Here is a 144,179-nt window from a genome sequence, read left to right as displayed (position 1 = left end):
AAAATGCCAGAGCTCTCTGTTGCACATTTTTGTATACCTGTGAGTTTTCCACAGGTAGCACCTCATTCCCAGCATAAGGCGCTGGTAGATTCAGGCGCGGCTGGGAATTTTGTTGATAAGAAGTTTTGTTTAGCCTTAGGGATTCCCCTTCTTCCTGTTGATGTCCCTTTCCCCGTTCATGCCCTAGATAGCCGTCCGTTGGGTGCGGGCTTGATCAGGGAGGTCACTGCGCCACTTAGGATGTGTGCGCAGGGGGGTCATCAGGAGATGATTCAGCTATTTCTGATTGACTCTCCTGCGTATCCGGTGGTGCTGGGCATGCCCTGGTTGAGTACCCATAACCCATTTATTTCGTGGCAGGAGAGGGCTCTGATGGATTGGTCTGCCCAGTGTGTGGGTCGATGTTTGGGCGTTTCCGTAGGGGCTACCTCGGTGGAGAGTCCAAACCAGGTGCCCGCATTGCACGTTCCCCCTGAGTATGGGGATTTGGCCATCGCGTTTAGTAAGTCGAGGGCGACGCGGTTGCCGCCCCATAGGCAGGGAGATTGTGCGATAGACCTCCAGGCAGGAGCTGCGCTCCCACGGAGCCATGTGTATCCTCTGTCTCAGGAGGAGAAGAAAGCTATGGAAACTTACATAGACGAATCTCTGAGACAAGGATACATACGGCCTTCCACTTCCCCTGCGTCCTCGAGTTTCTTTTTTGTGAAGAAGAAGGATGGGGGTTTACGCCCGTGCATCGATTACCGTGGTCTCAATCAGATCACGGTGAAGTACAGTTATCCACTCCCGCTGATTGCGACCATGACTGAGTCCTTGCATGGGGCGCGTTTCTTCACTAAATTAGATCTCAGGAGCGCGTACAACTTGGTGCGCATCAGGGAGGGCGATGAATGGAAGACAGCCTTTAGTACCACCTCGGGCCATTACGAGTATCTTGTCATGCCATACGGGTTGATGAACGCTCCGTCAGTTTTCCAATCATTCGTGGATGAGATCTTCAGGGACATGCAGGGGCAGGGGGTCGTGGTGTACATAGATGACATTCTCGTGTACTCGCCTACCCGTGTCGAGCATGTGGCCCTGGTGCGCAGAGTGTTGCGGAGGCTGGTGGAGCACGACCTGTATGTTAAGGCAGAGAAGTGTCTGTTTTTCCAGGAGTCGGTCTCCTTTTTGGGGTATCAGTTGTCTGCGTCAGGGGTGAGGATGGAGGTAGACCGGGTGTCAGCCGTGCGTAATTGGAAAACACCAACCACTGTGAAGGAGGTGCAGCAGTTTTTGGGGTTTGCGAATTACTACCGGAGGTTTATCCGGGGTTTTGGACAGGTGGCAGCTCCCATCACGTCTCTCTTGAAGGGGGGTCCGGTGCGTCTGCAGTGGTCTGCCGAGGCGGACAGGGCATTTGGGAGGCTGAAGGACCTGTTTACCTCGGCTCCGGTGCTGGCGCATCCGGATCCCTCTTTACCATTTCAGGTAGAGGTGGACGCGTCTGAGGCCGGTATTGGAGCCGTGCTTTCACAACGGTCAGGCGCGCCACCTAAACTCCGCCCCTGTGCCTTCTATTCCAAGAAGCTCAGTCCGGCGGAGCGAAACTATGACGTAGGGGACAGGGAGCTGTTAGCCGTGGTACAGGCCCTAAAGGTGTGGAGGCACTGGCTTGAGGGGGCTCAACACCCTTTCCTCATTTTGACGGACCACCGTAACCTGGAGTACATCCGGGCAGCGAGGAGGCTAAACCCTCGGCAGGCTAGATGGAATATGTTTTTGACCCGGTTTACATTTAAGATCACGTACATCCCTGGGTCACAGAACGGTAAGGCAGATGCGCTGTCTCGGCGGTATGACACGGAGGAGAGGTCAGTGGAGCCCACTCCCATACTGCCGGAGTCGTGTCTGGTGGCACCGGTAGTGTGGGAGGTCGATGCTGAGCTCGAGCGGGCGTTACGCACCGACCCTAGTCCACCACAGTGCCCGGAGGGTCGGAAGTACGTTCCGCTCGAGGTTCGGGATCGATTGATCTATTGGGCTCACACGTCACCCTCCTCTGGACACCCGGGTATCGGCCGGACAGTGCACTGTCTTAGTGCCAAGTACTGGTGGCCCACGTTGGCAAGGGATGTGAGGGTTTATGTTTCCTCCTGCTCGGTGTGCGCCCAGTGTAAGGCGCCTAGACATCTGCCTATGGGTAAGTTACTGCCCCTGCCCGTTCCACAACGACCATGGTCCCACCTCTCGGTGGATTTCCTTACTGACCTTCCTCCTTCACAGGGGAATACCACTATACTGGTCGTTGTGGACCGGTTTTCTAAGGCCTGTCGTTTGCTCCCCATGCCGGGCCTTCCTACCGCCCTGCAAACTGCCAAAGCCCTATTCACCCATGTGTTCCGGCACTACGGGGTACCCGAGGATATTGTGTCTGATCGGGGTCCCCAATTTACCTCCAGAGTCTGGAGGGCCTTTATGGAGCGGTTGGGGGTCTCGGTGAGCCTCACCTCGGGTTACCACCCGGAGAGTAATGGGCAGGTGGAACGTGTGAACCAGGATGTGGGTAGGTTTCTTAGAACATACTGCCAGGACCGGCCGGAGGAGTGGGCAAGGTACGTTCCCTGGGCCGAAATGGCCCAGAATTCCCTACGCCATTCCTCCACTAACCTAACCCCTTTCCAATGTGTGTTAGGTTACCAGCCGGTTCTGGCACCTTGGCAGCAGAGCCAGATCGAGGCTCCTGCGGTGGATGAGTGGGCGCGGCGCTCGGAGGAGACCTGGAACGCTGCACACGTCCACCTGCAGCGGGCCCTCCGACGTCATAAGGCGAGCGCCGATCTCCACCGCAGTGAGGGACCGGTGTACGCACCTGGTGATCGAGTCTGGCTCTCTACCAGAAACCTGCCCCTCCGCCTGCCCTGTCGGAAACTGGGTCGGCGGTTTGTAGGGCCATTTAAAGTCCTGGGAAGGTTGAACGAGGTGTGTTATAAATTACAACTACCTGTTGAATATAAAAGTATTAACCCCTCGTTCCATGTGTCCCTTCTCAGGCCGGTGGTAGCTGGCCCACTCCAAGAAAGTGAGATCAGGGAGACTCCTCCGCCCCCATTGGACATCGAGGGGGCACCGGCGTACTCCGTGAGGTCCATCTTGGATTCGAGACGTCGGATGGGGGGTCTCCAGTATCTAGTGGAGTGGGAGGGGTACGGTCCGGAGGAGCGGTGCTGGGTGCCGAGGAGAGACATTTTGGACCCGTCTCTCCTGACGGAATTCCATCGTGGGCACCCGACGCACCCTGCTCCGCGTCCTCCGGGTCGTCCCCGAGGCCGGAGTCGGCGCACGTCTGGAGCCGCGCGTCAAGGGGGGGTACTGTCACGGTTTCGGCCGAGGCTGCCTCTCTCCCTTGTTCGGGCAGGCTTCGGCGTTCGTTGTCTCCGGAATACTAGCTGCCACCGTTGTATGTTTCATGTTCGTTTGCTTTTGTCTGATTGTTGTCACACCTGTTATCATTTAGTGTCATTAGTGTCCTATTTAGTTCTCGTTGTGTTTGTCAGGTGTTGTGTGTTATTGATTTTTGTCTGTCGTGTGTTGGGCTTATTTTCGCCCTTTCGCTCGGTTGAGCTTTCCTCCACTGCGTTGGAGCGTTACGCACCTGTTAGTGCGCTTGTTGCTATTTCGCCTTCGTGCGTATTTTTGCCTTCGGGCAAGTGTTGTTATTTTTCCTGTTTGGAGATTAACTAAAGTTGTTTGGACTATCCTTCGGTGTTCTGCGTTTGATTCCACCACTCCACCCACCTACAGCACGCGTGACAGTGTGTTACCTGTATAAAAGATACCTGTCCACAGAAGCAATCAATCAATCAGATTCCAAACTCTCCACCATGGCCAAGACCAAAGAGCTCTCCAAGGAAGTCGATAAATGACAAATTGGGCATACTAGAATTGGTCAGTAAAGACGTAAAAGAGTTGAAAGCGAGTCTTCAAATGAGTGACGAAAAAGCTTTGGTAATGGAGAAAGAAACCAAAAAATTAAAAGTGACAGTCTCTAAGATGGAAACGGACGTTAGTGAACTAAAAAAGGAGAACAACCTTCTGAGAGAAGCCTTACTAGACATCCAAACTAGATCGATGAGAGAAAATCTAGTACTTACGGGTATTCAGGAAAAAGAGGGAGAAATAACAGAGAATATTATGAAGGACTTCCTGCATACAGCGCTACAAATCCCACTCGAGGCTGTCGATAAAATCCAACTCGAACGTGTACACCGTTTCGGAAAAAGAGGACAGAAATATGAGCACCCAATCGTTGCCAAATGTGCTTTTTTTAAAGATAAAGCTATGGTGAAAAGCCTAGGAAAAAGACTTGCTGGCACGAAAATAGGCATGAATGATCAGTTCTCGAGGGAGATTGTAGAAAGGCGCAAAATTCTGTATCCAATCTTCAAGGAAAACTGATTAAAAGGGAAACGTGTTGCACTCGTGGTGGATAAACTATATATTGACAACCAAATGTTCAGAGACACAAAGACTACTCCATGGCTATTCTAAAAGTTGTAATAGAGGAGTCGAATATTGGAGCACCCGATACTAGCAATGATAGGGATTGTAATATTAAATAACATTTAAAGTAAGTATAGTATTTAAAAAAGGATAAAACGATATAACAAGAAAAGACAACAAGCAGAATAATACATCTTCAACTACAACTAATTAGAACATGGCATTTTTGGCGGGCAATTGTTGTTTTGGCGGACGGTTGTTGGGGTTGGTCCTGTGTTCTCTCTGGCGTCCTTTCCCCCTGCGGCAGGTGTGGGATGTGGGTGCGTTTGCACGCTCGGCCCATTTCCTCCGCAGTCAACCATGTGGTGTGCATTTCTGTGTTTGGAAAGGTGGGGTGTTAATTGAGTGAGAGGGGAAATGGTTGCATATCCTAGAGCCGACCGGGTGTCTATGAGCAGGGGTAGTGAGAGAGGGGGACCAGAGTGTTTGTGTCTCAGGTGAAGAGGGTGGATCTGATCTCCATCACCTAGGACTTGACATAGATTAGGTAGATTAATCAAATCTTTGACATATATAATAAATTATCAACCCTGCAAGCAATTCAAGACAATATTATTATGGTGGGGGATTATAATACTGTTTTAAATAGCTCAATGGACCGTAAAGGAAATCACACCACAAACAATCACCCACATGCTCTTAAGGAAATTGTGAATGTCATGGATACATTAGAACTAGTAGATATATGGAGGCTTAAATATACTGATCTAGTGAGATATACATGGCGGAGACTGAATCAAGCTAGTCGTCTTGACTTCTTTCTTATCTCATTCTCGTTGGCACTAAAAGTTTAAAAAGTGTTGATAGGGGACAGAATGCGGTCGGACCATCATATAATTGGCATATACATTACTCTTACTGAATTTCCACGTGGGCGAGGATATTGGAAATTTAATCAAAGCCTATTGGATGATAATTTATTTTTAACTAGGACAAAGGAATTTATAACTGACTTTTTCCGACATAACATAGGTACAGCGAATCCCCTTATTGTATGGGACACCTTTAAATGTGCAGTACTCATCTCGAAAACAAAAGCAATTTAGGTCAAAAGAGTTTATACTAACAAAGGAAATAGAAAGTCTAACAGAACAGATAGATGCCAATAAAAACTGTAACATAGAGGCTCAGAATAAATTAGAGGAAAAACAAAAAGAAATGGAGAAACTTATTCAAGAAAGGTCAAGTGTAATATATTATAAAAAATAAAACAAACTGGATGGAAAATGGGGAAAAATGCACCAAATTATTTTTAAATCTTCAACATAGGAATGCTACCAAAAATAATTTCATGAAATTGGTTACAATTGACGGAGTAACCCATGATTCACCAAATTATATTTTGAAGGAGGAAACAAGGTACTTTAAACAAATGTTTTTGTTTCAGTCGCCTCCATCTCCTCTAACTGAAGCTAATTGTAGAGATTTTTTTTCTATTGATAATGTAAAATTAACAGCCAAACAGAAAGACTCATGTGAAGGTGAAATTACAGAGGATGAACTTCTGGATGCAATTAAAGACTTTAAGTCTGGGAAAACTCCAGGGTTGGATGGCATACCAGTCGAAGTATACCAAACCTTTTTTGATATACTAAGAGGACCGCTATTAGCATGTTTTAACCACACCTATGTAAATGGTAGATGATCTGACACTCAAGAAGAAGGTCTGATCTCATTATTACTGAAACAGGATACAAGTGGAAAATATAAAGATCCAGTCCATTTAAAAAATTGGAGGCCCCTTACACTTCAGTGTTGTGATGCAAAAATTCTAGCAACATTTATAGCGCATAGAATTAAAACGGTATTGTCGGATATTATTCATTCTAATCAGACAGGTTTTTTACATGGAAGATACATTGGAGATAATACAAGGCAAGTATTGGAAACAATAGAACATTATAGAAAATTGGAGAAACCAAGCCTGCTATTCATAGCAGACTTCGAAAAGGCATTTGATAAAGTATGACTGTTTATATATAAATGCCTGGAGCATTTCAATTTTGGTGAATCTCTTATAAAATGGGTCAAAATCATGTATAGTAACCCTAGGTGTAAAATAGTAAATAATGGCTATTTCTCAGAAAGTTTTAAACTGTCAAGAGGAGTGAAACAAGGTTGTCCACTATCGGCATATCTATTTATTGTGGCCATCGAGATGTTAGCTATTAAAATCAGATCCAACAATAATATCAGGGGATTAGAAATCCAGGGATTAAAAACAAAGGTGTCATTGTACGCTGATGATTCATGTTTTCTTTGAAATCCACAACTAGAATCACTCCACAGCCTCATAGAGGATCTAGATACATTTTCTAACCTCTCTGGATTACAACCAGATTATGACAAATGTACTATAAATCAAATCAAATCAAATCAAATTTTATTGGTCACATGCGCCGAATACAACAGGTGCAGACATTACAGTGAAATGCTTACTTACAGCCCTTAACCAACAGTGCATTTATTTTAAACAAAAAAGTAAGAATAAAACAACAACAAAAAAGTGTTGAGAAAAAAAGAGCAGAAGTAAAATAAAGTGACAGTAGGGAGGCTATATATACAGTAAAATAAAGTGACAGTAGGGAGGCTATATATACAGGGGGGTACCGTTGCATTGTCAATGTGCGGGGGCACCGGCTAGTTGAGGTAGTTGAGGTAATATGTACATGTGGGTAGAGTTAAAGTGACTATGCATAAATACTTAACAGAGTAGCAGCAGCGTAAAAAGGATGGGGTGGGGGGGCAGTGCAAATAGTCCGGGTAGCCATGATTAGCTGTTCAGGAGTCTTATGGCTTGGGGGTAGAAGCTGTTGAGAAGTCTTTTGGACCTAGACTTGGCACTCCGGTACCGCTTGCCGTGCGGTAGCAGAGAGAACAGTCTATGACTAGGGTGGCTGGAGTCTTTGACAATTTTGAGGGCCTTCCTCTGACACCGCCTGGTATAGAGGTCCTGGATGGCAGGGAGCTTTGCCCCAGTGATGTACTGGGCCGTACGCACTACCCTCTGTAGTGCCTTGCGGTCAGAGGCCAAGCAGTTGCCATACCAGGCGGTGATGCAACCAGTCAGGATGCTCTCGATGGTGCAGCTGTATAATTTTTTGAGGATCTGAGGACCCATGCCAAATCTTTTTAGTCTCCTGAGGGGGAATAGGCTTTGTGTATTGGATCAATAACATATACGTATTGGATCAATAACAAATACAATTTTTACATTGCCATGTAGTTTACCAATAAAATAGTCTGATGGTGATGTGGATATACTCGGAATACATATACCAAAGGAAATAAATGATCTCACTTCAATAAATTATAATAGAAAATTAGCAAAAATAGATAAGATCTTGCTACCATGGAAAGGTGGGTGCCTGTCAATTTGTGGAAAAATCACCCTGATTAACTCTTTAGTATTATCCCAGTTTATCTATTTGCTTATGGTCTTGCCTACGCCTAGCGAACAGTTTTTTTTAATTATATGAGAAAAAAATATTCAATTTTATTTGGAACGGCAAGCCAGACAAAATTAAACGGGCCTATTTATATAATGAATATGAATTCGGAGGACAGAAATTATTAAATATTAAAGCATTAGACCTATCACTAAAAGCTTCAGTCATACAAAAGGTATACTTAAATCCGAACTGGTTCTCTAGCAAATTAGTAAGATTGTCTCACCCAATGTCCAAGAATGGCCTTTTTCCCTTTATTCAGATTACAACCACTCATCTCCCAGATATCACTATTTCTAAAACAAGCCATAGAAAGTTGGTTGCAATTTCAATTTAATCCTCCAGAAACGACAGAACAAATAATGCAACAAATATTGTGGTTAAACTCAAATATACTAATTGACAAAAAAACTTTTTTTTGGACAAAAAAAAAAAAAAAAGGTATAATCTTTGTAAATGATATCATCGGTAGAACTGGTGGAGTTATGTCGCACATGCAGCTAACAAAAACAATGTCTGCTCTACCCAAAATTACAACAAAATAATTGCAGTCTTACCGCAAAAATGGAAGAGGAATGTGGAAGGAGGAGAAAGTAAGGAACTTGTCTGTCGGCCTTGCATTAAAGAACATAATTGGTTAAGGAAAACTGGATTAATAAAAAGGTATATCAGTTTCATTTAAGGACCAATGGATTGACAGCCGTCCCATATAGATTGCAAATAGTTGGGAGATTTTTGACATACCGATCCCATGGCATAGTGTTTATGAATTGATACGCAAAACGACACCGGATTCAAAACTTAGAATCTTTCAATTTAAATTATTATATAAAATTCTTGCTACCAATAGAATGTTATTTATATGGGGGATACAATCTTCCCAGCTCTGCAGATTTTGCTGCGAAGAGACAGAATCATTAGATCATTTGTTTTGGTACTGTCCATTTGTAGCTTGTTTTTGGACACAGGTCCAGGAATGGCTAAAGCATTGCAATATTTACCTGGAGCTAACCCTGCAGATAGCACTACTGGGTGATCTGAAAAGTCATAGTCAATCGATCAATAACATAATAATACTATTAGCAAAAATGTTTATTTTCAATTCACAATCTGTAGAAACAATGAGAATAGAAAGGTTCAGAACATTTGTAAGACATCACAGTCCAGTTTAAATATACAGTGGGGAGAACAAGTATTTGATACACTGACGATTTTGCAGGTTTTCCTACTTACAAAGCATGTAGAGGTCTGTAATTTTTATCATAGGTACACTTCAACTGTGAGAGACGGAATCTAAAACAAAAATCTAGAAAATCACATTGTATGATTTTTAAGTAATTAATTAGCATTTTATTGCATGACATAAGTATTTGATCACCTACCTACCAGTAAGAATTCTGGCTCTCACAGACCTGTTAGTTTTTCTTTAAGAAGCCCTCCTGTTCTCCACTCATTACCTGTATTAACTGCACCTGTTTGAACTCGTTACCTGTATAAAAGACACTTGTCCACACACTCAATCACACTCAATCAAACAGACTCCAACCTCTCCACAATGGCCAAGACCAGAGAGCTGTGTAAGGACATCAGGGATAAAATTGTAGACCTGCACAAGGCTGGGATGGGCTACAGGACAATAGGCAAGCAGCTTGGTGAGAAGGCAACAACTGTTGGCGCAATTATTAGAAAATGGAAGAAGTTCAAGATGACGGTCAATCACCCTCGGTCTGGGGCTCCATGCAAGATCTCACCTCGTGGGGCATCAATGATCATGAGGAAGGTGAGGGATCAGCCCAGAACTACACGGCAGGACCTGGTCAATGACCTGAAGAGAGCTGGGACCACAGTCTCAAAGAAAACCATTAGTAACACACTACGCCGTCATGGATTAAAATCCTGCAGCGCACGCAAGGTCCCCCTGCTCAAGCCAGCGCATGTCCAGGTTCATCTGAAGTTTGCCAATGACCATCTGGATGATCCAGAGGAGGAATGGGAGAAGGTCATGTGGTCTGATGAGACAAAAATTGAGCTTTGTGGTCTAAACTCCACTTGCCGTGTTTGGAGGAAGAAGAAGGATGAGTACAACCCCAAGAACACCATCCCAACCGTGAAGCATGGAGGTGCAAACATCATTCTTTGGGGATGCTTTTCTGCAAAGGGGACAGGACGACTGCACCGTATTGAGGGGAGGATGGATGGGGCCATGTATCGCGAGATCTTGGCCAACAACCTCCTTCCCTCGGTAAGAGCATTGAAGATGGGTCGTGGCTGGGTCTTCCAGCATGACAACGACCCGAAACATACAGCCAGGGCAACTAAGGAGTGGCTCCGTAAGAAGCATCTCAAGGTCCTGGAGTGGCCTAGCCAGTCTCCAGACCTGAACCCAATAGAAAATCTCTGGAGGGAGCTGAAAGTCCGTATTGCCCAGCGACAGCCCCGAAACCTGAAGGATCTGGAGAAGGTCTGTATGGAGGAGTGGGCCAAAATCCCTACTGCAGTGTGTGCAAACCTGGTCAAGACCTACAGGAAACGTATGATCTCTGTAATTGCAAACAAAGGTTTCTGTACCAAATATTAAGTTCTGCTTTTCTGATGTATCAAATACTTATGTAATGCAATAAAATGCAAATTAATTACTTAAAAATCATACAATGTGATTTTCTGGATTTTTGTTTTAGATTCCGTCTCTCACAGTTGAAGTGTACGGGATGGACCACGGGAATTATTTGCTATTATAATAATTGCTTGTCAATGAATTAAATCTAATACAATGGCAATCCGGGTTATATGTTAGAATCCTACGCGTGAACTGCCGACATTATTACGCATATTAATTGATAATGATGGAAAATAGGATATGCATAATTTTTTTTAAATAGTTATATATATATATATATATAGAGAGAGAGAGAGAGAGGTGAAAGCATTGGAAATGCTTTTGGCGGTTAATCTGCTTGTCACGCCCTGGCTCGGGGGACTCTCGTATGTTGAGCCAGGGTGTTAGTTTCTATGTTTTGTGTTGTAGGTTGTGGGTCTATGTTTAGGGTCTATGTTTATATTTCTATGTTGGCCTGAGTGACTCCCAATCAGAGGCAACGAGTGTCAGCTGGTTGTCTCTGATTGGGAGCCATATTTAACTGTCTGTCTTTCACTTTGTGTTTGTGGTTTCTTGTTCGTGTTGGTTTGTGTTGAAACCATAGACGTCACGTTTTTCGTTTGTTGTTTTGATCGTGTGATCATTAAATAAATATAATATGTTCACCTTCAACGCTGCGCATTGGTCCGCTTCATCATGTGTCAACGATCGTGACAGAAGAAACCACCAAGATGTGACCAAGCAGCGTGTCCAGGAGCCATCGCCAGGGAGATCCCTAACAGATCTCCTTCGCCTCCTCGACTGGGTCAAGCCGAGTGAGGAAGAGAAGGGCTTGACATTATGGCAGAAGGGCGAAAGGCTGGCGAGGGACATGGAGACCTGGTCCACGGGTAGGGGAGACGCCCAGAAATTTTTTAGGGGGGGCTAACGCCGTGGACGACGGGCCAGCAGGAGACCGCGGCAGAGCGGCCCAGCGGATTGGCAGAGGAGGCCGCCAGGTTACGGGGGCCACTGGTCGAAGAGGGGGTGGAAGATGTAGAGGCACGGCGAGAGGTACTGGCGTGTGTTGCCAGTCCGGTCCGGCCTGTTCCTGATCCCCACGTAGGGCCAGTGGTGTGTGTTCCCAGTACGGTCCGGCCCGTTCCTGCTCTCCGCACCAAGTCTGTGGTGCGCGTCGCCAGCCCAGTCCGGCCCATTCCTGCTCCCCGCACCAAGTCTGTGGTGCGCGTCGCCAGCCCAGTCCGGCCCGTTCCTGCTCTCCGCACCAAGTCTGTGGTGCGTTTCGTCAGCCCTGTCCGGCCCGTTCCTGCTCTCCGCACCAAGTTTGTGGTGCGCGTCGCCAGCCCAGTCCGGCCCATTCCTGCTCCCCGCACCAAGTCTGTGGTGCGCGTCGCCAGCCCAGTCCGGCCCGTTCCTGCTCTCCGCACCAAGTCAGTGGGGCGTTTCGTCAGCCCGGTTTGGCCCGCTCCTGCTCCCCGCACCAAGTCAGGGGTGCGTTTCGTCAGCCCGGCTCGGGCCGTCCCTGCTCCCCACACCAAGCCAGTGGTGTGCGTCGTCAGTCCGGCACAGCCCGTGCCTGTTCCACTGGTGCATGGTTCGGCACGGGTCAGCTGCTTCACGCCGGAGCTAGAGCAATCCGCTCCACCAGTGTGCAGTCCAGCTCCGGTCAGCAGGGCCAGACCGGACCAGGGGTACTTTGGGGGGTTAGAGAGCGAGTGGGGATCATGCCCGGAGCCGGATCCGCCGCCTAGGCGGAGTGCCCACCCGGTCCCTCCCCTGTTGTGTTTGGTTGGCGCGGTCGGAGTCCGCGCCTTTAGGGGGGGGTACTGTCACGCCCTGGCTCGGGGGACTCTCGTATGTTGAGCCAGGGTGTTAGTTTCTATGTTTTGTGTTGTAGGTTGTGGGTCTATGTTTATATTTCTATGTTGGCCTGAGTGACTCCCAATCAGAGGCAACGAGTGTCAGCTGGTTGTCTCTGATTGGGAGCCATATTTAACTGTCTGTCTTTCACTTTGTGTTTGTGGTTTCTTGTTCGTGTTGGTTTGTGTTGAAACCATAGACGTCACGTTTTTCGTTTGTTGTTTTGATCGTGTGATCATTAAATAAATATAATATGTTCACCTTCAACGCTGCGCATTGGTCCGCTTCATCATGTGTCAACGATCGTGACACTGCTTCTGTTTTGTGGGTGGCACTGTGTGCTGTTTTCGATGGATGGGTCCTGGCCTCTCGGGGCCTTAGGGATCCGGAGGGACGTGGGTGGGATGCTGATCACTGGGATGACGGCTCAACTTGGGATGGGGAGGGGCTTTAGCGGGGGAATTAGTGGAGAACAATTGAAGGGTTACTCCGTAGCAATGCAAATATCACGGTACAGCTATATGGACACTCAATCATTACGGTATTTTTTATTGGTAAATTTACAAACATATACAGTGGGGAAAAAAAGTATTTAGTCAGCCACCAATTGTGCATGTTCTCCCACTTAAAAAGATGAGAGAGGCCTGTAATTTTCATCATAGGTACACGTCAACTATGACAGACAAATTGAGAAAAAAAAATCCAGAACATCACATTGTAGGATTTTTTATGAATTTATTTGCAAATTATGGTGGAAAATAAGTATTTGGTCACCTACAAACAAGCAAGATTTCTGGCTCTCACAGACCTGTAACTTCTTCTTTAAGAGGCTCCTCTGTCCTCCACTCGTTACCTGTATTAATGGCACCTGTTTGAACTTGTTATCAGTATAAAATACACCTGTCCACAACCTCAAACAGTCACACTCCAAACTCCACTATGGCCAAGAACAAAGAGCTGTCAAAGGACACCAGAAACAAAATTGTAGACCTGCACCAGGCTGGGAAGACTGAATCTGCAATAGGTAAGCAGCTTGGTTTTAAAAAATCAACTGTGGGAGCAATTATTAGGAAATGGAAGACATACAAGACCACTGATAATCTCCCTCGATCTGGGGCTCCACGCAAGATCTCACCCCGTGGGGTCAAAATTATCACAAGAACGGTGAGCAAAAATCCCAGAACCACACGGGGGGACCTAGTGAATGACCTGCAGAGAGCTACGACCAAAGTAACAAAGCCTACCATCAGTAACACACTACGCCGCCAGGGAATCAAATCCTGCAGTGCCAGACGTGTCCCCCTGCTTAAGCCAGTACATGTCCAGGCCCGTCTGAAGTTTGCTAGAGTGCATTTGGATGATCCAGAAGAGGATTGGGAGAATGTCATATGGTCAGATGAAACCAAAATAGAACTTTTTTGGTAAAAACTCAACTCGTCGTGTTTGGAGGACAAAGAATGCTGAGTTGCATCCAAAGAACACCATACCTACTGTGAAGCATGGGGGTGGAAACATCATGCTTTGGGGCTGTTTTTCTGCAAAGGGACCAGGACGACTGATCCATGTAAAGGAAAGAATGAATGGGGCCATGTATCGTGAGATTTTGAATGAAAACCTCCTTCCATCAGCAAGGGCATTGAAGATGAAACGTGGCTGGGTCTTTCAGCATGACAATGATCCCAAACACACCGCCCGGGCAACGAAGGAGTGGCTTCGTAAGAAGCATTTCAAGGTCCTGGAGTGGCCTAGCCAGTCTCCAGATCTCAACCCCATAGAAAATCTTTGGAGGGAGTTGAAAGTCCGTGTTGCCCAGCGACAGCCCCAAAACATCACTGCTCTAGAGGAGATCTGCATGGAGGAATGGGCCAAAATACCAGCAACAGTGTGTGAAAACCTTGTGAAGATTTACAGAAAACGTTTGACCTGTGTCATTGCCAACAAAGGGTATATAACAAAGTATTGAGAAACTTTTGTTATTGACCAAATACTTATTTTCCACCATAATTTGCAAATAAATTCATTAAAAATCCTACAATGTGATTTTCTGGATTTTTTTTACTCATTTTGTCTGTAGTTGCCATAGTTGCCATAGTTGACGTGTACCTATGATGAAAATTACAGGCCTCTCTCATCTTTTTAAGTGGGAGAACTTGCACAATTGGTGGCTGACTAAATACTTTTTTCCCCCACTGTATAATGATAAATAGACTTGAAACGTGTATCTCATTATGGTGCATGGTGAAATAAGTATAGCCAGTTATAATTGTAATGGTGGTCCTCTGTAGCTCAGCTGGTAGAGCACGGCGCTTGTAACGCCAAGGTAGTGGGTTCGACCCCCGGGACCACCCATACACAAAAAATGTATGCACGCATGACTGTAAGTCGCTTTGGATAAAAGCGTCTGCTAAATGGCATATTATTTATATTATTATTATAATGGCTTAGCTGATAATAACAAAAGAAGAACAATATTTACATGGCTCAAAGAGAAGGAATATAATATCTATTGTATACAGGAAACTCATTCAACTATTCGAGATGAAGTAGCGTGGAAAAAAGAATGGGGGGGGGGGGGGGATATACTTCTCCCATGGGCAAAGAAATTCCAAAGGGGTGATGATATTAATTAATAGTAATTTCGATCCGAATGTGCAAATTGTCCAAATAGATGCGCAAGGTAGATGGATTATTTTAAATATGTTATTGGACCATAAACAGATATGGCTCATTAACCTTTACGGACCAAATAATGATGATCCACAATTCTTTGACAATATATATATAATAAATTATCAACCCTGCAAGCAATTCAAGACAATAGTATTATGGTGGGGGATTATAATACTGTTTTAAATAGCTCAATGGACCGTAAAGGAAATCACACCACAAACAATCACCCACATGCTCTTAAGGAAATTGTGAATGTCATGGATACATTAGAACTAGTGGATATATGGAGGCTTAAATATACTGATCTAGTGAGATATACATGGCGGAGACTCAATCAAGCTAGTCGTCTTGACTTCTTTCTTATCTCATTCTCGTTGGCACCAAAAGTAAAAAAAGTGTTGATAGGGGACAGAATGCAGTCGGACCATCATACACTGCTCAAAAAAATAAAGGGAACACTAAAATAACACATCCTAGATCTGAATGAATGAAATAATCTTATTAAATACTTTTTTCTTTACATTGTTGAATGTGCTGACAACAAAATCACACAAAAAGTATCAATGGAAATCAAATTGATCAACCCATGGAGGTCTGGATTTGGAGTCACCCTCAAAATTAAAGTGGAAAACCACACTACAGGCTTATCCAACTTTGATGTAATGTCCTTAAAACAAGTCAAAATGAGGCTCAGTAGTGTGTGTGGCCTCCACGTGCCTGTATGACCTCCCTACAATGCCTGGGCATGCTCCTGATGAGGTGGCGGATAGTCTCCTGAGGGATCTCCTCCCAGACCTGGACTAAAGCATCCGCCAACTCCTGGACAGTCTGTGGTGCAACGTGGCGTTGGTGGATGGAGCGAGACATGATGTCCCAGATGTGCTCAATTGGATTCAGGTCTGGGGAACGGGCAGTCCATAGCATCAATGCCTTCCTCTTGCAGGAACTGCTGACACACTCCAGCCACATGAGGTCTAGCATTGTCTTGCATTAGGAGGAACCCAGGGCCAACCGCACCAGCATATGGTCTCACAAGGGGTCTGAGGATCTCATCTCGGTACCTAATGGCAGTCAGGCTACCTCTGGCGAGCACAAGGAGGGCTGTGCGGCCCCCCAAAGAAATGCCACCCCACACCATGACTGACCCACCGCCAAACCGGTCATGCTGGAGGATGTTGCAGGCAGCAGAACGTTCTCCACGGCGTCTCCAGACTCTGTCACGTCTGTCACATGCTCAGTGTGAACCTGCTTTCATCTGTGAAGAGCACAGGGCGCCAGTGGCGAATTTGCCAATCTTGGTGTTCTCTGGCAAATGCCAAATGTCCTGCACGGTGTTGGGCTGTAAGGACAACCCCCACCTGTGGACGTCGGGCCCTCATACCACCCTCATGGAGTCTGTTTCTGACCGTTTGAGCAGACACATGCACATTTGTGGCCTGCTGGAGGTCATTTTGCAGGGCTCTGGCAGTGCTCCTCCTGCTCCTCCTTGCACAAAGGCGGAGGTAGCAGTCCTGCTGCTGGGTTGTTGCCCTCCTACGGCCTCCTCCACGTCTCCTGATGTACTGGCCTGTCTCCTGGTAGCGCCTCCATGCTCTGGACACTACGCTGACAGACACAGCAAACCTTCTTGCCACAGCTCGCATTGATGTGCCATCCTTGATGAGCTGCACTACCTGAGCCACTTGTGTGGGTTGTAGACTCCGTCTCATGCTACCCATAGAGTGAAAGCACCGCCAGCATTCAAAAGTGACCAAAACATCAGCCAGGAAGCATAGGAACTGAGAAGTGGTCTGTGGTCACCACCTGCAAAACAGTCCTTTATTGGGGGTGTCTTGCTAATTGCCTATAATTTCCACCTGTTGTCTATTCCATTTGCACAACAGCATGTGAAATTTATTGTCAATCAGTGTTGCTTCCTAAGTGGACAGTTTGATTTCACAGAAGTGTGATTGACTTGGAGTTACATTGTGTTGTTTAAGTGTTCCCTTTATTTTTTTGAGCAGTGTATAATAGGCATATACATTACTCTTACTGAATTTCCACGTGGGCGAGGATATTGGAAATGTATTCAAAGCCTATTGGATGATAATTTATTTATAATTAGAACAAAGGAATTTATAACTGACTTTTTCCAACATAACATAGGTACAGCGAATCCCCTTATTGTATGGGACACCTTTAAATGTGCCTTTAGAGGCCATGCAATTCAGTACTCATCTCGAAAACAAAAGCAATTTAGGTCAAAAGAGTGTATACTAAGAAAGGAAATAGAAAGTCTAACAGAACAGATAGATGGCAATAAAAACTGTAACATAGAGGCTCAGAATAAATTAGAGGAAAAACAAAATAAATTGAGAAACTTATTCAAGAAAGATCAAGTGTAATATATTATAAAAATATAGCAAACTGGATGGAACATGGGGAAAAATTCACAAAATTCTTTTTTAATCTTCAACATAGGAATACTACCAAAAATAATTTAATGAAACTGGTTACAATTGACGGAGTCACCCATAATTCACCAAATGATATTTTGAAGGAAGAAACAAAGTACTTTAAGCATATGTTTTCTTTTCAGTCGCCTCCATCTCCTCTAACTGAAGCTAATTGTAGAGATTTTTTTTCTATTGATAATGTCAAATTAACAGCCACACAGAAAGACTCATGTGAAGGTGTAATTACAGAGGATGAACTTCTGGATGCAATTAAAGACTTTAAGTCTGGGAAAACTCCAGGGTTGGATGGCATACCAGTCGAGGTATACCAAACCTTTTTTGATATACTAAGAGGACCGTTATTAACATGTTTTAACCACTCCTATGTAAATGGTAGATTATCTGACACTCAAGAAGAAGATCTCATTATTACTGAAACAGGATACAAGTGGAAAATATAAAGATCCAGTCCATTTACAAAATTGGAGGCCCCTTACACTTCAGTGTTGTGATGCAAAAATTCTAGCAAAATGTATAGCGCATAGAATTAAAAAGGTATTGTCGGATATTATTCATTCTAATCAGACAGGTTTTTTACATGGAAGATACATTGGAGATAATACAAGGCAAGTATTGGAAACAATAGAACACTATGGAAAATATGGGAAACCAGGCCTGCTATTCATAGCAGACTTCGAAAAGGCATTTGATAAAGTTCGACTGGGGTTTATATATAAATGCCTGGAGCATTTCAATTTTGGAGATCTCTTATAAAATGGGTCAAAATCATGTATAGTAACCCTAGGTGTAAAATAGTAAATAATGGCTATTTCTCAGAAAGTTTTAAACTGTCAAGAGGAGTGAAACAAGGTTGTCCACTATCGGCATATCTATTTATTGTGGCCCTCGAGATGTTAGCTATTAAAATCAGATCCAATAATAATATCAGAGGATTAGAAATCCAGGGCTTAAAAACAAAGGTGTCAATGTACGCTGATGATTCATGTTTTCTTTTAAATCCACAACTAGAATCCCTCCACAGCCTCATAGAGGATCTAGATACATTTTCTAACCTCTCTGGATTACAACCAAATTATGACAAATGTACTATATTACGTATTGGATCACTAAAAAATAAAAATTGTACATTACCATGTAGTTTACCAATAAAATGGTCTGATGTTGATGTGGATATACTCGGAATACATATCCCAAAGGAAATAAATGATCTCACTTCAATAAATTTTAATAGAAAGTTAGCAAAAATAGATAAGATCTTACTACCATGGAAAGGAAAATACCTGTCAATTTGTGGAAAAATCACCCTGATTAACTCTTTAGTATTATCCCATTTTACCTATTTGCTTATGGTCTTGCCTACGCCTAGCGAACAGTTTTTTAAATTATATGAGAAAAAAATATTCAATTTTATTTGGAACGGCAAGCCAGACAAAATTAAAAGGGCATATTTATATAATGAATATGAATTTGGAGGACAGAAATTATTAAATATTAAAGCATTAGACCTATCACTAAAAGCTTCAGTCATACAAAAGTTGTACTTAAATTCGAACTGGTTCACAAGCAAATTAGTAAGATTGTCTCACCCAATGTTCAAGAAAGGCCTTTTTCCCTTTATTCAGATTACAACAACTCATTTGCAGTTATTTGAAAAGGAAATCATCTTCCAAATATCACTATTTCTAAAACAAGCCATAGAAAGTTGGTTGCAATTTCAATTTAATCCTCCAGAAACGACAGAACAAATAATGCAACAAATATTGTGGTTAAATTCAAATATACTAATTGATAACAAAAAAACTTTATTTTTTGACAATGTTTAAAAAAATATAATCTTTGTAAATGATATCATCGGTAGGACTGGTGGAGTTATGTCGCACATGCAGCTAACAAAAACATATGGAAATGTCTGCTCTACTAAAATTACAACCAAATAATTGCAGCCTTACCGCAAAAGTGGAAGAGGAAAGTGGAAGGGGGAGAAAGTAAGGAACTTGTCTGTCGGCCTTGCATTAAAGAACATAATTGGTTAAGGAAAACTCTGATAAATAAAAAAGTATATCAGTTTCACTTAAGGACCAAAGGATTGACAGCCGTCCCATATAGATTGCAAAATAGTTGGGAAGAGATTTTTGACGTACCGATCCCATGGCATAGTGTTTATGAACTGACACGCAAAACGACACCGGATTCAAAAATTAGAATCTTTCAATTTAAATTATTATATAAAATTCTTGCTACCAATAGAATGTTATTTATATGCTGGATACAATCTTCCCAGCTCTGCAGATTTAGCTGTGAAGAGACAGAATCATTAGATCATTTGTTTTGGTTCTGCCCATTTGTAGCTTGTTTTTGGACACAGGTCCAGGAATGGCTAAAGGATTGCAATATTTACCTGGAGCTAACCTTGCAGATAGCACTACTGGGTGATCTGAAAAGTCATAGTCAATCGATCAATAATATAATAATACTTTTAGCAAAAATGTTTATTTTTAATTCACAATCTGTAGAAGCAATGAGAATAGAAAGGTTCAGAACTTTTGTAAAACATCACAGTACAGTTGAAATATATATGGCAAATAGAAATCCTATATGGATGGTGTTAAGAGATAGATGGGAGGTATTGAATAGAGTTGAAGGATGGGACTAATAACAAATAACAACAAATAATAACAAAGATAGCTAATAATGTAAGCATACTGTGTCCATAATAAGTATATAGGTTGTATGTTGGGAGCTTTTGGGAAAGAGCACAGTTAGAAAGATATGGCATATAGAAGCAAACCGGATGGACATCATGAAAATGATCAGAGAGGTTGAGAGTAGAAGAAGTTCAGGAGCCAAAAAAAATTAAAATATACATATATAATAGAATTATTGTAAAATTAACTGTGTCCATAAGGTGTAGATAGTAAGTATAGACCGGAAGTAGAGGCCTGGGCAATGTTGTTCACTAATTAACTCCAAGTAGGGAAAGGATGGCGGAGTTGAAAAGTAATAAAGGGGAATATATATATAAAAAACATGGGGGATTGGAAGTGATGCAGACAATTACATTGATAGAAGATACAATCTATCTGCAATATTAAGCTGATCCACCCCCCCCCCCCCCCCCCAAAAAAAAAAGAGCTCTCCAAGGATGTCAGGGACAAGATTGTAGACCTACACAAGGCTGGAATGGGCTACAAGACCATCGCCAAGCAGCATGGTGAGAAGGTGACAACAGTTGGTGCGATTATTCGCAAATGGAAGAAACACAAAAGAACTGTCAATCTCCCTCGGCCTGGGGCTCCATGCAAGATCTCACCTCGTGGAGTTGCAATGATCATGAGAACGGTGAGGAATCAGCCCAGAACTACATGGGAGGATCTTGTCAATGATCTCAAGGCAGCTGGGACCATAGTCACCAAGAAAACAATTGGTAACACACTACGCCGTGAAGGACTGAAATCCTGCAGCGCCCGCAAGGTCCCCCTGCTCAACAAAGCACATATACATGCCCGTCTGAAGTTTGCCAATGAACATCTGAATAATTCAGAGGAGAACTGGGTGAAAGTGTTGTGGTCAGATGAGACCAAAATGGAGCTCTTTGGCATCAATTCAACTCGCCGTGTTTGGAGGAAGAGGAATGCTGCCGATGACCCCAAGAACACCATCCCCACCGTCAAACATGGAGGTGGAAACATTATGCTTTGGGGGTGTTTTTCTGCTAAGGGGACAGGACAACTTCACCGCATCAAAGGGACGATGGACGGGGCCATGTACCGTCAAATCTTGGGTGAGAACCTCCTTCCCTCAGCCAGGGCATTGAAAATAGGTCGTGGATGGGTATTCCAGCATGACAATGACCCAAAACACACGGCCAAGGCAACAAAGGAGTGGCTCAAGAAGAAGCACATTAAGGTCCTGGAGTGGCCTAGCCAGTCTCCAGACCTTAATCCCATAGAAAATCTGTGGAGGGAGCTGAAGGTTCGAGTTGCCAAACGTCAGCCTCGAAACCTTAATGACTTGGAGAAGATCTGCAAAAAAAATCCCTCCTAAGATGTGTGCAAACCTGGTGGCCAACTACAAGAAACGTCTGACCTGTGTGATTGCCAACAAGGGTTTTGCCACCAAGTACTAAGTCATGTTTTGCAGAGGGGTCAAATACTTATTTCCCTCATTAAAATGCAAATAAATTTATAAAATTTTTGACATGCGTTTTTCTGGATTTTTTTGTTGTTATTCTGTCTCTCACTGTTCAAATAAACCTACCATTAAAATTATAGACTGATCATTTCTTTGTCAGTGGGCAAACGTACAAAATCAGCAGGGGATCAAATACTTTTTTCCCTCACTGTACATAACTGATGTCCTCTCTCAATGACTTACAGATTGCTGTCATCTTGCCGTTCTCCTGTTTCAACTCATGCGCGTTGACCCTGAGAGAACTGCAAACTGTGCTTCAGGTCCTGGACCACTCTGGTCAGGTCGTCCATTCTTTCATTAGTTGACTCCACCAGTATTTGGACAAAACACTTGAAGCTATTTTCTTGTTGTTGTAACAACTGCTTGTAGAACTCTGTTTGTTTAAAAGATCCCTCACCTGTGATAGAGAGACGCTACTGTCCTCAACGGTACTCCCGGCGGCTTTGTTCTTTGTCATGGTAACAACGTAGGTTACGCTGTTACTCCTCGCCGTTACAGACAGGGCAGGTCGTGGAAAATTATCACTATACTTATTAAAAATCAAAGTTCTTCCAGAGTTTTTGTAGAATTAAGATAGACTTTATTACATACGCAATAGAGCCGAGGTGGTTTGCAAAACATCTGAACTCCCAACACTTGGCCCTCAGTTTATATACAATGTCCATTCCTGCTCGTTTTATGTAATTTTTTTGCTTAAACCCTCCCAGTTCAATTTCTCCACTATTGTTTCCAAGCATTCATCTTTTGACCGCTCCGCCCACTCTCTCTATTTATGATAGTGGCGAAATCTGACCCTATTCAGTCTCCTCCTATGTATCTAGTTTGAAAACAATAGTGGCCAAACCAAGCTTTCTCATGTAGAAAATAACAGAGCCATCTCCTGGCTCTGCTCTGTTTATTCCAAAACATATCAATCGATACTTAAATATGGTTTAAACATGGCATGTCCATAACCATATTTTCAACCATACACATTTAAGACATTCCTAATGCATTGGATCATGCATAACAGTATAATCAAATCAGGAGCCATTTCCTGGCTCAGACTCCCTCCCTGTGTACCACTCTCCGTATCCACTTAGTTAATTATAAAAACAAGCAGTACGACTATGTTTTAATCTTTATAGTCTAGAAAGATTTACCATGTTTAACCTATGGTCTGACCTTGGGTACCACTCGGTACCATGGCTCTGTATGGTCCACTGAAAAAATACCCAACAGTCGCAAGGGAGATCGGATTCAAACAGCAGGGATCTAGACAGCCACAAGCCCGGGACAATCCGCGGTCCTAGCAACGATGGCTAACCGCGTCGCGGGCTGCATTCCTCAAGAAAACCCTGCTAGCTCGATAGGCAGCTAACTAGCAGCTAGGCTAGCTGCTACGCCAAACAGCTCCTCAGACCCGGCCTTGGTAAAGCAGGATCACTGGACAGATCATAGTGGTCCCAGCAACTGATGCCAACCGCGTCGCGGGATCAAAACTCAAAAAAGGCAACTAGCTAGTAACCAAACTTTCCAATAGACTTTCAAAACAACAAACTTTGCCAAACCAAGCGCCGCTATTTTCCTCATGAGGGTAGATATTTTGTTTAACTATTGTCAGGTGATCAACTTTAAAATATATTTCATTTTCATTATTGGAACCATGTTACAATGGGAATAGGGGGGAAAAGGGAGGATTTTGAGACTCACTCATTCACTCGTTGGGAGCGAGACAAAACGCAAACGGAAACCAACGGTACGAAACAGTGCCTCTTTATTCTGACGCACTCACTCCAAATTGTATTATTTACATTGCATGCCACAATACAGGAACTGACTAAGTACACAATCCATAACACTTAGAATCTGCTCTGAAAATGAGAGGTAATGGTAGCAACAACAAACAAAAAACTTGAGATTAAAATAAATGGAAAAAAAAAATACTCAGTGATCCATGTAAATAGATACATTAATCCCGTTTATTTTCATAGACTTGAAAAAAGTCACATGTACTGTCCAGGAAGCAGATAAAGGGCCCTGCTGTCTAAGAGGCTCAGGGGTTAAGTTTACCCTAGCTACAGAACCAGGATCAGTTTCTCCTACCCCAATCCGAACCTCAACCATTAGTGGTTGACCCCAGATCAGCGTCTAGAGGCAACTGCACCTCTAGTGAACCGTGCAGGTGGAACTGCCCTCAAATCCAGTCTGTGTCGTTGACGGGGAAATCAGATTCAGTTCGCAGTCCAATAAACTCAAAAGTATTTCAACAATCCAAGTCTTACAAAGACAGTGTCCTTTTTCAAGCACTGTGCCCTGGACACCAAAGGAGTGAACTTCAGATCCGTATGAGGGAGAACCAATGATAGATTTATTTATAAAAACGTAGAAATAACTAAGAAAAAAAACAAACAATTCCAAATATGACTTTGCACATAATAACGCTAAAAAAAGAAAAGGTGGACAACTTTCTTCTAAGAGAGAACCTTTGAGAAAAAAAAAAGTTGTCTTCTCTTAATATTTCCTCTCAGTTTTAAGATGGACAGTCTCTAGTATACACACACACACACACACACACACACACACACACACACACACACACCTCTCAGACACACACACACACACCTCTCAGACACACACACACACACACACCTCTCAGACACACACTCACACCTCTCTCACACTCACTCACACACACACACACACACACACACACACACACACCTCTCAGACACACACACACACACACCTCTCAGACACACACACACACACACACACCTCTCAGACACACACACACACACCTCTCAGACACACACACACACACACACACCTCTCAGACACACACACACACACCTCTCAGACACACACACACACACACACCTCTCACTCACACACACACACACACACACACACACACCTCTCAGACACACACACACGTACACAGGGGTAGAATGGCCAACCAACACATGCAGGTGGTTCTGACTGACTGAGGGCTTAGGCTATCAGATCGTTAGACCAAGCCCCTCCTCTTCCTGTAGTTCTTTAGACCAAGCCCCTCCTCTTCCCGTAGTTCTTCAGATCAAGCCCCTCCTCTTCTTGTAGTCCTCCAGGTTGAGAGACCTGCGCGGAGCACCGTCCTTCACTGCCAGGGTGTTAGCGCTCACTGACAGAGACTTGGCTTCTGAAACACACCGGAGGAACAACATTAGTGTGACATATCTGTTGTTACAGTACAGGGTGAAGTTGCCCCTAGACGCTGACCTTGAATCAGTTTAGCTTTTTCCTCACTAATGGTTAAGGTTGGGATTCGGGGAGGGGTTAGCTGATCCTAGATCTGTCCCAAACTTCACAATGGAAATATTCTGAAATAACTTTTGATTTTTTTAGAAAGTTAAGCTTGAAATTGGCACGGCCTAATGGATTCAACAAACAAAAACACATGTAACTAGCTTTCTTATTGAATCAGAAAATCCACAGTTATTTCTGGTTGTTTATCAAAGTTAGCTGGCTAACTAGGGATGTGCATCTTTCCATTTCAAGACGATTTAGTATCTATATACACGGGCGCCGATACGATAGAGGAACGATACGTTTAGTTTCAAATGATTCTGCGCGATTATGTTTGATTAGAGGAACAAATCAATAAGATGCAATAACATTTGTTGCATAAACACATTTTCCATTAGAATCTGCTGCTGATGGATGTCATGAGCAGAGCCTCGGCTGTCTGTCTCTCTGAGCTGTCTGTCTGTCTGTCTCTCTGAGCTGTCTGTCTGTCTGTCTCTCTGAGCTGTCTGTCTCTCTGAGCTGTCTGTCTCTCTGAGCTGTCTGTCTGTCTGTCTCTCTGAGCTGTCTGTCTCTCTGAGCTGTCTGTCTCTCTGAGCTGTCTGTCTGTCTGTCTCTCTGAGCTGTCTGTCTCTCTGAGCTGTCTGTCTGTCTGTCTCTCTGAGCTGTCTGTCTCTCTGAGCTGTCTGTCTCTCTGAGCTGTCTGTCTCTCTGAGCTGTCTGTCTGTCTGTCTCTCTGAGCTGTCTGTCTCTCTGAGCTGTCTGTCTGTCTCTCTGAGCTGTCTGTCTGTCTCTCTGAGCTGTCTGTCTCTCTGAGCTGTCTGTCTCTCTGAGCTGTCTGTCTCTCTGAGCTGTCTGTCTCTCTGAGCTGTCTGTCTCTCTGAGCTGTCTGTCTCTCTGAGCTGTCTGTCTCTCTGAGCTGTCTGTCTCTCTGAGCTGTCTGTCTGTCTGTCTGTTTGTCTGTCTGTTTGTCTGTGTCTGTCTGTCAATGATGTATACAGTTCCTTCAGAAAGTATTCACACCCCTAGACCTTTTCAACATTTTGTTTTGTTACAGCCTGAATTTAAAATGGATTCAATTGAGATTTTTTGGGTCACTGATCTACACACAATACCCCATAATGTCAAAGTGGAATTACAGTGAGGGAAAAAAAGTATTTGATCCCCTGCTGATTTTTGTATGTTTGCCCACTGACAAAGAAATGATCAGTCTATAATTTTAATGGTAGGTTTATTTGAACAGTGAGAGACAGAATAACAACAAAAAAATCCAGAAAAACGCATGTCAAAAATGTTATGATGATGGATCAACAACATTGTAGTTACTCCACTAGGGCTGACCCCATTTAGTCGACTGAGATCTTTAATCGAGCAGTGGCAAGACAATATACAGGTGCAGCTCAATAAATTAGAATATTGTGGAAAAGTTAAGTAATTTCAATAATTCAATTGACAAAGTGAAACAAAAAGTGAAATAGTTCAAGGTTGTATTTGTTTTAATCTTGATGATTTACGGCTTACAGCTTGTGAAAACCACAAATTCAGTATCTCAGAAAATTAGAATATTGTGAAAAAGTTAAATATTGTAGACTCAAGGTGTCACACTCTAATCAGCTAACTAACTCAAAACACCTGCAAAGGTTTCCTGAGCCTTTAAATGGTCTCTCAGTTCAGTAGGCTTCACAATCATGGGGAAGACTGCTGACTTGACAGTTGTGCAGAAGACAGTCATCAACACCCTCCACAAGGAGGGAAAGCCTCAAAAGATCATTGCTATAGAAGCTGGCTGTTCACAGAGTGCTGTATCCAAGCTGGCTGTTCACAGAGGGCTGTATCCAAGCATATTCATGGAAAGTCGAGTGGAAGGAAGAAGTGGAGTAGGAAAAGGTGCACAAGCAACAGGGATAACCGGAGCCTTGAGAGGATTGTCAAGCAAAGGCCGTTCAAAAATGTGGGGGAGCTTCACAAGGAGTGGACTGAGGCAGGAGTCAGGGCATCAAGAGCCACCACGCACAGACCAAGGAGTGGACTGAGGCAGGAGTCAGTGCATCAAGAGCCCCCACGCAGAGACCAAGGAGTGGACTGAGGCAGGAGTCAGTGCATCAAGAGCCCCCACGCAGAGACCAAGGAGTGGACTGAGGCAGGAGTCAGTGCATCAAGAGCCACCACGCACAGACCAAGGAGTGGACTGAGGCAGGAGTCAGTGCATCAAGAGCCCCCACGCACAGACCAAGGAGTGGACTGAGGCAGGAGTCAGTGCATCAAGAGCCCCCACGCAGAGACCAAGGAGTGGACTGAGGCAGGAGTCAGGGCATCAAGAGCCCCCACGCAGAGACCAAGGAGTGGACTGAGGCAGGAGTCAGTGCATCAAGAGCCACCACGCACAGACCAAGGAGTGGACTGAGGCAGGAGTCAGGGCATCAAGAGCCCCCACGCAGAGACCAAGGAGTGGACTGAGGCAGGAGTCAGTGCATCAAGAGCCACCACGCACAGACCAAGGAGTGGACTGAGGCAGGAGTCAGTGCATCAAGAGCCCCCACGCACAGACCAAGGAGTGGACTGAGGCAGGAGTCAGTGCATCAAGAGCCCCCACGCATAGACGTATCCAGGAAATGGGATACAACTGTCGCATTCCTCGTGTCAAGCCACTCCTGAACCAGAGGCAACGTCAGAAGCGTCTTACCTGGGCTAAGGAGAAAAATAACTGGTCTGTCGCTCAGTGGTCCAAAGTCCTCTTTTCAGATGAAAGTACATTTTGCATTTCATTCGCCAATCAAGGTCCCAGAGTCTGGAGGAAGAGTGGAGAGGCACAGAATCCAAGTTGCTTGAAGTCCAGTGTGAAGATTCCACAGTCAGTGATGATTTGGGGAGCCATGTCATCTTCTGAGGTGTTAGTCCACTGTGTTTCATCAAGTCCAAAGTCAACTCAGTCGTCTGCCAGGAAATGTTAGAGCACTTCACGCTTCCTTCTGCTGACAAGCTTTATGGAGATGCTGATTTCATTTTCCGGCAGGACTTGGCACCTGCCCACACTGCCAAAAGGTACCAATACATGGTTCAATGACCGTGGGATTACTGTGCTTGATCGGCCAGCAAACTCACCTGATCTTAACCCCATACAGAATTTATGGGGTATTGTCAAGAGGAAGATGAGCGACACGAGAGCCAACAATGCAGACGAGCAGAAGGCCGCTATCGAAGCAACCTGGGCTTCCATAACACCTCAGCAGTGCCACGGGCTGGTCGACTCCATGCCACGCCGCATAGATGCAGAGATTCATGCAAAAGGAGCCCCAACCAAGTACTGTACAAGAACATACTTTTCAGAAGGCCGACATCTGTATTACATTTCCTTTTTTCACTGGCCTTATGTCATATTCTAATTTTCTGAGATACTGATTTTGTGGTTTTCATGAGCTGTAAGCCGTAATCATCAAGATTATAACAAATACAGGCTTGAACTATTTAACTTTTTGTGTAATTAATCCACGATATGAGTTTCACATTGTCAATTGAATTATTGAAATTACTTAACTTTTCCACAATATTCTAATTTATTGAGCTGCACCTGTATATACAGTACTAGTCAAAAGTTTTAGAACACCTACTCATTCCAGGGTTTTTCTTTATTTTTACTATTTTCTACATTGTAGAATAATAGTGAAGACATCAAAACTATGAAATAACACATATGGAAACATGTAATAACCCAAAAAGTGTTAAACAAATCATAAAATATTTTATATTTGAGATTCTTCAAATAGCCACCCTTTGCCTTGATGACAGCTTTGCACACTCTTGGCATTCTCTCAACCAGCCTCACCTGGAATGCTTTTGAAGGAGTTCCCACATATGCTTAGCACTTGTTGGCTAACGCATTGATCCTGCTTTGTAGTGGTAGGATCGAACCCCCTATGGTCTGGCAGCAGCACCGACCACACACTACAAATTGAACAATCCCCCTGGAGACGGGGGTTCGATCCCTGAACCCACCACTTTCTGCTTGTGCTTGTTATATACAAATTTGAAATGATCCATCTCACCTGCATTGGGAACCTGTAGGTCGATCTTGACGTCAAAATCGTGCACTTTAAATAGGTCCTCTGAGAGGTCGCTGGTGTTCTTAGTAGGGTCAATGACTTTCAGAGCAGCCTGTCCTGCTCCCCTGCCCATCTCAAACTCTAAGTCCATCTCTTTGCCCGACCCTTCTCCGTACTTCTCATTGAGGTGTTGGAGGATAGCTGCATGGACTGACGGGTCTCTGGCCTGAAACAAAACAAACGTAAATACTGCAGACAGACACACATAACAAGTTATTCTGAATATTATATGAATTCCTTACGTTCAAAATTGCACAGCATGGCTGCATCCCAAATGGCGCCCTATTCCCTAGGGGTCCTGGTCAACAGTAGGGCACTACATAGGGAATAGGGTGCTAGGGGTCCTGGTCAACAGTAGTGCACTACATAGGGAATAGGGTGCTAGGGGTCCTGGTCAACAGTAGGGCACTACATAGGGAATAGGGTGCTATTTGGATCGATGTCCATGTGAACATAAAGAAGAGCTCTTACGTTAGACACCATGGTGGAGAGAGAGAGATAATGACTTACGTTAGACACCATGGTGGAGATAGAGATAATGACTTACGTTAGACACCATGGTGGAGAGAGAGATAATGACTTATGTTAGACACCATGGTGGAGAGAGAGAGAGATAATGACTTACGTTAGACACCATGGTGGAGAGAGAGATAATGACTTACGTTAGACACCATGGTGGGGAGAGAGATAATGACTTACGTTAGACACCATGGTGGAGAGAGAGAGAGAGATAATGACTTACGTTAGACACCATGGTGGAGAGAGAGAGAGATAATGACTTACGTTAGACACTATGGTGGAGAGAGAGAGATAATTACTTACGTTAGACACCATGGTGGAGAGAGAGATAATGACTTACGTTAGACACCATGGTGGAGAGAGAGAGAGATAATGACTTACGTTAGACACCATGGTGGAGAGAGAGAGAGATAATGACTTACGTTAGACACCATGGTGGAGAGAGAGAGATAATGACTTACGTTAGACACCATGGTGGAGAGAGAGAGAGATAATGACTTACGTTAGACACCATGGTGGAGAGAGAGAGATAATGACTTACGTTAGACACCATGGTGGAGAGAGAGAGATAATGACTTACGTTAGACACCATGGTGGAGAGAGAGAGATAATGACTTACGTTAGACACCATGGTGGAGAGAGATAATGACTTACGTTAGACACCATGGTGGAGAGAGAGATAATGACTTACGTTAGACACCATGGTAGGTTTGCACTGCCGTCTAGTGAACGGGTCCATCTGCAGCTTGGCATTCTGTCCCTCAGCCTGACAGAGAAATAGGATATTATAATATAGTCATAATAATAATAGAAAATGTAATGTAATAATAAGTAACATTTTTTGACATTTTAGTCATATAGCAGACGTTATTATCCAGAGCGACTTACAGGAGCAATTAGGGTTAAGTGCCTTGCTCAAGGGCACCGACAGATTTTTCACATAGTCGGCTCGGGGATTAGAACCAGCGACCTTTCGGTTACTGGCACAACGCTCTTACCCACTAAGCTACCTGCCGCCCCAAAGAGTAACAAAGAGTCATACATGTATAAATAATGTACACTGAACAAAAATATAAACACAACATGTAAAGTGTTGGTCCCATGTTTCATGAGCTGAAATAAAAGATCCCAGAAATGTTTCTTCATACGCACAAAAAGCTTATTTCTCTAAAATGTTGTGCACAAATTTGTTAACATCCCTGTTAGTGAGCATTTCTCATTTGCCAAGATAATCCATCCACCTGACAGGTGGCATATCAAGAAGCTGATTAAACAGCATGATCATTACACAGGTGCACCTTGTGCTGGGGACAATAAAAGGCCACTAAAATGTGCAGTTTTGTCAAACAACACAATGCTACAGATGTCTCAAGTTCTGAGGGAGCGTGCAATTGGCATGCTGACTGCAGGAATGTCCACCAGAGCTGTTGCCAGAGAATTGAATGTTAATTTCTCCACCATAAGCCACCTCCAACATAAAAAATTTTTTTTGGGCAGTATGTCCATCCGGCCTCACAACCGCAGACCACGTGTATGGCGTCGTGTGGGCGAGCGGTTTGCTGATGTCAACGTTGTGAACAGAGTGCCTCATAGTGGTGGTGGGGTTATGGTATGGGCAGGCATAAGCTACAGACAACGAACACAATTGCATTTTATCGATTGCAATTTGAATGCACAGAGATACCGTGATGAGATCCTGAGGCCCATTGTCGTGCCATTCATCCGCCGCAATCACCTCATGATAATGCATGGCCCCATGTCACAACGATCTGTACACAATTCCTGGAAGCTGAAAATGTCCCAGTTCTTCCATGGCCTGCATACTCACCAGACGTCACCCACTGAGCATGTTTGGGATGCTCTGGATCGACGTGTACGACAGCGTGTTCCAGTTCCTGCAATATCCAGCAACTTCACATAGTCTTTGAAGAGGAGTTGGACAACATTCCACAGGACAACAATCAACAGCCTGATCAACTCTATGCGAAGGAGATGTGTCGCGCTGCATGAGGCAAATTGTGGTCACACCAGATACTTACTGGTTTTCTGATCCACGCCCCTACCTTTTTCTTAAGGTATCGGTGACCAACAGATGCATATCTGTATTCCCAGTCATGTGAAATCCATATATTTGGGCCTAATTTATTAATTTCAATTGACTGATTTCCTTATATTAACCATAACTCAGTAAAATCTTTGAAATTGTTGCATGTTGCGTTTATATTTTTGTTCAGTATATATACACATACACTACCGGTCAACAGTTTTAGAACACCTACTCATTTAAGGGTTTTTCTTTATTTTTACTATTTTCTATATTGTAGAATAATAGTGAAGACATCAAAACTATGAAATAACACATATGGAATCATGTAGTAACCCAAAAAGTGTTAAACAAATCATAAAAAAGTATATATTTGAGATTCTTCAAATAAGCCACCCTTTGCCTTGATGACAGCTTTGTACACTCTTGGCATTCTCTCAACCAGCTTCACCTGGAATGCTTTTCCAACAGTCTTGAAGGAATACCCACGTATGCTGAGCACTTGTTGGCTGCTTTTCCTTCACTCTGCGGTCCAACTCATCCCAAGCCATCTCAATTTGGATGAGGTCGGGGAATTGTGGAGGCCAGGTCATCTGATGCAGCACTCCATCACTCTCCTTCTTGGTCAAATAGCCCTTACACAGCCTGGAGGTGTGTTGGGTCATTGTCCTGTTGAAAAACAAATGACAGTCCCACTAAGCCCAAACCAGATGGGATGGCGTATCACTGCAGAATGCTGTGTTAGCCATGCTGGTTATGTGTGCCTTGAATTCTATATAAAATCACAGACAGTGTCACCAGCAAAGCACCCCAACACCTCCTCCTCCGTGCATTACGGTGGGAAATACACATGCGGAGATCATCCGTTCACCCACACGCGTCTCACAAAGACACGGCGGTTGGAACCAAAAATCTCAAATTTGGACTCCAGACCAAAGTCACATTTCCACCGGTCTAATGTCCATTGCTCGTGTTTCTTGGCCCAAGCAGGTCTCTTATTATTATTGGTGTCCTTTAGTAGTGGTTTCTTTGCAGCAATTCGACCATGAAAGACTGATTCACACATTCTCCTCTGAACAGTTGATGTTGAGATGTGTCTGTTACTTGAACTCTGTGAAGCATTTATTTGTGCTGCAATTTCTGAGGCTGGTAACTCTAATGAACTTATCCTCTGCAGCAGAGGTAACTCTGGGTCTTCCATTCCTGTGCCGGTCCTCATGAGAGCCAGTATCATCATATCACTTGACGGTTTTTGCGACTGCACTTGAAGAAACTTTCAAAGTTCTTGATATTTTCCGTATTGACTGACCTTCATGTCTTAAAGTAATGATGGTAAGACTGTCATTTCTCTTTGCTTATTTGAGCTGTTCTTGCCATAATGGACTTTTACCAAATAGGGCTATCTTCTGTATAGCCAGCCCCCACCTTGTCACAACACAACTGATTGGCTCAAACGCATTAAGAAGGAAAGAAATTCCACAAATTAACTTTTAAAAAGGCACACCTGTTAATTGAAATGCATTCCAGGTGAATACCTCATGAAGCTGGTTGAGAGAATGCCAAGAGTCTGCAAAGCTGTCATCAAGGCAAAGGGTGGCTATTTGAAGAATCTCAAATATAAAATATATTTTGATTTGTTTAACACTTTTTTTGGTTACTACATGATTCCATATGTGTTATGTCATAGTTCTGATGTCTTCACTATTATTCTACAATGTAGAAAATAGTCAAAATAAAGAAAAACCCTTGAATGAGTAGGTGTGTCCAAACTTTTGACCGGTAGTAAGTAAGTAAATATATATACACTGATTAAAAACATAATTGCACTGTGATGAGAGGTATTTAGTACAGATGGAGGCTGGGATACTTACGACTAGAGCCTTCTCAGATTCCACAATGTTCCAGCTACGATTCCTCTGGTTGATGTAGCTGGAGGAGACATTGACAGGCAGGGAGGTTCATATACAGGTTTGATACCATTCCACTGATTCCTCCCTAATTAAGGTGTCACCAACCTCCTGTGGTATACAGTGCATTCGGAAAGGATTCAGACCCCTTGACCTTTTCTACATGTTGTTACGTTACAGCCTTATTCTCAAATTGATTAAAATTGTTTTCCCCCTTATCAATCTACACACAATACATTTACATTTTAGTCATTTAGCAGACGCTCTTATCCAGAGCGACTTACAGGAGCAATTAGGGTTAAGTGCCTTGCTCAAGGGCACCGACAGATTTTTCACCTAGTCGGCTCGGGGATTAGAACCAGCGACCTTTCGGTTACTGGCACAACGCTCTTAACCACTAAGCTACCTGCCGCCCCACAATACCCCATAATGACAAAGCAAACATGTTTTTAGAAATGTTGGCACATTTATAAAAAAAATATCAAAAATCAAAATATCACATTTACATAAGTATTCAGACCCTTTATTCAGTACTTTGTCGAAGCACCTTTGGCAGCGATTACAGCCTCGAGTCTTCTTGAATATTACGCTACAAGCTTGGCGCACCTGTATTTGGCGAGTTTCTCCCATTCTTCTCTGCAGATCCTCTCAAGCTCTGTCAGGTTGGATGGGGAGCGTTGCTGCACAGCTATTTTCAGGTCTCTCCAGAGATGTTCGATCGGGTTCAAGTCTGGGCTCTGGCTGGGCCACTCAAGGACATTCAGAGACATGTCCAGAAGCCACTCCTGTGTTGTCTTGGCTGTGTGCATAGGGTCGTTGTCCTGTTGGAAGGTGAACCTTCACCCCAGTCTGAGGTCCGGAGCACTCTGGAGCAGGTTTTCATCAAGGATCTCTCTGTACTTTGCTCCGTTCATCTTTCCCTCGATCCTGACTAGTCTCCCAGTCCCTGCCGCAGAAAAACATCCCCACAGCATGATGCTGCCACCACCACGCTTCACCGTAGGGATGGTGCCAGGTTTCTTCCAGACGTGACGCTTGGCATTCAGGCCAAAGAGTTCAATCAGACCAGAGAATCTTGTTTCTCATGGTCTGAGAGTCCTTTATGTGCCTTTTGGCAAACTCCAAGCGGACTGTCATGTGCCTTTTACTGAGGAGTGGCTTCCGTCTGGCCACTCTATCATAAAGGCTTGATTGGTGGAGTGCTGCAGAGATTGTTGTCCTTCTGGAAGGTTCTCCCTTCTCCACAGAAGAACTCTGGAGCTCTGTCAGAGTGACCATCGGGTTCTTGGTCACCTCCCTGACCAAGGCCCTTCTCCTCCGATTGCTCAGTTTGGCCGGGCGGCCAGCTCTAGGAAGAGTCTTGGTGGTTCCAAACTTCTTCCATTTAAGAATGATGGAGGCCACTGTGTTCTTGGGGACCTTCAATGCTGCAGAAATGTTTTGCTTCCCTTCCCCAGATCTGTGCCTTGACACAATCCTGTCTCGGAGCTCTACGGACAATTCCTTCGACCTCATGGCTTGGTTTTTGCTCTGACATGCACTGTCAACTGTGGGACCTTATATAGACAGGTGTGTGTCTTTCCAAATCATGTCCAATCAATTGAATTTACCACAGGTGGACTCCAATCAAGTTGTAGAAACATCTCAAGGATGATCAATGGAAACAGGATGCACCTGAGCTCAATTTCGAGTCTCATAGCAAAGGGTCTTAATTCTTATGTAAATTAGGTATTTATGTTTTTTTATTTTTAATACATTTGCACACATTTCAAAATACCTGTTTTCGCTTTGTCATTATGGGGTATTGTGTGTAGATTGATGAGGATTTGTATTTATGTAATCCAATTTTAGAATAAGGCTATAACTGAACAAAATGTGGAAATAGTCAAGGGGTCTGAATAGTTTCCGAACGCGCTGTAGACCGACAGAGAAACATCAGAACTTGTCCTGTAAACCGCAGTACATTATTTAACTCTTACACTACCCACATTTCCATCCACAGCTGTTATGCGAGTTAAGTCATACCGTATAAAAACTAAAATCACAACAGCTGTGATGGAAACAGGAAGTTTCGGTACAATTATGAATGCCGACAGATAACTTGTTCGTTCGACATGGTGGGATTTTTTTTGTTGGTAAAAATGAACTATGCGAGAAATGTCAGTGGAAGCGCTTTTAATGCGCAAATATTTATTTAATAACCATCATATGGAAGTAGACTTGGAGTCACCTGATGACATGGAGTGTGGTCCTCCCACTACGACTCGGGAACGCATGCAGTTTATTAGGCTAAGTTATGATGAAAGTGCACGTTGATGAGGTTGATGATTAAAACATTTTTTTTATATAAAAGGTCTTATTCTGGTGACGTGATGATCGATGCTTGACTGCCGTTTGACTAATATTCTCGCTCTTATCCATAATAATCAAAATCACGTAGACTAGTCTACCCGCACCGCACAGGTTGTTGTCAAACAGATTAAAAACGGGATAGTTAGTGTTAGCTACCCCCATAGACTTCCAGTCATTGCGCTAACACTAGTTAGCAATGGCTCCAGAAACGACCTTCCAACTGCACGCAGAGACATCAAATAGTATCCGTGAGTTTATCTGACTCTGGGTAAAGTAGGAAAATTGCCTAAATGTCAAACTATCCCTTTAACAAGTTGTGAAGATGACATTTAATTGAATTCGATGCCTCTTCACTTAAAACATTGTAAATGTGTGATTTTGTTCCATGCTTGTTTCATTGGGCGCAAATTGGATCTTCCTAAGCATGTACATTTATCAACTTCACCTCCCAACAGTTTCAAGTGTTTGGTACAGCCAGCTGCGTTACACAAGTGATGTGTTTCTACGCAGGTCATCGTATGAAAGGTTTTTAAATCAAAGCCGCTAACCAAAATGAAGTTTTATTATTATAAAATACAATATGACTATTGTGTTACCTGATGGCAGAGATGTTTTTGGTCCTCTGCCTGTCCAGATGCTCTGCCCTCTCCTCCAGCTCGTTCAGTTGGTCCTGGATCTCTTTGGCTCGGTCTCCTTCACCACTCTCCTCTGCCATGGCCTAGAGGCAGTCTCAAGTCAAGTTCATTTGTCATGCACAGGATACAGAGTACAACGAAATGATGACCTGCAGGTTCACACCGGACACCATAGCAACAATAAATGGAATCAGAAAATAAAACTAAATGGAATAAAAATAGAGTTTACACGCACGCGTATTCAAACATCGTACACGCACGTTAAAGCACGCGTATTCAAACATCGTACACACACATTAAAGCACGCGTATTCAAACATTGTACACGCACGTTAAAGCACGCGTATTCAAACATCGTACACACACATTAAAGCACGCGTATTCAAACATTGTACACACACATTAAAGCACGCGTATTCAAACATTGTACACACACATTAAAGCACGCGTATTCAAACATCGTACACGCACATTAAAGCACGCGTATTCAAACATCGTACATGCACATTAAAGCACGCGTATTCAAACATCGTACACACACATTAAAGCACGCGTATTCAAACATCGTACATGCACATTAAAGCACGCGTATTCAAACATTGTACACGCACATTAAAGCACGCGTATTCAAACCTCGTACACACACATTAAGGCACGCGTATTCAAACATCGTACACACACATTAAAGCACGCGTATTCAAACATTGTACACACACATTAAAGCACGCGTATTCAAACATCGTACACGCACGTTAAAGCACGCGTATTCAAACATCGTACACACGCGGTACACAGGAGATGTTTCTTTATCTACCTTATCTTTGAGTAGTGAAGTTTTCTTCATGGCGTAGTTGGAAGGCGCCTTTCGGAATCTGTCTTTCTCTTTTACAATCTGTGGATCAACAAACGAAAGTTCAACATTATAATGAGCGTACACAGATACATAATTAATACGGCACAAAGCAGGCATGACAGGTAAATAAGCCTGTACAAATGAGACCGATCCTGCGTCCCAAATGGCACCTTATTCCCTATATAGTGCACTACTTTAGACCAGAGAATGACATCCTATTCCCTATATAGTGCACTACTTTAGACCAGAGAATGGCACCCTATTCCCTATATAGTGCACTACTTTAGACCAGAGAATGACATCCTATTCCCTATATAGTGCACTACTTTAGACCAGAGAATGGCACCCTATTCCCTATATAGTGCACTACTTTAGACCAGAGAATGGCACCCTATTCCCTATATAGTGCACTACTTTAGACCAGAGAATGGCACCCTATTCCCTATATAGTGCACTACTTTAGACTAGAGCCCTATGTGCCCTACATAGGGAATAGGGTGCAGTTTGGGACGCACACAGATACTTACATCCTCGATGTCTTTGTCGTTGAATTTATAGTTGCAAGCCTCTTTGATGGCCTGTTCCTTCTTATTGATCTCATCTAGAGTGGGAACCTGCATACTGGCTATGATCATCTGTAGACGGAGGGGGAAAACGTCAAACAGGTTGAACACCCCACAACAGACTCTTCTCTACGACAGGCCTGACATAACCTGGCATAACAGAACCCTGCTTCTCCATGAGCCATCCATCCAAGATCCACAACATTCATCTTTCCATTCACTTTGGATATTCCTTGGTCTGTTGTTACAAATCTTGCAGTCTACCAGGAGGAATTAAAGCAACCATGCTCCTCTATCCAATCAGCATGTTCCCCACTGGCACTTCCTCAAGTCAACCATCCAATCAGCATGCTCCTCCAGTCAACTCACCGCCTCCTTCCACTTCATGAACTCGTTTTCTGTGAACTCCTGATTGGACACAAACTCCAGTCTGAAGACTCGGGTGTCACCACCATGCCTAGAGGAGAGAGATATGGGACAGAGCACAGGGAAACCGTCAGCACAGGGATACCGTCAGCACAGGGAAACCGTCAGCACAGGGAAACCGTCAGCACAGGGATACCGTCAGCACAGGGATACCGTCAGCACAGGGAAACCGTCAGCACAGGGAAACCGTCAGCACAGGGATACCGTCAGCACAGGGAAACCGTCAGCACAGGGAAACCGTCAGCACAGGGAAACCGTCAGCACAGGGAAACCGTCAGCACAGGGAAACCGTCAGCACAGGGAAACCGTCACAGAAGGTGAGACAGAAGGAGAGAAAGAGTCAGAGGAGGAGGAGGAGAGAAAGAGTCAGAGAAGAGGAGGAGAGAAAGAGTCAGAGAGGAGGAGGAGGAGAGAAAGAGTCAGAGAAGAGGAGGAGGAGAGAAACAGTCAGAGAGGAGGAGGAGAGAAAGAGTCAGAGAGGAGGAGGAGAGAAACAGTCAGAGAGGAGGAGGAGAGAAAGAGGAAGAGAAGAGGAGGAGAGAAAGAGTCAGAGGAGGAGGAGGAGAGAAAGAGTCAGAGGAGGAGGAGGAGAGAAACAGTCAGAGAAGAGGAGGAGAGAAACAGTCAGAGAGGAGGAGGAGTAGAGAAAGAGTCAGAGAGGAGGAGGAGGAGAGAAAGAGTCAGAGAGGAGGAGGAGGAGGAGAGAAAGAGTCAGAGAAGAGGAGGAGAGAAACAGTCAGAAGAGGAGGAGATAAAGAGTCAGAGAAGAGGAGGAGAGAAAGAGTCAGAGAAGAGGAGGAGAGAAAGAGTCAGAGAAGAGGAGGAGAGAAACAGTCAGAGAAGAGGAGGAGAGAAAGAGTCAGAGAAGAGGAGGAGAGAAAGAGTCAGAGAAGAGGAGGAGAGAAACAGTCAGAGAAGAGGAGGAGAGAAAGAGGAAGAGAAGCCAAGGGTAGCAGCAGGTAAGAGCTGAGCAGTTTTAAATGAAGGATGCCGTACCGTAACTGTAGTCCTTTGTTGGTCCGGGTCGTCCCCAACTGGTAGACTTTAGCCGTCTCTACCACGTCAACTATTTCAGCCACCTTATCACAGGGAATTACTCATTATTGTTAAATGAGGTGAAAAGGAGAGTGGAGTAGGACTTTAATCTGGCTCAGGGAAACTGCCCCAATAGATGCATGTCCTTACCCTGTAAACTGGTTTGCTACTACTGTTCCCAATGCCAATCCGTACGAAGCAGCCGCTCACGGTCTTCTGGAAGAAGGGCATGTGGCACCAGCGCTCCAGCTTGTGTCGGGACAGACGGACACGGTTCAGCTCGTCTGGCAGTGACACGGGCTGAGACTTTGGTGGCGTCTCCTCTTTCCTGGACCATCCCAAGACAGAAAACATAGAAGCATTGGTCATCGATCGTTGGTCAATCAATGGGAATGGGAAATCTTCAAGGCCAAATTCAACATACAGTAATATAGCTCTATCAAGGAAGACAACTACTAATGTGCTGTGTTGAACTCCAATACTACCAGTAACCCTTGTACTTTTTAAAATCGTACAAATTGTTTTACACCTAAATAAATAAATCCACAGCTGTTGGATAGATACTCACTCCTCGTCTTCGGAATAAGATGAAGAGCGTGAACTGCGATCGCTCTTTACTGAGGATTTGTCGTCGTCCTCCTCCTCCTCCTCTTCCTCCTCATCGTCGGAGTACACCTCGCTGGTCTTCAGAGGCTGGCGTTTGGCCAGGAGCTCAGCCGTCCTGGTCTTCTTCTTCTCCCGCTCTGCTTTCAGTTCCTCCATGGCCTGAGACTTCTTATCCAGCTTCTCATCCCGTTTAGTCCTCCTCTCCTTGTTGTGAGACATAACCTAAAAAAGGAGAACGCAGTCGCAACGTACCGGTAAGGACTACGGAAACACAATATTACTGAACAAAAAAAAAAGTTGTGTGTTGTTTAAAAACATACTTTTAGAATTGTTTTTTTTTAAAGGTTTGGGATGAACTCACCACTTGCTGGTCCTGGTGAGTCCTGTCTTCATGATGAGCGCCGGACGCTCTCTCTCTTTTCTTCTTCTGTTCTTCCTCATGTTTCTTTTTCTTTTCCTCTTTCTCCTTCTTCTTCGCCGTCTTCAGTTTCTTTTTAATTTCAAATCTGACAGAAGAAGACAGACAGTGTCAGGGAGGTGTTCAATTATGACATATACATAGCAATAATCAAGGGATAGTCATTCATTTACATCTATCACAGTCTACTAAATCAGGCAATTACAACAATTACAGGGATTTCAAACTCATGAATGTCTGGTATATATATCTCACACACACACACACACACACACACACACACACACACACACACACACCTATATATACATACTCTGAACAAAAATGTCAATGCAACATGCAACAATTTCAAAGATGTGACTGAGTTACAGTTCATATAAGGAAATCAGTCAATTCAAATATATTCATTAGGCCCTAATCTATGGATTTCACATGACTGAGAATAGATCACAGATACCTTTTCTTTTTTAAGTAGGGGCGTGGATCAGAAAACCAGTCAGTATCTGGTTTGACCACTATTTTTGCCTCATGCAGCACACGACATCTCCTTCACATAGAGTTGATCAGGCTGTTGATTGATGTCCTGTGGAATGTTGTCCCACTCCTTTTCAATGGCTGTGTGAAGTTGCTGGATATTGGCGGGAACTGGAACACGCTGTCATACACGTCGATCCAGAGCATCCCAAACATGCTCAATTGGTGACATGTCTGGTGAGTATGCAGGCCATGGAAGAACTGGTACATTTTCAGCTTCCAGGAATTGTGTACAGATCCTTGCGACATGGGGCCGTGCAACATGAAACATGAGGTGATGGCGGCGGATGAATGGCACGACAATGGGCCTCAGAATCTTGACACGGTTTCTCTGTGCATTCAAATTGCCATCGATAAAATGAAATTGTGTTCGTTGTCCGTATGCCTGCCCATACCATAACCCCACCATCACCATGGGGCACTCTGTTCACAACGTTGACATCAGCAAACCGCTCGCCCACACGACACCATACACGCTGTCTGCCAACTGCCCGGTACAGTTGAAACAGGGATTCATCCATGAAGAGCACACTTCTCCAGTGTGCCAGTGGCCATCGAAGGTGAGCATTTGCCTACTGAAGTCGGTTATGATGCCGAACTACAGTCAGGTCAAGACCCTGGTGAGGACGACGAGCACGCAAATGAGCTTCCCTGAAATTATTCGGTTGGGCAAACCCACAGTTTCATCAGCTGTCCGGGTGGCTGGTCTCAGATGATCCCGCAGGTGAAGAAGCTGGATGTGGAGGTCCTGGGCTGGCGTGGTCACACGTGGTCTTCAATTGTGAGGCCGGTTGGATGTACTGCCAAATTCTCAAAAACAATATTGGAGGCGGCTTATGGTAGAGAAATTAACATTAAATGATCTGGAAACAGCTCTGGTGGACATTCCTGCAGTCAGCATGCCAATTGCACGCTCCCCTCAAAACTTGAGACATCTGTGGCATTGTGTTGTGTGACAAAACTACACATTTAAGAGTGGCCTTTTATTGTCCCCAGCACAAGGTGCACCTGTGTAATGATCATGCTGTTTAATCAGCTTCTTGATATACCACACATGGCAGGTGGATGGATTATCTTGGCAAAGGAGAAATGGGATGTAAACAAATTTTTGCACAAACTTTGAGAGAAATAAACTTTTGGTGCGTATGGAAAATTTATGGGATCTTTTATTTCAGCTCATGAAACATAGGACCAAAACTTTTCATGTTGCGTTTATATTTTTGTTCAGTGTACACACAGATATAGTGTACAGTGCATTCGGAAAGTATTCAGACCCCTTTACTTTTTCCACATGTTGTTACGTTACAGCCTTACTCTATTCTAAAATTGATTAAATAAATAAAAATCCCTCATCAATCTACACACAATACCCCATAATGACAACGTGAAAACAGGTTTTTAGATTTTTTTGCAAAGAAATATCTTATTTACATTATTATTCAGACCCTTTGCTTTGATACTCGAAATTGAGCTCAGGTGCATCCTGTTTCCGTTGAGCATCCTTGAGATGTTTCTACAACTTGATTGGAGTCCACCTGTGGTAAATTCAATTGATTGGACATGATTTGGAAAGGCACACACCTGTCTATATAAGGTCCCACAGTTGACAGGGCATGTCAGAGCAAAAACCAAGCAATGAGGTCCAAGCTCTTCCTAGAGCTGGCCGCCCGGCCAAACTGAGCAATCGAGGGAGAAGGGCCTTGGTCAGGGAGGTGACCAAGAACCCAATGGTCACTCTGACAGAGCTCTAGAGTTCCTCTGTGGAGATGGGAGAACCTTCCAGAAGGACAACCATCTCTGCAGCACTCCACCAATCAAGCCTTTATGGTAGAGTGGCCAGACGGAAGCCACTCCTCAGTAAAAGGCACATGACAGCCCGCTTGGAGTTTGCCAAATAGCCCCTAAAGGACTCTCAGACCATGAGAAACAAGATTCTCTGGTCTGATGAAACCAAGATTGAACTCTTTGGCCTGAATGCCAAGCATCACGTCTGGAGGAAACCTGGTACCATCCCTATGGTGAAGCATGGTGGTGGCAGCATCATGCTGGGGGAATGTTTTTCAGCGGCAGGGACTGGGAGACTAGTCAGGACGAGGGAAAGATTAACAGAGCAAAGTACAGCGAGATCCTTGATGAAAACCTGATCCAAAGCGCTCAGGACATCAGACTGGGGCGAAGGTTAACCTTCCAACAGGACAACAACCCTAAGCAGGAGTGGCTTTGGGACAAGTCTCTGAATATCCTTGAGTGGCCCAGCCAGAGCCCGGACTTGAACCCGATCAAACATATACACACACACACACACACACACACAGACTAACAACTCTCCTGCCCAACGATAGTCTCACTCACAACTCTCCTGCTCCTCCTAGTCGCACCTTAAATTCTTCATATGAATAAATGAACTAGCAACAATACAATAAAGTTCTCAAGCAGACCCGGCTCTGTACTGAAACGACCACTTTTGCTTCTTAATCCAGGACTAGGCTAAATCTGTGTCCAGGAGACTGTGCCTTATAGTTCCAACTTCCTGCAGTAGTCTCACCTCCTCTTGAGCACCTCCCTCTTCTCTATCCTGTTAAAGAGCTCCTGCTCCCTCTCCTTCTCCGTCATCTGCTCCAGCCGAGCCCTGTCCTCCTCGTCCCCCATCAGGTCCTCTCCGTAGCCGTCCCTGAACACATCGTCCTCGGACGAGGAGTCTGAGCTGGAGGCAGAGCTGTTGCTCTCGGAGTCAGACACCTCACCTGGAGGAGGAGACCGTTACATAATTAGATAGATAAGAGCACTAGAGAGATGTTTATCTGAATGTGTCTTTATGTCATTCCTCGTTTCCTATCGTCTGGTGGAGGAGAACATTACATGGAGTTAGTTAGCATTTTAGTTGGTAGATACACAAGAGTCAAATCAACTGTTGGTCAAATTAACCACTGGCAGCGATCAACCACTCTTGGGGTCTATCTCAATTCGTCTTTCAAAGATCCCTCGCATCCCATCTCCTCACGCGTATAGGAGGAGAAGACCCAAGGTCTCTCCCCTCGGACCATCCTCTCCAATGTGTTTTGAGAAGGAGCGTGGTTGAGAAGTATAGAGGAAAGATGAATTGAGAATTAGCCCGGGTCTCAGGACAACGTACCCTCCTCTGGGGCAGAGCTGTCGGCAGAACTGTCTCCGCCAGAACTACCGGACGATGCTGCTTTATGAACCCTCTTCTTCGCTGCCTCTTTCTTCTTTTCTGTTGCCGTCGGTTTCCCTGGCTTGACCTTCTTTTTGACTTTAGGACCACCGGCGGTCCACTATGTGAAAACAACGTACAAATCAAATCAGTAAACACAATGTTGTCACGTGGAGCATCAAGGACTGTATGAAAAATATAGTGTAATAACATCACTCTTTCATGCCACTAGTATAAGGGCTGGTTTCCTGGACCCAGATCAAGCCTAGTCGGGGAATAAAACATTATTTATAAAGGAGATCCTCGGTTGAATATGCTTCTTAGTCCAGGAAACCAGCCCTAAGGAGATCCAACTAGATGTAGAGAGGAGATACATACCTCATCGTCACTGTCTGATGTCTCGGAGTCTGACGAGGCTGCTGGCTTGCTGACTGGCTGGTCATCCTGCTGGTTATCCTGCTGGTCATCCGAGTCCACCCTCTTCCTCTTGGTGGCCAGAGACAGAAGCTCCTGGGTGCCACAGGGTGAGTGACAGAGGTGAGTGCCTGAACTCCTGATACAGTGTATCAAACAGACACAAAGTGGAGAAGCTGACATCCTATTATAAAATATGTGGGGGTTAACAGTTAATATGGATTGAGACGGAATCCCCGGTTGCCACAGGGTGAGATACACAAGACAGAGGGGTAAGTTTAAAGCATGGCCGATTGTGACTGAATAGGCCTACACAGTGATACATAATGTTCTCACACCCAGATAGGTAGAATAGGGGAGGAGCTTTCATCCTGTATAACATAGATATTTTCAATAGTTAGTATGGATTGACTTATACAGGATGAATTCTGCATGGCCTGCTCAGAGGACAGCAGAATGCGTCAATGGCGGTAAAATGTTAGTTGACTGACAACATACATCTGTTACAGTATATTTATAGAGGCTGCTGCATGTTAGGAAGCATTATAGTACTACAGTAGTCGATGATTAATAGTTTTATCAGTCACTTACTTTTATTATGTTGTCTTATTTTACAGTGAGAAACTTAATATAATAATAATAATAATAATAATATGCCATTTAGCAGACGCTTTTATCCAAATATAAAACGTGCATACATTTTTTTGTGTATGGGTGGACCCGGGGATCGAACCCACTACCTTGGCGTTACAAGCGCCGTGCTCTACCAGCTGAGCTACAGAGGACCACTTAACTTATTCTACTTTAATAGGGTGCTGTGTAAATAACAAATACGAGCCATCATTGGGTAATATATCTCCTGTTAAAGCTTGTGTCAATGTTTAATTGTATGTTTATCAAAACAAACAATTTAATCAACAGGCCGAATTGTTAGCTACCAAGTTACCAACATCAACATTAATGAGTTGCTAACTACCTAACTAAGTTAACTTAACTTAGTATTAGGTGGTTTAATACCACGCTAGCAAAGATAGCTAGCTAATTATCATCTTCACTGCGGCAAGTAAGGCTATGCTTAATCTACGATTGACATGTTTTTAATAGCACACCATTGGCTGTCCAGTAACAGGACAGGCTATCCTACAACACATTCCTCCGACGCTAACTTTAGCTGGCTAGCTAACGTTAGCTAGCTGTTTTGTCAACACCAAAATAGAACTTCAGCTGCGCCCTTCACGTAATGCAGAAAATAACGTTATAAATCAGTAGGTCGCTGTATTCTTTGATTACCAAATTATCACAACACATGAGATTATTGTTGCCACATGATACTATAAACTGGAACTGAATAAAGCCAATAAAACGTCAGGCCTATGGCGCGGTGTTTTCCTCCAAACTCAAGGCACAGCTAGCTAGCTAGCTATCGTTACCTAGTTGGTTAACCCAGACTGTTCTTAGCCAGCTGTCAACGCCGCGGGCGGAAAACACATCGAAACCAGACAAGTTGCATCCTCACCTGATCTAAATTATCATCACTAGCGCTGTCTTCAGAGTCAGAGTCGATAACGACTCGACCTTTCCGCTTCTTTACATTCACCATGATTAGCTTATCTGGTCGTCTGTGTGCTAGCTAGCTAGCTCCGCAGTCCTCCACACAGGCGCGATACAACTGAGCATGCGCCGCGACTTGAGGACAAGCGGTGCAAAAAAAAACTAGTGGAACCGAAAATTCCAGCAGTGATTTCAGGGAGGGCTTTCATCTGGACGGACCACAACCTTGGACGTGCACGCTTCATGTTATTTAATCATGATTACACATTTATAAATCGGTTAGAGATTATACAGACAGTACAAGTGATGAACGCAATGCTATTTATTTACAATTTATTTAGAACTGGCCTAAAGAACGATCCAACCGGCATCAAGTTCAGCTGTCAGTCGCCGTGTAGTCAGTGGGTAAGTAACTACCTACATTGCATTTCCTGCTATCAAAACTAGTTGATAGATATTGTACATTCTGTGATTCACTTAGCTTGTCTTCATGGCTATTAACCAGAACCTGGATGTCTTGTTACAAAATGTTGATGTGGTCATCTAGCTATGGCTTAGCCCAATAACTCTTTAGTCCAAGGACCTTACATGTTCTGTTTAAGCGGCGAATTGGCTCTGGAAGCCAAAACAGCCAAGTACTCCATCTAAACGTGAATCGATTCTCAATTGCGGTACGTTTCTAGAAACATGAAGCCCTCTACTTTCATATCACATCAAAATAATTTCACAAACGCAAAATACACACTTACTGTAAATAGTTTTAGCCAGTTTTAACACAGTTGCAGCAGACAGTACCTTTGTGACAACACGTTTGTGGCGTACTTAGCACAGATAGTCCACTGTCTTCCGTCTGTTTTCCGTAAACAAGCGCTGTAACATGGAAATATGGCCGTGTGGGAACCCTAACCCTATAAAGGTGTGTATCAATTTAACCTTTTGTTTTTGAAAATTATTTATTGCCGATATGAAAGATAAGGTCCTTATGCTTCCAAAACAGTACCGCAAGAGATGCGTGTTAATGTTCAGACCGAGCGTCGCAACAAAACACCCCCCCCTACAGAAGATGCCATCGTCCAGTGTAATGTAATGGAACTGGGAGTGATGATCAAGGGCTACCTATGGCTATGAACATGACAATGCCCTGGCTGAGACTTTGTATTTGGTCCTCTTGACAGTCAATACTTGACTAACACTTGTCTTTTCCCCAACAGTAAGGCAAGAAACCAGGATTACTTTTCATGGCAGTGTCAAGGGCTACACATTTCACCCCAGCAGGGAGATTTCTTGGCTCCTGCTACAAACAGAGACTCTTGGCCCCCCACCTGTCTGTGGGATGGAGGGCTGTCTCCGGAGGAGAGTACAGACGGCCAGGCCAGACACAGGACAACACCCCCATATGGAAGAAGTTTGACTTCAATAAAGGTGTGGAGGGGATGCGAAAGCATTTTACCCTGCTGAAGAACGAGTTTCTGGGCCGCTGGACAGGGCCGGAGGGGAAGCCACTGATTGAACATTTCCTGGAGCAGACCAGGGTGATCTGGGAGTTCAGAGGGCCAGAGAGCCTGGAGCAGTGGACGGTGTCTTCAGACCGAGAGATCGGTGGGAGGAGCGAGGCCTATCTGAAGCTAGGCAGGAACAACGCTACGTGTCTGATGTATGGGACCCTCTGCTCTGCTCCCCCCAGGGACGGAGAAACGCGGTATAGTGGATACTGCACACTGCGCTCCAAACCGCCCATGGTTAGTACTGATGCTGTCTTAACTTAGCCCGGGTGCCTGTCTGTTTCTGCCCTCTTGCCAATGAGTTGGCATGATTACACAAACACTGGTACTCAGGCTAGTCTTTCCTTCCCCAGTAAGAGTGAAACGCTGCCAAACATTGAGCACGTCCTTCCATCAGTTCCATGCCTTAACCTTGGAAGCACAAATTTGGAAGGGATGGCCATGCGAGACGTTAACCCCAAAACGTGTTCTCTCTAGGGTTCGTTTGACAGTAAGAAGCATCACGATTGGTCCAGCTTCAACACCCTGCACCTGCGTATCCGTGGTGACGGGCGGCCATGGATGATCAACGTCGGGGCGGAGACCTACTTCTCACACCAGAAGGACGACATGTACAGTTACTTCCTCTACACACGGGGAGGACCTTACTGGCAAGATGTCAAGGTACAGCCTAGCCAGGGCCATTTTCAGTTGCAGATAGAAATTCCACGAATAGAGCCGATATGATTCCATAGTCTGCATGTCAGAGGCATGTTTGTTTTACATAGCCTACTTCTATCCGAACGTTCCAAAATGTTTGCGTCCTACTGAACGTCACCCAAGTCTCCCTTGCTTGGTTGTCTTCTTTCATTTTAAGGAAACTATCCTCAGTTGTTTGCGTCTCACACAGTACATAGCAGAAATAGGAAATTAGTGAAGCTATCACCGTGTGATCTTAGTCCAGAAGTATTTGGGTGCTAACAGTTGATTGGTCCTTTACAGATTCCATTCTCAAAATTCTTCCTCTCTAGTCGGGGGAGGGTACAAGATGATCAACATCCTCTCTGGTTGGACAAGGTAAGAAAATGTATGTCTGAGTGTATTAGTGTACTACATTGTACTCAGACAAGGGTACAATTATGATGATTCACTTGCTATGTTTTCTCAACTCTAATGTTAGTTTTGTGCTCTTAGGTTAACACCATTGGAATTACGTTGGGTGATAAGGCAGACGGTCCATTTCAACTGGAGATTGATTTTGTTGCCGTGTGTAATGACCGTGCACACACAGAGGAGTTTGCATATGAGGTATACAAGAGGAACCCTGAAGTCTGAGAACAAGCATCACCCACCAAATCCTCAATGAAAACGCTACTTCAAAATGCCCATTTACTACATGTATTTACAAGTCCGAAAAGGTACAACAACAAAAGCTTGCAGATGCACTGTAAAACACTTCCATGTGAATTACAGATATGACACAAATATTTAAGACTATGGTCTACCAACGACACTGGTGTACGAAATATGAAACATGTTAATGTGAACAATAAAGTTCATAAAAAACACTTAACTATTTTTTAATGTTGAGGAACTACAGAGTAAAATCGAACAATCATAACAGGTTGGAACTAAGAACAGTGCAGAGGACAGATGAGGTAAAGCAGTGAGAACAGGACAGATGAGATAAAGCAGTAAGAACAGATGAGGTAAAGCAGTAAGAACAGGACAGATGAGGTAAAGCAGTAAGAACAGGACAGATGAGGTAAAGCAGTGAGAACAGGACAGATGAGGTAAAGCAGTAAGAACAGATGAGGTAAAAACAGGATTTAAACTTTACAGAAGAGTGAAAAGTACAGAATAATTAGGTCATGACGAGGCCTCGTCTGGCTCCAAGCATCTCCTCTTTCTTCCGCTTCCTGTCTTCAGTCTGTTTTGTCCTCCTTTCCTCCCTGGAATAAAAGCAATATGGAAATCAACATAACAGGCAATTCAGCCATTCAGAGAGGGAACAAGTTTTAGGACAGAGGCTTTCTCAATTAGTCCCTTGGACCTTCTTCTCCAATATGTTTTGAGTAAATCAACGAAAGATGAATTGACAAAAGCTGGGAATTCAATCAAATTCTCCCTCCACTTTTAACTTTTTGTTCCCGATACTCACCTTGTCTGAACCAGGTGCTGTTTGTAGTTCTTCTGGTGTGAAGGAACAGTCTGAGACTGGTCAGCTGTGTTCTCCTTGGTCTCTCCAAAAGGCTTCAGCTTCCCTACAGAGAAGATAAACCAGGGGGTTATTGACTGTTATTAATCACTGACATTATCAGATTCACGCAGAATGGTCAGGTTCCTTTAGAATCTGAATGGTGACATATCTTACCCCTGTGAGGCTTGTAGGTGAGAGGTTTAGAGAGACTGGCCTTCAGATCAAAGTTGGCCTTCTTGTTGGTTCCAGGAGTGTTAGAAAGAACACTGGCGTTTGCATTAAACACAAATGCTGTTCCTTATGAAGGAAAAATACAATATAAAACAGTAAGGAATCCATTCAGTTGCAACGCATAGAAAAAGACTACATAGAAATTAGATTTAGCGTGATCTAGATTTAGAAGGACGTTACCTGGCGTCTTGGTGCTAGAGAGAACAGAGGTCTTGTTGACTTCACGTTTCCCGCCAACTTTAGTCTCTTTCCCAGGAGTGATGAGGTCCACACGGGGTGACATGCGTGCTCGTGCTGGTGTCTTCACCATGGACCTCTTGTGCTCATTATCCTGAGTAGCCTGAGAGAACCTGAACACACAAACCAGCAGTTGGACTTTATTCTGTAACATTTCATTCTAGAAAAAGGGGGTCACCTGAACAAAGCCAGTTAGTTCACTTCTATTGTGCAACAACTCATCACACAGGGCATGATGTGAAGTTCATCACAAGTGGTATACCTATAAGCAGCACTGTAAAAGTACATTTACATTTTAGTCATCTTATCCAGAGCGACTTACAGTTAGTGAGTGCATACATTATATATTTTTATTTTTTCATACTGGCCCCCCCCCCCCGTGGGAATCAAACCCACAACCCTGGCGTTGAAAAACGCCATGCTCTACCAACATCCCCTGCCGGCCATTCCCCTCCCCTACCCTGGACGACGCTGGGCAAATTGTGCGCCGCCCCATGGGTCTCCCGGTCGCGGCCGGCTACGACAGAGCCTGGATTCGAACCAGGATCTCTAGTGGCACAGCTAGCACTGCGATGCAGTGCCTTAGACCACTGCGCCACTCGGGAAGTACTTGGTACTTAACTAAATCAATAATGTTTAAAAAAAAAAGACTCACCGAACATTGATCCTGCAAGTGGACAGGACTGTTGGTCTGAATGGAACAACAGTGTCCTTCCGGGGGGAGTTAGTGGCTGTGACCCGGGTCCGTCTGCTTTTGTCCGTAGCTGGCTTGCTGGCCGAGAGTCTACGTTTGTCTGCAGCAGATTTGCCGGCTGAGACCCGGCTCTGTCTGCATTTGTCTGTGGCAGGTATCCGGGATGCTGGGCTGAACAGGGAGGCACACCTCGGGGTCGAGATCTGGAAAAACACAAATGATTGATCACGCCAAGCAACAATTGACTTGGAACCACTCATTCAGAACCTAAAGGTCCAACATGTACTACTTACTGCTGGAGGGTTTCCTTCAGTTGGTTTAGAAAGAGTCTTATCTGACAGAACCTAAAGAATACAAAAATACATATAATTAACCATTTGCTAAACGTATGAATTAGCTACGCAATTTTGTAATTGATAGTTTATTGGGCTTATTATTTGAGATTGAACATCAAACCCCACCTTGACCACAACACAAAACACCTCTATTATAGTTCATTACCTTCAGTTCCTTCACTGAACTTCTGAACAAATCCATTTGCTTGGTCTTCCTTTCCACGTATGAATCAATTGACTCCATCCTCTTGAAATGTGCCTCATGGAGCTTTCTGAAGTCTACAATAGAAAGTGTGTAAATTGTATTTTTTCAGGTCAGAATTTTCACTACTTAGCTTGAGGCTAAATGCATTCCGGACATACATTGTTTCAAGCAAGGACCTGAAAATGTGACCTTGGAGTTTGTGCATGTCTTAGATCATGTAGCTACAGAACATATGATTCAGATGACTAACTTGGTGTAGTAGGCTTCAGCATAGATTTAGTCCTCTTCAGGAGCCCCTCATGGCGAGGGATCTTTCCTACTGGTTTCACCACCTTCTGTCCCGCTCCTGTGCAAAGCAATATGAGAATGTGATCAATAATGATTTTTACATTTTAGTCATTTAGCAGATGCTCTTAGCCAGAGCAACTTACAGGAGCAATTAAGGTTAAGTGCCTTGCTCAAGGGCACAGACAGATGTTTCACCTAGTCGACTCTGGGATTCGAACCACCGACCTTTCGGTTATTGGCCCAACGCTCTTAACAGCTAGGCTACCTGCCGCCCTAATGATATATTATTAAAACCAGAGTTGATGCTCACGTAGTCACCCATTTTATAAACAAAAGCCAGGGGACACATCCACGTAACACTTGTGTAAAAATGAGTCTACAAATCATCCTAGTCCACCAGACCAACCTTTCTCAAATGTCACTGCATCTTTGTGGCCAGGTTCAGGCTGCGTCTCAACGTTGGTTTTCTGTGACTCCTCCACTAGTGCTGCCACCCCAGAATCCTTAGCGGCAGACGCTCTCCTTCTCTTAGCACTCCCTTGGCCGATGCTGGGTTCAGCCAGCTTCTCAAGCATCTAGATCGATAGTTCAAGTTTGCAATTCTCAGACAAATGCAGAGCAAACGCATATCCTTGATTGACATAGATACATGGAGACCACTGTCAGTGCACTAAACATTTTTGTGGGTCTTCTCATACCAAAAGGTTGCTATACCTCTGCTGGGGTGAGTGGCACCATCGGGGCACACACCGGTTCCTCATCTTCTGGCTCCTTCCTCTTCTTCGGTCGCCCTCTACCACGACGTTTGGTTACAAACTCCTGAGTTGGAGGTTTTAGGGAAGGCTCACCATCCTGTGATGAGTAGTTGACTTCCTGTGATGAATTGTTGACTTCCTGGGTTGAGTTGATATCATCCTGTGCAGCAATGCCAGTCTCATCTTCCTGCAAAAATACACAACCAGAGGTTTGCTACTAGCTGTAAAATTACAATGCAAAACATACCTAGTTATAAAACATACAGAAACAATTGAAAGTTAAGGAGAAATCAAAGTCTACATTGCAGATCATCTGTAGCTCAGCTGGTAGAGCACGGCGCTTGTAACGCCAGGGTAGTGGGTTCGATCCCCGGGACCACCCATACGTAAAAATGTATGCACACATGACTAAGTCGCTTTGGATAAAAGCGTCTGCTAAATGGCATATTATTATTATTATTATGTAGAAGTGTGATAAGCCACGTTTTTAAATGTCAAGTGCACAAAAACAGTGAAATGCCTTTCTTGCAAGCTCTTATCCCAACAATTCAGTAATCAATATCAATGCAGTAATCAAAATCAATGCAGTAATCAATATCAATGCAGTAATCAATATCAATGTAGTAGTATAACGTAAAATAGAACAAAAACAAACGAGAAATAGCATAATTTGAACACAAGTTGGAGGGCATCAAGCCAGAACTTAACGTACGTCCACTGCAACATCTTCCTGCGGGTTGTCTTGCTGGAAGTGCTCCTTGAGCGCCTTCAGAAGCTTATCAGCCTTTGTAATTGACACATAAAACACAGAGTTAGCTAGGTACATTGCACAACAACGTGGTGGATAATATAGGAAGTTTTCCCACGGGGGGCCAGTATGAAAAAATAAATAAAAATAAAAAATAAATACATGTATGCACTCACTAACTGTAAGTCGCTCTGGATAAGAGCGGCTGCTAAAATGTAAATGTCAACTAGCTAGTTGGCTAACGTTAGCTAGCTAGCGTTATCTAGCTAACGCACAAACAACCCAATGCAGTAACGTTACTGTTTGCAATTTACTGTACCTTCAGTTTTGAGGTTTTGAGCCCAACCTCCTTTGCAAGGCTGCGCAATTCGGCATACTTCATGGAATCCAATTCCATTTTTCTTATTTCAGCTAAAACAAATGAGCTTGCCAATGGAACACGTTTTACTAAACCGCTCCGTTTATTTGATCGAGTAACTCACAGACACAGTCAATTTATTTGTCGCGCCTGACGGTTAAAATGCTGAGGTTCAAAAAACTGGAGTATAAGCCATTTGATTGGCTGGCGGATGTACACGGAAGTACCTCGCAACCAATCAAAACTAATTTCTAGTGGCACCTTAGGTTCTCCGCTAGATGGCAATAAAACCACGGGGGAAAAAACAACCGAAGACACTTGAACTAGATGCGTTTCTATGTCAGAAGTTGTACAACGTGACATTTGAAATAAAATAAAATAATAGTAAATGTATGATTTCGAGTCATTTCAATCCTTCGATACAGATGATCAAAAGTAGGCCGTCATTGTAAATAAGAATTTGTTCTTAACTGACTTGCCTAGTTAAATAAAGGTAAAATAAAAATAAATGATCAAAAGCTGGAGAATGAGACCAAGCCATTGTCTGGAATCCAGCGACTTTCCATTGTGGACGATGCAACAGAGTGTGGGCTGATTCCCGAGGGATCTGTGAAGAGGCAACATGTCAACTCACTCAATGTGTCTTAGTAAGTTGCTTCATTACAACTAGCTAGTTAACGTTAGGTGTTTAATGTTTTGCTAACAATAAATCAAATGGAATATTACTAGTGTATTTACGTTGTCAGGTTTATAAAGAGGGGGAACACTAACGTAGCGCCGAGACCCCTACAGCAGGGATGACCAACAGGCGGCCTCCCTTTTGAAGGCCCTCGGATCAATTCCCCCCCCCCACCCCCCTAAATGTGGTTGTTCATCAACAGGTTTTATTTTCTTATGTCAGTCACTGATAGTCACTCAATTAGCCCATGTCAGCTAACATTTTTTAGATTGGTAATTTAGTCTAACAGCCAGCAATCTAAATGTATAGTAATCAAGGTCGAATTAGAGCTGGGGGCCCCCATTGATATTGTTAGTCAGTCCCATTCAGATATCATATTAAAATCTGCAAGCATTTCTCTCCACCCTATGGCAACATTTTGGTGAATTGCACGAAATGAACTCCAAAACTAAAACAATTGCTACATCTTCTCATCGCCCCATAGCAAAATGTGTAGAATTGCCAGTGGTGTAAAGTACTTAAGTAAAAATACTTTAAAGTATTACTTAAGTAGTTTTTTGTGGTATCTGTACTTTACTTTACTACTTATATTTCAGACAACTTTTACTTTTACTTCACTACATTCCTAAAGAAAATGATGTACTTTTTACTCCATACATTTTCCCTGACACCCAAAAGTGCTCGTTACATTTTGAATGATTAGCAGGACAGGAAAATGGTCCAATTCATGCACTTATCAAGAGAACATCCCTGGTCATCTACTGCCTCTGATCTGGCAGACTCACTAAACACAAATGCTTCGTTTGTAAATGATGTCTGAGTGTTGGAGTGTGCCCCTGGCTATCGGTAATTAAAAATAAATAACAAATTGTGCCGTCTGCAACTATGGCCCCTCATCATGAGTTCAGATGTTTTTGTGGCTCCCACCCCCATCAAAGTTGCCCATGCTTCTTCCTGATGTCGTAGCGCCTACTAGCGGCTGCCCAGGCTAGCACTAGCGTTCTTCAAGCTACATGTGCCAAAAAAGTCCAGACCCTTGGCATTCGGGAAAGTATTCAGACCCCTTGACTTTTTCTACATAGAATGTAATGTATGCATCATATCCCAACTCTCTAAATACATGGTCCCCTGTAGCTCAGTTGGTAGAGCATGGCGCTTGCAACACCAGGGTTGTGGGTTCGTTTCCCACGGGGGGCCAGTATGAAAAATGTATGCACTCACTAACTGTAAATCGCTCTGGATAAGAGCGTCTGCTAAATGACTAAAATGTAAATGTAATTGTTCTGAAGTCTGTTCCATTCCAGCTGAACAGCTCATCCAATGGAAAGTCAGCTTGACAATGTGTCAGCAGTGATGGATGACAGCCGCACTGATGAAGTGACCTCATCTGTCCATTAGTCACGGTGCATTCATGATAAGTCCGAAACTCGGAGCCTCAGAGTTAAAATGAACGTAAGTTATTTGCGTAGAGCTTCCTATTGTTTGATGCTGATACTCAGGCCTCATTTTCCCACGAGTTTCCGAGTCGTCTTGGAACACAGCGTCAGATGATCCTACCTGGGTCTTATTCATAAGGGCACACTGTAGCAAAACGTTTTGAAAGTGTTTATTGCACAAGTTCAGATAGTATGTCCATGTTTTGGAGTGTTTTCTTCTGTTTCGTGCCTACTGAACCCTGACCCTGTTCTGTTTCAGTTTTCCATCAACAGCACTGTATTCTCTTGTTCCATGTTCTCAGTTTTTTATTAAGTACTTTCTTGTAGCCTGGGTACCAGTATTTTTTGTGCCATCATGCCACTCCTTGTCATGACAAAAAAAAAAAAGCTGGGAGTAGTTTTACAAAAATTGATGATTTAGAAAGTGAAACGAAGAGTTTCTTCCTTGAGATGGTTTAATAAGTAGCTACCTCATATTCTACTGGTTGTGTTTTCCTTTTAGTAGTTCCTAATGCTAAATGGAACTATACTTGATCAATGTTTACTACTCATGTGAAGCTGGATGACTGAGACATGGCTTGTTGTGTTTTTATATTCTTCTGTTCAGGTATTAACTGATATGATAACCAATAAACGGGTCTCAGTTGCATGAACATGTTGCATCTAAAGTGTTGTTTGGAAAACCCCGCAATATAATACATTAATGTTTGCTATCACTGAGAGGCGGTAGGCGTCTCCTGAGAGGCAGGACCATTCCTTTTATGTTAATGTATGCATTGAAGAGTTCAGACCTTGGTAGGGAATTGGGACTCAGGAATGAGGAGAAGACGTGAAGAAGATGAGGAGAAGATGTGAAGAAGATGAGCGTTGTAATGCCACACAAACCAGTCCAGTCATTCGTGCTATTGGCACCATGCTGCTTTTTATTGCTGAATTTCTGATGCAAATTTCTTCAGTTAATACACAAACAAGACGGGAGACTCCGTCGCTCCAGCATGCCCAGGGCCTCTCTCTGGAGTGGATAGTCACACCACAACCCACAGTCAACTCATTCTGTTGGTTATTAGTAATACTTGATCAACAGCCTGAAATCCAGTCTTTGCGCCCCGTCATCCCACTCCTTGTCATCCCAATTATAGCACAAACAGACATGGATTTCAGGCTCTTGATCAACGTCATACATCTTTTATCACAACGGGAGAACAAGTGGTTACAGTGTGTTCACTGTAATGTCAACAACCATCCCTGTTATTCAAGACAGGTCAACATATTACTAACTTATACCATAGTGCCACAATATCAACCTTTCAGCATCATAGCTCTATTGATCAACACAAATTACGAAATTGATTATTGCATGCAATACAAATAATTGATTACTTTTAATCATGCATAATCTTTTCTCCTCGCATTAATATAGTTTAAATTATCAATAAATTCTAGAGCTACTTATCCTAACCATTGCCACATTATGTAGCGTTAAAATTTGTTTTTAGAACACAGTATTCAAGACAGGATGATGGTAGTGAATTAATTCATGCATGTAAAGAAAGTTTTACAGCATTTTCTGTTCAGTCGTTTCTCCTTGAGGCAGCTCTATTGCTTTCAATTATTAGGAAGGATGCATAATAATTCACATGAATACATATAGTTCGATTGATATGGACAACGGTGCAACATGTTAACAGAATGTAAACCATGAAAGAGGCAATAACACAGGCCTCCTAAATCAGTGGTTCTTAGTTCTTTACAGAGTGATACTCTATGATTCCGAGGCTACCTCCCAAATGGCACCCTATTCCCTACACAGTGCACTACTTTTGACCAGAGCCCTATGGGCCCTGTATCTATGGACCTTGGTCAAAAGTAGTGCACTAGTACCATAGGGGATGTAGCTTGAACGTTGAATTGCCCCAGAATACACAGACAGACTGTTTTGCCAATTCAAAGGTCAGCCGTTCTGTTTCAACATGTGATACTTCACACCCTGTTGGGTGGTTCTTACTTGGAACATACTGCATTCTAAACCAGAGTATACACCATGGCTCTTCCCTCTAAACACAAAGTTGATTATGTAGCTACTAATATACTAAACATTCCTTTAAACAGAGATTACAATAGATCAAATAACCTGAAAATCGTGCAGAATTGTTTATTGCTTCTAAAATTTCTAATCAAATGCTTGCTTTTTACTGAATATATTCTCATATTCTAGATCATTATTTTATTGGTCAATGACGAAGGCTATGTTTCCACAGGAAAGCCCAACTCTTAATATGTTGTCCAATTATTGGCAAAATAGCCGATCTGATTGGTCAAAAGACCAATTAGTGGAAAAAGATCTGAATTGGGCTGCCTGTGTCAATGCAGCCTAACACACTGGATGTCAACACTTCATGTCTGATTCTAAGGTGTTAATTCCATAGAACACAATTTAGATAGTACTAGATAATTGTATCTCTGTGGTTAATTCACTCCGAATAGATTTAACAATTTAACCATTCTCCCAAACATGTTCTGTTTTTAGAAATCAATGTTTCTAGAATTTCCTTATCAGTAAGCAAGCATCACTAGCTACCTTTCATGCATGGCTAATTATAATATTGGCACCACAGTCCCTCTAAATAAGCTAATGCATATGAAGACTATACAATATTTCTTAATGGAAGACGTTGGTAATTTTGTTGTTTTCAAACAACTTGTCACTTGTTCATACAATATTACATATTTAGATCAACATCAAGACAAGTAATAAGATACCATATTGCACATTATCCCGGAAGGAAAGGAGGTGGGGGACCACAAATGATGCAGAACAAAACCGGCCCTAATGAAACAGAAATATAAACCTACCTTAACCCTATGGGCCTGTTTCCCAGATACAGATTAAGCCTAATCCTGGACTAGAAAGCTTTTTCAATGGAAATTCTCCATGCTTTTTAGTCATCGACTAGGACTGTGTGTCTGGGAAACCGGCCCTATAACTAAAATAACATCATCTGGGACTCTATGCCGTTCATATAAACTCTGATAAGGTTATCAAATGTGCAATACGGTGTAAGAATGAATCAATACGGTGTAAGAATGGATCAATATGGTGTAAGAATGGATCAATATGGTGTAAGAATGAATTGCGATCTTTGACTTTCGGTACAGTACGTTATATGGTCCCTACTTCAAATGATGTGTAGTCTTAAGGGAAACTATGATATTCATTAGCCTACATATCTAGGACCGGGATTAGTGTACTGTTGACTTTACACTGGTTATTATCATACAGAAAATGTCATGGTGCAACACATGGCAATGAGGTAGAGCAATAATAACATCTTTCAACCATAGATCAACAATCATAAGGGGGGCTACTAACGTAATCTCACAGAGCCAGACGAGTCTCAGAATATAGTACACTATACTAGTACTATATATATATATATATATATATATATATATAGTATATACTAGTACAAACCTACTCTGTAGCAGTAAGGTCTGGCACGTGAGATTAGGGGGCTACAAGAGATCTTTGCTACAGTTTGCAGTGTATGTCTTACATTTTTACTCCACTGGTCAAGGTTGGGAATGGGGCTTTCAGAACAACAACAAACCACTGTCCGCAGTATATCTTGAACTATACCTACATTTTTTTTTCATTATAATGCTAAATTGCTTTATTCAGACAAAGGGGTTATATTGGGCAGTAAGGCAGTAGAACAGAGATCCATTTCAGAAAGGAAAAACCTGGTGAGATTTCTGTGAATAACCTTAATGCAAATGGGACCAATTCTGGGGACGATTCCACCAACTAGCCGACATATTTTATATTTGATCCTTAGTTATGAAAGTAACAGGACAAAACTTGACAGGTATCATCATTATTGTCTACAAGCAATGGTGGAGACAGATTGAGGAGGATAGAGGAGAGAGGGTACAGACAGATTGAGCCTGGGGCTCGCTGTTGTTACCAGTCTCTCCTGTATCCCCACACATCCCTGGAGCGGTCCACTGTCTGTTCTCTGCCGTACAGTGGCGGAGGTTGAGATCTTGATCCATCTCTGGCCTCAACAGCTGGGCGTGACCATTGGGAGATGTTACCCCAAATCTGGATCGGTCTCACGTGGAGCGCTGTGGTCTGGACATTTCCACACGACGTCTGGCCACTCGTTCACTTCACATCTGTTTAGGGATTTGAGTCACAAATGAAAGAATAGTTTGTATGCTGAAAAAAAAGTATGTAGCTAGTAGCTAGCTACATGTCATTATGATATGGCTGAAAAGGACTGACCTTTGTCAAATACTGGACAGGTTGTTGCACTGTCAGAGATGATCTTGTCTAGAAGCTGGAGAGGCAGACTGTGGATGGACAGACATACATACCGCATTCAAAATATAGCTAGGACATTTATATATAAAGCTAGCTAACGTCCTAGCTATGTGTTTTAATTGCACAATAGACTTTCCACAAATGTGATCCAAATTAGCTATTATGGCAAACAAATGCAGAAACCTGTGGCATGGACAATAGAGAGGAATACAATGGCAACCAATAATTCTTGCTACAGATGTTTAGTATTAGCTAGCTAGCTATTGTGGCTACCCCATTCATAGACGCTAACTGCTTTAGCATTGACTGATATAACTGATTTATATTGACGATAGTATTTTCTGGCCAGGGGAGTTTTGTTAAGATCCCATATGCTCGTTTTGAACTTCAAAACGCATCGCTTGCGGCACGGTTTTGGAAACATAAGGAACATATATTTTATATCAGAAATTATATATATACACACACACAGTTGAAGTCGTAAGATTACATCCACCTTAGCCAAATACATTTAAACTCTGTTTTTCATAATTCCTGACATTTAATCCAAGTAAAAATGCCCTGTTTTAGGTCAGTTAGGATCACCACTTTATTTTAAGAATGTGAAATGTCAGAATAATAGTAGAGAGAATGATTTATTTCAGCTTTTATTTCTTTCATCACATTCCCAGTGGGTCAGAAGTTTACATACACTCAATTAGTATTTGGAAGCATTGCCTTTAAATTGTTTAACTTGGGTCAAACGTTTCGGGTAGCCTTCCACAAGCTTCCCACAATAAGTTGGGTGAATTATGGCCCATTCCTCCTGACAGAGCTGGTGTAACTGAGTCAGGTTTGTAGGCCTCCTTGCTCGCACACGCTTTTTCAGTTCTGCCCACAAATGTTCTATAGGATTGAGGTCAGGGCTTTGTGATGGCCACTCCAATCCCTTGACTTTGTTGTCCTTAAGCCATTTTGCCACAACTTTGGAAGTATGCTTGGGGTCATTGTCCATTTGGAAGACCCATTTGCGACCAAGCTTTAACTTCCTGACTGATGTCTTGAGATGTTGCTTCAATATATCCACATACTTTTCCTTCCTCATGATGCCATCTATTTTGTGAAGTGCACCAGTCCCTCCTGCAGCAAAGCACCCACACAGCATGATGCTGCCACCCCCATGCTTCACGGTTGGGATGGTGTTCTTCAGCTTGCAAGCAACCCCCTTTTTCCTCCAAACATAACGATGGTAATTATGGCCAAACAGTTCTATTTATGTTTCATCAGACCAGAGGACATTTCTCCAAAAAGTATGATCTTTGCCCCCATGTGCAGTTGCAAACCGTAGTCTGGCTTTTTTTATGGCGGTTTTGAAGCAGTGGCTTCTTCCTTGCTGAGCGGCCTTTCAGGTTATGTCGATATAGGACTCGTTTTACCGTGGATATAGATACTTTTGTTCCTGTTTCCTCCAGCATCTTCACAAGGTCCTTTGCTGTTGTTCTGGGATTGATTTGCACTTTTCGCACCAAAGTACGTTCATCTCTAGGAGACAGAATGCGTCTCCTTCCTGAGCGGTATGACGGCTGCGTGGTCCCATGGTGTTTATACTTGCGTACTATTGTTTGTACAGATGAACGTGGTACCTTCAGGCGTTTGGAAATTGCTCCCAAGGATGAACCAGACTTGTGGAGGTCTACAATTTCTTTTCTGAGGTCTTGGCTGATTTCTTTTGATTTTCCCATGATGTCAAGCAAAGAGGCACTGAGTTTGAAGGTAGGCCTTGAAATACATCCACAGGTACACCTCCAGTTTACTCAAATTATGTCAATTGGCCTATCAGAAGATTCTAAAGCCATGACATCATTTTCTGGAATTTTCCAAGTTGTTTAAAGGCACAGTCAACTTAGTGTATGTAAACGTCTGACCCACTGGAATTGTGATACAGTGAATTATAAGTGAAAATATTCTGTCTGTAAACAATTGTTGGAAAAATTACTTGTGTCATGCAAAGTAGATGTCCTAACCGACTTGCCAAAACTATAGTTTGTTAACAAGAAATATGTGGAGTGGTTGAAAAACGAGTTTTAATGACTCCAAACTAAGTGTATGTAAACTTCCAACTGTATATATATATATATATATATTTTTTTTTTTTTAAATGTTAAATTAACACACCTTTATAGGGTTGGTGTTCCCACACGGCCATCTCTCCATGTTACACCGCTTGTTTACGGATGACTGACAGAAGATATAGGCGGCCATCTGTGCTAATTAGCTATCTAGCATGCTCTGAACACCTGTGTGAAAGCTAACTAGGGAGGAAGTGTAGTTTGTCAACTGGAGGCACACAGCGTATGGATCTGTGCTAAACTGCTACAGTAAGTGTATCTTTTTTATTTGAAAGATTATTTCTCACTGATATGAAAGACAAGGGGCATATCAGCAATATTAGCGACTTCGTCGCTATATTTAGCACGTTTTCAGACCCCTCTAGCGACACATTTTCAAAAAAGCGACTAGCGACAACTCTAGCAACTTTTTCTGGTGTTATTGGAGACTTTTGGAGACTCTGACGTGAAAGCACGTATCGTTCTTACTCTTCTCTTACTCTTCTTACTGCAGTCAGAGCAGGAGATGTTCACCCCTCCGCGTCCAGACTGCAAATGAATCGCGCATGCGGGAAGCCGCCGCTGGCTGATCCCGCCCTGGCTTATATTCAGGGCGGGATGTAAATGTAGGGTGTTTTTTACTCACTTTTTGTCTCTCCCACTACATTATTCCTCTCTCCTACAGCGTCCATCACAATTACAAGCACATGGCCAATTATGCAAATTAAGTGATGGCGTCATTTAGCGACTTCTAGCGACTTTTAGGACAGCCAATAGCTACTTTCCTTACTGAGGAGTTGGCAACACTGATTGAGATTCTCCCTAGGTGTTCGGCAGGCATTAGCGAAGGTCACTGCTGTGTTCCGGAATCCTAGCTAGCTAGTACTCCGGTACACAGCAGGCGGGACGTGGGATGGGTAGCTAGCTAACGATATCTAGGACACCGATAGACAAGTGTTCTTCGCTGCCGCCTGTCGGGCACAGTTTTTCCGCATTTCTGTTAACGAGGGCAGGTGTTTGGCAGGTCGGAAGCGAAGGACACTGTGTGCTAGCTAGCAAGGAGGACTCCGGTGCACAACAGGCAGGGACACTGGTAGACAGTGAGTGTCCTTCGCCCCCGAAAACTCTGATAATACAGTAGTGATCCTCGCTATATGAGTCACGTTACAATTCCCACCAACTGGGTTAACACTGTTGGCGTGATGCGTAGGTAGTTTGCCTTTCACGCAGGTTCGCTTCCCATTCGCTACAATACTTTTATTTCCCTTTTGACCCACATTTTAATCGCAAATACCCCTCAAACGCAACTCTTGAAGTCGAAGCCAGTGCCACTGCATTTTTTCATTGTTCCCCTCTAATCAGGGACTGATTTAGACCTGGGATACCAGGTGTGTGCAATTAATTATTTACGTCATTTAGCAGACGCTCTTATCCAGAGCGACTTTCAAATTGGTGCATTAATTATCAGGTAGAACAGAAAACCAGCAGGCTCCGGGCCTCGTAGGGTAAGAGTTGAGTATTCCTGACATAGACAATCAGAGGAAATCCCAAATATCAAAAAAGTGTCACACAAACATGAAGATGGCACACTCGAGGGGGGTGTTCATGCAGGAACCACTGGGGCGTTGTTGACAACTGTAGCTAAGCCTAACCCTTTTCCTAACCTTAATGTCATTCTCCTAGCCTGCTACGTTAATTTACCTAACCTGTTAAACGAATTATCCTAACTTGCCATGTAAACAGACCATCTGCCCAGACATACCGTCAGTATTTACCATACAGGAACGCCCCGAATTGCGGGCCGCAATCACATTATTGGAGGTTTATCTCGCAGACAAAGGTCTGCCCAGCAGAAACTGGTCATTCAACAACCCTTACGTTTGAATACTATATTAATCCTTAAAGTACTCACTGAAACTCTTCCAAGCCACCAAAATCATCAGTAAATGCTATTGTCCCGGGGGTAATGGGTCGTTGTAGGGGTCCCGTATTCGACACCCCTTTGCGAGCTCTACGGGAACCAGTTCTACGCCATTTTCCCCCCTGCATAGCTGACTGACAGACCTCTACGGAGATTGCGCAGTAGAACTGTCACCCAAATCCTAAAACCCGACCCTCAGTTTTCCTCCCATGAAAAATACGTTGTTTTTTAAAAAGTCTGAACCTAGATCCCCCACATACTGGTGTTGAAAAAAAATAAACTGGCGAGGGAGGTTTTCTGCACTGTTCAACCCAATCCAGTGGAGAAGTTAATACGGAGCGTCTCCTTGATAACATAGAGTTTCTAAAGCCAGAGGCGCAACATCCCGGTACTTCCGGGAACGCTTGCGAAACAGACCAGGCCGGGGTTTGAGAAGTCAATGAGAGAAGTGAAAAAAAATCTTCCTTAGTTATAAATTTTTATCGACAATTAAAGACACAACCTACATCCGAGCCAATGTCTTGAAGTAGTTGAACGTGTTATTACTCCAACCTCGTGAAAGCGACAAACTGACACGTTTTCATTTTCGTCAAAAAACAACTTTATATAGGAGTCGTCCCTTTTGAGTTGACGACACGCGCGGTTCGGCGATATACGACCTTTAGACCCGATGACGTGTTTAGTACGCATGCGCTTTGCTAGCTAACGTCGCCACGTGTGATCGGAGATGCAGTTTTAGCCTATCTTCAAACCAAAGATGTGTATATAACTAACCCAAGACAGACCACAGTCTGACATTTCCAAATGGGAACAAATAAGTCATAGTGGGCAGAGCCAAGTACGAGCTAGTGAGATCCTATTTGGCGCGTTCTAGCATTTATTTGGATATTTCCCTTAGAGAACGCCTACTAGTGAAGTAACTCAATTTGCCTTGCACTCCTAAACAACGCAATTTTTTGAAACTTTGGCAAAGGGTAAAGTCTAGACAGACCAATCTCGCTCCATCTTCTCCCACTGCTGGTCACTGGGCTTCCTATAATCACCATACGTGGTAGTGAGCGGAAACGCCAACCAGATGCTTCCCACTACATCCGGTGAAATATCTGGCTCATCTGTGGCTTAACTTAGTACAACGATCAAATATGATATTAGGCCATCCAAATGAAACATAAAGACACATTTCATTTTGAGCAAGCATGGCACATGTTTTATTTCAATCAAATCAATAAATAATTTTTACAATTTTGTTCTAACATTTTACAGGATAAAATATATATCTATAGTACATCTGAGTTTGCATGATTGATCATATTTTGATTAATAAAACTAACTGATGAAAAAGAAAATATCTACTTCCAGCATCAAAGAGCAGCTGGTGAACCTATAAAATCCTGTTATGATTTAAAGACAGACCCACAAACACATAGCTAAATGTATGCTGGTACTGTAATATATTTGCATTTTACTGGTTCAAATACATAAGCATACAACAGAAGACTAATTCTAATGCTTTTTCGCCTCTCCATCAAAAGTACCTGGAACTAACCTGATGATAATCAAAAGAATGAAAAACATTGACCAGTGTGTTATTAATACATTAGGCTACAATATATATTGGTTGATTCACAAGGAGTCTTGATATTCTATTGATCATGGACAGACAGAGGTGTGTGTATAAGTAAAGATGACGTTCTGAGCCTCTGCACCATACAGTCATGAGACCAGAGAGGGTCAGTCCCAAATGGCACCCTATTCCCAGTATTAGAGGGATATGAGACCCAAATGGCTCTGGTCTAAAGTAGTGCACTATATAGAGAATCGGGTGTCATTTGGGACGCATCCGAGAAATGGCCAATCAGCTGACTGGCAGTAGCTAGGTAGGTTGACCCGTAAGAAAAAGAAAAAACATTCAAACATGATCATTTTGGTTCTTATTTGACCCTTACGATATTGAATGATGGGAGCCAAAAACCTTGGCACTTCAGTGGGTAAAAAAACAACAAAACAAGATGAACCGACAAAAAAAAAAAAAAAAAAGATGGGACAAAAATAGAGAGGCCAAGCTCCTATTGCCAGAGACTGAGGCAGCTCAGACTTGGGGGCTGCGTCCCAAAATCGTACCCTATTTCCTACATAGTGCACTCCTTTTGACCAGAGCCCTGTGGGAATCCTATGGCCACCCAGTCAAAATGTGCGCACCATTTGAAGAATAGGGTGTCATTTAGGAAGCTGCCTAACTGTAAGTCGCTCTGGATAAGAGCGTCTGCTAAATGACTCAAATGTAAATGTGATGCTCTAGAAAACAAGTCGTAGCTCAGTGAAGAGGAAGGGGCATCATTTCTTGTTAGCATAACAACACCATGCATATTACTGGAGTGAAATGTATGTCTTATATCTGCGTATTCATACTGACAGAGAAAGCAGCAACATGTTTCCTCATCATGGAATTGATAAAGTTAGTTTAAATAAAGAGGCTAGATTTGGCCTGTTCTGCCCTGGCTAACAATACATCACAATAACAAAGCCATACCTTACCATTCCATGGAACGACATCTAACAAAAACAGGTTTTCAGGTTTAAAAGGTCTTGGTAATAAACACAGATCTATTTCAACATTGAAGGTTCCATCTCTGAGAGAAGCCAAAGTAGTGACAACATAAAACAACCCAAGGCACGCAAGTATTCCCTTTAGTTTACAGAGCAGTGCAAGGCAGAACAGACAGAGACAAAATAATAAAAACTATAACGTTATCTTATCTACCAAATCCTTGGTCAGAGAGAGCATAGTACTGTACGGTGGAGGAGGGGTCAGAGAGAGAGAGAGAGAGAGAGAGAGAGAGAGAGAGAGAGGGCATAGTACTGTACGGTGGAGGAGGGGTCAGAGAGAGAGAGAGAGAGAGAGAGGGCATAGTACTGTACGGTGGAGGAGGGGTCAGAGAGAGAGAGAGCATAGTACTGTACGGTGGAGGAGGGGTCAGAGAGAGAGAGAGAGAGAGCATAGTACTGTATGGTGGAGGAGGGGTCAGAGAGAGAGAGAGAGAGAGAGAGAGCATAGTACTGTATGGTGGAGGAGGGGTCAGAGAGAGAGAGAGAGAGCATAGTACTGTACGGTGGAGGAGGGGTCAGAGAGAGAGAGAGAGAGAGCATAGTACTGTACGGTGGAGGAGGGGTCAGAGAGAGAGAGAGAGAGAGAGCATAGTACTGTACGGTGGAGGAGGGGTCAGAGAGAGAGAGAGAGAGAGAGAGAGAGAGAGAGAGAGAGAGAGAGAGAGAGAGAGAGAGAGAGAGAGAGGGCATAGTACTGTGCGGTGGAGGAGGGGTCAGAGAGAGAGAGAGAGAGAGAGCATAGTACTGTACGGTGGAGGAGGGGTCAGAGAGAGAGAGAGAGAGAGAGAGCATAGTACTGTGCGGTGGAGGAGGGGTCAGAGAGAGAGAGATACAGCTTGGGTCTTGTTCCAGCGGGCATGGTGGTGGTAGTAAAGGGTCCAGCCAATCAGACAGTCCTGTCAGGAAGCCCAGCCAATCAGTGTCTCAGTGCAGGAATCGGATGCTCATCTTCTGTTCCACATCGACCTTCTCCAGTACCTGAGGAGGCAAGGAGCAGCTTCAGTCATTATGCACAGCAACATGGCATTACTTCGCTCTATATTCTGTCTACAGCTTCAGTCATTATGCACAGCAACATGGCATTACTTCGCTCTATATTCTGTCTACAGCTTCAGTCATTATGCACAGCAACATGGCATTACTTCGCTCTATATTCTGTCTACAGCTTCAGTCATTATGCACAGCAACATGGCATTACTTCGCTCTATATTCTGTCTACAGCTTCAGTCATTATGCACAGCAACATGGCATTACTTCGCTCTATATTCTGTCTACAGCTTCAGTCATTATGCACAGCAACATGGCATTACTTCGCTCTATATTCTGTCTACAGCTTCAGTCATTATGCACAGCAACATGGCATTACTTCGCTCTATATTCTGTCTACAGCTTCAGTCATTATGCACAGCAACATGGCATTACTTCGCTCTATATTCTGTCTACAGCTTCAGTCATTATGCACAGCAACATGGCATTACTTCGCTCTATATTCTGTCTACAGCTTCAGTCATTATGCACAACAACATGGCATTACTTCGCTCTATATTCTGTCTACAGCTTCAGTCATTATGCACAACAACATGGCATTACTTCGCTCTATATTCTGTCTACAGCTTCAGTCATTATGCACAGCAACATGGCATTACTTCGCTCTATATTCTGTCTACAGCTTCAGTCATTATGCACAGCAACATGGCATTACTTCGCTCTATATTCTGTCTACAGCTTCAGTCATTATGCACAGCAACATGGCATTACTTCGCTCTATATTCTGTCTACAGCTTCAGTCATTATGCACAGCAACATGGCATTACTTCGCTCTATATTCTGTCTACAGCTTCAGTCATTATGCACAGCAACATGGCATTACTTCGCTCTATATTCTGTCTACAGCTTCAGTCATTATGCACAGCAACATGGCATTACTTCGCTCTATATTCTGTCTACAGCTTCAGTCATTATGCACAGCAACATGGCATTACTTCACTCTATATTCTGTCTACAGCTTCAGTCATTATGCACAGCAACATGGCATTACTTCACTCTATATTCTGTCTACAGCTTCAGTCATTATGCACAGCAACATGGCATTACTTCGCTCTATATTCTGTCTAGAGATCCTGTCTATTGCTGGCAGCACCGTTTCACCAAGTCAAACTCCGGGTATATGTAAATGTACTTGGCAAGTAACGGTAATTCTAATTCTGATTTACTACATTACCACCACAATACATTACCATCAACATTACATTAGCCATCACAATACATTACCATCAACATTACATTACCATCAACAACACATTACCATCAACAACACATTACCATCAACAACACATTACCATCAACAACACATTACCATCAACAACACATTACCATCAACATTACCTCAGCCATCACAAAACATTACCATCAACATTACCTCAGCCATCACAATACATATTCCCACGGGGGGTCAGTATGAAAAATGTATGCACTCACTAATTGTAAGTCGCTCTGGATAAGAGTGTCTGCTAAATGACTAAAATGTCAATAGTATCACTAAAAAAATGACCATCAACAACACATTACCTTTGTCGAACAATCACACACAGTGCATTCGGAAAGTATTCAGACCCCTTGACTTTTTCCACATTTTGTTACGTTACAGCCTTATTCTAAAATGGATAAAATCGTTGTTTTCCCTCATCAATCTACACACAATACCCCATAATGACAAAGCAAAAATAGGTTTTTAGAAATTTTTGCTATAAATTTTTTTTTTACATAAGTATTCAGACCCTTTACTCAGTACTTTGTTGAAGCACCTTTGGCAGCGATTACAGCCTTGAGTCTTCTGGGGTATGACGCTACAAGCTTGGCACACCTGTATTTGGGGAGTTCCCCCCATTCTTCTCTGCAGATCCTCTTAAGTTCTGTCACACGCTATTCAAAGTGCTCTGAACAAATTAAGGGAATTGTTCAAACATTGGCACATTCTAAGATCCGATGACAGTATCGGTAATGTTTTCGGACCCTCCCTTGGTCGTATTCTCGCGGGGCAGAAACCTCAGAGATCAGTTGGTAAACTCTGATTTACCACCTCTAAATATCCCTGCACAACGCCTATTTGCGCCTCTACCGGATGGAAACTACAAGTGTAATGGCTGTGCTCAATGCAATGGCACTTACAAATGTAGATCCTTCAAACACCCCCAAACAGGGAAACAGATCTCAATCAAAGGTGTAATCACATGCTCCACTAAGGCAGTTATTTACCTTTTAACTTGTCCTTGTGGTAAAAATTATGTGGGTAAAACAAAGCGTGAATTAAAAGTACGAATCTCGGAGCATCGTAGCACCATTAGGTGCAAAAACTCGACATACCCAGTTGTGGCCCACTTTTTGGAAGCAAACCACTCGATTTCGTCCCTACGTTATATCGGCATCAAACATGTCACCCTCCCTAGGAGAGGGGGTGACCTCGACAACTTATGGTTAAAACGAGAGGCTGCCTGGAACTTTAATTTAAAGACCCTTGCTCCCTTCGGTCCCAACGTAGACTTTGATTTGAAGCCATTCTTGTGATTATTCAGATTTTGCTATTCATTGTAAATGTTTGTGGGCCTATGTAGCCAAGTTGTATCTATGATCGTATGCTATCTATTCATGTTTTTTTGTATGTTCTGTTTATCTGTGAATTAACCAATGATATCAGGCCACACCTGGCCATGATTACAGACACCTGTGTGTGTCCTTTGACACTATATAAACTAGTGACCCGCCGTGTTTGTCATTAAACCCTGATGAAGACAGCTTGTCTGTCCAAACGTTGGTTATTAGGTTATTAAATTATTGCATCTGAGCTCCTAGAGTGTGAGACTCTCCTCTTCTTTTTCAAGTGTTCTACTCTGCTAGCCAGCACCTCTCCTAAACAGGTGTTCTACTCTGCTAGCCAGCACCTCTCCTAAACAGGTGTTCTACTCTGCTAGCCAGCACCTCTCCTAAACAGGTGTTCTACTCTGCTAGCCAGCACCTCTCCTAAACAGGTGTTCTACTCTGCTAGCCAGCACCTCTCCTAAACAGGTGTTCTACTCTGTTAGCCAGCACCTCTCCTAAACAGGTGTTCTACTCTGCTAGCCAGCACCTCTCCTAAACAGGTGTTCTACTCTGCTAGCCAGCACCTCTCCTAAACAGGTGTTCTACTCTGCTAGCCAGCACCTCTCCTAAACAGGTGTGCGTTTCTTTCGCTTCCAAATTAGTTTGCAAGCCCTGCCACATCCGACGAGCGTCAGAGCCGGTGTAGTACGATTCAATCTTAGTCCTGTATTGACGCTTTGCCTGTTTGATGGTTCGTCGGAGGGCATAGCAGGATTTCTTATAAGCGTCCGGGTTAGAGTCCCGCTCCTTGAAAGCGGCAGCTCTACCCTTTAGCTCAGTGCGGATGTTACCTGTAATCCTTGGCTTCTGGTTGGGGTATGTGCGTACGGTCACTGTTGGGATGACGTCATCGATGCACTTATTGATGAAGCCAGTGACTGATGTGGTGTACTCCTCAATGCCATCGGAAGAATCCCGGAACATGTTCCAGTCTGTGCTAGCATAACAGTCCTGTAGCTTAGCATCCGCGTCATCTGACCACTTCTTTATTGAGCGAGTCACTGGTGCTTCCTGCTTTAGTTTTTGCTTGTAAGCAGGAATCAGGTGGTTAGAATTATGGTCAGATTTGCCAAATGGAGGGCGAGGGACAGCTTTGTGCGCATCTCTGTGTGTGGAGTAAAGGTGGTCTAGAGTTTTTTCCCCCTCGTTGCACATTTAACATGCTGGTAGAATTTAGGTAAAATGGATTTAAGTTTCCCTGCATTAAAGTCCCCGGCCACTAGGAGCACCGCCTCTGGATGAACATTTTCTTGTTTGCTTATGGCCGTATACAGTTCATTGAGTGCAGTCTTAGTGCCAGCATGGGTTTGTGATGGTACATAGACAGCTAGTCTTAGTGCCAGCATCGGTTTGTGGTGGTAAATAGACAGCTACGAAGAATATACAGTGGGGAGAACAAGTATTTGATACACTGCCGATTTTGCAGGTTTTCCTACTTACAAAGCATGTAGAGGTCTGTAATTTTAATCATAGGTACACTTCAACTGTGAGAGACGGAATCTAAAACAAAAATCCAGAAAAATCACATTGTATGATTTTTAAGTTATTAATTTGCATTTTATTGCATGACATAAGTATTTGATCACCTACCAACCAGTAAAAATTCCAGCTCTCACAGACCTGTTAGTTTTTCTTTAAGAAGCCCTCCTGTTCTCCACTCATTACCTGTATTAACTGCACCTGTTTGAACTCGTTACCTGTATAAAAGACACCTGTCCACACACTCAATCAAACAGACTCCAACCTCTCCACAATGGCCAAGACCAGAGAGCTGTGTAAGGACATCAGGGATAAAATTGTAGACCTGCACAAGGCTGGGATGGGCTACAGGACAATAGGCAAGCAGCTTGGTGAGAAGGCAACAACTTTTGGCGCAATTATTAGAAAATGGAAGAAGTTCAAGATGACAGTCAATCACCCTCGGTCTGGGGCTCCATGCAAGATCTCACCTCGTGGGGCATCAATGATCAAGAGGAAGGTGAGGGATCAGCCCAGAACTACATGGCAGGACCTGGTCAATGACCTGAAGAGAGCTGGGACCACAGTCTCAAAGAAAACCATTAGTAACACACTACGCCGTCATGGATTAAAATCCTGCAGCGCACGCAAGGTCCCCCTGCTCAAGCCAGCGCATGTCCAGGCCCGTCTGAAGTTTGCCAATGACCATCTGGATGATCCAGAGGAGGAATGGGAGAAGGTCATGTGGTCTGAGGAGACAAAAATAGAGCTTTTTGGTCTAAACTCCACTCGCCGTGTTTGGAGGAAGAAGAAGGATGAGTACAATCCCAAGAACACCATCCCAACCGTGAAGCATGGAGGTGGAAACATCATTATTTGGGGAAGCTTTTCTGCAAAGGGGACAGGACGACTGCACCGTATTTAGGGGAGGATGGATGGGGCCATGTGTCGCGAGATCTTGGCCAACAACCTCCTTCCCTCAGTAAGAGCATTGAAGATGGATCGTGGCTGGGTCTTCCAGCATGACAACAACCCGAAACACACAGCCAGGGCACTAAGGAGTGGCTCCGTAAGAAGCGTCTCAAGGTCCTGGAGTGGCCTAGCCAGTCTCCAGACCTGAACCCAATAGAAAATCTTTGGAGGGAGCTGAAAGTCCATATTGCCCAGCGACAGCCCCGAAACCTGAAGGATCTGGAGAATGTTTGTATGGAGGAGTGGGCCAAAATCCCTGCTGCAGTGTGTGCAAACCTGGTCAAGACCTACAGGAAACATATGATCTCTAATTGCAAACTAAGGGTTCTGTACCAAATATTAAGTTCTGCTTTTCTGATGTATCAAATACTTATGTCATGCAATAAAATGCAAATTAATTACTTAAAAATCATACAATGTGATTTTCTGGATTTTAGATTCCGTCTCTCACAGTTGAAGTGTACCTATGATAAAAATGACAGACCTCTACATGCTTTGTAAGTTGGAAAACCTGCAAAATCGGCAGTGTATCAAATACTTGTTCTCCCCACTGTAGATAAACTGTCTTGGTAAATAGTGTGGTCTACAGCATATCATGAGATACTCTACCTCAGGCGAGCAAAACATCAAGACTTCCTTAATATTAGATTTCGTGCACCAGCTGTTATTTAAAATATACACAGACCGCCAACCCGCCTGTTCTATCCTGCCGATGCACCGAAAACCCCGCCAGCTGTATGTTATCGTTCAGCCACGACTCGGTGAAACATAAGATATTACAGTTTTTAAATGTCCCGTTGGTAGGATATTCTTGATTGTAGCTCATCCATTGGTGGAGTGCTGCAGAGATGGTTGTCCTTCTGGAAGGTTCTCCCATCTCCACAGAGGAACTCTGGAGCTCTGTCAGAGTGACCATTGGGTTCTTGGTCACCTCCCTGACCAAGGCCCTTCTCCCCCGATTGCTCAGTTTGGCCGGGCGGCCAGCTCTAGGAAGAGTCTTGGTGGTTCCAAACTTCTTCCATTTAAGAATGATGGAGGCCACTGTGTTCTTGCGGACCTTCAATGCTGCAGACATTTTTTGGTACCCTTCCCCAGATCTGTGCCTCGACACAATCCTGTCTCGGAGCTGTACGGACAATTCCTTCGACTTCAGGGATTGGTTTTTGCTCTGACATGCACTGTCAACTGTGGGACCTTATATAGACAGGTGTGTGCCTTTCCAAATCATGTCCAATCAATTGAATTTACCACAGGTGGACTCCAATCAAGTTTTAAAAACTCAATTTCGAGTCTCATAGCAAAGGGTCTGAATACTTATGTAAATAAGGTTTACAGCGCATTCTGAAAGTTTTCAGAGCCCTTTCCTTTTTCCACATTGTTACGTTACAGCCTTATTCTAAAATTGTTTTTTAAATTCCTCATCAATCTACACACAAAAATGACAAAGCGAAAACAGATTTTTAGAAATGTATTACAAAACCTGCTCTAGAGCACTCAGGACCTCAGACTGGGGCGAAGGTTCACCTTCCAACAGGACCACGACCCTAAGCACACAGCCAAGACAACACAGTAGTGGCTTCGGGTCAAGTCTCTGAATGTCCTTGAGTGGCCCAGCCAGAGCCCGGACTTGAACCAGGCTGTGGCGGTCACGAAATTTCGTCAGCCGGTGATTGTCAAGCAAATAACTGTCGGTCTCACGGTTATTGACCGTTAATTAACACAATCACATTTAGCATCTCCTGGCTTACACACACATAGCCTACAAGCCACTGATGCTGACCTTTGGAACATCTACATTTACAGTCTAATAAATCCATGTAATATAGCCTACACCTTCACAATAAATCCATTATTTATTTTAGACAGATCTAAAGAAACATGATATGAAGAAAATGTAGTCTATTTCAGAAGAACAGAATAGCATACTCTGAGTTGTCCTTATGTGGTCTAAGGCACTGCATCGCAGTGCTAGCTGTGCCACTAGAGATCCTGCTTCGAATCCAGGCTCTGTCGTAGCCGGCCGCGACCGGGAGACCCATGGGGCGGCGCACAATTGGCCCAGCGTCGTCCAGTGTAGGGGAGGGAATGGCCGGCAGGGATGTAGCTCAGTTTGTAGAGCATGGCGTTTGCAATGCCAGGGTTGTGGGTTCGACTCCCACGGGGGGCCAGTATGAAAAAAATAAAAAATAAAATAATGTATGCACTCACTTAACTGTAAGTCGCTCTGGATAAGAGCGTCTGCTAAATGACTAAAATGTAAATGTAAAATGTTAGGTCCTGGTCTGGCTATGCCATATGGTTCATTTAGCAGACAAGATTTGCTTAGAATTCCGTGGCATTATTTTATAGTCTGAAGAATACAATTGAACAAAGCTGAATAAAATAGAAAGGATGCTTTCTCCAAACGATGAGGGAGAGCGCACATGCAGCTATTCTGTATTGAACGGTTAACAAAGAAATAGGTACTTCTATATGCTTAATTTAGAGTTATTTATGCAACTTTAGTTGTTCTACAAACGTTGGGCTATACGTTTAGATTTTTTAATACACTAAGGCTGAATGATGCGACTAATGATGATTTGAAAAAAGTCACTTGAAAGGCACGAGCTCTGCTTTGTTTATTTGCGCAGGCTGTACACACTTCGTCAGTCTCATTCACAATTTGAGAAGCGCTTAATAATGCCTAGAATTACCCATAATGCACCCTAAAAAAATCCATGCCTTTTGCAGCCCTTCTCTCTAAATGCTGCCCGCTCCGAAGCACCTCTCATCTCACACAGCTCTCCGTCACGTGATCGGGTCTTTCTCACAGGCTACAAGTGAAGACAGACACATCGGGGACGCAACTGCGAGCGTCCTTATCCAATTCCGAGGTGCATATTGAAGATATTGGAAGAACTGTCCACATTTATTTTTCGTCAGCCAACAAGATGAGTAGGCCTAATGAACAGCAAAAGCACTAGCCTGTGTCCATCTACTATCCCCCATAGTACAAAAGTCGACCTATTCTATTCTGTGAGAGAAATAAATATTCCAAAACATAGTCTGAGACAGTTGTGGGATGCGATAGATCCCAAATTAATACAACCACTAGCAGTTTAAATTATTGATTGAGGACCTCTATGTAGTTGAATGTGATTTGCTTTTATTAAATATGTTTATTTTGGTTTACTGTGTGTGTGTACTGTTTTTATTATAATGTATACAGGGCTGTCTTGTAAAATAGATGTCAATGTGACTGTTTAAATAAAGGTTAAATAAAATAAAATAAAAAACGTTTTTATGTAATGAGGTTGAAGCAACAGATCAGAACGTTTCGTTTAAAATGTTGATAAACTATTAGGTTATTTCTTCACATTATAAGCACAGCAGTGTGCACACGGCAGTAGGCTTTAAGCGCCAATGTTCCATTAGCGGGGAAAACACCATTATCAAAAGTGACCACAAATGCGACTATGCATGCAATGCTTTTATTATAAAAAGGTGCATTTTTAATGGTGAAAATTATTTTCCCCAAACTTGAAACTCACGCGCTGCTTATGTATATGCCAGTTAAGCTCTACACCCCTTGTAAAGCGGATTAACGTGCTTCATTTTAAATACGTTTATTTGGCCACTTTAGTTGTGATACAAACCTTATAAAAACATATGGGCTTTGCTACATGAGGTGTGCGACTATGATTAGAATAAGTCATAAAAAAAGACATTGTTTCTTATGCTGGGCATCATTCACAAGTGATAATACACTGCTCAAAAAAATTAAGGGAACACTAAAATAACACATCCTAGATCTGAACGAATGAAATAATCTTATTAAATACGTTTTTCTTTACATAGTTGAATGTGCTGACAACAAAAATCACACAAAAATTATCAATGGAAATCAAATTTAATCAACCCATGGAGGTCTGGATTTGGCGTCACCCTCAAAATTAAAGTGGAAAACCACACTACAGGCTGATCCAACTTTGATGTAATGTCCTTAAAACAAGTCAAAATGAGACTCAGTAGTGTGTGTGGCCTCCACGTGCCTGTATGACCTCCCTACAACGCCTGGGCATGCTCCTGATGAGGTGGCGGATGGTCTCCTGAGGGATCTCCTCCCAGACCTGGACTAAAGCATCCGCCAACTCCTGGACAGTCTGTGGCGCAACGTGGCGTTTGTGGATGGAGCGAGACATGATGTCCCAGATGTGCTCAATTGGATTCAGGTCTGGGGAACGGGCGGGCCAGTCCATAGTATCAATGCCTTCCTCTTGCAGGAACTGCTGACACACTCCAGCCACATGAGGTCTAGCATTGTCTTGCATTAGGAGGAACCCAGGGCCAACCGCACCAGCATATGGTCTCACAAAGGGGTCTGAGGATCTCATCTCGGTACCTAATGGCAGTCAGGCTACCTCTGGCGAGCACATGGAGGGCTGTGCGGCCCCCCAAAGAAATGCCACCCCACACCATGACTGACCCACCGCCAAACTGGTCATGCTGGAGGATGTTGCAGGCAGCAGAACGTTCTCCACGGCGTCTCCAGACTCTGTCACATGTGCTCAGTGTGAACCTGCTTTCATCTGTGAAGAGCACAGGGCGCCAGTGGCGAATTTGCCAATCTTGGTGTTCTCTGGCAAATGCTAAACGTCCTGCACGGTGTTGGGCTGTAAGCACAACCCCCACCTGTGGACGTCGGGCCCTCATACCACCCTCATGGAGTCTGTTTCTGACCGTTTGAGCAGACACATGCACATTTGTGGCCTGCTGGAGGTCATTGGCAGTGCTCCTCCTGCTCCTCCTTGCACAAAGGCGGAGGTAGCAGTCCTGCTGCTGGGTTGTTGCCCTCCTACGGCCTCCTCCACGTCTCCTGATGTACTGGCCTGTCTCCTGGTAGCGCCTCCATGCTCTGGACACTACGCTGACAGACACAGCAAACCTTCTTGCCACAGCTCACATTGATGTGCCATCCTGGATGAGCTGCACTACCTGAGCCACTTGTGTGGGTTGTAGACGTCGTCTCATGCTACCACTAGAGTGAAAGCACCGCCAGCATTCAAAAGTGACCAAAACATCAGCCAGGAAGCATAGGACCTTAGCATAGGACCCAGCCATAGCCACTCCAGGACCTTCATGTGCTTCTTCTTGAGCCACTCCTTTGTTGCCTTCGCCGTGTGTTTTGGGTCATTGTCATGCTGGAATACCCATCCACGACCCTTTTTCAATGCCCTGGCTGAGGGAAGGAGGTTCTCACCCAGGATTTGACAGTACATGGCCCCGTCCATCGTCCCTTTGATGCTGTGAAGTTGTCCTGTCCCCTTAGCAGAAAAACACCCCCAAAGCACCTCCATGTTTGACGGTGGGGATGATGTTCTTGGGGTCATAGGCAGCATTCCTCCTCCTCCAAACACGGCGAGTTGAGTTGATGCCAAAGAGCTCCATTTTGGTCTCATCTGACCACAACACTTTCACCCAGTTCTCCTCTGAATCATTCAGATGTTCATTGGCTAACTTCAGACGGGCCTGTATATGTGCTTTCTTGAGCAGGGGGACCTTGCGGGAGCTGCAGGATTTCAGTCCTTCATGGCTTAGCGTGTTACCAATTGTTTTCTTGGTGACTATGGTCCCAGCTGCCTTGAGATCATTGACAAGATCCTCCCGTGTAGTTCTGGGCTGATTCCTCACCGTTCTCATGATCATTGCAACTCCACGAGGTGAGATCTTGCATGGAGCCCCAGGCCGAGGGAGATTTATAGTTATTTTGTGTTTCTTCCATTTGCGAATAATCGCACCAACTGTTGTCACCTTCTCACCAAGCTGCTTGGCGATGGTCTTGTAGCCCATTCCAGTCTTGTGTAGGTCTACAATCTTGTCCCTGACATCCTTGGAGAGCTCTTTGGTCTTGGCCATGGTGGAGAGTTTAGAATCTGATTGATTGATTGCTTCTGTGGCAGGTGTCTTTTACACAGGTAACAAGCTGAGATTAGGAGCACTTCCTTTAAGAGTGTGCTCCTAATCTCAGCTCGTTACCTGTATAAAAGACACCTGGGAGCCAGAAATCTTTCTGATTGAGAGGGGGTCAAATACTTATTTCCCTCATTAAAATGCAAATCAATTTATAACATTTTTGACATGCGTTTTTTCTGGATTTTTTTGTTGTTATTCTGTCTCTCACTGTTCAAATAAACCTACCATTCAAATTATAGACTGATCATTTCTTTGTCAGTGGGCAAACATACAAAAATCAGCAGGGGATCAAATACTTTTTTCCCCTCACTGTATATGTTTCAATAAGGTTTGTACTAGAGCGAGAGATACAGCACTGAAAATATAAGGATGACAGTATGGGAACTTTGATCAGAGCACTGGATTCTGTGTTTCTTAAAGAAAAAAAAGACTGTGCCTACGAGGCATATTCAAACTTTGACAGTGTTCCTAGAGACATTTCGGTTGCAATGATGGACTACATCATTGATTTAGAACAGAGGTACAATAGAATGCGCAAGTACGACATGGTTCTCCCGGATGCAGTGTTAGCTTTCAAGTTGCTAGATACTGCTTGTCTGGATGGTAGGGAGAAACAGTTGGCTTTCACTGCTTGTACTGTCCTGACTTTTGCTTCAATGAAGTCGGCACAAAAAATCAAATGTTGGTGAAAAGACGTCTGTCGCACCAATAACAGATGGAATGCAAGTGAGTGACACTGCATATTACACTGAGCTGCAGAGAGGCCACCAACAAGTCACGTTCTCAAGACAACCAGACGAGGGCGCCATTGCCCGGCACAAATCCACTGGACAGGTATGGAAGGAGATCAAAATGTGCTATTTTGTCAAAGCACTTAACATTGAGTTAACAAAGACTGTCCTCGTAAAAATGAACAAGTTAAACTAACAGAGGAAAATGTAAAACACGGAGATGGAGCAGTGTAACATTACACTGTTTTCAAACGAATCTGCTTCTGACACTGAGATCTTTATAGTTGAATCCTTAGGATCTGCTGTGATTGATACTGCATGTACACGCACAGTGTGGTGCAAAATGGCTTGACAGCTATGTCAGTGAACTAAATATGAAAGAAGTACAAAATATGATTGACACACCAAGCAACAGAGCATTCAAATTTGGAGATGGGAGTATCGTCCATTCTACCAAGAGAGACAAGGTACCAGCAAAAATTGGTCAGACTAAGTGTCACATTGAAACAGATATCCCCTTACTATTAAGCAAAGCTTCCCTCAAGAAGGCAGAGGCTGTACTAGACATAAAAAATGACAAGGCAGTGATGTTTAAACAGCCAGTGACCTTTGAACTTACTACCTCAGGCCACTATTGTGTAAACATTTTAGACAAAGACGTCACACAGAGTCCATGTAAAAATGGGATTCTGACGGACACAGAGCACATGGAGATTCTGACAGTCACAGAGAACATGAACACAGAGGAAAAACACAAAGTATTGTTAAAACTTCACAAACAGTTTAGACATGCTACAGTTGACAGACTTCAGCAGTTCTGGGAACAATGATGATGAGAGTATTTCCATTCTACGGCAGATAGTTAACAGTTGTGAGACATGCCACAGTGAAACAGTGGCTGTAGATTTACAGTCGTGGTCAAAAGTTTTGAGAATGACACAAATATTAATTTTCACCAAGTCTGCTGCCTCAGTTTTTATGACGGCAATTTGCATATACTCCAGAATGTTATGAAGAGTGATCAGATGAATTGCAATTAATTGCAAAGTCCCTCTTTTCCATGAAAATGAACTTAATCCCCCAAAAAACATTTCCACTGCATTTCAGCCCTGCCACAAAAGGACCAGCTGCCATCATTTCAGTGATTCTCTCGTTAACACAGGTGAGAGTGTTGATGAGGACAAGGCTGGAGATCACTCTGTCATGCTGATTGAGTTAGAATAACAGACTGGAAGCTTTAAAAGGAGGGTGGTGCTTGAAATCATTGTTCTTCCTCTGTTAACCATGGTTACCTGCAAGGAAACATGTGCTGTCATCATTGCTTTGCACAAAAAGGGCTTCACAGGCAAGGATATTGCTGCTAGTAAGATTGCACCTAAATCAACCATTTATCGGATCATCAAGAACTTCAAGGAGAGAGGTTCAATTGTTGTGAAGAAGGCTTCAGGGCGCCCAAGAAAGTCCAGCAAGCGCCAGGACCGTCTCCTAAAGTTGATTCAGCTGTGGGATCGGGGCACCACCAGGGCAGAGCTTGCTCAGGAATGGCAGCAGGCAGGTGTGAGTGCATCTGCACGCACAGTGAGGTGAAGACTTTTGGAGGATGGCCTGGTGTCAAGAAGGGCAGCGAGGAAGCCACTCCTCTCCAGGAAAAACATCAGGGACAGACTGATATTCTGCAAAAAGGTACAGGGATTGGACTGCTGAGGACTGGGGTAAAGTCATTTTCTCTGATGAATCCCTTTTCCGATTGTTTTGGGCATCCGGAAAAAAGCTTGTCCGGAGAAGACAAGGTGAGCGCTACCATCAGTCCTGTGTCATGCCAACAGTAAAGCATCCTGAGACCATTAATGTGTGGGGTTGCTTCTCAGCCAAGGAAGTGGGCTCACTCACAATTTTGCCTAAGAACACAGCCATGAATAAAGAATGGAGAGCAACTTCTCCCAACCATCCAAGAACAGTTTGGTGACGAACAATGCCTTTTCCAGCATGATGGAGCACCTTGCCATAAGGCAAAAGTGATAACTAAGTGGCTAGGGGAACAAAACATCAACATTTTGGGTCCATGGCCAGGAAACTCCCCAGACATTAATCCCATTGAGAACTTGTGGTCAATCCTCAAGAGGCGGGTGGACAAACAAAAACCCACAAATTCTGACAAACGGCAAGCATTGATTATGCAAGAATGTGCTGCCATCACTCAGGATGTGGCCCAGAAGTTAATTGACAGCATGCCAGGGCGGATTGCAGAGGTCTTGAAAAAGAAGGTTCAACACTGCAAATATTGACTCTTTGCATAAACTTAATGTAATTGTCAATAAAAGCCTTTGACACTTATGGAATGCTTGTAATTATACCATAGTAACATCTGACAAAAATATCTCATAACACTGAAGCAGCGAACTTTGTGAAGACCAATACTTGTGTCATTCTCAAAACTTTTGACCACGACCACGAAAAGCGTTCACTGAAGCAGTGTTCAGAGAGAATTCGCAGGGCTCTGCGTAAACGGCTTCGACCCACCGATGAGAAGTACGAGCCTGGAAACAAAGTGTACTACAAACGAGTTGACTGTCAAGAGTGGAAAGGACCGGGAGTCGTCATTGGCCAAGATGGAGTGGTGATATTTGTGAGGCACGGAGGCACCATTGTCATCACTCAAGATTGCGGAAAGTAAATGATCAACAAGATGGAGGGGCTGTTGCTGAGAATCAGCCTCCTACTGAACATGACAAAAATAACACATTAACAGACACCAACCTACCAGATGTCGCATCCAATGGTACGGACACTGAAACAAGGAAATACTGTTGAGGGTTCAAATGAGGAAAACATTCAACAACAACCACGTGTTAAGATAACGTGGTTGTTCCGAAAACTGGACAAACTGTTAAATAAACGGACAGAGATAGTGGTATTAAAACACACAGCAACCGTCATTGGACGAGCAGGAAAAGCCAAAGGAAAACACCAGAACTGGTACAACCAGCAGTACTCTGAACCAGCTACATTTTCTGGTACAACCGGGTCAGCTGACCTGGCATCATCACAGAATTGAACCAATGGAAAATTGAGAAAAACAGAATGACATTCAAAATGGCGACGTACTTGAAACAAAGGGACGTGTCATTTGACTCAGCTAAACTAGATGAGCTCAGTAATTGGAGGGAAAATGGAGTGTTTGAGGAAGTCAAAGACATTGGCCAAAAATGTGTCTCAACAAGGTGGGTGTGTACCCTTAAAATAATCCTTAACTGGAATAGTGCCAAAATCACGTCTAGTGGCTAGAGGTTTTGAGGAGCTGGATGCTAAACAACTCCCAAAAACACTCACCGACACGCTCCACAGAGTCACTCGGATTGCTGCTGACAGTGATCTGCCAGAAGAAAAAAATGGAAACTTCATTCCATAGACATCAAATCTGCATTTTTGCAGGGAACAGAGCTATCAAGGGACATTCACATCCGACCTCCGCCTGAAGCTAAGAGCGAAGGAACACTGTGGAAACTAAAGAAGTGTGTGTTTCGGCCTGGCAGATGAATCACTCTACTGGTACAACAAAGTCAAGGCAGCGATGCTGAGTACAGGTGGAAGAATGTCACAAGTGGATCCTGCAGTCTTCTATTGGCTTGATCAAAGACTGCAATGTGACTGGGGTTCTTGCCTGTCATGTTGATGACTTTATCTGGGGTGGCTTCACAGACCTTTGCTACAACTGTGCTTCCACACCTCAAAGCTGTTTTCCCAGGTCGGCCGTGAGGAGCATGATAGTTTTTGTTATGTTGCCATATAGTTTATTACAGTTGACAGAACAAATACTGATGCAACGGGAAAGCTACATCAAGAATCTTCAATCCACATGGATTCTTCAAGAGCTGTACAAAGTAATTCCCCTCTCTGTGGAATTGAAGCTGATCAATTGAGGTCAAAGATAGGTCAAATTCGATGGGTTGCTAGACAGAGTAGACCTGATGTAATGTTTGATGGCTGCAACTTGGCATCCAACACAAAACCACGTCACTGTACAAACCGTTCATGAGGCAAACAAAGTTGTTCGTAAACTGAAATCACAACAAGTGACTAAAGTTTCAGCATGTTGGAAAAGATGACTCTCTGAAACTAGTTGTCTTCAGTGATGCTTTCCTAGTGAACCTTACAGATGGAGGCACACGAGGTGGACATCTAGTCGGGTTAATGGGTGAAGAAGGAAGATTCTCACCTATCTGTTGGCAGTCAAAAAGGATCAGAAGAGGTTGTCCGAAGCACACTTCCTGGAGAAACTATGGCGGATGGAATTGACAATGCCATCTTTCTGGCAACTCTGTTCTCAGAGCTTCCCACAGGTGAGACAAAACGGCACATTCTACCTGTAGTGTGTGTCACTGACGGCTACTCCTTAGTTGATGCTGTCAAGTCAACCAAGTCTGTCACAGAGAAAAGACTTCGTCTTGAGATTAGCAGCATCAAGGAACTTATTCAAGCACAGAGAATCCAGCGGATTCTGTGGTCGGCCACAAAGGAACAGCTTGCTGACTGTATGACTAAAAAGGGAGCATCCGGTCTTGTGCTCCTAAAGGCACTCAGTAATGGAAAGTGGCAGCTTGACTAATAAAAATACAAACATTTGTAATGGGTCATTTAAACAATACTTGGGACATTTAATTGCAGGTAGCTTAGTGGTTAAGAGCGTTGTGCCAGTAACCGAAAGGACGCTGGTTCTAATCCCCGAGCCGACTAGGTGCAAAATCTGTTGATGTGCCTTTGAGCAAGGCACTTAACCCTAATTGCTCCTGTAAATCGCTCTGGATAAGAGCGTCTGCTAAATGACTAAAAAAAGTATTATAATAATAATATTTTGTTGATGTTTAATTTGTCTTTAAAGAAAAGTGGGAGATTGTTAAGTTCATGTTTTAAGTATCTCTATATTTCTGTTATTAGTATGCCTGTGCAGTAGTCTCTCTGTCGAAGGACCTGGCCTGAGTGCAATGGGAACTGTGTACTGTGGAAATACGGGGAAGTAAACGTTAAACTGGAACCTAGTCGTTGTGTCATTTTGAGTTAACAAATATTAGGAAAGTTGAGAAATAAACATAGTAGGCCTAGCCTATCGAAAGCTGATCCTCCTCTTTTTAGTTGAGGCCATTACTCTGTTTTCTTGCACAATTGCATAGCCTATTGAAATGTTGCGCAATATGAGCTCATGGGCTCTCATGAAGTGTTTGATTAGAATTTAGATACATTTGCATTGATGTCAGAGTGATTAGAGGGACAATAGAGTGCTGAGTACCAGGCAGTTAGCAAGTTTGGTAGGATACTAATGACCATCAGCAGCATCAGAGCTTGGAGAAGCCTAATTACCGTGACTAAACGGTCACGTGGAATTTGACTGCCTTCATGACTCGTGACCGCCGGTGGTAATACGGTCACCACAACAGCCCTATCGTTGAGTGGTCCAGCCAGAGCCCAGACTTGAACCCGATCTAACATCTCTGGAGACCTGAAAATAGCTGTGCAGCGACGCTCCCCATCCAACCTGACAGAGCTTGAGAGGATCTGCAGAGAAGAATGGGAGAAACTCCCCAAATACAGGTGTGCCAAGCTTGTAGCGTCATACCCCAGAAGACTCAAGGCTGTAATCGCTGCCAAAGGTACTTCAACAAAGTACTGAGTAAAGGGTCTGAATACTTACGTAAATGTGATATCCGTTTTAATTTTTTAATTTTAGCGTTTTTGCTTTGTAATTATGGGGTATTGTGTGTAGATAGATCAGGGGGGAAAACATTTAAATCAATTTTTGAATAGGGCTGGAATGTAACAAAATGTGGAGAAAGTCAAGGGGTCTGAATACTTTCCGAAGGCATGTAACTGCACCGATACCAACTGACTCGGCTCACACACTTCTATAATGCTAGCACTGTAGAACTGACAACAGAATGTATATTCTAGGTTAGTATTAGGTAATGCCCCCTCGGGGCCAAACATAAATATGTTGTAATTTTCCAACCTTGATGAACTCATTAAAGGAAATGGAGTTGTCTCCGTTCTGGTCAGCCTCCTGGATGGTCCTATCAGCGATGCTGCCCAGCTGCTCGTCAGAGATGTTCACACCAACCATCATCCTAAGAACCTGGAATAAAACATGTTCACACCAACCATCATCCTAAGACCCTGGAATAAAACATGTTCACACCAACCATCATCCTAAGAACCTGGAATAAAACATGTTCACACCAACTATCATCCTAAGAACCTGGAATAAACATGTTCACACCAACCATTATCCTAAGAACCTGGAATAAAACATGTTCACACCAACCATCATCCTAAGAACCTGGAATAAAACATGTTCACACCAACCATCCTAAGAACCTGGAATAAAACATGTTCACACCAACTATCATCCTAAGAACCTAGAATAAAACATGTTCACACCAACTATCATCCTAAGAACCTGGAATAAAACATGTTCACACCAACCATCATCCTAAGAACCTGGAATAAAACATGTTCACATCAACCATCCTAAGAACCTGGAATAAAACATGTTCACACCAACTATCATCCTAAGAACCTGGAATAAAACATGTTCACACCAACTATCATCCTAAGAACCTGGAATAAAACATGTTCACACCAACCATCATCCTAAGAACCTGGAATAAACATGTTCACACCAACCATCATCCTAAGAACCTGGAATAAAACATGTTCACACCAACCACCCTAAGAATCTGGAACAAACATGTTCACACCAACCATCATCCTAAGAATCTGGAATAAAACATGTTCACACCAACCATCATTCTGAGAACCTGGAATAAACATGTTCACACCAACCATCATTTTGAGAACCTGGAATATGTTGACCCAACGTTCCCTAGGGTCTAAAGTTTACAGTTTTCTCCAAGTCTTAACAGCAGAGTTGTAAAGTACAAGAGGACATCCTAAATGTACTATACATAAATGGCAAATGTGTATAAGTGAAAAAAATACTTCAATTTGCTGGTAACATGAAGGGTGCAAAAATGATTCAGGCTTGAAGTTCCTATGTTAATGTGGGAGTAAACTCTAAAGGCACGTTCATGGCATGAAGAGTGCTCGGCAGCAATGTTGTTTGCAAAACAAGAGATCAGCTTTTCCTGAGTCATTGAACCCAGAGGGCAGTTGTAGGTCACATCTCAGGCCAGTCACACAGAGAAGAGCAGGGGAGTATTTATTTATTTCAAAACAGAAAAATGTTTTGCAACGAAAACGATAGTTTATTGGACAAATTCATGTAGGTCCCTCCCCGTTTTCTTCTGTTTGGTTCCTAGTGAAAACACCCCAGGTTTCATAGGGCACTGCCCAGCCAATGACATGGAACACACAAAATCTAGGATGGGGACACTCATGTAGTATCACAAAACAACATTTAGTTGGGGTTGGAAATGTACACCATTGTCTACCGTCCAGGGTAAATTCCCCTCTTCTTCTCAATGGCAAAACACTTTGAAATTCCCATCATAAGTATATCCTGAGCAGCAGGGCTCCTGACCAAATACATTTTCCTCCTTGTCCGTCGCTGCATCGACTTCAACAGGCTCAGATTACACCATGACTTGATGGACAAACCTAAGACGATGCTCTTCTCTGAAAGGGTGTGTCTGCCAAAGATCTTGTTACTCAGCTCTCGGGTCATTTCCTTTACATGGGGGGGGCCAGATACCTCATCCAGGCGTCCCCCCTGACACACACTCTTAACTCTAACTACTCCACAACAGTCAAGCCCTGATTCTTGAATGAGAATATGGTGTTGAGGTCTGGTATCGAGAGACTTAAGGTTCCCCAAAAAACATCAAAGATTTCTAGTGGGGGACCCACAAGTGTGTGTAATTTTAACCCTGACCCCATTCTCACCTGTAGCAGCTCGTCACGGGAGATCTTATCATCTCTGTCCAGGTCATACAGCTGGAAAGCAACTGGAGAGGGGAGGGGGGAGAGGGGAGGGGGGAGGGGGGGGGGGAGGGAGGGGGGAGAGGGGAGGGGGGAGGGGGGGGAGGGGGGGAGGGGGGGAGGGGGGGAACGAGAGAGAGAGAGAGAGAGGAGAGAAAGGGGTTTGAGGTCAAATAATCGTTTTCAAAATACTATTATTACATTTACATTTTTGTCATTTAGCAGACGCTCTTATCCAGAGCGACTTACAGTTAAGTGAGTGCATACATTTGTTTCTATATATATATAATTTTTTTTTTTTCATACTGGCCCCCCATGGGAATCGAACCCACAACCCTGGCGTTGCAAACGCCATGCTCTACCAACTGAGCTACATCCCTGCCGGCCATTCCCTCCCCTACCCTGGACGACGCTGGGCCAATTGTGCGCCACCCATGGGTCTCCCGGTCGCGGCCGGCTACGACAGAGTCTGGATTCGAACCAGGATCTCTAGTGGCACAGTGCCTTAGACCACTGCGCCACTCGGCAACCTGATCCATCAGATCAGGAAAGAAAAAGAGTCAGTTGGTATATAGTATTCTATAGTACAGTTAACCAACAACCTTGTTGGTATATAGTATTCTATAGTACAGTTAACCAACAACCTGTTGGTATATAGTATTCTATAGTACAGTTAACCAACAACCTGTTGGTATATAGTATCCTATAGTACAGTTAACCAATAACCTGTTGGTATATAGTATTCTATAGTACAGTTAACCAACAACCTGTTGGTATATAGTATTCTATAGTACAGTTAACCAACAACCTTGTTGGTATATAGTATTCTATAGTACAGTTAACCAATAACCTGTTGGTATATAGTATTCTATAGTACAGTTAACCAACAACCTGTTGGTATATAGTATTCTATAGTACAGTTAACCAATAACCTGTTGGTATATAGTATCCTATAGTACAGTTAACCAATAACCTGTTGGTATATAGTATTCTATAGTACAGTTAACCAATAACCTGTTGGTATATAGTATTCTATAGTACAGTTAACCAACAACCTGTTGGTATATAGTATTATATAGTACAGTTAACCAACAACCTGTTGGTATATAGTATTCTATAGTACAGTTAACCAACAACCTGTTGGTATATAGTATTCTATAGTACAGTTAACCAACAACCTGTTGGTATATAGTATCCTATAGGAAATTGTCAACAGATCTGGCCTGGGTCAGAGATCTGTTTGTGCCGTCTTGACAATAAATGATGAGTGACAAGGAGTCTCAGGCTAGGAGCCACCCTCTGACTAGGCTTACAGAGCAGCTTGTTGGTCCTGCTGTTGAGAGGTTCAGAGGCGGTGGGATCCTTGTTCTTCTCATTGTCTTCTATGGGACGGAAGTGAGCCAGCGTCCTCATGAAGCCCCTGAAGTTAACTTGGTCCTCCCTGAGAAGAAAAAAAACCCACAGGTGGGACAACAACAACAATTACATCATCCATCGAACTCACAGAGGAGATATATAGGCCTAGGAGGTGGGATTTTCTATGAACGTTTAGCTGTATAATTTGCTGAATAGGCATACAGCAAAAACAGTAATTCACATGAGTGGTCATGACTTGAGGTCAGAACACCTTAGACCGATGCTACCCTCTTAATAATCGGGCCATTCATTGCGGCCCACATGACTATGGCTGTGGCGGCCATTACATGTTTTCCCTCAGCCGGTAACTGTAATGGAAATAACTGCCGGTCTCACGGTAATTGACCGTTAATTAACAAACATTTTAGCATCTCCTGGCTTCCACGCATAGCCACTGATGCGGACCTTTGGAACATCTACAATTTAAGAGGAGACAGGGTTAAAAGGAGGATTTTTAAACCTTGAGACAATTGAGACATGGATTGTGTATGTGTGCCATTCAGAGGGTGAACGGGCAAGACAAAAGATTTAAGTGCCTTTGAACGGGGTACGGTAGTAGGTGCCAGGCGCACCGGTTTGTGTCAAGAACTGCAACGCTGCTGGGTTTTTCCATGCTCAACAGTTTCCTGTGTGTATCAAGAATGGTCCATCACCCAAAGGACTTCCAGACAACTTTACACACCTGTGGGAAGCATTGGAGTCAACATGGGCCAGCATCCCTGTGGAATGCTTGACAACTTGTAGAGTCCATGCCCCAACAGATTTAGGCTGTTCTGAGGGGGGGATGCAACTCAATATTAGGAAGGTGTTCTTAATGTTTTGTACACTCAGTGTAGAGTGCCAGGGGAAAAAAAAGACATGTCACCCATATGCACTTGAATAGCAAATGGAGGACGCTTTTCCTGTGGTTCATTTTCATGCCAGTCAGGTAGGCTCCTCTGGTTATAACGCAAAGCAATGTGCTTAATATTAGGAAAGTTGAGAATTAAATATAGTAGACTTTCTTCTAGAAAGCTGATGGGATCCTCTTTTTAATAGAGGCCATCAAAACTCTGTTCTCACGCAATTGCATAGCATAGCCTATAGAAATGTTACGCAACATGGGCTTAGAGGAACACATTTCATTCCATGCATCAACCAGCTATGAGGAGCTGGCTCTCGACTGCACAACAGGTGATCCTATTCTGCTCTGAATGCCGGGGCTCTCATGAAGTGTTTGATTAGAATTTAGATACATTTGCATTGATGTCAGAGTGATTAGAGGGACAATAGAGTGCTGAGTACCAGGCAGTTAGCAAGTTTGGTAGGCTACTAATGACCATTGGTGGCATCAGAGCGCAATTTTCTCCCGAGTGGCGCAGTGGTCTAAGGCACTGCATCGCAGTGCTAGCTGTGCCACTAGAGATCCTGGTTCGAATCCAGGCTCTGTCGTAGCCGGCCGCGACCGGGAGACCCATGGGGCGGCGCACAATTGGCCCAGCGTCGTCCAGGGTAGGGGAGGGAATGGCCGGCAGGGATGTAGCTCAGTTGGTAGAGCATGGTGTTTGCAACGCCAGGGTTGTGGGTTTGAGTCCCATGGGGGGCCAGTATGAAAAAATATATATATATAGAAAAAAAATGTATGCACTCACTTAACTGTAAGTCGCTCTGGATAAGAGCGTCTGCTAAAATGACTAAAATGTACATTTTGGAGAAGCCTAGTTACCGTGACTCAACGGTCACGTGGAATTTGACTGCAGTCAAATTAATTAATTAATTAATTAAACTATTATAAGCCACAGCTAAAGTTAAGTCGCCTGGTCGTTTTGGGATGTTAATGATATAGGTCTAGATGTTAATGATATCGGTCTAGATGTTAATAATATAGGTCTAGATGTTAATGATATCGGTCTAGATGTTAATGATATCGGTCTAGATGTTAATGATATAGGTCTAGATGTTAATGATATCGGTCTAGATGTTAATAATATCGGTCTAGATGTTAATGATATCGGTCTAGATGTTAATGATATCGGTCTAGATGTTAATGATATCGGTCTAGATGTTAATGATATAGGTCTAGATGTTAATGATATAGGTCTAGATGTTAATGATATAGGTCTAGATGTTAATGATATAGGTCTAGATGTTAATGATATAGGTCTAGATGTTAATGATATAGGTCTAGATGTTAATGATATAGGTCTAGATGTTAATGATATAGGTCTAGATGTTAATGATATAGGTCTATCCAAGGCATGTTGTCTAAAAACATGCAACTTTCATGTGAATTTCAAAGATCACCACAACCAGTCATACACACTTAAACTTTTGAAAATGCATTACAATATACACACATTATTCATGAAGACTCAAACAAAGGAATGTTTACTGTATGTTTAATGTACATTACTAAAATGGTTTGTTGTTGTGGTGAGATTGACTCAAGTCAAAGCTATGTGCATCTTTGAGGGAATCAGTGAAGGACACAGACTACTCACCCCTCAGGAAAGAAGGCATTAATGATTCTGTCTCCCAGAGGGTTGATGGCCAACTCTGGGATCCGCTGGAAATCTTCCCGACTACACAAACAACACAGGGTGAGGAGAGGAGAGGGGAGGGGAGGAGAGTTAGGATTTACTCAATGACAACAAAAGGGAACTTTGAACTATATTTTCCAAGGCTGCATTCACACAGCCAGCCCAATTCTGATCTATATTTTCCACTAATTGGTCTTTTGACCAATCACAAAATATATGATCTGATTGGTCAGAGCTGATCTGATTGGTCAAAAGACCAATTAGTGAAACAAATATCAGAATTGGGCTGCCTGTCTAAATGCAGCCTATGAGTTTGACCCCACTTCCAATCACACACTATGGACCACAAATCAGCAGATAAGTGGACAGATATGTCTTGTTGAAATGATATGATACTGGGTAATGTCTTGTTGAAATGATATGATATTTCACTCTGGGTAATGTCTTGTTGAAATGATATGACACGACACTGGGTAATGTCTTGTTGAAATTATATGATATTTAAATCTGGGTAATGTCTTGTTGAAATGATATGATACTGGGTAATGTCTTGTTGAAATTATATGATATTTCACTCTGGGTAATGTCTTGTTGAAATGATATGATACTGGGTAATGTCTTGTTGAAATTATATGATATTTCACTCTGGGTAATGTCTTGTTGAAATGATATGACACTGGATAATGTCTTGTTGAAATGATATGACACTGCGTAATGTCGTTGAAATAATGATGTGACACTCTGGGTAATGTCTTGTTGAAATGATATGATACTGGGTAATGTCTTGTTGAAATGATATGACATGACACTGGGTAATGTCTTGTTGAAATTATATGATATTTAAATCTGGGTAATGTCTTGTTGAAATGATATGATACTGGGTAATGTCTTGTTGAAATTATATGATATTTCACTCTGGGTAATGTCTTGTTGAAATGATATGATACTGGGTAATGTCTTGTTGAAATTATATGATATTTCACTCTGGGTAATGTCTTGTTGAAATGATATGACACTGGATAATGTCTTGTTGAAATGATATGACACTGCGTAATGTCGTTGAAATAATGATGTGACACTCTGGGTAATGTCTTGTTGAAATGATATGATACTGGGTAATGTCTTGTTGAAATTATATGATATTTCACTCTGGGTAATGTCTTGTTGAAATGATATGACACTGGATAATGTATTGTTGAAATGATATGACACATGGGTAATGTCTTGTTGAAATGATATGACACTGGGTAATGTCTTGTTGAAATGATATGACACTGCGTAATGTCGTTGAAATAATGATGTGACACTCTGGGTAATGTCTTGTTGAAATTATATGACACTGGATAATGTCTTGTTGAAATGATTTGATATGACACATGGGTAATGTCTTGTTGAAATGATATGACACTGGATAATGTCTTGTTGAAATGATTTGATATGACACATGGGTAATGTATTGTTGAAATGATATGACACTGGATAATGTCTTGTTGAAATGATTTGATATGACACATGGGTAATGTCTTGTTGAAATGATATGACACTGGATAATGTCTTGTTGAAATGATTTGATATGACACATGGGTAACTCATGTACTCCTGAGTGGCGCAGTGGTCTAAGGCACTGCATCGCAGTGCTAACTGTGCCACTAGAGATCCTGGTTCGAATCCAGGCTCTGTCGCCGCCGGCGGCGACCGGGAGACTCATGGGCGGCGCACAATTGGCCCAGCGTCGTCCAGGGTAGGGGAGGGAATGGCCGGCAGGGATGTAGCTCAGTTGATAGAGCATGGCGTTTGCAACGCCAGGGTTGTGGGTTCGATTCCCACGGGGGGCCAGTATAAAAATAAAAAATAAAAAATAAAATAAAAAAAAGGTATTCACTAACTGTAAGTCGCTCTGGATAAGAGCGTCTGCTAAATGACTAAAATGTAAATGTAAATGTAAATGGGTAATGTCTTGTTGAAATGATATGACACCGGGTAATGTCTTGTTGAAATAATGATGTGACCCTGGGTAATGTCTTGTTGAAATAATTATGTGACACTGGGTAATGTCTTGTTGAAATGATATGACACTGGGTAATGTCTTGTTGAAATGATATGACACTGGATAATGTCTTGTTGAAATGATATGACACTCTGCGTAATGTCTTGTTGAAATAATGATTAATATTACCCAGAGTGTCACGTCTTGCTGAAATGATATGGCACTCTGGGTAATGTCTTGTTGAAATGATATGACACTCTGGGTAATGTATTGTTAAAATGATATGCCATGACACTCTGGATAATGTCTTGTTGAAATGATATAATATGACACTGCGTAATGTCTTGTTGAAATGATATGACACTCTGGATAATGTCTTGTTGAAATGATATAATATGACACTGCGTAATGTCTTGTTGAAATAATATGACACTGCGTAATGTCTTGTTGATATATGACACTGGGTAATGTCTTGTTGAAATGTTTAGATATGACACACTGGGTAATTTCTTGTTGAAATGATATGACACTCTGGGTAATGTCTTTTTGAAATGATATGCCATGACACTGGGTAATGCCTTGTTGAAATTATATGATAGAGCATTCTGGGTAATGTCTTCTTGAAAGTATATGATACAGTATGTCACTCTGGGTAATGTCTTATTGTAATTATAGATATCTGGCTAAGATATTAATTTCAGGGGAGTGGACGTGGCTGTAGTGTTGTGGCAACAACTCACCTTCGATTCACCAGAACGGCTTTAGTTAGGCCCAGCTCCACTGTATACCCCAATGCAGACTGGATGCTAGCTCCACTGTATACCCCAATACAGACTGGATGCTAGCTCCACTGTATACCCCAGTACAGACTGGATGCTAGCTCCACTGTATATCCCAATACAGACTGGATGCTAGCTCCACTGTATACCCCAATACAGACTGGATGCTAGCTCCACTGTATACCCCAATACAGACTGGATGCTAGCTCCACTGTATACCCCAATACAGACTGGATGCTAGCTCCACTGTATATCCCAGTACAGACTGGATGCTAGCTCCACTGTATACCCCAATACAGACTGGATGCTAGCTCCACCGTATACCCCAGTACAGACTGGATGCTAGCCCAACTGTATACCCCAATACAGACTGGATGCTAGCTCCACTGTATACCCCAATACAGACTGGATGCTAGCCCCACTGTATACCCCAATGCAGACTGGATGCTAGCCCCACTGTATACCCCAATACAGACTGGATGCTAGCTCCACTGTATACCCCAATACAGACTGGATGCTAGCCCCACTGTATACCCCAATGCAGACTGGATGCTAGCCCCACTGTATACCCCAATACAGACTGGATGCTAGCCCCACTGTATACCCCAATGCAGACTGGATGCTAGCTCCATTGTATACCTGACATGGCTGTAGTGTTGTGGCAACTGATTAATGACTAAGACAAGTCACCTTGGATTCACCAGACCAGCTTTAAAAATCAGGCCCAGCCCCACTGTACAGTGCTATGAAAAAGTATTTGCCCCCTTTCTAATTTTCTGTACTTTTGCGTATTTGTGATACTGAATGTTATCAGATCTTCAACCAAAACCTAATATTAGATAAAGGGAACATAAGTGGACAAAAACACAACAATTACATATTTATTTCATTTATTTCATAAACAAAGTTATGCAACACCCAATTCCCCTGTGTGAAAAAGTAATTGCCCCCTTACACTCAATAACTGGTTGTGCCACCTTTAGCTGCAATGACTCCAACCAAATGCTTCCTGTAGTTGTTGATCAGTCTCTCACGTCGCTGTGGAGGAATTTTGGCCCACTCTTCCATGCAGAACTGCTTTAACTCAGTGACGTGTGGGTTTTCAAGCATGAACTGCTTGTTTCAAGTCCTGCCACAACATCTCAATTGGGATTAGGTCTGGACTTTGACTAGGCCATTCCAAAACTTCCAATTTGTTGCTTTTTAGCAATTTTCATGTCGACTTGATTGTGTGTTTTGGATCATTGTCTTGCTGCATGACCCAGCTGCGCTTCAGCTTCAGCTCACAGACGGATGGTCTGACATTCTCCTGTAGAATTCTCTGATACAGAGCATAATTCATGGTTCCTTCTATTAAGGCAAGTCGTCCAGGTCCTGAGGCAGCAAAGCATCCCCAAACCATCACACCACCACCACCATGCTTGACCTTTGGTATGATGTTCTTACTGTGGAATGCAGTTTGGTTTTCGCCAGGCATAATGGGACCCGTCCAAAAGGTTGACTCAAGTTGCCAAAAAGCACCTGGATGATCATCAAGACTCTTGGAAGAACGTTCTATGGACAGATGATTCAAAAGTATAACTTTTTGGACGACATGGTTCCAGTAATGCCTGGCGAAAACCAAACTCTGCATTCCACAGTAGTCAAGCATGGTGGTGGTGGTGTGATGGTTTGGGGATGCTTTGCTGCCTCAGGTCCAGGAATTGGGTGTTGCATAACTTTGTTTATGAAATAAACATGTAATTGTTGTGTTATTTGTCCACTTATGTTCCCTTTATCTAATATTAGGTTTTGGTTGAAGATCTGATAACATTCAGTATCACAAATATGCAAAAGTAGAGAAAATCAGGAAGGGGGCAAATACTTTTTCATAGCACTGTATACCCCAATACAGACTGGATGCTAGCTCCACCGTATACACCAATACAGACTGGATGCTAGCTCCACTGTATACCCCAATGCAGACTGGATGCTAGCTCCACTGTATACCCCAGTACAGACTGGATGCTAGCTCCACTGTATACACCAATACAGACTGGATGCTAGCTCCACTGTATACCCCAGTACAGACTGGATGCTAGCTCCACTGTATACACCAATACAGACTGGATGCTAGCTCCACTGTATACACCAATACAGACTGGATGCTAGCTCCACTGTATATCCCAGTACAGACTGGATGCTAGCCCCACTGTATACCCCAATACAGACTGGATGCTAGCTCCACTGTATACCCCAATACAGACTGGATGCTAGCTCCACTGTATACACCAATACAGACTGGATGCTAGCTCCACTGTATACCCCAATGCAGACTGGATGCTAGCTCCACTGTATACCCCAGTACAGACTGGATGCTAGCTCCACTGTATATCCCAATACAGACTGGATGCTAGCTCCACTGTATACCCCAATACAGACTGGATGCTAGCTCCACTGTATATCCCAGTACAGACTGGATGCTAGCCCCACTGTAAACACCAATACAGACTGGATGCTAGCTCCACTGTATACCCCAATACAGACTGGATGCTAGCTCCACTGTATACCCCAATACAGACTGGATGCTAGCCCCACTGTATACCCCAATACAGACTGGATGCTAGCTCCACTGTATACCCCAATACAGACTGGATGCTAGCTCCACTGTATATCCAAGTACAGACTGGATGCTAGCCCCACTGTATACCCCAATACAGACTGGATGCTAGCTCCACTGTATACCCCAATACAGACTGGATGTTAGCTCCACTGTATACCCCAATACAGACTGGATGCTAGCCCCACTGTATACCCCAATACAGACTGGATGCTAGCTCCACTGTATACCCCAATACAGACTGGATGCTAGCTCCACTGTATACCCCAATACAGACTGGATGCTAGCCCCACTGTATACCCCAATACAGACTGGATGCTAGCTCCACTGTATACCCCAATACAGACTGGATGCTAGCTCCACTGTATACCCCAATACAGACTGGATGCTAGCCCAACTGTATACCCCAATACAGACTGGATGCTAGCTCCACTGTATATCCCAGTACAGACTGGATGCTAGCCCCACTGTAAACACCAATACAGACTGGATGCTAGCTCCACTGTATACCCCAATACAGACTGGATGCTAGCTCCACTGTATACCCCAATACAGACTGGATGCTAGCCCCACTGTATACCCCAATACAGACTGGATGCTAGCTCCACTGTATACCCCAATACAGACTGGATGCTAGCTCCACTGTATATCCAAGTACAGACTGGATGCTAGCCCCACTGTATACCCCAATACAGACTGGATGCTAGCTCCACTGTATACCCCAATACAGACTGGATGTTAGCTCCACTGTATACCCCAATACAGACTGGATGCTAGCCCCACTGTATACCCCAATACAGACTGGATGCTAGCTCCACTGTATACCCCAATACAGACTGGATGCTAGCTCCACTGTATACCCCAATACAGACTGGATGCTAGCCCCACTGTATACCCCAATACAGACTGGATGCTAGCTCCACTGTATACCCCAATACAGACTGGATGCTAGCTCCACTGTATACCCCAATACAGACTGGATGCTAGCCCAACTGTATACCCCAATACAGACTGGATGCTAGCTCCACCGTATATCCCAGTACAGACTGGATGCTAGCTCCACCGTATACCCCAGTACAGACTGGATGCTAGCTCCACCGTATACCCCAGTACAGACTGGATGCTAGCCCAACTGTATACCCCAATACAGACTGGATGCTAGCTCCACTGTATACCCCAATACAGACTGGATGCTAGCCCCACTGTATACCCCAATACAGACTGGATGCTAGCCCCACTGTATACCCCAATGCAGACTGGATGCTAGCTCCATTGTATACCTGACATGGCTGTAGTGTTGTGGCAACTGATTAATGACTAAGACAAGTCACCTTGGATTCACCAGACCAGCTTTAAAATCAGGCCCAGCCCCACTGTACAGTGCTATGAAACAGTATTTGCCCCCTTTCTAATTTTCTGTACTTTTGCGTATTTGTGATACTGAATGTTATCAGATCTTCAACCAAAACCTAATATTAGATAAAGGGAACATAAGTGGACAAAAACACAACAATTACATATTTATTTCATTTATTTCATAAACAAAGTTATGCAACACCCAATTCCCCTGTGTGAAAAAGTAATTGCCCCCTTACACTCAATAACTGGTTGTGCCACCTTTAGCTGCAATGACTCCAACCAAATGCTTCCTGTAGTTGTTGATCAGTCTCTCACGTCGCTGTGGAGGAATTTTGGCCCACTCTTCCATGCAGAACTGCTTTAACTCAGTGACGTGTGGGTTTTCAAGCATCAACTGCTTGTTTCAAGTCCTGCCACAACATCTCAATTGGGATTAGGTCTGGACTTTGACTAGGCCATTCCAAAACTTCCAATTTGTTGCTTTTTAGCAATTTTCATGTCGACTTGATTGTGTGTTTTGGATCATTGTCTTGCTGCATGACCCAGCTGCGCTTCAGCTTCAGCTCACAGACGGATGGTCTGACATTCTCCTGTAGAATTCTCTGATACAGAGCATAATTCATGGTTCCTTCTATTAAGGCAAGTCGTCCAGGTCCTGAGGCAGCAAAGCATCCCCAAACCATCACACCACCACCACCATGCTTGACCTTTGGTATGATGTTCTTACTGTGGAATGCAGTTTGGTTTTCGCCAGGCATAATGGGACCCGTCCAAAAGGTTGACTCAAGTTGCCAAAAAGCACCTGGATGATCATCAAGACTCTTGGAAGAACGTTCTATGGACAGATGATTCAAAAGTATAACTTTTTGGACGACATGGTTCCAGTAATGCCTGGCGAAAACCAAACTCTGCATTCCACAGTAGTCAAGCATGGTGGTGGTGGTGTGATGGTTTGGGGATGCTTTGCTGCCTCAGGTCCAGGAATTGGGTGTTGCATAACTTTGTTTATGAAATAAACATGTAATTGTTGTGTTATTTGTCCACTTATGTTCCCTTTATCTAATATTAGGTTTTGGTTGAAGATCTGATAACATTCAGTATCACAAATATGCAAAAGTAGAGAAAATCAGGAAGGGGGCAAATACTTTTTCATAGCACTGTATACCCCAATACAGACTGGATGCTAGCTCCACCGTATACACCAATACAGACTGGATGCTAGCTCCACTGTATACCCCAATGCAGACTGGATGCTAGCTCCACTGTATACCCCAGTACAGACTGGATGCTAGCTCCACTGTATATCCCAATACAGACTGGATGCTAGCTCCACTGTATACACCAATACAGACTGGATGCTAGCTCCACTGTATATCCCAGTACAGACTGGATGCTAGCCCCACTGTATACCCCAATACAGACTGGATGCTAGCTCCACTGTATACCCCAATACAGACTGGATGCTAGCTCCACTGTATACACCAATACAGACCGGATGCTAGCTCCACTGTATACCCCAATGCAGACTGGATGCTAGCTCCACTGTATACCCCAGTACAGACTGGATGCTAGCTCCACTGTATATCCCAATACAGACTGGATGCTAGCTCCACTGTATACCCAAATACAGACTGGATGCTAGCTCCACTGTATATCCCAGTACAGACTGGATGCTAGCCCCACTGTATACACCAATACAGACTGGATGCTAGCTCCACTGTATACCCCAATACAGACTGGATGCTAGCTCCACTGTATACCCCAATACAGACTGGATGCTAGCCCCACTGTATACCCCAATACAGACTGGATGCTAGCTCCACTGTATACCCCAATACAGACTGGATGCTAGCTCCACTGTATATCCCAGTACAGACTGGATGCTAGCCCCACTGTATACCCCAATACAGACTGGATGCTAGCTCCACTGTATACCCCAATACAGACTGGATGTTAGCTCCACTGTATACCCCAATACAGACTGGATGCTAGCCCCACTGTATACCCCAATACAGACTGGATGCTAGCTCCACTGTATACCCCAATACAGACTGGATGCTAGCTCCACTGTATACCCCAATACAGACTGGATGCTAGCCCCACTGTATACCCCAATACAGACTGGATGCTAGCTCCACTGTATACCCCAATACAGACTGGATGCTAGCTCCACTGTATACCCCAATACAGACTGGATGCTAGCTCCACCGTATATCCCAGTACAGACTGGATGCTAGCTCCACCGTATATCCCAGTACAGACTGGATGCTAGCTCCACCGTATACCCCAGTACAGACTGGATGCTAGCTCCACCGTATACCCCAGTACAGACTGGATGCTAGCCCAACTGTATATCCCAGTACAGACTGGATGCTAGCTCCACCGTATATCCCAGTACAGACTGGATGCTAGCTCCACTGTATATCCCAATACAGACTGGATGCTAGCTCCACTGTATATCCCAGTACAGACTGGATGCTAGCTCCACTGTATATCCCAGTACAGACTGGATGCTAGCTCCACTGTATACCCCAATACAGACTGGATGCTAGCTCCACCGTATACCCCAGTACAGACTGGATGCTAGCTCCACTGTATATCCCAGTACAGACTGGATGCTAGCTCCACTGTATACCCCAATACAGACTGGATGCTAGCTCCACCGTATACCCCAGTACAGACTGGATGCTAGCCCAACTGTATACCCCAATACAGACTGGATGCTAGCTCCATTGTATATCCCAGTACAGACTGGATGCTAGCTCCACTGTATATCCCAGTACAGACTGGATGTTAGCTCCACTGTATACCCCAATACAGACTGGATGTTAGCTCCACTGTATACCCCAATACAGACTGGATGTTAGCTCCACTGTATACCCCAATGCAGACTGGATGCTAGCCCCACTGTATACCCCAATGCAGACTGGATGCTAGCTCCACTGTATACCCCAATACAGACTGGATGCTAGCTCCACTGTATACCCCAATACAGACTGGATGCTAGTCCCACTGTATACCCCAATACAGACTGGGTGATTCATTGAGAGGACACAGAGAACCCACATTTGTTATGTGTAAACAGACAAAGTGGTGCGGTTCCATTTCAGTATTATATCTGGTTAATGACCCCCACCCAGCTTAATAGTCTGTAGTAACATAATTTCAAAGACAGACTGGATAAATGGGGTCAATGTGTGGCTGGAATCTAGGAGGTTTCTTTCTGCATAGTGGGTGAAAACTCTGAGCCCAAGCCACTCAGAGATAAAAACCGTGATGGGATTAAAAAAGTGACTGTTTTTCCTCTGAAGGACAGAGCGCATTGAGAACTCGGAGGTCAATCACACCGTCTTCCATGTCTGTTTGCAACGTAACGTTTTGTTTTCCGTCACTCACATGCACTAGATGTGGAAATAAAGGACATGTCTACGTGGTGCGGTCTGTGGCACGCAACTCCTGCTGTTCATACTGGAAACAGGCTTGTCAGTTGTCAGACTCGAGTCATAACAATCTGGTTCTTCTAAAACATAGTTTACCCAGTGACAAACACACCACTAGTATGGGTATTAGGGAAGTGCGGGCAACGCCTGAGCCAAGAGTGAAGCCTCTTGGCCAAAGGAGTCGTGTGTACACAGACCAGAGGATGAGGCTACAAACTTCAAATATGCACTCAACTTCCAACATGACATCAGCTCAGAACATCCTGTACTTGCATGGCCACTTCTAAGTAAAGGGAAATGGTCACGTGTCTCTAAGCGATATTCACTGGCATGGAACCACACTGTGTCCTTATGCACATTCCCAAGTTGGCTCTGACGGTCATAGAGACGTAAATGTGGGGACGAAGGGCAATCACGAACAGAGTCAAGTAAATCTCTTACAGCCGTCTCGTATCCTCAATACTCTCTTCGCTTGTGGTTGGCTACATTCCATAACAAATAGAATGGATAGAACAGCAGCTATTGGCAGAAATCAACTATTTCCATTGGACAAACACCATCAGCTCTCATTTCAATCAATTGTAAATCACTTACAATGCCTCCTAGGGCTGGGAATTGCCAGGGACCTCACCATACGATATTATCACGATACTTAGGTGCTGATACGATAGCTATTGCGATTCTCGAGATTCTATATGTATTGCCATTCGATACTGTGATTTGATGTTCCAAACATATTGCTCACTATGTCTGCTGTAGAGAGAGCATAAGAAAATGAGTTTTGATCAGTCATGGAAATAAAGTGCTGAAAACATGTTGTCTCACTATTTAAAAAGAAGATGGAGAACAAGCTATAGGATGAAAAATCCCATAGTTTTGGCACAGGTACAGCCGGCTAATGCTACCTACAGTTGCAAAATATTTTATTTTATTTTTTCAAGGATATCGATTTAATATCGTCCAAAAATAATATTGCTATATGTAACTATCAATTTTTCCTCCATCACTAATGCCTCCCCTCCCACAGAGAGTCAGAGGACGTTATAAATTCCCCTACCTGGTTAAATAAAGGTTAAATAAAATAAATAAATAAAAAATAAAAATTCCCCTATGTAGGCCTATTGTGTCCTGGCTATGACAGTCCTTGAGTGTTCGGCTGTAAGTCTGAGTGCTTCATCAAGCTTGTTGTTTGTGCACCAGTGGCAGTGCATGATGGTGCTGCTGTCTCTACCTGAGCGTGCCGTTCTCTCCTTTGTCCAAGCTGGTAAAGCGACTGTAGAGCCGTGTGATCTGGCTGTGGGAAACTGCAAAAAAAACACAAAAGTTAGTGTTAGTGACAGGATTGTTGGGATCATGCTTTTAAATGCTTCAGGTCTCAATGTACGACATAATTTCTACACAGGACTACAATCGTGTAAAGGAGTAGGAGATTGATATTTAGTCCCTTTTTCTACAATGCTTGTCCATACTTTGTCAGTAGTTTGTTTCATTGTTGTGATCCACTGGACTATCATGGGCATTAATATGGAGTTGGTCCCCCCTTTGCTGCTATAACAGCCTCCACTCTTCTGGGAAGGCTTTCCACTAGATGTTGCGGGGACTTGTTTCCATTTAGCCACAAGAGCATTAGTGAGGTAGGGCACTGAAACAGGAAAGGGCCTTCCCAAAACTGTTGCCACAAAGTTGGCTGCACAGAACCTTCTAGAAAGTCATTGTATGCTGTAGCGTTAAGATTTCCCTTCACTGGAACTAGCCCGAACCACGAAAAACAGCCCCAGACCATTATTCCAATGCAAATAGTCCGGGTAGCCATTTGATTAGATGTTCAGGAGTCTTATGGCTTGGGGGTAGAAGCTGTTTAGAAGCCTCTTGGACCTAGACTTGGAGCTCCGGTACCGCTTGTCTTTGACAATTTTTAGGGCCTTCCTCTGACACCGCCTGGTATAGAGGTCCTGGCAGGAAGGAAGCTTGGCCCCAGTGATGTACTGGGCCGTACGCCTTGCTGTCGGAGGCCGAGTAGTTGCCTTACCAGGCAGTGATGCAACCAGTCAGGATGCTCTCGATGGTGCAGCTGTAGAACCTTTTGTGGATCTGACGACCCACGGCAAATCTTTTCAGTCTCCTTAGGGGGAATAGGTTTTGTCGTACCCTCTTCACGACTGTCTTGGTGTGTTTGGACCATGATAGTTTGTTGTTGATGTGGACACCAAGGAACTTGAAGCTCTCAACCTGCTCCACTATAGCCCTGTCGATGAGAATGGGGGCGTGCTCGGTCCTCTGGAACGCTAAGCTGTAGTCAATGAATAGCATTCTCCCATAGGTGCTCCTTTTGTCCAGGTGTGAAAGGGCTGTGTGGAGCACAATAGCGATTGCATCATCTGTGGATCTGTTGGGGTTGGGGCGGTATGCAAATTGGAGTGGGTCTAGGGTTTCTGGGATAATGGTGTTGATGTGAGCCATGACCAGCCTTTCAAAGCTCTTCATGGCTACAGACGTGAGTGCTATGGGTCGGTAGTCATTTAGGCTGGTTACCTTAGTGTTCTTGGGCACAGGGACTATGGTGGTCTGATTGAAACATGTTGGTATTACAGACTCAGACAGGGAGAGGTTGAAAATGTCAGTGAAGACACTTGCCAGTTGGTCAGCGCATGCTCGGAGTACACGTCCTGGTAATCCGTCTGGCCCTGCAGCCTTGTGAATGTTGACCTGTTTAAAGGTCTTACTCACATCGGCTACGGAGAGCGTGATCACACAGTCGTCCGGAACAGCTGGTGCTCTCATGCATGTTTCCGTGTTACTTGCCTCGAAGCGAGCATAGAAGTGATTTAGCTCGTCTGGTAGGCTTGTGTCACTGGGCAGCTTGCGGCTGTGCTTCCATTCGTAGTCTGTAATAGTTTTCAAGCCCTGCCAAATCCGACGAGCGTCGGAGCCGGTGTAGTACGATTCAATCTTAGTCCTGTATTGACGCTTTGCCTGTTTGATGGTTCGTCGGAGGGCATTGCGGGATTTCTTATAAGTTTCCGGGTTATAGTCCCGCTCCTTGAAAGCGGCAGCTCTACCCTTTAGCTCAGTGCGGATGTTGCCTGTAATCAATGGCTTCTAGTTGGGGTATGTACGTACAGTCACTGTGGGGACGACGTCATCGATGCACTTATTGATGAAGCCAGTGACTGATGTGGTGTACTCCTCAATGCTATCTGTAGAATCCCGGAACATATTCCAGTCTGTGCTAGCAAAACAGTCCTGTAGCTTAGCATCTGCGTCATCTGACCACTTCTTTATTGACAGAGTCACTGGTGCTTTCTGCTTCAGTTTTTGCTTGTAAGCAGGAATCAGGAGGATAGAATTATGGTCAGATTTGCCAAATGGAGGGCGAGGGAGAGCTTTGTACGAGTCTCTGTGTGTGGAGTAAAGGTGGTCTAGAGTTTTTTCCCCCTCTGGTTGCACATTTAACATGCTGGTAGAAATTAGGTAGAACGGATTTAAGTTTCCCTGCATTAAAGTCCCCGGCCACTAGGAGCGCTGCCTCTGGATGAGCGTTTTCTTATGGCCGTATACAGTTCTTTGAGTGCGGTCTTAGTGCCAGCATCGGTTTGTGATGGTAAATAGACAGCTACGAAGAATATAGATGAAAACTCTCTTGGTAGATAGTGTGGTCTACAGCTTATCATGAGAAACTCTACCTCAGGCGAGCAAAACCTCGAGACTTCCTTAGATATCGTGCACCAGTTGTTGTTTACAAATATACATAGACCGCCACCCCTTGTGTCTTACCAGAGGCTGCTGTTCTATCCTGCCGATACAGTGTATAACCCGCCAGCTGTATGTTATTCATGTCTTCGTTAAGCCACGACTCGGTGAAACATAAGATATTACCATTTTTAATGTCCCGTTGGTAGGATATATGTGCTTGTAGTTCGTCCACTTTATTATCAAGCGATTGTAAGTTGGCCAATAGTATCGATGGCAAAGGCAGATTAGCCACTCGTCGCCGGCTCCTTACCAGGCACCCCGATCTCCTTCCGCGATATCTCATTTTCTTTCTACTGCGAATGACGGGGATGAGGGCCCTGTTGGGTGTCTGGAGCAAATCCCTCTCGTCCGACTCATTAAAGAAAAATTATTTGTTCAGTTCAAGGTGAGTAATCGCTGTTCTGATGTCCAGAAGCTATTTTCGGCCATAAGAGACGGTAGCAGCAACATTATGTACAAAATAAGTTACAATGTGAAAAAAAATAGCACGGTTGGTTAAGAGTCCATAAAACGGCAGCCATCCCCTCCAGCGCCATTGAGTCAACTAGCTACACTAATATATATATATATATATATATATATATATATATATATATATATATATACACACACACACACCACTCCAGCCGAAGCTTGGCACTGCATGGTGATCTTAGGCTTGTGCGCTGCTGCTCGCCATGGAAACCCATTTCATGAAGCTCCCGACGAAAAGTTATTGTGCTGACTTTGCTCGGTAGTGAGTGTTGCAACTGAGGACAGACGATTTTTACGGGCTATGTGCTTCAGCACTCTGGCAGTCCCGTTCTGTGAGCTGGTGTGGCCTACCACTTCGTGGCTGTGAGCCGGTGCTCCTCCTAGACGTTTCCACTTCACAATAACAGCACTTAAAGTTGACCTGGGCAGCTCTAGCAGGGCAGCAATTTGACGAAATGTGTCATCCTATGACGATGCCACGTTCAAAGTCACTGAGCTCTTCAGTAAGGCCATTCTACTGCCAATGTTTGTCTATGGAGATTGCATGGCTGTGTGCTCGATTTTATACACCTTTCAGCAACGGGTGTGGCTGAAATAGCCGAATCCACTAATTTGAAGGGGTGTCCATGTACTGCTGTGTATAGAGTGTAGTTACTTATGTGAAATAACAAAGTGCTTTGATATTACAGGAGAGTGAGAGTTTGTCATTAACTGTTAGTTGGCTACAGACTGACTACAATGTGTACACACACACACAGAGAGAGAGAGATGGTGAGAGAGAGAGAGACAGTCCTGACTGAGCCAATACAGCTACTTAGTAATCACTACGTTGGCTAGCTAGCGAACAGCTTTGGTAAAAGTGGAGAACTCAACTCACAGCCAGTCTCCTTTTTGATTTCTTCGATCTCCTCCTCTCTCAGTAATGTCGATGCTCTGGATCCCATTGTAAAGTCCCACCTTTACAACAAAAGCTAAAAATGCCTAGCTACGCTAACAAGTTATTTGACGGTTTCGACGAGATGTGTTAGCTGATTCGCGCTAGCTAGCGAAAAGCTGGGTACACGAAGCAAGCTAGCAATTTCGTAACGTTGCGAAAGTTTACTTTGAATCCAACTGTCTACTGTTGATGATTTCCTTGTAATGGTTTTGATTATCCCGAGTTAGCCTCTAAAACAGCTGCTCGGATAGCTGTCAGCTTGCTCTGTCCAACACTATGGAGTTCTGGGAGAGGACAGGGACCGGGTCACTTCTTTCTTCTTCTTCTTCTTCAGTGGGGTTTATCGGCGGTTGGCATCCAACGGTATGGCGCATTACCGCCACCTACCGTACTGGAGTTTGGACCAGAGACAGGGAGAAACTAAATCATACCTTCCAGCCCCGTTGCTTTAAAAAAAAAAGTATAATATTTGAGACTATATCTAATGACGTTCTACTCAATTTACTCTTTAAACTAATTTTCTGTATCTCCTTCTCCCTCATACTAGATCTCATCCTCTCTCTTTGCCTCTGATACTGCCCACACTGTAGCAATACATGCTCTACGGTCTCTGTTTCCTGGCAATAGTCACACTTTCCTGTTGGATGCTTTCCTATCACATTTAATGTCTTATTCAACTGGCTGTGTCCAACCCTTAATCTTGTAAAAAATAGCCTCCTCTCTTCTGTCCCTTCCTGCCATCCTCCCCTCCCCGACTTTCCTCTGTACTTGAAATAAATGCCTTCCCTTATTATCTCTATTCCACTGCTCCTGCCATCTCTGCACCATCACTGTCCATATCAGGCTTTTTGCCTCTGCCTTGCTCATTGAAACTACAACGCCTTGCTCATTGAAACTACAACATCAACGTCCCCACTACTAAGTGCTTGTTTAGCCAGTACATCAACTGCCTCGTTCCCCTCCACCCCCACATGGGCTGGGACACAAGTAAATCTTATCTGAATACCCATCTGTTTAATCCTGCCATGGGTTTGTAGCACTTCATAAAGCAGGTCTTGTCTGCTATGTGAGCTAAAGGACTGGAGACTCATTAACACTGCACATGAGTCAGAGCAAATAACTACTCTGTCTTGTTTGACTTCCTCCACCCACTGCAAGGCCAACAGTATGGCCATCAGCTCCGCCGTATATACAGCCAGATGATCTGTAAAACGTTTCCTGACTTCCACCCCACATTCCCGCACTACAAATGCTGACCCAGTATGTCCTTCTGTGAACCATCTGTGTAAATGGCCACAAAATCCTGATACACAGTATCCAGACGTCTCTTAAACAAATCAGATGGAACAACACTCTCCCTATCTTTCTGTAGTCTCTCCAACACTTCTAGATCAACTACTGGAGGCGGGAGTAGCCATGGTGGATTTACAGGAATAGCTACCGTTGGACTAAACTCCCTTCCATACAGTCCCATCTCCTTCGCCTGGGTATTACCCACCCACCCAAAGCTCGTGTTCTGTCTTCGCTCATGTTCCCAGCATGCCTGTAAAATCCCTTTCGCAGGATGAGACACCCCATGTCCTTGTAGGTTGACCCAGTAATTCATTGCCAGCTGCTGTTTCCTAATCTGCAATGGCATATCCCCCATCTCCACCTGTAATGCAGCCACTGGGGACGTCCGAAACGCCCCACTACATATTCTGAGTCCTTGCCCCTGTATGACATCTAGCCTTTCCAGTGAGGTCCGGGCTGCCGAACCATATGCTATACTTCCATAGTCTATTACAGATCAGATCAATGCAACATACATGGTCCTCAATGAGGAACGCCCAGCCCCCCACTCCTTCCGCGTCAGACGGCGCATCACATTTAGCACCTTCTTACACTTTCCCACCACTCTGTCAATGTGTTCTGCCCAGGTCAGTCTAGTATCAAAGTATACCCCAAGGAACCTGAAGGCCCCCACCCTCTCCAAGTTTCTCCCATATAACCTCAAGCATACCTCATCTCCCACCTTCCTCCTGGTAAAGAACACTGTTTGAGTTTTCTCTACAGAGAACCTGAATCCCCACATTAATGCCCACCGCTCTACCTCATCAATTGCTTCCTGTACCTTCCTGACTATGTATGGCACATTTCTTCCCCTCTTCCATAAGGCCCCATCATCTGCAAATAACGACCTCCCAATATCCGGCTGTACATCATTGATCATGATTGAGAACAACAGAGGACTAATCACGCTCCCCTGTGGTGTACCGTTATCCACCAGGTAGATGTCTGATAGAAACTTCCCCACCCTCACCTGGATAGACCTTCCAAACAGGAAATCCTTTATCCAGTTGTATGTTCTTCCTCCTACCCCCATAATATCAAGCTTGATTAACAACCCCTCCTTCCACATCATGTCATACGCCTTCTCCACATCAAAAAAGACAGCTACAACAGTCTCCTTGTTCACCTGAGTTCTCCTGACCTCTGCTTCTAAGAAGAGCACTGGGTCCATAGTTCCCCTACCCTTCCTGATCCCACTCTGACATGGCAATACTAGCCCTCTGCTCTCCAGGAAGTAAGTTAGCCTCTCCGTAATCATATGTTCCATAATCTTACATACATGTGATGTTAAAGCTATTGGCTGATAGCTTGTTGGCCTCGTTGGATCCTTCTCTGGCTTCCGGATTGGTACCACTACTGCCTCCTTCCAGCTGCCTGGTAGTTTCCCCTCCTCCCACACTCTGTTGTACAACAGCAATACCTTATCCAGTGCCTCATCACTAAGATGGGCCAACATAACATAGCATACCTCATCCTTCCCAGGTGAAGTTAACCCAGCATTACCTATTGCTCCTTTCACCTCTGCCCTGGTAAATGCTGCATTCAACACATCATTTACATCCTCCCTCCTCTCCAGCGCTCCAGGATGCTCCTCTCTCGTGTTCTCTCTCCCCCTCTGCCCATCCTCTGACAGATTTGCAGAGCTATGCACTTGGACAAATGCTTTGGCCATCATCTCTGCCTTCTCCTCATCTGTTACTGCCGCATCCTCCCCACTCGTCAACACTGGATAATCCCACTCTCTTCCGACCCCACTCATCCTCTTAATCATCCCCCACACTTCTCCCACAGGTGTCGCCCCTTCCAATGGTGTCACAGAACCGATGCCAACATGACCGCTTTGCCTGACGGATAGTTCTCCTCACCGTGGCCTGGGCCTGCTTATACTGAATCAGATGTTGGAAGTTATGCGTCCTTTTCAGTACTCTAAACGCCCTGTTCCTACTCCTCACCATCGCTCCACACTCCTCCGTCCACCATGGGACTGCTTTCCTCCTCCTCCTCCTCCTCCCAATAGCAGGGACCGGGTCACGCCTGCTGTCCAAACTGACGACGTAAGTCCCGCAGCGCGAGTCGAGTGGAGACGAACGGATTCGGTTCAGTCGGTTCAGTCAGTCGTCCTGATGAGCCCTTCAAAGCTGTGATTGGGTTTGGTCTTAATTTAAGGTTAGAGGTAGGCATTTGATTAGCAGCGTGGTTAAGGTCGTGGTTAGGGTTAAAATCAGAATTTAAGAAGATCAATTGTCGGAATAGGCGTGGTTTAGCCATAATTAGGACTTTGTGGCTGTGGTAACTAGTGACGACCCGTGATTGACTACACATTCCAGTACAGTAGGTGGTGGCATGCACCTCTAATGTTTGTTTGCGGACAGCCATAATATTATAAAAGAAGAAGAGCCCTTCACAGAGACGAGCAAGCACCTCGATACGACACCGTTGCACTGGTCATTCGCAACGGTTTGCCGTTACGTTAGCTAATTGGCATGTCATGGTGACATCCAGATGGTGACCAATATTACAAGGAATTTCTCCCTTGCCCATCGAAATAAACATAACTTTATTTTACAATTTTAACTAGCGCCATGCTGCTGTTGTTGCCAGTATAAGCTAGAATTGCTAGGAAGGGCTCATCAGGACCACTTCTTCTTCTATGGTATATTGGCGATAATGAACTGGGTGGTTCGAGGCCTGAATGCTGATTGGCTGACAGCTGTGGCATATTTAAGCAAGAAGGCCCGAGGAGGTGTGGTATATGGCCAATATTCCACGGCTAAGGGCTGTGTCAAGGCACTCTGCGTTGCGTCGTGGGTAAGAACAGCCCTTAGACATGGTATATTGGCCATATACCACATGTCCTTGGGCCTTATTGATGAATTGCACAATTTCATGTACATCCCGTTACCTACTGGGTGGGATGGAAACAGGATTCCACCAAAAAACAGAACAAACTACATGTATCAGTGGAGGCTGCTGAGGGTCATTTAGCAGACACTTTTATCCAGAGTGACTTACAGTTAGCGAGTGCATACATTTTTTATTTATTTTTATACTGGCCCCCCGTGGGAATCGAACCCACAACCCTGGCGTTGCAAACGCCATGCTCTACCAACTGAGCTACACAGGACCTAGATATACCAAACTACCAAAAATAAAATAAACTAAATCATTAACAACTTTACTGTTAAAGAAAATAGACAGATCTGATCCCTACACAGGCTCAAGGGGAGCCTGGGAGGGCGGGCCGTCTTCCGGCGCCAGTACCCCTTGCAAGTCTTCAGATGTAAAATCAAGTCTTCAGATGTAAAATCAAGTCTTCAGATGTAAAATCAAGTCTTCAGATGTAAAATCAAAAACTTTTCTGCCGCAGCCACAATAATGTCCAGTTTCTTAGACTTCTTTGAGACAGTTTATAACTAACTGTGGCAATGAACGCCACAAAATCCACCTTTTTAACACACAGGGTATATTTTGTCTGGCTGCAAACATTTACTACAGGCTGTGGTGCATCCACTACCATATCTTCACTAGCATCACTTGTTTTCTCAATTATTTTTATCACCTCTGCACAGGAGAGGTGACCATGGTGCTTGCCTACTACAAGACCATGGTGCTTGCCTACGGAGCTGTGAGGGGAACGACACCTCCTTACCTTCAGGCTCTGATCAGACCCTACACCCAAACGAGGGCACTGCGTTCATCCACCTCTGGCCTGCTAGCTCCCCTACCTCTACGGAAGCACAGTTCCCGCTCAGCCCAGTCAAAGCTATTCGCTGCTCTGGCTCCCCAATGGTGGAACAAGCTCCCCCAAGACGCCAGGACAGCGGAGTCACTGACCACCTTCCGGAGACACTTGAAACCCTACCTCTTTAAGGAATACCTGGAATAGTATAAAGTAATTCTTCTTTCTTTTTGTTCCACTTTTAAACACTAATGTTGAAATAATTAACCTCCTCTCAACACTAATGTTTCATTCTAATGTTTTCCATTCAGGACATTCATCTTCATCAACTTTGCTCGACACGCTGCTTGATTCGAACTCAGCATCCACTTCTGCCATTTTACCTACCCGCATCTAAATTGCCCATCAGGACCACTGACTGAACTGAATCCATTCGTCTCCACTCTCCACTCTATTCAGACCCCTTCCCTTTTCCCACATTTTGTTACGTTACAGCCTTATTCTAAAATGGATTCATGTTTTTCCTCAATCTACACACAATGCATCATAATGACAAAGCAAAAACAGGTTTTTATAATTTTTTAAAAAGTACTCAGACCCTTTGCTATGAGACTCGAAATTGAGCTCAGGTGCATCCTGTTTCCATTGATCATCCTTGAGATGTTTCTATAACTTCATTGGAGTCCACCTGTGGTAAATTCTATTGATTGGCCATGAAGGCACACACCTGTCTATATAAGGTCCCACAGTTGACAGTGCATGTCAGAGCAAAAACCAAGCCATGAGGTCGAAGGAATTGTCCGTACAGCTCAGAGACAGGATTGCGTCGAGGCACAGATCTGGGGAAGGGTACCAAAAAATGTCTGCAGCATTGAAGGTCCCCAAGAACACAGTGGCCTCCATCATTCTTAAATGGAAGAGGATCTTGAGAGGATCTGCAGAGAAGAATGGGAGAAACTCCCCAAAATCAGGTGTGCCAAGCTTGTAGCATCATACCCAAGAAGACTCGAGGCTGTAATCGCTGCCAAAGGTGCTTCAACAAAGTACTGAGTAAAGGGTGTGAATACTTATGTAAATGTGATATTTCAGTTTTATATTTTTTATACATTTGCAAACATTTCTAAAAACCCGTTTTTGCTTTGTCATTATGTAACGTAACAAAATGTGGAAAAAGTCAACGGGTCTGAATACTATCCGAACGCACTGTATGGTTAGGTTACCTTAAAAAAATATATATATGGATGTTGAATGTTTTTTTTAATGCATTTTGAAAAAAGAATTTCAGTGGAAGTAGGCGTTTTTGTCATGTGTTATTCATCAACTTCTAAGAGAAATATAAGCCATAAAATAATACAATATTTAACATATTTCTTAATTATTTCATAGTCCTAGTTACAATCTCTCTCATTAAGAAAGTTTTTTTATGATTATTGTATTTATTATGATTGTTTTTAAAATGTTCTGTGTCCTTTATCACTTTCCACCCTGATAGTTTGTAGTAGTTCTCCTTTAAGAAAACAGGCCCTTCCCACAATGACATTATGTTCAGGAAGTGTCATCATTTGTTTGGTGGGAAAATAATGGTGCAAAGCTAAATAGAGTACCATACCCATAAAACCTAGCGGTCAAACAAGGAAATGGTTCCAATCATTTTTACACCATTCATTTAAAATAAGGTCTGTGTTTTGCGTAGGCTTACCGTGTAAATCTCTCTAGGACAAGGTGACATTTATTTACATTTTAGTAATTTAGCAGACGCTCTTATCCAGAGCGACTTACAGTTAGTGAGTGCATACATTTTCATACTGGCCCCCGTGGGAAACAAACCCACAACCCTGGCGTTGCAAACGCCGTGCTCTACCAACTGAGCTACAGGGGACTTATATATTCATCAATATATTTACTCCCCAAAAAAATATAAAATGCTAATTAGCTGCTAATGTGGCTATCATAAATAACTACAAATGCCATGAGGATCTGGACGAGACTGCCGAATCAAGGCAAATGTAAGAATCTCTGGATTAACTATCTAATGTTAACTAAATTCAGTACTGAATAAATTGGCTACATTTCTTTAAATTGACAATTCTGTGAACTGTCTTGTGCAAGTTTTAAATTGACACAATACCTGTTAGCAAAGGTGTCAGCTACATTTGACATTTTAGCAGACGCTCTTATCCAGAGCGACTTACATGAGCAATTAGGGTTAAGTGCCTTGCTCAAGGGCACATCGACAGATTTTTCACCTAGTCGGCTCGGGGATTAGAACCAGCGACCTGGCACAACGCTCTTAACCACTAAGCTACCTGCTTCTGCAAGCTTCTGACGTGCAGAAGCTTGCAGGGATGTGTAGTTTTGCATGACGTCTACTTTGATGCTAATTAGCATTTTCGAATCTGAGAGTAAATAGAGCCGAATACATTGATAAAAGTCACCTTGTCCGAGAGAGATTTACAGTGCCTTGCAAAAGTATTCATCCCCCTTGGCTTTTAATTCCTATTTTGTTGCATTACAACCTGTAATTTAAATGGATTTTTATTTGGATTTCATGTAATGGACATACACAAAATAGTCCAATTTGGTGAAGTGAAAAAAAAAAAAAAAAACTTGTTTCAAAAAATTCTAAAAAATAAATAACGGAAAAGTTGTGTTTACATATGTATTCACCCCCTTTGCTATGAAGACCCTAAATAAGATCTGGTGCAACCAATTACCTTCAGAAGTCACATAATTAGTTAAATAAAGTCCACCTGTGTGCAATCTAAGTGTCACATGATCTGTCACAGGATCTCAGTATATATACACCTGTTCTGAAAAGCCCCAGAGTCTGCAACACCGCTAAGCAAGGGGCACCACCAAGCAAGTGTCACCATGAAGACCAAGGAGCTCTCCAAACAGGTCAGGGACAAAGTTGTGGAGAAGTACCGATCAGGGTTGGGTTATAAAAAAATATCCAAAACTTTGAACATCCCACGGAGCACCATTAAATCCATTATTAAAAAATGGCAAGAATATGGCACCACAACAAACCTGCCAAGAGAGGGCCGCCCACCAAAACTCACGGACCAGGCAAGAAGGGCATTAATCAGAGAGGCAACAAAGAGACCAAAGATAACCCTGAAGGAGCTGCAAAGCTCCACAGCAGAGATTGGAGTATCTGTCCATAGGACCACTTTAAGCCGTACACTCCACAGAGCTGGGCTTTACGGAAGAGTGGCCAGAAAAAAGCCATTGCTTAAAGAAAAAAATAAGCAAACACGTTTGGTGTTCGCCAAAAGGCATGTGGGAGACTCCCCAAACATATGGAAGAAGGTACTCTGGTCAGATGAGACTAAAATTGTGAAGCATGGTGGTGGCAGCATCATGCTGTGGGGATGTTTTTCATCGGCAGGGACTGGGAAACTTGTCAGAATTGAAGGAATGATGGATGGCGCTAAATACAGGGAAATTCTTGAAGGAAACCTGTTTCAGTCTTCCAAAGATTTGAGACTGGGACGGAGGTTCACCTTCCAGCAGGACAATGACCCTAAGCATACTGCTAAAGCAACACTTGAGTGGTTTAAGGGAAACATTTAAATGTCTTGGAATGGCCTAGTCAAAGCCCAGACCTCAATCCAATTGAGAATCTGTGGTATGACTTAAAGATTGCTGTACACCAGCGGAACCCATCCAACTTGAAGGAGCTGGAGCAGTTTTGCCTTGAAGAATGGGCAAAAATCCCAGTGGCTAGATGTGCCAAGCTTATAGAGACATACCCCAAGAGACTTGCAGCTGTAATTGATGCAAAAGGTGGCTCTAAAAAAGTATTGATTTTGGGGGGTTAAATAGTTATGCATGCTCAAGTTTCTGTTTTTTTGTCTTATTTCTTGTTTGTTTCACATCCAAACAATTTTTGCATCTTCAAAGTGGTAGGCATGTTGTGTAAATCAAATGATACAAACCCCCCAAAAAATCCATTTTAATTCCAGTTTGTAAGGCAACAAAATAGGAAAAATGCCAAGGGGGTTGAATACTTCGCAAGCCACTGTATATCAGTACACTCATTACAACTTAAGCATTACCAAACTTCTATTAGATCAAATAAACCTCACGTAGCAAATAAGCCATTCATTTTTTGTTGTTGACCAAATTCCACACTCTGCAGTACGTTCTGTTGGAGTGTATTTTATACTGAACCCCGCCCTTGAGATGACGTAGAGGAACCTTCTCAAGGTGCCTCGACATCATGATTTCAATGGTAGAGTTGAACCACTAGGGGCTAAAATAGCTAGATTTACAACAACAACAACAACAAAATATCGACAGGACCCAGCCACGATCCACACCAACGACGGCATTAATGATACGTAATAAAATAAAGACGACATTTCTAAAAGTCTATTTCACACCATATTCTGCTGAAAGCCTATTTCACACCACATTCTGCTGAAAGCCTATTTCACACCACATTCTGCTGAAAGCCTATTTCACACCATAGCCTGCTGAAAGTCTATTTCAAATCAAATAAAATAAAATGTTATGTCACATATGCCGAATACAACAATCCAGTTTTAAGAAACAATACAAAAAAAATCACACAAACAAATACAATATAAAATTATACGAAATAAATGTAACAAATAATTAAAGAGCAGCAGTAAAAATAACAATAGCGAGGCTTAATACAGGGGGTACCAGTACCGGTACCAAGTCAATGTGCGGGGGCACCGGTTAGTCGAGGTAATGCAAATAGTCCGGGTAGCCATTTGATTAGATGTTCAGGAGTCTTATGGCTTGGGGGTAGAAGCTGTTTAGAAGCGTCTTGGAGCTAGACTTGGCGCTCCAGTACCGCTTGCTGTGCGGTAGCAGAGAGAACAGTCTATGACTAGGGTGGCTGGAGTCTTTGGCAATTTTTAGGGCCTTCCTCTGACACCGCCTGGTATAGAGGTCCTGGATGGCAGGAAGCTTGGCCCCAGTGATGTACTGGGCCGTACGCCTTGCGGTCGGAGGGCGAGCAGTTGCCATACCAGGCAGTGATGCAACCAGTCAGGATGCTCTCGATGGTGCAGCTGTAGAACCTTTTGAGGATCTGAGGACCCACGCCAAATCTTTTCAGTCTCCTTAGGGGGAATAGGTTTTGTCGTGCCCTCTTCACGACTGTCTTGGTGTGCTTGGACCATGTTAGTTTGTTGGTGATGTGGACACCCATAGCCTGCTGAAAGCCTATTTCACACCATTTGCCTGCTGAATTAGCAAGATAACTTTTCCTTAATTTTGATTTCGGCACAAATTTTAAATGTAGCTCTGATTCTACCATGGATTGATGTTTCAGCATAGTCTCAATGAAGAGTTCTGACTCTCCCATGGATTGAAGATTTAGCATAGTCTCAATGAAGAGTTCTGACTCTCCCATGGATTGAAGTTTTAGCATAGGAACAATACCAGATGTGAGGTATGCATTTACAATCTTAACCACCAGGGAAAGAGAAAACAGGGAGGCATGCCTTAACTAAGGCAGTGGGCATGGGAGCAGAGAACATGGAGGCATGCCTTAACTAAGGCAGTGGGCATGGGAGCAGAGAACATGGAGGCATGCCTTAACTAAGGCAGTGGGCATGGGAGCAGAGAACATGGAGGCATGCCTTAACTAAGGCAGTGGGCATGGGAGCAGAGAACATGGAGGCATGCCTTAACTAAGGCAGTGGGCATGGGAGCAGAGAACATGGAGGCACCCGTGTCAATCTAAGTAACATAATAAAAAAAAACATCCCCTTCAAAATCCGTCAATTTAAGATACGAGATACGTTTTTTTTGTTGCATGGGCTGCGTCTCAATCCAACGCATCCGCCTAAGTCGGCCTTCCGAATCTGCGGTGGAAGCAGGGGTGTAGTGCTGCCGGAGCTCGGAGGAGTGGCATTCCCTCACTTGACTCGAAGAATACACGGAGCTGGTTAAACTATTTCTGGAAAATGTATTCTGATAAATTCTAAATAAATTCTATTTAATCACCACACAGATTCCGTGAAAAATGATAGAATGACAAACCAAATCAATGTGTACAGCAGCCTGGAGGTCAATGGTGGGTTCTTCCCTGTCTTCTCTCTGGCCAATGATGAAGAACTGTTGGCTACCATGTGAGCACTGCGGAGGCCTGTTGTAGTCTTGACCACTTTGGTGAGTGAGAAAATGATGGAGTGAGTGTGTGTGTGAGTGTTGGAGAGACAGTGTGTGTGAGTGTGTAGGGCCCTGTGAGTGTGCAGAGAGACAGTGTGTGTGAGTGTGTAGGGCCCTGTGAGTGTGCAGAGAGACAGTGTGTGTGAGTGTGTAGGGCCCTGTGAGTGTGCAGAGAGACAGTGTGTGTGAGTGTGTAGGGCCCTGTGAGTGTGCAGAGAGACAGTGTGTGAGTGTGTAGGGCCCTGTGAGTGTGCAGAGAGACAGTGTGTGTGAGTGTGTAGGGCCCTGTGAGTGTGCAGAGAGACAGTGTGTGTGAGTGTGTAGGGCCCTGTGAGTGTGCAGAGAGACAGTGTGTGTGAGTGTGTAGGGCCCTGTGAGTGTGCAGAGAGACAGTGTGTGTGAGTGTGTAGGGCCCTGTGAGTGTGCAGAGAGACAGTGTGTGTGAGTGTGTAGGGCCCTGTGAGTGTGCAGAGAGACAGTGTGTGTGAGTGTGTAGGGCCCTGTGAGTGTTGGAGTGACAGAGCAAATACTGAAATAAAAGGTTGATAAAGATACTGCACCGGTATCTCTTGCCGTACGATTTTCAGGGCCATCTTTTCACACCTTCTGATATAGAGGTTAATTCATTTCCCAGTGTCTTGTGGAAAGCAGACTGAACCAGGTTTTCCTCTAGGATTTTGCCTGTGCTTAGCTCCATTCTGTTTCTTTTTTTATCCTGAAAACTCCCCAGTCCTATACGATTACAAGCACACCCATAACATGATGCAGCCACCACTATGCTTGAAAATATGGAGAGTGGTACTCAGTAATGTGTTGTATTGGATTTGCCCCAAACATAACACTTTGTATTCAGGACAAAAAGTTAATAGTTTTACCACATTTTGTGCAGTATTACTTTAGTGCCTTGTTGCAAACATGATGCATGTTTTGAAATATTTTATTCTGTACAGGCTTCCTTCTTTCCCCTCTGTCAATTAGGTTAGTATTGTGGAGTAACTACAATGTTGTTGATCCATCTTCAGTTTTCTCCTATCACAGCCATTAAACTCTGTAACTGTTTTAAGTTAAGTTCATGGTGAAATCCCTGAGCGGTTTCCTTCTTCTCCGGCAACTGAGTTAGGAAGGACGCTGGTATCTTTGTAGTGACTGGGTGTATTGATACACCATCCAAAGTGTAATTAATAACTTCACCATGTTCAAAGGGATATTCAATGTCTGCTTTTTTTTTTACCCATTTACCAATAGGTGCCCTTCTTTGCGAGGCATTGGAAAACCTCCCTGGTCTTTGTGGTTGAATCTTTGTTTGAAATTCACTGCTGGACATAGGGACCTTACAGATAATTGTATGTGTGGGGTACAGAGATGAGGCAGTCATTCAAAAATCTTATTAAACACTATTATTGCACACAGAGTGAGTCCATGCAACTTATTATGTGACTTGTTAAGCACATTTTTACTCCTGAACTTATTTAGGCTTGCCATAACAAAGGGGTTGAATTGTTACTGATTAAAGACATTTCAGCTTTTCATTTTTTAAATGAAAAACATAATTCCATTTTGACATTATCGGGTATTGTGTGTAGGCCATTGACACAAAATCTCAACTTAATACATTTTTAATTCAGACTGTAACACAACAAAATATGGAAAAAGTAAAGGGGTGTGAATACTTTCTGAAGGCACTGTAATGATTGTACAGGCTATGCATTGAAAAGAGGTTACGTGCAGTACAGGTGTGACCTGGGCCAGCAGCATACCACCCTGCATCCCACTGCTGGCTTGGCTCTGAAGCTAAGCAGGGTTGGTCCTGGTCGGTCCCTGGATGGGAGACCAGATGCTGCTGGAAGTGGTGTTGGAGGGGCCAGTAGGAGGCGCTCTTTCCTCTGGTCTAAAAAAAAGTATAATATCCCAATGCCCCATGGCAGTGATAGGGGACATTGCCCTGTGTATGGTGCTGTTAAACGGGAGTCCTGACTCTCTGTGGTCACTAAAGATCCCATGGCACTTATCGTAAGAGTAGGAGTGTTTAACCCTGGTGTCCTGGCAAAATTCCCTAATCATCCCCAGCTTCCAATTGGCTCATTAATTCCCCTGTAACTATTCCCCAGGTTGTTGCTGTAAATGATCATGTGTTCCTCAGTCAACTGGTAAAATACAAGAGAAAGACTGACTGATGAAGGACCTCCACGACCCACAGCATGACGTTTGTCAAGGTAAACATGGCCAGATGGTGTGGCTTGGTTAAGCAGATAGTAGTAGGCACAGAACATCAAAACATTTGTCCACATTAATGTCACTGATGAGTAGGAGTTTGTTGTTCAGAGAATGAGTATTAAAAAAAAAATTAGCCGACTGGCTGGGCTATTTGGGCAATGTTGTTAAATTGCTGCAGTCAACACCACATTCAGTCACGAGAGAGGGAGGCATACAGTTCTATGTGGACACTTTTGGTTTTGTGAGTGGATTGCCTACCCAGTCAAGTTTTTTTCCTGTAGGAATCCAAGTTGAAGAAGTCCATTTTTTTTTTTTTTACTCCTAACTCAGGGTTTGTTTTATTCCTCTTGAAACTACGAAGGAATCCTCCTGAGTAATATATGTCCCCCACTCCTGTACTATATAGTCCTTCAGGAGGTAATAGGATAATCACTTCAATGCAGGAATTGAAAAGTAAAAAAATCTGGCTAGCTGGACTTTGTTGATGGCAAAAACCCACTGGGCACATACTGGTTGAATCAACATTGTTTCCATGTAATTTCAATGAAATTAAAGTTGAACCAATGTGGAAGAACAGACATTGTATTGACATCTGTGCACAATTTCTTATCCGGTTTCTTCATTGGAGGTTCAAAATGACTAGAATAAAACAATCAGTAAAACAAAAATGCACATGAAAAAACACTTAACTATCAAATCGCTAATAAAATAGCACAGCAATCATCCTAAAGCTGCAATAAGGGCGTCATGGAAACCATTAAACAATGATGATTAACGGAACAATGACCCCTACTTTATGAGTGATCCACTTCAACGTGTGTGGATACTGTGTGTGTGTGTGGATACAATGTGTGTGTGTGTATACATAAGTTCTATATTAGTTTGCACAGCCTGTAAATTGAAGACAATCTAAAAGTCAGAAATACAGAGACACTTCTGAACAGAGATTTTATTTTTCAAAGAGTGAACATTTTATACAAAATTATCCTAGTTTGCTATTACTACTGCAGTCCACCCCCTCCTCCCAAACTGAACCGGTCTACTTGGTATCCTATACAACTAGTCATTCATAAACTTCAGCAGCCATCAACTTAAAAAAAAAAAAAGTATTGTATTTGATAATATAGACGTCTGTACCTTTCCTCAGCAGAACCAGGAACAGCAGCTACAATCCTAATATGATAAATGACTCACGCCAGAAGACAAAACAATGATTTGACTCTGGCAATATCTTAATTAAACCTCGACTAGATGTAGAAGGTACAGACAGCGAGAGCAATGAAGTCATTTTCCAGCTGTTTTAGACTGTCCAGGTTTTATTTCAAAATCCGTGTGACATCATCAACATATCCCTGAGCCTTTAAAAATAGGAGATTGGGTTATCTTGCAGATAGTATGTGATGCTGTAGGATTCAACCTTCCAAGGTCAGTCACGCTCAGGGGTGACGTTTCGCCTAAGTACAGGTCTAGGATCTGAGTCCACTTCTAAAAAATTTAAATTTTTAAAATTTTTAAATAAAAACTTCTCCAATCCTAAACTCAACCATTGGTTGTGGGGGGGGGGGGGGGGGGGGGGAGCAGAACTGACCTAAGACCAGCAACTAGGGGGAAGTCCAACATACTCCAGCAGAGCAGAGCCGACACCCAAGGGGCGCCAAACTGGATCCTGATCTCCTGTCATTAGTGTTAATAGAAAATCAGAGCAGTAAAACAATATTCTCATAAAAAAAAAAAATATATATATATATATAAAAAAAAATATATCACAGGGACATAGTGTAATTCATCATAAAACACATTTAAAAAATAAAATCTATCATTAAAACCAGGTTGGAAAAAAAATATGTTTGAAATGTAACGTATTAGAAGAAAAGTGATATAGTAGTGATGATATAAAGAAATTCCTTGTCAGTGAAAGAGAACCGTGGTCTTCTCACAGTCTCCTGTCTGGAGGCAGCGCAGCCTGGTCGGAGGTGTGTGTTCAGGAAGATCCATCTAGTCGAAGTGACACACTCTCTCCATTGCCATCAGGATACTGAGGAGGGAGACATGATCAGACTATGGAAGCAGCTCACCGGAAATGAAATAAACCTTGAACAAAAAAACATTTTATAGCATTTATTTTTGGTCAATCAAATCAAATTGTATTTGTCACGTGCGCCGAATACAACAGGTGTAGACCTTACAGTGAAATGCTTACTTAGAAGCCCTTAACCAACAATGCAGTTTTAAGAAAGAATACCAAAATAAATAAATAAATAATCTCGAAAAAAATACTATGTAAAATAATAATAGCAAATAATTAAAGAGCAGCAGTAAAATAACAGTAGGGAGGCTGTATACAGGAAGTACCGGTACAGAGTCAATGTGTTAGTCGATGTAATAACAGTAGTGAGGCTGTATACAGGGGGTACCGGTACAGAGTCAATGTGTAATAACAGTAGGGAGGCTGTATACAGGGGGTACCGGTACAGAGTCAATGTGTAATAACAGTAGGGAGGCTGTATACAGGAAGTACTGGTACAGAGTCAATGTGTTAGTCGATGTAATAACAGTAGTGAGGCTGTATACAGGGTGTACCGGTACCGAGTCAATGTGTGGGGGCACCGGTTAGTCCAGGTAATAATGAGGCTGTATACATGGGGGTACCGGTACCGAGTCAATGTGTGGGGGCACCGGTTAGTCGAGGTAATATGTACATATAGGTCAGGGTTCTTCAAATCCGGTCCTGGAGGGCCTAAACACTTCTGTTTTTTATTTCTACCTGGTAGTTAATTGCACTCACCTGGTGTCCCAGGTCTGAATTAGCCCCTGATTTGAAGGAAAGGATGAAAAACAGAGGTGTTTCGGCCCTCCAGGACCAGAATTGAAGAACCCTGATGTAGGTAGAGTTATTAAAGTGACTATGCATAGATAATAATAATAATAAACAGAGAGTAGCAGCAGTGTAAAAAAGGGTGGGGGGGGGGGGGGGGGCAATGCAAATAGTCTGGGTAGCCATTTGATTAGATGTTCAGGAGTCTTATGGCTTGGGGGTAGAAGCTGTTTAGAAGCCTCTTGGACCTAGACTTGGCGCTCCGGTACCGCTTGCCGTGCGGTAGCAGAGAGAACAGTCTATGACTAGGGTGGCTGGAGTCTTTGGCAATTTTTAGGGCCTTCCTCTGACACCGCCTGGTATAGAGGTCCTGGATGGCAGGAATATTGGCCCCAGTGATGTACTGGGCCGTACGGCTTGCGGTCGGAGGCTGAGCAGTTGCCATACCAGGCAGTGATGCAACCAGTCAGGATGCTCTCGATGGTGCAGCTGTAGAACCTTTTGAGAATCTGAGGACCCATGCCAAATCTTTTCAGTCTCCTGAGGTGGAATAGGTTTTGTCGTGCCCTCTTCACAACTGTCTTGATGTGCTTGGACATGATAGTTTGTTGGTCATGTGGACACCATGGAACTTGAAGCTCTCAACCTGTTCCACTACAGCCCCGTCGATGAGAATGGGGGCGTGCTCAGTCCTCTTTTTTTCCCCCTGTAGTCCACAATCATCTCCTTTGTCTTCATCACATTGAGGGAGAGGTTGTTGTCCTGGCACCACACGGCCAGGTCTCTGACCTCCTCCCTATAGGCTGTCTCATCGTTGTCGGTGATCAGGCCTACCACTGTTGTGTCGTCGGCAAACGTAATGATGGTGTTGGAGTCGTGAAACTTGTCTTTATTGAAAAGCTTGAACTGACATTGATAGGAGTAACGCAAGGTTGGGGTCAATTCTAATTCTCTTCAATGCTTTTCAATGAGGAAAATGTGGAATTGGAATTTGGTTAACTTTCTGAATTGAAATAGAACTGAACCCTAGTGTGAAGGTAGAAGGTAGGAGACTGATACAGTACCTTTCGGTTGGGTATCCTCCCTCACACAGGTTGACCAACGCATACAGGTGCCGCAGAGCGTACTCATACTGCAACAAGAACAAAACACCACAACTTCTACATACTGTACTCTGATCTAACTTAAATCACAACAATGAAGGTTCTCTAAATCTAGGGCAATCACCTACTAAATTCCTATTTGAGAGGAATGTACACAAAACATTTCCTGTTATACCGATCATACTGTGTAACATTTTAAAACAGCCATGGTCATGTCTTGGGAGGGCATACATCCATTAAAAATGTTCCTACTTGAGGAAATAGCCATATAAACTAGGCCTAGTTGACACCATCCACCCAGTGAGCCCGTTCCTTTGGGCCCTGGATTAAAAATAGTGCACTACATATATAGGGAACAGGGTGCCATTTGGGACGCAACCCTGGGGTACCCTGGGATGTGTCAGCCCTGGGGTACCCTGGGATGTGTCAGCGCTGGGGTACCCTGGGTTGTGTCAGCGCTGGGGTACCCTGGGTTGTGTCAGCGCTGGGGTACCCTGGGTTGTGTCAGCGCTGGGGTACCCTGGGATGTGTCAGCGCTGGGGTACCCTGGGTTGTGTCAGCGCTGGGGTACCCTGGGATGTGTCAGCGCTGGGGTACCCTGGGTTGTGTCAGCGCTGGGGTACCCTGGGTTGTGTCAGCGCTGGGGTACCCTGGGTTGTGTCAGCGCTGGGGTACCCTGGGTTGTGTCAGCGCTGGGGTACCCTGGGTTGTGTCAGCGCTGGGGTACCCTGGGATGTGTCAGCGCTGGGGTACCCTGGGTTGTGTCAGCGCTGGGGTACCCTGGGATGTGTCAGCGCTGGGGTACCCTGGGATGTGTCAGCGCTGGGGTACCCTGGGTTGTGTCAGCGCTGGGGTACCCTGGGATGTGTCAGCGCTGGGGTACCCTGGGCCGGGCTGTACGTACCTCAGTGGTGTGCCAGTTGAAGCATTGTGTCTTGTAGTGTCTGACAGCAGCCTTGTAGCACTGGTCCTGGGTCAGATCCAGCTTGTCACTCAGAACCCTCCGAGTCAGTCTCTCGTCGCCCGTCACCCACTCCACCACCTTGCGCATCGTCTCTCCCAGCAGCTCACGCACCTATTGGACACACAGGACACAGACAATCAGAACAGTTCCCCACTTCTATGAAATAACAGAAGCATCTTATGATAAAGCCTGGGTCATGTTCATTAGGGCACAAAACAGAAAACAAACCAAAACAAAGTGGGGAGGTACCATCTGAAGTTCATTGAGGAACACATCAGTTTCCGTTACGGTGTGCCCAAATGAATACAACCCAGGATTGTCAGGAAATAAATACTGCTAAAAAAACAACATTAAAAGTCAACGTTATTTCCTGTCCATTACCTTGAGGTGTGAGTTGAGCTGGCTGAGATACTTCCTGGCTGCGGCGATGTCGTTGGTGTTCATGAGTTTCCTCTTGAGGATAGCCAGGGGGACGTCAGGGCTGGGGGTCAGGTCTGGGTCCGCTACGGGCTGCAGGGTCACGGGGGGGGCAGGCTGGGCGTTGGCATTACCTTGGAACGCCATTACCTTCATATGGGCCAGAGTCTAGGGAAGGAGCACACAAACATAGTTATAGTTGGTTCAACACAGAGACACCCAGTTGGTTCAACACAGAGACACCCAGTTGGTTCAACACAGAGACACCCAGTTATTAACACAGACACACACCCAGTTATTAACACAGACACACACCCAGTTATTAACACAGACACACACCCAGTTATTAACACAGACACACACCCAGTTATTAACACAGACACACACCCAGTTATTAACACAGAGACACACCCAGTTATTAACACAGAGACACACCCAGTTATTAACACAGAGACACACCCAGTTATTAACACAGAGACACACCCAGTTATTAACACAGAGACACACCCAGTTATTAACACAGAGACACACCCAGTTATTAACACAGAGACACACACCCAGTTATTAACACAGAGACACACACCCAGTTATTAACACAGAGACACACACCCAGTTATTAACACAGAGACACACACCCAGTTATTAACACAGAGAGACACACCCAGTTATTAACACAGAGAGACACACCCAGTTATTAACACAGAGAGACACACCCAGTTATTAACACAGAGAGACACACCCAGTTATTAACACAGAGAGACACACCCAGTTATTAACACAGAGAGACACACCCAGTTATTAACACAGAGAGACACACCCAGTTATTAACACAGAGAGACACACCCAGTTATTAACACAGAGAGACACACCCAGTTATTAACACAGAGAGAGACACCCAGTTATTAACACAGAGAGAGACACCCAGTTATTAACACAGACACACCCAGTTATTAACACAGACACACCCAGTTATTAACACAGACACACCCAGTTATTAACACAGACACACCCAGTTATTAACACAGACACACCCAGTTATTAACACAGACACACCCAGTTATTAACACAGACACACCCAGTTATTAACACAGAGCCACCCAGTTATTAACACAGAGCCACCCAGTTATTAACACAGAGCCACCCAGTTATTAACACAGAGCCACCCAGTTATTAACAGAGCCACCCAGTTATTAACACAGAGCCACCCAGTTATTAACACAGAGCCACCCAGTTATTAACACAGAGCCACCCAGTTATTAACACAGAGCCACCCAGTTATTAACACAGAGACACCCAGTTATTAACACAGACACACCCAGTTATTAACACAGAGACACCCAGTTATTAACACAGAGACACCCAGTTATTAACACAGAGACACCCAGTTATTAACACAGAGACACCCAGTTATTAACACAGAGCCACCCAGTTATTAACACAGAGCCACCCAGTTATTAACACAGAGCCACCCAGTTATTAACACAGAGCCACCCAGTTATTAACACAGAGACACCCAGTTATTAACACAGACACACCCAGTTATTAACACAGACACACCCAGTTATTAACACAGAGCCACCCAGTTATTAACACAGAGACACCCAGTTATTAACACAGAGACACCCAGTTATTAACACAGAGACACCCAGTTATTAAGAGGGAGGAGCTACACATGCTATAAATGTATGCTCACTGTATTTTAAGTCTCTTTGAATAAAAAAAAGAAAAAAAAAAGTGTCTGCTAAGTGGTAGATATGATATATTATCCTAGTTAACTTTTCTTTTAGATTTAAAGCTAGACAGAATAGATTTGAAGCTTTTCCAGAATATATTGCGACTCGTCGTCGCTAGCCATTTCAAATGGGAATTCGGTTCGTCTTCCCTCTGAATCCATCACCTTGTTTCCAAACTGCATGACGTGGCTGCTGTTGGTTCGGCTCCTGACCATCTTGAACTGTTTCATCAGGGTCTCCTTCCTCAGGTCCTCCTGGACAACAGTCAGGTAGACAAAGACATTCATAACAGAAACTACTATGTGCAGCTATTTGAGTCTGATCCGAATACTTCATTTTTATGAATCTATAATTTTGTTTAAAAAAAAAAACACAATCAGTAAATATGAATGGTTAACAGATGACATTGTTCAGAAACATTCTTGTTGAGGCGTGTGCTTTCCACTTTTTCTAAGGAATCAGAAGTTGTGTTCAGACGTGAAGCAGCACCACAGTCTTCCATCCAGTTAACAATGTCCCAGTCTCACCACATCAGTCTCCCATCCAGTTAACACTGTCCCAGTCTCACCAGTCTTCCATCCAGTTAACAATGTCCCAGTCTCACCACATCAGTCTCCCATCCAGTTAACACTGTCCCAGTCTCACCAGTCTTCCATCCAGTTAACACTGTCCCAGTCTCACCACATCAGTCTTCCATCCAGTTAACACTGTCCCAGTCTCACCACATCAGTCTTCCATCCAGTTAACACTGTCCCAGTCTCACCACATCAGTCTTCCATCCAGTTAACACTGTCCCAGTCTCACCACAGTCTTCCATCCAGTTAACATTGTCCCAGTCTCACCACAGTCTTCCATCCAGTTAACACTGTCCCAGTCTCACCACATCAGAGTCTTCCATCCAGTTAACACTGTCCCAGTCTCACCACATCAGTCTTCCATCCAGTTAACATTGTCCCAGTCTCACCACAGTCTTCCATCCAGTTAACACTGTCCCAGTCTCACCACATCAGTCTTCCATCCAGTTAACATTGTCCCAGTCTCACCACATCAGTCTTCCATCCAGTTAACATTGTCCCAGTCTCACCACAGTCTTCCATCCAGTTAACACTGTCCCAGTCTCACCACATCAGTCTTCCATCCAGTTAACACTGTCCCAGTCTCACCACATCAGTCTTCCATCCAGTTAACACTGTCCCAGTCTCACCACCACAGTCTTCCATCCAGTTAACACTGTCCCAGTCTCACCACATCAGTCTTCCATCCAGTTAACACTGTCCCAGTCTCACCACATCAGTCTTCCATCCAGTTAACACTGTCCCAGTCTCACCACATCAGTCTTCCATCCAGTTAACACTGTCCCAGTCTCACCACAGTCTTCCATCCAGTTAACACTGTCCCAGTCTCACCACAGTCTCCCATCCAGTTAACACTGTCCCAGTCTCACCACATCAGTCTTCCATCCAGTTAACACTGTCCCAGTCTCACCACATCAGTCTTCCATCCAGTTAACACTGTCCCAGTCTCACCACAGTCTTCCATCCAGTTAACACTATCCCAGTCTCACCACAGTCTTCCATCCAGTTAACACTGTACCAGTCTCACCACAGTCTTCCATCCAGTTAACACTGTCCCAGTCTCACCACAGTCTCCCATCCAGTTAACACTGTCCCAGTCTCACCACATCAGTCTTCCATCCAGTTAACACTGTCCCAGTCTCACCACAGTCTCCCATCCAGTTAACACTGTCCCAGTCTCACCACATCAGTCTTCCATCCAGTTAACACTGTCCCAGTCTCACCACATCAGTCTTCCATCCAGTTAACACTGTCCCAGTCTCACCACATCAGTCTTCCATCCAGTTAACACTGTCCCAGTCTCACCACATCAGTCTTCCATCCAGTTAACACTGTCCCAGTCTCACCACAGTCTTCCATCCAGTTAACACTGTACCAGTCTCACCACAGGCTTCCATCCAGTTAACACTGTACCAGTCTCACCACAGTCTTCCATCCAGTTAACACTCTACCAGTCTCACCACATCAGTCTTCCATCCAGTTAACACTGTCCCAGTCTCACCACATTAGAGTCTTCCATCCAGTTAACACTGTCCCAGACTCACCACATCAGAGTCTTCCATCCAGTTAACACTGTACCAGTCCCCCAGGTAGGTGTCTCTCTCCTCATCATAGTAGCAAGCATAGGACGACTCATGAGAGTTGGCTGCTGTGGTGGCATACACTGAAGGAGAGACAGACCGATTTATCAGACAGGTAGAGACAGACCGATTTATCAGACAGGTAGAGAGACCGATTTATCAGACAGGTAGAGAGACCGATTTATCAGACAGGTAGAGAGACCGATTTATCAGACAGGTAGAGAGACCGATTTATCAGACAGGTAGTGACAGAGCAATTAATCAGACAGGTAGAGAGAGATTTATCAGACACCGATTTACAGCTGTTCTGAATTTGAGAGGACTATGTATTCTGAAAGATGAGACGTGGAGGACTATAATAAATACCGCTTTGATGTCGTACAAGGAAGCCAATTTCCATATCATAAAACTCATGTCATATACAGTGTCAACGTCTACGATCACTACGTTTGATGTACAGTTACCAGATAACATGGCGTCATGCAGTGGGATGTTCTGAACTGAATGAGCCTGTTTGTCTATTCTGAAGAACATGTGCAGCGGAACACTCATGACTCTTTTCTACGCACACCAAAATCACGATCGGTTTCTCTGAATTGCCTTGTGAAAGCCTGACACTGTTTTTTGTATTTTACCTTTATTTAACTAGGCAAGTCAGTTAAGAACAAATTCTTATTTACAATGACGGCCTACACCGGCCAAACCCGGACGACGCTGGGCCAATTGTGCGCCGCCCTATGGGACTCCCAATCACGGCCGGTTGTGATACAGCCTGGAATCGAACCAGGGGGTCTGTAGTGACGCCTCAAGCACTGAGATGCAGTGCCTTAGACCGCTGCGCCACTCGGGAGCCCCCTGTAGGATACATATCAAACTTCGCTAGTCATGTTGGCAATAGAACAAGCCTGACCCAGATTGCGATTTATAATGGGGCGTTTTTTGGAATGCGTAAACAACAGTAACTGTGATGGCGGGGATGCAGGGCTGTGTTCAAAACAACAAGTCTGCCTGCTCTAGTTCCTCAATGGCACAGCTAGGAGAGCTTAAAATAGCACCTTCTAGTTGAAGACTCTTGAGTCATAAAAGTGCATTGAAATTACTTAGAAACTGTGCACACTTTGGAGAGGTGTGTGGCCACTTGGAGACACCAGTTAATCCTCTCACTCAAACCCTTGGCATTTAAAAAAAATGTTGCACCAACCACAAATGTCCCATGAATATTCTAATAATGTTACTGAATGAATCCAGAGTATTTTAAGATTTCATTATCAACAAAATGTGGCGAAAAGTACTGTAAATGTAAAATGCATATAAAATCAAACGCGTAATGTTTGGATTCAGTCTGGAGTCAGGTGAACTGTTGTGTCCTCAACTCGTTTAATAATTTTCCCATAATCTCCAAACTGTTCCTTTCAATTGCTACCATGCTTATGTATATGCTTTTCATATTTCTTCTATAAGAAACATGTCAATATGTCCCATCCAGATTGGCCAATCCCCAGCAGTGTAAACGTTAAACAGGAATAATATGGTGAGGAGCCCATATTATCGTCGTAGGCATATTTAAAAAGAGCTGACTACGACAGTCTATAGACAGGACAAGTCCTGTGATGTGTCTAGGGGCAGAGTTAAGTAACGGTCAACCTTGTCACAGTCACGAGGAACGGTCAACCTAGTCACGAGTCACGGTCAACCTAGTCACGAGTCACGGTCAAGTGCATCTTTTATTTATTGATATCCGTGTGGTGGGGTTTCTTTCCTGGAAAGCGGTAGAGTCACAGGGAGGTTCAAGTGCAGCGGCAGAGTAACTCACCATCGATGTCAGCGGGCAGCTTGGTCATCATTGATCCTGACTCACAGGCCTCGATATAGAACACCAACTGAAAACAAGTGGAGTCAGTCGAAACCACATTCTCCTGTACTATCAATGGAAATACCTCTATGACATCATGCTCTCCACAATATTTAAATCAACTGGAGAACTGAGAAGAAAATCATGAATAAACAATCTGAGTCATAAAACAAGTTTGATGCTCGCAATATAGTAGAATCAGATTTAAAATCAAAATCAGATTTTTTTTGAAAACAGATAAAAAAAACACACCTAACATGCTGACCAGAACGGGTACACGCGTGCATCCGTGTCCGCCATCGCACACGCATGTTGATTTTGTCCATCCACACGCGACGCGATCAGGACACGCAGGTTGAAATACCAAGACAAACTCTGAACCAACTATATTAAATTTGGAGACAGGTCAAAAACATTCATGGCAATTTAGCTAGCTAGCTTGCTGTTGCTAGCTAATTTGTCCTGGGATATAAACATTGGGTTGTTATTTTACCTGAAATGCACAAGGTCCTCTACTCCGACAATTAGCTCAATTGGTAGAGCATGGCGCTTGTAACGCCAGGGTAGTGGGTTCGATCCCCGGGACCACCCATACGTAAAAATGTACGCACACATGACTGTAAGTCGCTTTGGATAAAAGCGTCTGCTAAATGGCATATTATTATTAATTAATATACAGATAAAAGGGTAAACAGAGTTTGTTTCTAGTAATCTCTCCTCCTTCAGGCTTCTTCTTCATTGGACTTTATTTGGCGGTTGGCAACCGACTTTAAGGTGCATTACCACCACCAACTGGACTGGAGTGTGTACCTCAGTTCACCTTTCAATCACCCACGTGGGTATGTGCTCTTAAAAACCAAATGAGGCGATGGGAGAGGCAGGACTATTTTAGCCGTCTGGTTACGCAGACGCTCGTTGACGCGCGCGAGCAGTCTGGATGAAATTATTAAATAACATGTATGTGTACATTTATTTCGACAACGCTCGCGGTGTGGTCAGCATGTTATGGAACAGCGGGGACTGTGAAGAGACACAATGGTACAGACACACGCATACAAACGCTACAACACGCACTCTACACACACGTACATTGTAATATTGTTGTATGGTGGTATTAAACATTTTGTATTGTAGATATGTAGTGGTGTAATAAATGTTATATGATGTACTGTTTTATCTTTTGTTTTATATGTAATGTAAGTGCTTTAATGTGTTTGGTCCCCAGGAAGAGTAGCTGCTGCCTTGGCAGGAACTAATGGGGATCCATAATAAACCCCAGGAAGAGTAGCTGCTGCCTTGGCAGGAACTAATGGGGATCCATAATAAACCCCAGGAAGAGTAGCTGCTGCCTTGGCAGGAACTAATGGGGATCCATAATAAACCCCAGGAAGAGTAGCTGCTGCCTTGGCAGGAACTAATGGGGATCCATAATAAACCCCAGGAAGAGTAGCTGCTGCCTTGGCAGGAACTAATGGGGATCCATAATAAACCCCAGGAAGAGTAGCTGCTGCCTTGGCAGGAACTAATGGGGATCCATAATAAACCCCAGGAAGAGTAGCTGCTGCCTTGGCAGGAACTAATGGGGATCCATAATAAACCCCAGGAAGAGTTGCTGCTGCCTTGGCAGGAACTAATGGGGATCCATAATACAAATACAAATCTTCCTGTACTATCAATCAGAATACCTTTAGTCTAAGATCAACATTAACGTCATTTTGGCATGTTGTTCCACAGGATTTCATCAACTTGCAGCACGTCTGGGCATGTGACGATATGTCCTCCATGTCCACAAACTATAACAAGTTGAACTTCCGCACCTTTTTGTATTTCTTGTTCTCATGCATGTAGTTGATAGCAGCCATGAGGTCGGCAACATGAAGCTGTAGAAAGAAAAAAAAAAACAGACCATTTAATTCACAAAACTTAAATTTCATTTGTGTTTTTTTTCCCCAGTACAATAAAATTTATTTTTAGCTTAAAAACCAAAAAGAGGCACTAGACCCCATGAGGTCAAGCCACAAAAGTAAATCACAAGATCCATTATTCAGTGACTCAAAAATGTACTGCTGAGTGAGAGAACATTACTTTTATTCATCCAGGCTTAAATATTAGACCTTTATGATAGACTCATAAACTGTTCTGAATGACAGTTAAAAGTAGTTGGTAGAGCATGGCGTTTGCAACGCCAGGGTTGTTGGTTCGATTCCCACGGGGGGCCAGTATGAAAAATGTATGTACTCACTAACTGTAAGTCGCTCTGGATAAGAGCGTCTGCTAAATGACTTAAATGTAAAATGGCTATATGGCAGCTGTCTATTTCACAGGGCAGAACTAGGTCATTCATCCAGCCATCCATTTGAAGAGGAAGAAGTGTCCCAAATGGCTCCCTATATAGTGCACTACTTTTGGCCAGGGCCCTGGGAATAGGGAGCCATTGTGACAGGAAGTGTAAAAGTGTTTACATCATCATTGGGGAAGGCCAGCAGACCAGGCGCTCCGTGATCCGTGAAGTACACAAACACATGATCGTTGGGACCGCTGCCAACAGGAAGAGAAAGGTAAGTGGAACAAGCTTTCTTTGAACAAAGGTGAACTGAAAGATGACACAATCACATTTTCCAGCGAACACAAGTAAACTATGGAAACGTTCCCTGAAAAAACAAAACAATGAAACATTCTGTCCAGAAACTTTATAACGATACAATATATCGTTGTTCTAACAATGATTTTCATGTAATTTTAGAAGTCTACCTTAAACGTTTTGGAATAACTCTCTCCTACAGTGGCATTTCTATGATATATTCCAACCCTCTCCCTTTGCACTTTTCACCCCTCCTCCATTCCCTCCCTCAAACCCCTTTTCACCCCTCATTACTTGCCTCTTCAGCACCTTCCCAGAACCCCCCTTTGTACTTGCAGAGTCACCCTTCAGCACCGCCAGGAAGTTGTCAGAGGTCACAGCCTGCAGGGTACAAACAGGTCATTAGGAGACAGAAAACATGACATGATAGTGAACATTACACTATTACTGTTTGTACCCAGAAGACATCAGTAACCGAAAGGTCGCTGGTTCTAATCCCCGAGCCGACTAGGTGAAAAATCTGTCGATGTGCCCTTGAGCAAGGCACTTAACCCTAATTGCTCCTGTAAGTCGCTCTGGATAAGAGCGTCTGCTAAATGACTGTAATGTAATGTAATATCTCAGCAGTTTATTTTGTATAAAACCATTGATTGTTGTTGATAGTGATATTAGCTCCATACACAAAAAAAAAAAGAGTCATTTTAAAAATGTTCCATCCACTCACCTCGCCGGTATAGTCTTTGGGGACTCCCTTGTAGACGTCTGTCCCATTGGGTCTGTTGATCACCTCCCCTGGGGTGGGGTTCCTGAAAACAAACAGTGTAAATAACCTGAATCAGATACATGCCTGGAGGCAACACAGGACAGACCATCTATTATATGACCGTAAAACCCTACAGGACAACCATACATTCCCTTCCAACGTGACCTTAAGCAAAGCACTTAACCCAAAACTACATCCAGGGTAGTGTACTGTGGCTGATCTGTGTGTGGGTGTGGAGGGGGGGGGGGGTACTGTAAAACATGTACTCTATGACAATACCCAATAGCACTGTAATATATGGATAATTCCAATGCCAGTGATGATGGTGCTTAGGTGACTGACATATGACAGCTTGGTAATATGAATAGTCTCCTTATCAAAACCACAGTATCACTTCCTCTTTCCTCCAATAACAGGAATCACGGTGTCATTCAGTCCAACCGTAGTTCACATCGAAACACACCGATACCGAAACCCTAAGCATCATGATTCTGTCGTCCCTGATGTTTGTTTCAATTCAGAGTTAATCTTTAAGCCTACTTGACAGGGTTAATCCTTAAGCCTACTTGACAGGGTTAATCCTTAAGCCTACTTGACAGGGTTAATCCTTAAGCCTACTTGACAGGGTTAATCCTTAAGCCTACTTGACAGGGTTAATCCTTAAGCCTACTTGACAGGGTTAATCCTTAAGCCTACTTGACAGGGTTAATCCTTAAGACTACTTGACAGGGTTAATCCTTAAGCCTACTTGACAGGGTTAATCCTTAAGCCTACTTGACAGTGTTAATCCTTAAGCCTACTTGACAGGGTTAATCCTTAAGACTACTTGACAGGGTTAATCCTTAAGACTACTTGACAGGGTTAATCCTTAAGCCTACTTGACAGTGTTAATCCTTAAGCCTACTTGACAGGGTTAATCCTTAAGACTACTTGACAGGGTTAATCCTTAAGACTACTTGACAGGGTTAATCCTTAAGCCTACTTGACAGTGTTAATCCTTAAGCCTACTTGACAGGGTTAATCCTTAAGACTACTTGACAGAGTACAGTAGAGCAGAACGTTGATGTAATAAACATTACAGGATCAACATGGATCAATAGAAGTGACAGGGGACATAAGAACGTAGTCACTGGACAGTGTCATGACCTTTTTGGACAATCAGAGCCTTACAAGCGTGCCGTGAGAAGGCCCAACTCCCTTTCCAGGGCGGTCCTGTCCACCGAGAGAGATACACGGCGAACGAAGACATTTCATGTAAATCCATTCATGATTTCTTACTCAAAGCGGGCGGCGGTTCGTGTACCAAGTATGTAATTACTGTAGGTGAGAGTCGTTTCTGAATGCGTCAAGGTTAAGTGTCTCTGTCCCTCTCTTTCTATCTCTCATTGTCTTCTGTTTAAAAAGAAGCCATGTTGTTGTCATCCTGCTAGGGACCTGTTTTCGCCAGTCAATAACCGGTGCAGCGTGTGTATGTTTATCCTGTGTTCCCATTTAATTAGCTAGTAAATAAAATCATTAAACCAATTTGTGTGGTATTGAATCATAAGTAAGGCTCGGGTTTTTGCAGATGCAAGGAGGTTATGACTTTCAGAACGATGATATGATACATTTTAGTCATTTAGCAGACGCTCTTATCCAGAGCGACTTACAGTTAGTGAGTGCATACATTTTTTTTTTTTCATACGGATACGAGGTTATGATTAATAAGTTGACTGTTTATGTGATAGGTGAAGACCTTTTAGAGTTTGTCATCTCGGGAGATGGTGACTCTTTTAAAGAACTGCTCTCGTGGTGCCCCAGATCCTAATTAGTTAATTGTTACATGATTCATTTAAAAATCGGGTAACAATTAAACATAGTGATATAGAAATTAAAATATATACAGGTTAAAAGTAATGACTAAATGTTCCATCCTTAAATATAGTTGGGAAATGTTCTTGTTTTAAGTATGATTAGTACTTTCTTAGTAGTGACTAATTATTACACTCTGAAACTGTGTGAGATGTGTTAGAATCTACTACCTGGTAATGTGTGAGTGTAGGACCAGTAAAGATTATGACCTTGTGCTACTATTTAGCAATGTGAGTAAGAGTTAGGCCAGACAACAAAGGACAATGAGAACTGTCTACAGACAACTGAGAAACCAAGATAAAGAGGCCTCCCAATTTAGGGAGGAGAGAGACTATGATAAGGAAATGTGTGTGTATGTATGTATGTATGTGTGTATATGTATGTGTGTGTGTGTATGTGTGTGAACTGATGGTCAGGAGAGCAGTTTTAAAGTGGAAAACTACAGCCCGCCTACAGAGGGGTGGGAGTTTTGCATGACGTGTGCGTATAAAAAAATATTGTATGACCATTTTGTGGCAGAATTCTCAATGAATAAAGATATCTGACTATTGCAACTGGGAGCTCTGTCCTTTTCTTGATCCAAAAGCCTCACAACCTTTTGGGAGACGCACAGAGACACTGAAATAGTTTGTTAAATAATTCTAATAACATATAGTTAGTTAATTAGAGATAACAGTCTTCAGATTAATGTTCAAGTCACGTCAACAGTAAAAACTCAAAAAGGTTTTGACCGACATCAAGACTCCTGCATCAAAGTAGGTCAATGAAAGTGTAACAAAGTCTATCTAGTGATGTGTCATTCAATGACAGCTGAACAGCTCCAATAACTGCTTATGACTTACCGATGACGCTACGAACTACTAAACAATTAGAGAGAATGACACAATCAGATTTTTAGATCATCATCTTCAGCATCTAACCCAGCTCATGAGTCTCCCGTCTCCCATCTAGGGCCCATAACTCCCAGGCGAGAGGAGAGCAGGCTAAATGACATCCTTGTGACTGCCACAGAAGCATCTCAGAGTTCCAAGATGTTTACCCTAGGGTCTGAAAGCAGCTTATAGACAAGCACAGGGCCTGGCTGTCTGCATACCAAAGCCATGTGAGGACAGGGTTTAGGCCCATCTGTGCATCCAAAGCAAGGATGATGTTTATGCTCTGCTTTCGTCTCAAGAACGCAACTATTGCAGAACAAACTCGTACTAACGGTCTCATGCTGAGAGGACTGTACGGCTATGGTGAGAATATATGTATGGCTGGGCGATATGGCCAAAATATCATATCACAATATTTTTCAAATGTTTAACAGTATGACGGTATTTTATGTTTTTGATTAATAAAAGTTCTAAATGTGCTTTATGAGTAGTGTGTGACCCTAGGGTGGCAACACATAAATTCTAAGTGATTTCAAATGGTTCTCCATTGTGATTGTTTTATGAAAATGTATGCATTCACTAACTGTACGTCGCTCTGGATAGGAGCGTCTGCTAAAATGACTAAAAAGTAAAATATACTGTTCAATTGAACTTCAACCCAAAATAATTTCCTGCATTTTCATAGATTTCTGCATTTCCTACACTCATTTGAGACAATTTCCACACTGCCACGTAGGGCTGTACGATATGGTCCAAAGCTCCAAGCCTTATTTTTAACCAAATGTAGGAATTGCGATTTGACTTGCGATTTAGATCAATTCAATTGGGTGAACTGTTGGAATCATGGAAATATAATATCTATTCTAATTCTATAGTTAGAATATAAATAAATACTGGGCACTTTGAATACAGTGTTTGACATGACAACGAATGAAAATGCCAGGAAGTACAGTGGGGAGAACAAGTATTTGATACACTGCCGATTTTGCAGGTTTTCCTACTTACAAAGCATGTAGAGGACTGTAATTTTTATCATAGGTACACTTCAACTGTGAGAGACGGAATCTAAAACAAAAATCCAGAAAATCACATTGTATGATTTTTAAGTAATTAATTTGCATTTTATTGCATGACATAAGTATTTGATCACCTACCAACCAGTAAGAATTCCGGCTCTCACAGACCTGTTAGTTTTTCTTTAAGAAGCCCCCCTGTTCTCCACTCATTACCTGTATTAACTGCACCTGTTTGAACTCGTTACCTGTATAAAAGACATCTGTCCACACACTCAATCAAACAGACTCCAACCTCTCCACAATGGCCAAGACCAGAAAGCTGTGTAAGGACATCAGGGATAAAATTGTAGACCTGCACAAGGCTGGGATGGGCTACAGGACAATAGGCAAGCAGCTTGGTGAGAAGGCGACAACTGTTGGCGCAATTATTAGAAAATGGAAGAAGTTCAAGATCACGGTCAATCACCCTCGGTCTGGGGCTCCATGCAAGATCTCACCTCGTGGGGCATCAATGATCATGAGGAAGGTGAGGGATCAGCCCAGAACTACACGGCAGGACCTGGTCAATGACCTGAAGAGAGCTGGGACCACAGTCTCAAAGAAAACCATTAGTAACACACTACGCCGTCATGGATTCAAATCCTGCAGCGCATGCAAGGTCCCCCTGCTCAAGCCAGCGCATGTCCAGGCCCGTCTGAAGTTTGCCAATGACCATCTGGATGATCCAGAGGAGGAATGGGAGAAGGTCATGTGGTCTGATGAGACAAAAATATAGCTTTTTGGTCTAAACTCCACTCGCCGTGTTTGGAAGAAGAAGAAGAAGGATGAGTACAACCCCAAGAACACCATCCCAACCGTGAAGCATGGAGGTGGAAACATCATTCTTTGGGGATGCTTTTCTGCAAAGGGGACAGGACAACTGCACCGTATTGAGGGGAGGATGGATGGGGCCAAGTATCGCGAGATCTTGGCGAACAACCTCCTTCCCTCAGTAAGAGCATTGAAGATGGGTCGTGGCTGAGTCTTCCAGCATGACAACAACCCGAAACACACAGCCAGGGCAACTAAGGAGTGGCTCCGTAAGAAGCATCTCAAGGTCCTGGAGTGGCCTAGCCAGTCTCCAGACCTGAACCCAATAGAAAATCTTTGGAGGGAGCTGAAAGTCCGTATTGCCCAGCGACAGCCCCGAAACCTGAAGGATCTGGAGAAGGTCTGTATGGAGGAGTGGGCCAAAATCCCTGCTGCAGTGTGTGCAAACCTGGTCAAGACCTACAGGAAACATATGATCTCTGTAATTGCAAACAAATGTTTCTGTACCAAATATTAAGTTCTGCTTTTCTGATGTATCAAATACTTATGTAATGCAATAAAATGCAAATTAATTACTTAAAAATCATACAATGTGATTTTCTGGATTTTTGTTTTAGATTCCGTCTCTCACAGTTGAAGTGTACCTATGATACAAATTACAGACCTCTACATGCTTTGTAAGTAGGAAAACCTGCAAAATCGGCAGTGTATCAAATACTTGTTCTCCCCACTGTAGTTATTGTGACAGGGTAGGAACCATAGTGTTGGTCAGTGTTTGGCTACATTAAAAATGTTTCTTCATTTAGCCAACATATTCATGCTTCGCCTATTCCGCTTTGATTTATAAAGATACTGTTGCACAAACAACATGCTGATTCATGCCTACACCAGCACTGGTAACAGGCTGTATTAACTAGCTACGTTAGCTCTGACAGTACATTTATTAGCTCGCTAAATAGCTAGCTAACTAGCGATTAGCGGCTAACACAATTGAGCTAAAACATGCTAAGAAAAGACAAAACTAGCCATTTGCAGATGTAAGAAACACAAACTAATTGTGTAATTATAGAACACTTGTGGATTTATATTAAGAAGCAAAAGTGGAAACATCGTTTATCATCAACATTGTTGCATGTGGTGAATTGACCATACAGACTGAACGCAAGTGTCTTGTGGTCAAGCAACAACAAATGGAGGCATATCACATTTAACAAACCAAACATTCAAATACCGTTATAGAAGGTAAAGTAAAAACCCAAACCGGTCCATGCATCAATATCGGTGTATAGTAAAATACTGTGTACCACCTAGCCCTAAATATATGTCCTGACAGTCATCCTTTATATCGTTATATATAGGCTTAGAGATGGTTGATTAAATTATTGTTGATGTCGCCCAACCCTAGGACACCGTTTAGATGGAGAACAGAAATAACAAGGAAGATAAATACTCACTCCTCATTGGTTGCCAGATCATCATACATCATCACAACAATCTGCTCGTCAGGGATGCCATTCTTGTGGACGATCTGGTACGCATGGCACGCGTCAGCCTAGGAAGATAAATAAGGTACTGCAAGTCAACGAATGAGCTCCATCACATTCTGATAATTGAAAATCAACTGAGGAGATTGGGGGCTTATTGAGTATATTGTGTTTAATGATTATTATGTAACTTTCTTTTCCAGCAACGCTTGATACAATGCTGTAACTACATAGTAGGAGGCCACTGGCAGGTCTGTGTGCATAGTCTCAAATAGCCTACAGTAAATACTCACTCTACTGATTAAGTGTAAATGTGGTAACAGATTGTACATGTACTAACTTGAACTTCACTCTTACCTGGTGTCTGTAGTTGTACCAGCCATTGGAGCCAGCGACAATCACCACCCAGTTCTTCCCGTTTTCAGGCTGCTGAGTGGGGAAAGCATTAGCCACCAGTCCTATACCGAGTCCCAGAAGGGCTAGAGTCAACGTAAACATGATCCTCTCCCAGTGTCCGTCTGTGTCCTGGAAAAGGATAATATGAGGTAATGTGTACATGTAGGTAGGGGTAAAGTGACTATGCATAGATAATAACAGAGAGTAGCAGCAGTGTAAAAGAGGGGGGGGGGGGGGGGCAATGCAAATAGTCCGGGTAGCCATTTCATTAGATGTTCAGGAGTCTTATGGCTTGGGGGTAGAAGCTGTTTAGAAGCCTCTTGGACCTAGACTTGGCGCTCCGGTACCGCTTGCCGTGCGGTAGCAGAGAGAACAGTCTATGACTAGGGTGGCTGGAGTCTTTGGCAATTTTTAGGGCCTTCCTCTGACACTGCCTGGTATAGACGTCCTGGATTGCAGGAAGCTTGGCCCCAGTGATGTACTGGGCCATACGGACTACCCTCTGTAGTGCCTTGCGGTCGGAGGCCGAGCAGTTGCCACACCAGGCGGTGATGCAACCAGTCAGGATGCTCTCGATGGTGCAGCTGTATAACTTTTTGAGGATCTCAGGACCCATGCAAAATCTTTTCAGTCTCCTGAGGGGGAAATGGGCTTTGTCATGCCCTCTTCATGACTGTCTTGGTGTGTTTGGACCATGATAGTTCGTTGGTGATGTGGACACCAAGGAACTTGAAGCTCTCAACCTGCTCCACTACAGCCCTGTCGATGAGAATGGGGGCATGCTCAGTCCTCCTTTTCCTGTAGTCCACAATCATATCCATGTGCTACACAAGTTACTAGCTAGATGTTTAGGTTGTGTCTCCAAGGTCTTGCACGGTCAACGATGATACTCGCACGTTCTTTTGGCAAATACTAGTTAGCTAGTTAACTACTGCGAAAGTTTAGCAAAGCCATAGCATAACTAATGCTGCGTTTAGATGAGGGACGCAAAAAAATCTTCATACCAGGCGGCATAGCCGGACAAGAAAGCAAGACGGACCGTGACAGCAAAACCAAGCCAGTATGCGTTGCTGTGGTGATTACAGTAAACGAAACAGTGCAAATCAACATCCGGTAGAAAATAACGCTACGACAGACGGCAAAAGTTGAAATATTCTTACTCTCTCGGCAAGGCCCGTCTTACGGTGGCGGCTGACCGCATTAACCGTCGTGCTCTCATTGAAAACAATGACATCCGGGTTTACCGTTTACCTCGTACCATCTAAAAGCAGCATAAGTGCTGTTGATCCTGTGGCTGCCAAACAACATTGCTAAGTTAGCTGTTAGCTACGCCATCCGTTTTCAAAACACAGGTAGCTACAAGTAGCACATTATATCACTGTAAATTCTCTAAAGTTAGCTATTTTTAGAGGTGTCATCGAAAAGTTAAACGGTTTGATTACCTTTTTTTAAAAACTTATTTGTTGCTATCAGGAAGACTCCGATATCGTGTGTAGCTGGGGAATACTAGGAGACAGGATTTTTATGCAAGTATTGGTGTTGGGTAAAAAGGTTCGGGTTTTGCTGGACAGCCAATCCGGTTGAGGGGTATGATGATTGTAAACACATGATACAAATCATGCGCTTTCTTTGATAAAATGAGTTATCAGTATCTTTCATAATACTGTCTTTACAGCTTAAACAAATAAGATATATTTTGTTTTAAATCTAGCTTTTCTATATTAGGTTATACTATAGTAACAATTTGGACAAAGGTTGGTTTTGATTTGATTTCATGAGGAAGACACTTATTATGCAATGTGTTATATGTCTGCAAAATAAAACAGTACTGTTTACATATGTTTGAATAACTGCAAAGGAGTGTTTATTTTAGTCACTAGTGTGTTATACTGTAAATCACCCAAATAACACAGATGTGCAGAATATATACAAATATGATGCACTTCGCTTGTCTCTCAATAACCTCCCATATCGGCATCATCTTGCTAGTCTCTCAATAACCTCCCATATTGGCACCGTCTTGTGACCCATTTCTATGAAAAAAAATATTTTATTGGACTGCTCAGCAGAAATTGCACAGCGACATCCTGAACACAATAGATACCTCGTGACAAGTTTTATTTGAGCGTCCAATCCACTCAGTTCAGCACCTGTCCTGTGTACTGTGGAACTAAGGTGAAATGTGCCTGTACTTCTCCTGTTCTAGTTGGCTCTCCATTGATCCTGCAAATGGCCCTGGTCTAGACATACTGCTGCGGTGTCAGTCATGACACAGCACACTCATTATGGAACACTTTCAAATCCAGTTTCAAATCAGTATTATTATTATTTGTTATTCTCAATAGTAAGTTGTTCCTTTGTGTATCTGAATAATAGTGTGTATGTTATTGACTGAAATGTTAACATATATATATTTTCATAGGACATATATATTTTTTAATTCCACATAAATTGATACCAATAGCTAGGTTTACATCCAAATGGCGACAGGTGTTAATGCTAATATTCTAAAATTAGCATAAAGAAAATATTTTTCCACCAGTAATGCGTTTCTACCAAACGGACTTGTTGCGACTAAAAATCAGTGCGTGATGACGTGGTGCACACAAAATCTACTTTTTTGCTTAAAAATCTAACATTCAATGTGTTTCCATCACATTTTCAACTTTACCGGAGGTTGTCAGAAAAAAATTTAAATAGCAAATTTGCCTACACTGTTCTTGGCATGTGCTCTCTAGCCAACAGCTCGTATATAAAGTGCGGGTAGGCTATTCTACATGATGAGATTATTATGGGTAAGAGCGAGAATATTTTTATTTGTCAAATGCAGTAAAGCATCGATCATCATGTCACCAGAATAAGACCCTCGATATTTATTGGAAACGCTCATCATGTGCATTTTCAACACCCTGTGAAGTCCCCTGTAGCTCAGTTGGTAGAGCATGGCGCTTGCAACGCCAGGGTTGTGGGTTCGTTTCCCACGGGGGGGGCAGTATGAAAAATGTATGCACTCACTAACTGTAAATCGCTCTGGATAAGAGCGTTTGCTAAATGACTAAAATGATTTATTTAATCTGTAGCCTAATAAACTGCATGGTTTGCCAAATCCTAGTGGTAGGAACACCAAATCATCACGTGACTCCAAGTTTACTTCGATATGATGGTTATTATACTGAACAAAAATATAAACGTAACATGTTGGTCCCATGTTTCATGAGCTGAAATAAAAGAAACAAGAAATGATCCATGCACCCAAAATGCTTAATTCCATCAAATTTTGTGCGAAAATTTGTTTACATC

General features: G+C 43.5%; 5 protein-coding genes and 1 long non-coding RNA gene across 6 annotated transcripts; 1 reads left to right on the top strand and 5 right to left on the bottom strand.

Moving 5' to 3' along the window:
• Positions 1–23,506: 23,506 nt before the first annotated feature.
• On the bottom strand, positions 23,507–46,285 carry LOC311145703 (RNA polymerase-associated protein RTF1 homolog). Its single transcript, XM_084181966.1, has 16 exons — positions 46,125–46,285; positions 44,573–44,704; positions 44,156–44,315; positions 43,568–43,766; positions 40,432–40,576; positions 40,033–40,292; positions 39,615–39,792; positions 39,426–39,508; positions 38,373–38,460; positions 37,968–38,075; positions 37,402–37,479; positions 36,550–36,671; positions 33,566–33,623; positions 30,342–30,416; positions 29,075–29,297; positions 23,507–24,927 (listed from the first exon to the last, which is right to left on the bottom strand). The coding sequence occupies exons 1-16, from the start codon at positions 46,206–46,208 to the stop codon at positions 24,821–24,823; spliced, it is 2,100 nt and encodes a 699-aa protein (XP_084038092.1). The 5' UTR covers positions 46,209–46,285; the 3' UTR covers positions 23,507–24,820.
• Positions 46,286–46,323: 38 nt separating this feature from the next.
• On the top strand, positions 46,324–49,208 carry LOC311145243 (complex I intermediate-associated protein 30, mitochondrial-like). The gene is made up of 5 exons (XM_084181477.1): positions 46,324–46,564; positions 47,371–47,898; positions 48,139–48,324; positions 48,643–48,717; positions 48,835–49,208. Exons 2-5 carry the CDS (start codon positions 47,398–47,400, stop codon positions 48,973–48,975), a joined length of 903 nt encoding a protein of 300 aa, XP_084037603.1. The 5' UTR covers positions 46,324–46,564; positions 47,371–47,397; the 3' UTR covers positions 48,976–49,208.
• LOC311145242 (nucleolar and spindle-associated protein 1-like) lies at positions 49,024–53,825 on the bottom strand. The gene is made up of 12 exons (XM_084181476.1): positions 53,653–53,825; positions 53,298–53,369; positions 52,545–52,772; positions 52,237–52,405; positions 51,793–51,888; positions 51,504–51,616; positions 51,296–51,346; positions 50,964–51,205; positions 50,252–50,421; positions 50,015–50,137; positions 49,802–49,904; positions 49,024–49,592 (listed from the first exon to the last, which is right to left on the bottom strand). The coding sequence occupies exons 1-12, from the start codon at positions 53,728–53,730 to the stop codon at positions 49,505–49,507; spliced, it is 1,533 nt and encodes a 510-aa protein (XP_084037602.1). The 5' UTR covers positions 53,731–53,825; the 3' UTR covers positions 49,024–49,504.
• A 5,444-nt stretch (positions 53,826–59,269) lies between these two features.
• On the bottom strand, positions 59,270–64,546 carry LOC311145792. The gene is made up of 3 exons (XR_014614632.1): positions 64,130–64,546; positions 60,092–60,159; positions 59,270–59,982 (listed from the first exon to the last, which is right to left on the bottom strand). It is a non-coding gene; the product is annotated as an uncharacterized lncRNA (long non-coding RNA).
• Positions 64,547–65,317: 771 nt separating this feature from the next.
• Positions 65,318–106,973, bottom strand: LOC311146041 (calcineurin B homologous protein 1). The gene is made up of 7 exons (XM_084182486.1): positions 106,627–106,973; positions 102,754–102,826; positions 91,320–91,400; positions 88,737–88,864; positions 87,388–87,449; positions 85,496–85,618; positions 65,318–67,723 (listed from the first exon to the last, which is right to left on the bottom strand). The coding sequence occupies exons 1-7, from the start codon at positions 106,691–106,693 to the stop codon at positions 67,670–67,672; spliced, it is 588 nt and encodes a 195-aa protein (XP_084038612.1). The 5' UTR covers positions 106,694–106,973; the 3' UTR covers positions 65,318–67,669.
• A 14,860-nt stretch (positions 106,974–121,833) lies between these two features.
• LOC311145413 (legumain-like) lies at positions 121,834–142,072 on the bottom strand. Its single transcript, XM_084181643.1, has 14 exons — positions 142,040–142,072; positions 140,841–141,008; positions 140,454–140,551; positions 134,409–134,490; positions 133,983–134,065; positions 133,566–133,641; positions 132,921–132,983; positions 131,065–131,131; positions 129,216–129,334; positions 127,261–127,350; positions 125,328–125,531; positions 124,887–125,057; positions 123,944–124,011; positions 121,834–122,099 (listed from the first exon to the last, which is right to left on the bottom strand). The coding sequence occupies exons 2-14, from the start codon at positions 140,979–140,981 to the stop codon at positions 122,060–122,062; spliced, it is 1,302 nt and encodes a 433-aa protein (XP_084037769.1). The 5' UTR covers positions 140,982–141,008; positions 142,040–142,072; the 3' UTR covers positions 121,834–122,059.
• Between the last annotated feature and the right edge of the window lie 2,107 nt (positions 142,073–144,179).

This window comes from Coregonus lavaretus (assembly GCF_964263955.1).
Source record: "Coregonus lavaretus genome assembly, chromosome: 18".
In the NCBI taxonomy this organism is placed as follows: Eukaryota; Metazoa; Chordata; class Actinopteri; order Salmoniformes; family Salmonidae; genus Coregonus; species Coregonus lavaretus.
This window is presented reverse-complemented; position numbering and strand designations above follow the sequence as displayed.

Coding starts and splice junctions, on each gene's coding strand:
- LOC311145703 (XM_084181966.1), bottom strand. CDS start 46,208: ATGGTGAATGTAAAGAAGCGGAAAGGTCGAGTCGTTATCGACTCTGAC. Junction 43,767..44,155: donor CAGCTCTGCCCCAGAGGAGG/GTACGTTGTCCT, acceptor CTCCTCCTCCAG/GTGAGGTGTCTGACTCCGAG. Junction 36,672..37,401: donor CTTCACTACTCAAAGATAAG/GTAGATAAAGAA, acceptor GACTGCCTCTAG/GCCATGGCAGAGGAGAGTGG.
- LOC311145413 (XM_084181643.1), bottom strand. CDS start 140,981: ATGTTTACGTTGACTCTAGCCCTTCTGGGACTCGGTATAGGACTGGTG. Junction 134,491..140,453: donor GATCTGGCAACCAATGAGGA/GTGAGTATTTAT, acceptor GTTTGTTTTCAG/GAACCCCACCCCAGGGGAGG. Junction 132,984..133,565: donor TGGCCTTCCCCAATGATGAT/GTAAACACTTTT, acceptor TTCTTTCTACAG/CTTCATGTTGCCGACCTCAT.
- LOC311145242 (XM_084181476.1), bottom strand. CDS start 53,730: ATGGAATTGGATTCCATGAAGTATGCCGAATTGCGCAGCCTTGCAAAG. Junction 51,617..51,792: donor GCTGAAGCCTACTACACCAA/GTTAGTCATCTG, acceptor TTTCTATTGTAG/ACTTCAGAAAGCTCCATGAG. Junction 49,905..50,014: donor CACCTACAAGCCTCACAGGG/GTAAGATATGTC, acceptor TCTTCTCTGTAG/GGAAGCTGAAGCCTTTTGGA.
- LOC311146041 (XM_084182486.1), bottom strand. CDS start 106,693: ATGGGATCCAGAGCATCGACATTACTGAGAGAGGAGGAGATCGAAGAA. Junction 91,401..102,753: donor GGAGAGAACGGCACGCTCAG/GTAGAGACAGCA, acceptor TTGTTTGTGTAG/TCGGGAAGATTTCCAGCGGA. Junction 87,450..88,736: donor CAGGACCAACAAGCTGCTCT/GTAAGCCTAGTC, acceptor TCCCCTCTCCAG/TTGCTTTCCAGCTGTATGAC.
- LOC311145243 (XM_084181477.1), top strand. CDS start 47,398: ATGGCAGTGTCAAGGGCTACACATTTCACCCCAGCAGGGAGATTTCTT. Junction 48,325..48,642: donor CTTACTGGCAAGATGTCAAG/GTACAGCCTAGC, acceptor GGTCCTTTACAG/ATTCCATTCTCAAAATTCTT. Junction 48,718..48,834: donor ATCCTCTCTGGTTGGACAAG/GTAAGAAAATGT, acceptor TTGTGCTCTTAG/GTTAACACCATTGGAATTAC.